Here is a 101,519-nt window from a genome sequence, read left to right on the forward strand (position 1 = left end):
CCTCCTCCTGTCGGCCTCCTTGGCCTGTTTGAGGCCCTCCCCAGGTTTGCTCTGGCAGTGCTGTGCAGAGAACTGTCCCTCAGCCTGAGTTACGAGTTGTGATCAGAGGATAATAATAATAATAATAATAGTAATAATAATAATGCATTTTATTTATAGGCAACTTTAAAGACCTTGAAGGTTACCTTAGATTAGTGCAAAAAAAATAAAAACATAAGGTAAACAAATCTAAAAATAAGTATGGAAGTATAAAAGCTAAACAAGGTAAAAATGGACAGAAGACTGAGTCATGATGAAGGGAATGCAATTCTGAATAGATGGTTTTAAGACGTGATTTAAAAGTGGTGAGAGAGTTGGTGGTCTGAAGATCTGCTGGAAATGCATCCAAAGTCTCGGGCAAAACAACTAAAGGCTCTGAGTCGTGTGGTAGCCAGGCGAGCAGGTGGAAGAGACAGAAGGGAGGCTGAAGAAGAGCAGAGTGTACGACGGGGTGAGTATGTATGAAGAGCAGATAAATATGGAGGAGCGAGGTTATGAAGCAGGATAATGTTATCTTTGTGTGTCTGTTGGGTCAGTGGATGCACTGCAGGGGTCTGGTATGTGGTTTTAAAGGTGGGCCAGCACCACTCTCTCAAAACACTTCCTACTGGTTACAGTGAGTGCTACTGGCCTGTCCAGGGATGTCGTCTGGTCCTGCTGCCTCCTGCCTTTATTTACCTGACCCGTTGAAGCCGTAAGGGGAAGGCAGGAGGGGCAGGTGGACTGGGTGGGGCCTCCTCTCTGTGTTACACAAGTATACAAATGTTAATCACATATAAACAAAAACACCATGTCATAATGAACTGGATTACATTGAAGCTTTAATGGTTTTATAAGCTGATTGTACAAAGCCATGCTTCACTTCAGTACACTAGAGCGCCCCCTTGTGGTGGACCTGCTAACTTCTTCTCTGCTTAGAGGAGCTGGAACACCATTATGTTTAAACTTATACCTGAACATGTTTAGATTATTAAAACTAAAAGTATGTGCCACCATACATTATAATTTATGGATGACTGCTGACGTGTGCTGGACTCCCACGCTTCTGAAGATGTAAAAATAAATAAATGTATTTATTTATTTTTACTTTTATATTTATTTGATTTTAATCAGGTCATTACTTATTTAACTTATCAGTAACTTCTTCTCGTTGTGTCGCGTTTCTTCATGATGAGTGACAATAAAGAACCCTGAACACGCACAAACGTTGCATTCGTCTTTTTTAAGTCTGCTGTTTCTGCTGCTCCGCGGAAAGTTTCCAAAACCTACCAACAGCAGCGGATAACACAGCTCACCTGTGCTGAGTCACACAGCTGTGCTGAGCTGATGGACACAGCCAGCCTGAGATTCGTTAGTTTCCTCCTGCACTGATTTTAACGGCACATCTTCAGAGCATCGGTGCACCTTCTTGTCCCCCACAGGTGAGAAGATGAAGAAAATACAGGAACCACGGCACTACAACAGTCATTCGCTGTTCTTCACCTTCTACTTCTCGCATGCAGAGAATGAGAAACGCACACCTGTACCTCAGGTGTGGCTCAAAGTTTCAGGACATTACAGACAGGAAGCACCACCTGCTACGTGCAGCTCTACTTGCTAGACCTGCACTATCACACCCGAGGGCTGCAGAGCAACCGCTGCAACACCTGTGACAGGTGTTCAGTCTTTACAGACTAACTTTCTGCCACGTTTGCACTGGTGCGCCTAATATTTTTTCTTAGGTGCACCAGCACAAAACTTAGGTGCACCCAATTTTTCAACCGCATCGCTGAACCCCGCAGCTTTACATGTTCACTTTTTTTTAATTGCAGTCCATATAGACAATAGTGATCTGCAAACGATTAACTGACAATCTTGTCAACACAAAGTTCTTTATTTGGAGCACATTTCTACAAGAAAGATAAGCTATCCTGTTTTTCAGACCGTAAGGCGCACCAGATTATAAGGCACATTAAGCAAAACCAAACAGATAAGTCGAACTTTACTCAGCTCATTCTTCTGGCTTCCTGCACTTCTGTGACGTTGATTCATTAATGTTGAATTCTCTCGCAGCTGCTCTGTTCCCATGTTCTACTGAGTACTGATAGAGTTTGAAGTCCGCTTTGTAACCTTGTCTCTTAACAGGAGCCATTTTGGGGTCGTTATACACACAATATGGTAATATTACGTTGAAGCACGGTACGTATTCCTCCGCGAGGCTCCTGACTATGGCAGCCGTAATGCTCTAACAATCCATCAAGTGGCTTCGTAGCTGACCAAAGTTGTACTAAAACATTTTGATTTAATTTTTGAGGGCCATGTAGCACATAATAAAGGTCGAGGTCAGTAAACACAACCAGAATTAATACATAAGGCACACTTTTGAGCAAATGAAAGGATTTTAAGTGCGTCTTATAGTTCGAAAAATATGGTACTTGAAAAAGTTCTTGTGCTTAAAGTGCTTCACTGAGCTGAAATTGAAACTTAAAATATCTCAAGATATACAAAATAAAAAGAAAGTCAAAATTAAAAGTGCCTCAAAGGCTTCGAACTGAAAATGTCAATATCTGAACATCTTACCTTGGGCGTGGGGATCTCAGAGGTTCTGCTGTTGTGCCAAAACTGATTTCTTGTATTTGCCAAAAAATTTACATTTAAACTGCTATAAATAACTTGTTGGTCTACAATATTTGAAACATAAGTCAAATGTTTCCCTCATGAGTGATATCGAGTCATCTTGTGCCACAAACATTCCTGTAACAAGGTAGAAGCCGTAATCAGTTTTTGGCTGTGACTCATATATTTTTTTTTTTATCCAGTTAAAAAAATATCGTTGACATTAAAAATGTGTTTTTTAAGAGTAATCTGGCCGAGAGGACAGCAGAAATGGCAACAAATATAACAATAGTTCTGTAAACATATTTTAAGTGGACAAAAGGGCCAGACTGGTTATAATGTAGGTACAATATCAGGGCATTAAAAACATACTTGAAAAACAGGTCATTTTGAAATGTTTTATATGACCCCTTTGTAAACCCTGTTCACCAAAGTCTATTTACCAACATACTTAAAGATATACAAACGCACACTGACGGTGTGAGTGATGTCACACTGCTGGAAGCCTCTGGAAAACTGATGATGAAGAGTTTGATGAAGAGAAGCACAAACTCAGCTGAGTGCGCACTCACACCTGGAAGGAGAAAGGTGTGTCCTGTGAATCACATCGTTGCACCCACATCAAAGGCAAACCAAGAAACACCAGGGTCAGAGGTCACATCACACAATCCATTCGAGCAAAGCCAGGTGAGCTGAGGCCTTCCTGGCACTGACCTCTGACCTCCGTCCTTCTGACACAGAGCTTCTGCTCATGCTCAGAACTGTCAGGCTGTTTTAGAATCAGTCGTGGAGATGATCTGTGCTTGGCCTACCTGAGCGCCTGTAAATCTGAACTCTGACCTCAAAGCTCAAGCAGACAACTTTAATGTTTAAGAAGTTTACAGCACAGGTCAGCTTTGGTCAAAACGTCCTTCCTGTTATTTTGATACATATGCTCTGTGCTCATACCTGCGATTCAGGTAAGGATCGCAAAGCTCCGCCCACTCTGTCGAAGTGGCGAGTGCAGTGATCTCACTGCGTGTCTCTGTGTCCGAGGCAATCACATATAAGGTGATGTTGTTTACATCACCTGATATGTGATACCCTAACCCTGTGTGCACCTGCAGTTCCGGTTCAGATTACTGTGACCCCTCCCACACCTGTGAGAATTTCACCCTGTGGAGCAGAACGCGTTATTGAAGCTGCTTTAATGTGTATAAAGAGAGCCGGAACTTCATCGCCGTCATCGCGTGCGACCTGAGACGAGAACGCGACACTTTCTCTCCTCCGTCTGGATGCAACGGGTTGCCATGGTAACGGCAGCTTCCTCCCGGCATGCAGCAGCCTGCGCCTCCCTCCCTCCCTGTCAGAGCGGCGCAGGGTGGAGCAGCAGACGGACCGACAGCAGCAGCAGCAGCAGCAGCAGCAGGAGGTAATAGCCGGACACCGCCCGTCCTCCTTCTCTTCACCTTCTTCATCCTCCTCCTCCTCCTCCTCGGAGATTCTCGGAGACTCGGAGCAGCTGCGGCGGGTTTGCGGTGACCGGATCAGTCCGCAGGCTGCTGTTAGGCCCCGAGCTAACACGGAGGAGGAGGAAGAGCAGGCTCGGGTGCAGCTGCTCTCACACATTCAGACTTTTATGATTTTATTTCTGCATCATCACCATCATGGTGATTCACCGTGCCTGAGCATGCTCACTGACTCCTCTTCATCACCTCTCTTCTCTGTGTCCTCCCCTCCTCTGTAGGAGTGAAGATGGATGGAGACTCCGCCCCCCTCACAGATGGCCCCGCCTATGAAACGCAGAAGATGGAAGGTTGGTAAAAATAATTACTGACATTTGATCGATAACTAAAGGTGCTACGAGAAACTGATCACCTGACTGAGCTTTAACCCTAACTTTACTCCCAACTTATTTTGCTCCACCCCTCCGATTGGATGGCTGTTAACTGGAGCCGGAGAAGAAAGCGATTGACGAACTCTGACTGTTCTCTGATTATTGATTATTAGTCGTCATTAACATATTTTTTCAATCCTCCAACAGAAAAAGCCGCTGTGAAGGCAACTTCTGAAGAATCAATGAAGGTAAATCTGTACACTTACTGATCGGAATCAATAATCAGCTGTTCCCAGAGGCTGGCGCCATGCACGAGGCTAACACGGTGATGGGAAATGTTCACAAACTAGAAGATTTTACCCAAGTTCACAGCTTTCAGACCTCGCTCCTTTTCACCATGGTAACCGACATTGTGTTTCAGGCCTCCAGGACAGCAGGAGGCGCCAGAGCAGCCAAGATGATCTCAGCCAAGAGCACAGGTACACTGACCCAGTATAACCAGTCACACCAGTCTAACCCATCAGAGCCACTAACCCACGTCTGTCTGTCTGTCTGTCTGTCAGAGTCCGTGGACGGCGTCAGCAGTCCAGGAAGTCGTTCTCCCGCCAGCCGATCGTCCACGCCTAACAGAGAGGTGAAGAAGGTGAGAACACCTGAGAAAGGTGCTGAAGTATTCATGTGCTTTACTGCAGTCGAACCAGCAGTGCAGCAGTGTATAGGTACTCTGACAGAGGGTTACTGGTACAGCAGGGTCGTTCTGTGTGCAGTTACCATGTTGTTCCAGAGCACGCATGTTACTGAAGTGATCCGTATGTAATGTGTGTAGTTCTGTGTGATTTACACAACATTAAGTAAAACTGCAGGTCTTCATTTTCACTGATGAGCGCATCACCTCACAATTAATGTAACGACTGTTTGGACTGCAGGATGATCATCTATATGTAATACAGTGTTGTAGTAGTCTTATAGTAATGGTTGGGGGGGTGGGGGTGAGATGGAGGTCGATGATCTGAGGAGGTGTTGATGGGTTTTTGCCAGCCTTTGGTGATGTGCTGCTTCCAAAAAAAAGAAATGTAAAATTCAAATTAGTTCAATTTTATTTATACAGCTACAAATCACAACAACGATCGCTTCAAGGTGCTTTACATTGTAAGGTAGACCCTACAATAATACATACAGAGAAAAACCCAACAATCATATGACCCCTTATGAGCAAGCACTTTGGCGACAGTGGGAAGGAAAAACTCCCTTTTAACAGGAAGAAACCTCCGGCAGAACCAGGCTCAGGGAGGGGCGGGGCCATCTGCTGTGATTGGTTGGGGTGAGAGAAGGAAGACAGGATAAAGACATGCTGTGGAAGAGAGACAGAGATTAATAACAGATATGATTCAACAAAGAGGTCTATACTGAGTGAGAAAGGTGACTGGAAAGGAAAAACTCAATGCATCATGGGAATCCCCGGCAGCCTACACCTATTGCAGCATCACTAAGGGAGGATTCAGGGTCACCTGGTCCAGCCCTAACTATATGCTTTAGCAAAAAGGAAAGTTTGAAGCCTAATCTTAAAAGTAGAGATAGTGTCTGTCTCCCATTCTACTTTTAAATACTCTAGGAACAACAAGTAAGCCTGCAGTGTGAGAGCGAAGTGCTCTAATAATATGGTACTACAAGGTCATTAAGATAAGATGGGGCCTGATTATTTAAGACCTTGTAAATGGTAAATGGCCTGTATTTATATAGCGCCTTACTAGTCCCTAAGGACCCCAAAACGCTTTACATATCCAGTCATCCACCCATTCACACACTGGTGATGGCAAGCTACGTTGTAGCCACAGACGCCCTGGGGCGCACTGACAGAGGCGAGGCTGCCGGACACTGGCGCCACCGGTCCCTCTGACCACCACCAGTAGGCAACGGGTGAAGTGTCTTGCCCAAGGACACAACGACCGAGACTGTCCAAGCCAGGGCTCGAACCGGCAACCTTCCGATTACTAGGCGAACTCTTAACTCTTGAGCCACGATCGCCCCGATTGTATGTGAGGAGCAGGATTTTAAGAGCCAATAACAGAAGGACTGGTTCTGACAGTGTCTGTAACTGGTGCCATTGGTTAAAATGGTTCTGCCATTCTGCAGGTGGCGGTGGTCCGGACCCCCCCCAGGTCTCCTGGCTGCGCTCGTGGACGGACGCCCCCCCTCCCTTCTCATCCAATGCCCGACCTCAGCAATGTGAAGTCAAAGGTTGGGTCCACGGAGAACCTGAAGCACTCACCTGGAGGGGGCAAGGTAACGTACATCCGTCCACCTGCTGTGCAGAGCTGACTCTCAGGTAGATCCTGACACTCACCTGTCTGTCTGCAGGTTCAGATCATCAACAAGAAGCTGGATCTCAGTAATGTGACGTCAAAGTGCGGCTCCAAAGACAACATCCACCACAAACCAGGTAACGTTCCACACCAGAATCACATATCTCGAGATTTAGCGGAGAGCTGAGCAATAAAAAGTAGCACAGACGAGTAGTACAGGCTGATCTCTTCGCTCTACTCCTCAGGTGGAGGGAAGGTGGAGATCAAGTCGGAGAAGGTGGAGTTTAAGACCGTTCAGTCCAAAGTCGGCTCTCTGGAGAACGTCACTCATGTGCCGGGAGGAGGGAAGAAGAAGGTACGCACTAACATCCACCTCCTCAGGGGAGTCGGAGGAGCAGAGTCAGCACTCCCGACCCCTCTGTTACACCGCAGTGTCATAGAAACTTCAAACAACGTCCTGCACGCAGAAGACCTCCCGTCTCCTCTGTAAATGGAGACGTCTTCGGCCCTGCCCACGCAGGTCACGGTGTCACGTGACCTAATTTGTCCTCTGCTGTAAACTGTGTCTGGTCACAGTGGAAGCATCATTTCTTTTGTCCTTTTATTTGGCGCTTTACACACTCAGCTCGGGAGCAGCACATTTTTGTCACGTGACCTGATTCCCAGTCACGTGACACCCGCGTGTGTGTTTGTTTGCAGATCGAGACTCAGAAGCTGAGCTTCAGAGAGAGCGCCAAAGCTCGAACCGACCACGGTGCTGAAATCATCATCCAGGCTGACTCCTCCCCTTGTGATCTTAGCAACACTTCCTCCCACGGAAGCCTTAATGCTACTGAAGCTCCGCCCCTCGACACCCTGGCCGATGAGGTAAGAAGTCCGGAATAAAATCACAAAGTAAAAACACAACATATGCTAACACACCACTTCCTCTTTCTGTAAGGTGTCCGCCTCTCTCGCCAAACAAGGCCTGTGATTGGACAAACCCTGTGCCTACAGACCCTGCCCCCCTCCTGTCACCAAGGAAACGGCCTATTAGAAGAAAAAAAATCATCATACATGTTACACAAACGCTACCGAGGATTGGAGAGATTTTATGAATCAGAAGTCCAGGTGAGTTCATCCAGGTGTGCAGAGTCACATGATCAGCCTCATATTTATTATCTCCACCGCGACCCGACTTTAAGCTGAGCAGCGACAAATGAATGAATAAATATGACTTTCAGCACATAAATGTTTAACCTTAAGAGTTCCTGTGGTCAGCTGATCAGCTCGGCGTGCCGCTGGCCTCGTCTCACTTTAAAAAACCTGATCAAAGACCCAACGGCGTTAAATGATGCGATTAAACACAAACTCCACAAACCTGTGACGCGTAAACACCCACAGCGATGAAAAAGCATCTGAAGCATGAACTCGCCATTATTTTACATCTGCGTTTAGTCTTGAGCACTTTCTGGAGGAAACAGGAAGTGTGAGAACGGTGGGAAAAAGTGACTCTGGAAACAGGAAGTGTGCTATTAGCGTTGTTCATAAAATCTCTCCAATCATCGAGCCTCTCTCTGATGTCATCTCTCTACCAATCACATCTCTTCTGTGTTTTTGCTGACGTGCTGTACCAACCCCTCACCACCACCATCGTTAAAAAAAAAATACTCAGAATGCCGTTTGATACCAGGTGCCAAAACATTTGTCTCTCTGCCTGTTGGCTGTTCAAGTGCTTTGTACCAATAAAGTTTCTCTTGAATCTGACGAGTTTTTCATCACTGCAGAGAAACGCCATGACGCCAGCCTCATTATAACCGCTGTCAACAACATAAACAGGAAGCAGTTTTATCAGATTTCAATTCAATTCAATTTTATTTATATAGCGCCAAATCACAACAAAAGTCGCCTCAAGGCGCTTCATAGGTACAGAGAAAAACCCAACAATCATATGACCCCCTATGAGCAAGCACTTTGGCGACAGTGGGAAGGAAAAACTCCCTTTTAACAGGAAGAAAACTCCAGCAGAACCAGGCTCAGGGAGAGGCGTGGCCATCTGCTGTGATTGGTTGGGGTGAGAGAAGGAAGACAGGATAAAGACATGCTGTGGAAGAGAGACAGAGATTAATAACAGATAACCTCTGTGTGCTTCTTCCACTTATCCGGGGCCGGGTCACCTAAACAGAGAAGTCCAGACCTCCCTCTCCCCAGTCACCTTGTCCGGGGAACACCAAGGCGTTCCCAGGGTTAGAGAGATATAATCTCTCCAGCGTGTCCTGGGTCTGCCCCGGGGCCTCCTCCCAGTGGGACATGCCTGGAACACCTCACCCAGGAGGCATCCTTGTCAGATGCCCGAACCACCTCAACTGGCTCCTTTCAAGCAGGCTAAACCCCTCACCTGATCTCTAAGGGAGAGGCCAGCCCCCCTTCAGAGGAAGCTCAATGTATCGCCTCTCTCTACACCATGAATGACGGGTACAGCGTCCAGAACACTAATCCGTCTGCCGATCTCCCGTGAACATGACCCGGAGATGAAACCGAACCAGAAAAACACCATTCTGAATAATACATCAGACACACTGGTTAGCACTGTTGTGAGGTTCCAAGTTTGAATCCCAGCTGGTGCATGTTCTCTGGGTTCCTCTCACAGTCCAAACATCTGCTTGTCTGTTAGACCTGTGACAGACTGGAGTACAGCTGGGATAGGCTCCACCCCCGATGCCCCTTGTCTGGATGGACAGATGATGTAAACAGTTCATGGTAGGTCAGAGTGAGGTTTTTAGGTTGACTATTATGGGACATGCACAATTGCGGCAAAATCAGTTTAAAATTTTCATTTGGAGCTGCAGTTAGCAGCTACATGCAGCCTTTTATTGCCTCTCACCCTATCACAGCTGGAATAGGCTCCAGCGCCCCCCACAACCCTGAAAAGGATAAGCAGAAGCGAATGGATGGATGTTATGGGATGTCTTTCAACATGAAACTGGCAGCAATTAGTCCACATCAGCTCAAAACCACAAGAATCGTCACCTGTACAACCCAGTGTAACGGCAAAACGTGTAATAGCCATGCCGGTCCACTGTGTGCATTTCACTTTGCTTCTCCAAAACATGAAACGGACACGCCTGCAGAAGTAGCATTACCAGACAGATAATATAGTTAAATCCATGAAGACAGTAGCAAAACAACAAAAAAAAGCACACAGGTCCACGGTCCTTAAATGCTGGAATTTCCATGTAAATGCGTTAATGTCCATTTAAACACACTCTCGTGATTAGCTTCATTTTGGCCTGAAATTAAAATCTCCCTCCGCTGCACGCATGTCCTCAGGCAAAGCATGAAACGTGATATCATGTTCCCATCTAACACCTGTGGTGACTCACCTGAGCCCTAATCCAGGAAGCAGATTCACTAAAACCCGAGTTTAAAAACAAACTCTGGTTGCTGAACTGAGATCAGCAGAGTTGTGGGTTCACCCTGAGTGACAGACCGCCATCATCAGTGGAGCTCAGATGCCAGGATACTGTTGTGATCGCAGAATGAATAAAGTTTGATCCAAATCCGTCTGTGGTCACCTTCCAGATCAGATGAAGCCGAATCCTGACCTTTGACCTTAAATCTAACAATCTGATCAGGTCATTGACGGCAACAGACTCCAGATCAGTTCGTGATCCTTTCATTTTCATTGTTATTCAGAAACTGACAGCTGAACAGCCTCATGGCAAACGCTGCTCTAATGTTTCTACTGTCATCTAATGCCAGCTTCACTCACAGAGCAGTTAAAGGTCAGAGGTCAGCCACAGTTTCACATCGATAAACCTAAAGTGTGAAGTGAAATGATTTTGGTTACAAACGTGAAGAAAGGTTCACCGATCTGAGTCATTACCTGTTACCATGGTAATATTAGCAAACTCCGTTTTAGCTGAACCTGCTTCCTGTAAAAGGACTCTGGGCTCTGACTGGCTACAGAGGAAGCAGACAGCAGTGGGCGGGGTTTAAATGTTTATTAATTATTTCCATCAGGATGAAAAACAAAACAAAAACATTAAAAAAAAAAAAACCCAGCTGTGATGACATGACAGGAAGGAAGTGTCAGGGGGCGGGGCTTCCGGGCAGCAGCAGTCCGTTTCAGCCAACAGGAGGATGGAGAGAGAGGCGGAACTAAACTGAAGGTCTGTCATTGCCTAGGAACAGTACTCCTCTGGCCAATCAAAACAGGGGAGGGACTGGCTCAAGCCAGGGTTGGGGCGGAGCCAAAGGGCGTGGTTAAAGAACGTCATCACTCTCGGCCGTGTGGAGCTGCGTGTCGTCGGCGTCCGTCATGATGCTGCTGTCCTGACTGTCGTCCACCTCGGCTGCTGGAGGGAGACAGGTGAGAAACTTGGAATAAGCTGACAACAGAATAAAATAAGTAACGTTTGAAAGATCAAAATGAATCTGGATAATGTGTGTGCTAAAATAATGAACGGTTAGAAAAACATCAGCACATTTCAAACTAGTGACTGCAGAAGCAGAAGGCTTCTGACTGCATCACGTCCTCAGGCCTGAGACCGCTCCTGCTGCTCTGCTCTCACTTGGCTGCGTTCAGCCACGCTTCCCTCGTCGCTCATCAGCGCCCGGCTCGCTCACACGCTCTGCTCAACATCCCATCTTGAGCCGGGCAGTAATTACTCATCTCTTATATTTATTTATCAATCACAGCTAGCTCGGTCTGGCTCGTGTTACAGTTGCTTCATGTCAAAATGTGTGTAAACAATCGTGTTGCTAGGCACCCAGCGTGCCGCAGCAGCGGTTTTTCATTTCTGTGGGGTGGAAATGACGTCCTCGATGCTTCCAGGTACAAGTGTTTTCTTTTGCGTTTGATCCACACACTCCAAAATTCAGTATTTGACAAAAAGCCCAATTTAGGAAACGCCCTGAAATATTTTATTTTAACAGAGATACGGGATCTTTAACGCTTGACGGACGCACCGGCGTGTCCGCGTCACATGGCAACGCAGCCTCGCCAAGTCTCCGTTTCCACTTGTGTTGAAAATTCAAACTGTAAACCTGACTTGGTGTTGACTGGCCGAGTAAAACCAGAGTTACGGGGAAAAACGAGATTTTCTAAGGACAACACTCGGACATGGGCCCAGGTGGACAACAGGAGGAGGGATACACCTGCAGGTGTCAGGGCTGTGACCTGCCCTGCTGCCCTGTGATGGACAGGAACTACTTTGTGGAGTGACACAAATCAGTTGCGTGGCGTCTTATTGTGACAGCTTCTGTAACGGGTTTAAATACACGCCCGAGGCCCTTGCTGCGTTTTTACATAAAGTTCATTGTTTGCAACATTTCTACATACATTTTAAATTTACGTTTAAAGTTCTGAAAATGATGTCAAACACGTTCACACTTTTCTGCTGTGAATACATGTTCTGTGAAGTGGTGCTGAACACAGTGATTCTACAGAAGAATCAAACCCAGGACTACAGACGGTAAAACGACATCATTTAAAGATGAGTATGGACTACTTCCTGTCTGCGTATGACATCACCAAACAGTGGCAACAGTGCGTACCTTCGTCCTCAGGCAGGTATCTCTTGTCGATGGCTTCCTTGATCTGGTTGTTGGCTCCTTTAGGGTCCAGGTCCATCGCCCAGCTGAAGTTCATCAGAGCCAGGTGAGTCTGACCCAGCTTCTTATACACCTGAGGCACAGGTGTCACAGTCATCAGAACATTTATTCATCCCTCAGGAAATTACAGGCTTACAGCTGCTCCAAGAAGGATTGCTCTGACTAGCTGCTTAATTTCTCTCCACACCTGGACAGCTTTCAGTGAATACAGCGTTTCTGATGACAGAAGAGGTCAAAGGTCACAGGTCACACTTACCTTTCCAATGAGGAAGTAAACCAGCGACTCTTTAGGAACGATCTGCTTCAGCTCCTCCAATTCCTGCAGAGCCGCCTGCGCGCACGCGCACACACACACACACACACACACACACACACACACACACAGATCAGAGGGGCAGACAGGACAACAGTACAAGCGTCTAAAAGCAGGGGGCGCCGTCTAAGTGGCGTGTGGCCTCCTGCTGTTGTCTGAGGTTCTCATGCTCCTTTTTCCCTGCTCATTTACACTGCAGTGAATGCTGCTGTCGCTCCCTTTCCTGTTCTGATGCCGTCATCAACCAATGAGAACTCAGCGTGCAGTCCACGCATCATGCAGAGAAGAAGCCACATGTGACCACGATAGAGAAACATCAAAGCTCCTTTAAAACTGATCTGAGGTCAGACGCGTCCAAACATGGATGCTGCGTCCAAACATGGATGCTGCGTCCAAACATGGATGCTGCGTCCAAACATGGATGCTGCGTCCAAGAGGAGAGAGAGCGTCCATCAGAGCTCAGGTCAAAGCCTGCAGCTCTGATGGGGGCCCTCAGCAGCTGTGGAGCTGACAGCTGGCACATCTGGAAAGGCTCCATCAGTGCTCTACGGTATAAACAGACGTTAAAGCAACATCTGCTCTGTGCTGACGTGCGTCTCAAGGAGGCCTTCATGTTTGAGCAGGACGACGCTAAACTGCAGACTGCATCTGTCCCAGCCGCACGGCCGCTGAACCGGCCCGCCTGCAGTCCAGATCTCTGACCAGCTGACAACATCTGTAGCATCATGTAAGCAACAACAGGACGAAGCAGAGCCAGGACTGCTGAACAGCTGGAATCCTCCAACAGACCATTGTAGACTGATGTTACAGAGGAAACACAGAGCTGTCCTACCTGCCCAGAGCACCTCACCAAGGCATCCTTGTTAGATGCCCGAACCTTTCGATGTGGAGGAGCAGCGGCTCTACTCTGAGCCCCTACAGGATGGCTGAACTTCTCACCCCATCTCTAAGGGAGAGTCCAGCCACCCTTCGGAGGAAGCTCATTTCCGCCACTTGTACCCACGATCTCGTTCTTTCCATCACGACCTACAGCTCGTGACCATAGGCGAGGGTAGGGACGTAGATGCACTCAGCTCTCTGTTCACCCTGACAGACCGGTACAGCGTCCGCATCACTGCAGCACCAATCCATCTGTCGTTCTCCCATCAATCCCCAAAAGCCTGAGATACTTAAACTCCCCCACCTGGAGCAGGAGCTGTCCCTGAGTGGGCGCTGCACCCTTTCCTGGCTGAGGACCGTGCTGATTCTCATTCACGAGCTCATCGATTTATTAAAAGGATTCATTTTCTCAGTTTTAACATTTGAAATGTTTTTATGTTTCTGTATGAATAACATGACTTCACACAGACAAAGGTCAAAGGTCATGCTTTATGTAATCTGATTACAGAACAGGCAAAATCAAGAGTATTGATCAGGGAGTTTGGTCACTGGCTCTGGTTTTTAATCCACAGAGCACTTTGTGATGTCACACAGTTCCACTTCCTGTCAGCTTTCAGACCCTCAGTGTGTTTTCAAACCAGCAGCTGTGACACACCACGAAGCTGTCCACCCATTAGAGCCCATTACATTCATCACAGTCAGTTCTGGCAAGTATTGATCACAGTATTGATTACCTTGTACTTGTCGTTGGCGAATAGGATGGAGGCTCTGTGGAACTTGCAGAGTGGGTTTTTGGGGTCAATACCGATCGCTCGGTTCAATGTTTCTAAGGCTGCATCAGACTTCTTCAGAGCATGCTGCACCTGCACACACACACACAGCAGAGGGTCAGTGCTACGAGCTAACAGCTCATCTGCTGCAGTCATTGCACTTCATTAGTCTCACTGGTCAGAAACAGGCTGCAGTTCATTCAGGGCTCAGCAGGGGGCACTCTGAGTTGTTCCTCACTGAACACGAGTGAATGCAGCTTCAGACAAAAACAGTTTAGATAAATCCAGCCGGGGCTGAGGGATATGATACTTCTTGGCTCTATAATGACAGACGATATGTTTAAATAACCTCCAAAAACTAAAGTAATTTCTAAAATTGGACCATACACTTCAAATCACCCATTCAGTGGTTTCTTTTTAATGTCTCAAGGTTACTTCTTCAGAGCAGTTGTTAGTTGATGTTTATTAGTTTGTCTCCTGTGTGGAGAACCAGCAGGTGGAAGTAAGGCTCTCACGAGACAACTGCTCGCTTCACGCCCCAAACCAAAATGGAGGATGCTGTAAAGCGGCCCATGGTGCCGTGACATCCCTCTCACGCATAAATCTTGTAAACATCTAAAAAAATGGAGCTGTAAAGGTTCATTCTGCACGTGCTCAGGTGCGCCCCCAGTGGGCGTGTGAAGACTTACCACCCCGATGTGGCAGAGCAGCACAGAGCTCTGAGGGTTGATGCTCAGGGCTTTCTTAAAGTGGATCTCGGCCAAGTTAAACTTCTCCTGTTTGTAGTAAATCATTCCCAGACCATACCTGCACGCACGCACGCACACACACACACACACACACACACACACACACACACACACACACACACACACACACACAATGAAGAAGATTAAAAACCATCATTACGGGTTTTTAAGAAAACATCTGGTGTCAGTGTCTATGAATGCGGAGAACAAGTGTTTAAAGCAGGAGTGCGGCCCACAGACAGCCCACTATGATGTTCAGTCATGATTGACCAAGAAATATTTACGTTTTTTTAAATGATGAAGAAAAAGCTGCTGTGACGATAAATACAAGTTGTGTTACCTCACTCCACAGACTGTCGTTTGACTGTAGTCGTTAGAAAAAAATATATCTGCGTGTTTGTGGTGAGCAGCAGGTGAAAGTTCATCATGTTCAGGCCTGCGGACCTGTGCGCACATAAACACTTTGTATACAGTTGATTTTATGTACCAATCAATACTGAACTGTAACTTTACTCTTTTACTGTGTTTTCATTACTTCTAACATGAGTTTGAGAGCTTTTGTGCTCCACTCTGGAAAACGCCTGCAGTGTAGGTTCTGCTCTCAGCTGTAAAGCTGCTCATTTCACATTTTCACTTGTGTCTTCCCACATGTCTCTGTGTACCTAGTCTGTACCACTACACTTGCTGTCTCGGAGCATCTGCCCCCCTCCTCCTTCCTTCTTTCACATAATGGTATGATCCCAGTTTGTCTTTGCATGTGACTGGCCCCATGGTGCGCCCATCAAAATAAAGCCCTGGCTGATGACGGATCATCAGTAACTGACATGAAATGATCTTTCCAGATATGACTGTATTGAACATTTGATTCCCCCGGTTAAAGATTTTTAGAGCAGCCCCATGTCAGGCAACAGAGCATGACATCACCCGGTTGGTTGGTTGCTTAGTAACATTAGTTTATGTTAGCAGTTCTGTCACTGGTTGGCTAACTGGGAAACGAGCACACATGCTCTAAAAACATGAATCACTTGTTTCTAAAGAGGCTACACCTGTCGGGGAGAGCAGGGCCCCGTGGTGGAACCTTTATACATGTACTGTCAGTGGGCGTGGTCAATGTGGAGGCGGGGTCAGTGTACCAGGCATTGTAGTGTCTGTTGTTGACTCTTATGGCATTCCTGAAGCAGGCAAGAGCTCGGTCCAGCTCCTCTGTCAGAACGAACTCGTGACCCAGCAGAGTGTACGCATACGCGAAGCCCGGGTCCACCTGAGACAGGTACAGAGAGGGAGGGACATCAGCTGACCCAGAACACAAAACCATTTCGGTGCAGGTGAGGTGGCTCCAGCTGACCGGAGACCTTCTTCCCAGAATCAGCGCTTGGTAACCGTGGCATACCTGGATGGCTCTCTGGAAGAACTTGATGGCGATGTCGTGCTCTCTCTGCAGGCTGAAACAGTTTCCTGCTACACACCAGGCCTGTAGACACACACACACAGCACATGTGTCTCAGTGTCACACAATCAGTGGGTTTCTGACCTGGACAGGTGAGCTCCTTACCTCGGGACAGTTCTTGTCCATGTCGGTCAGGTCTTTGGACAGCGCCGACAGGGCGACGTCTTTCTGCAGGTGCCACAGCGTGGTCGAGTAAATCTCCATCCCCTCTACTCTGTACGACTCGATCCTGCGCACCTCGCTGAACATACGCTCCGCCTACAAACACACATCGTCATGACAACAGACAAGCACCAGAAGTATCCAAACGAGGCTTCACCTGGGCTGGAGGCGGTCTGCAGGTGCGCCATGAGATGACCACAAAGACACCGCCCCCTTCCTTATTTTTTCCCTCCCCATGTCTGTGACGCAGATACGTTTCAGATAAAACTGAGTCCAGTGCCAGCGGTGCTAGTACAACCAATCTATCTGAACACACCTGCCCTGTGTGCAAAGGTAACCGCCCCTGCTGTTAAATCACGATGAGGCCTGATTAATGAGACCACGTCAGCACGTCACACCACCATCTAAAGACAAACCGAGGGGGTCTGAAAGACTGACGGAGACATTACTACAGTCAGACGTGGTGGTGTGACGGTCTGGGGCTGCTGCAGGATCAGAATGTCCAGCCATCAGTTCACACCCTGAAGCTCAAGAGCACTCGGGCAGCAGGACGGTGATCTGAAACACACCAGCAACTCCACCTCTGATTGGCTCTCCAAAGAGTCTGAACTCAAACAATCGCTCACTGACAGCCATTGGGGCAGGGAAGTTACTTTTGCACAGCACTGTGTAGAGGCGAGTCACGCCACCTAAAAAGAAAAAAAGAGTGTGCGTTACCTGTGTGTACTCGGCCAGCTCGAAGTAGCCCTTGCCGATGTGCGTGAGGACCCAGCCGGTATTGTAGTGCTGGGGGGGCAGCGAGGTCAGGATGTTTATGGCTTCTCTGCAATTGTATGAGCACAGCGCCAGGTAGCCCCGTCCCAGTTCCCGTAGCAACGCCATTATGCTGTCTGAAAACATATAACAGGTGCGTGACATAAACTGTACTTCCTGCACCGATTACAGCAGCCCTGGAGGAGGCGGAGCCTGGAGGCATACCTGCGGCGGCCCTCTGGTACTGTGGGATCTTTGTCTCAGGTAGACTCAGGCTGGGATCCAGTCTCAGGATGTCCAGGCTCTCATTCAGGTTGCTGCTGTTGGACGTCTTCGCCGATTTACACTTCGTCTTCCTGTTCGGGATCTTTGTCGGGAACTTCATCTTCAGCTTCTTACTGTTCTCCTGCATAGAGGAGGAGGACGGTCAGGAGGAAGGCTGGAGGCACCAAACAGGTGCTACTACAGGATGTAGTGGTGGTACTACAGTGAGCACTACAGTGAGTACCTTGGCAGTAGAGCTGGCGCTTGTAAACAATCTGGAGCTTCTTCTGGGCTGAACATTTGGCGGCCCCGACATGCTGGGACTGAGGACCTGAGGAGAGCCACTGAAACACAGACAGGTGATCAGAGGTGGACACACTGGTACCTGCAAGTCCATCAGAGGTGGTAAAGTGAAATTACGAGTCATCATATACAATTTTCAGCTTCTCCTCTGAAGATCACCTAAAGAAGATCAGAGCAGCTGAAGGGCCGACACGTTTGGATCATCAGGCAGTCGGCACTGATGCCTGCTGTGCAGCAGGTTCTGTGATTGGCTGCCATAGTTACCTGCTGTGAGGTGCAGAGGTCTGCGATTGGTTGAAGGGGATGGGGAGAACGTCTCTGCTGTTACCGCTCTGACTGAAGACAGACTTGGACTGACTGATCCTGGAAACAGCCTGAGACGAAGAGACAGGTACAGGTGAGCAGAGGGAGAGGGGTGGATATCATCCTACGGCTCGGGACTGTTTGTGTTTCTCAAAGAGAATGATGTAACTTCCTGCAGTGTGAGGTGAACAGGAAGTGTTTAACCTGTACTAGCCTTGTTGTGAACATTACTGGGGTCATGCAGGAAAAACTGAAACATGTCATTGTTGTTATTTATTTCAGAACCCCTGAGTTAGGATTAAGATCAAAGGTGTTGACAGGAAGTGCCTTATTTTGAAATGCAGTGTTTAGTGCGAGCCATTTGATGATGTTATGAAGGTTACGTGTGAAGTATGACAGTAATGTGCTTCCTGTTTGTTACATCTCTGTTATTATTCAAAGCTTCTACACAGCTGACTGGTGACCAGCAGGGGGCGACTCCTGTCTGTTACATGAGCAAACATCTTCCTGATTGGCTCGTTTCAGCTCCAGAACTCAAAACCCAAAGGTGAAATCACAGACACTCCTGTCTGTGTGTGTGTGTGTGTGCTGTTACCTTCTTGCTGGGGGCTGTAGTTTGTGTTTCCATAGTGGATGAATAGTTCTGTAGATATGTGGGGTCTCCTGGGCTGGGCTCCAAGGGCAGGATGCCAAAGCTGCACACACACACACACACACACACACACACACACACACACACACACACACACACACACACACACACACACACACACACACACACACACACACACACACACACAGTTTGTAAACACACTTCCAGCTGCAAAGGTAAGACTCCAACTCACCTGTGCAGGTGTTGTACTCACCTTGGCGTTAGTGGGCTGAGGGCTGCAGGACCTCCAAGTAAACTCCGCCCACTCTTGGGCTTGTTCTGTTTAGCTAAAAGTGAGCCAGCTGACGCCATGGAAACCGTGTTACCCAATAAGGAGCCGGTTTCTGGAGAGATGAGGGAGGAGTCGATGTAGGAGACGGACAAATCAGACGCCAGCTTTCCGTTTGATGATTCCAGATTCAGACGATTCAACTCCTAAAAAAGAAAAAAACGCTGTCAGCTGCTCATGGGTCAAAGGTCAAACAGCCGCGCTGCAGGTGTATTGCTCACCAGCGTGTCCTGTGGCGTCTCCATGAGGGCGGTGTCTAATCTATGGGAGGAGTTCTGGGCAGGGCTTACAGATGGTGGAGGCGGGGCAATGGAGCAGTTCTGTAGCGAGGACAACCTGAACACCTGATCTGGGTCTGGTTTCTCTCCTAGAACACAGAGCATCAAGTGCAATTGAAGTCACGTGGAGCCTGACAGTGCTCGTGACTCCACAGGAGGATGTGTGCGTTACCTAGGTGACAGAGGTTCTGGAAAGGCGACCAGAGGAACGGGTTGAGAGTTAGACTCCTCTGAAAACACTCGGCACCTTTGGCAACACGATCTGTCTTACTGCTCACAGAGAGAGAGAGAGAGACAGGTGAGTCAGCAGAGCATCCTAAGCATCCTCACCTGTGGAGCGCAGGTGAGTTTGGTTCTTACCAGTAAATGTGCCCCAGTAAAGATAGCGTGAAAGAGGCCGAGTCTCCAAACTCTGTGATGATGTCATCCTGACTCTTCTGTTTGTTCAGCACACCACCAATCAGAACCTGCTCTCCTTCCGCCAGCCTGAGAGACAAAGAGGCGGGGTCAGAGAGGCGGGGTCCGAATGGATTCTATTTCCTGATGTTTATCATTTCTGACTACTTTTACATTTACCTGTGTGTGTGTGTGTGTGTGTGTGTCCATGTGTTCTTACTTGCTGAGCTCCACGCAGCACTTTGCCAGCAGGAATCGAACCTGCGGCGTGGAGCAACTGTGAGCCTTCAGCAGCCGGTAGGCTTTGTAGGGCTTCCCCGAGCGATAATAACATGTGGCCAACAGATAAAGCGCCTCCTCTGACCTCACTGACACACACAGGTGAGACACACAGGTGAGACACACGGGTGAGACACAGATACTGACAGGAGTGTATGTGGACACACAGACAGGTGTTACCTTCAGCGTAGAGCCTCTCTGCGAGGAAAACAGCGTCCAGGTAGGCGTAGTGGTTCAGAGCCTGCCACACTGCAGCCTGACAGAGACAGACAGGTGAGGCGCAGCTGGGAGGGGCAAGTCATCTTACAACAGGTCACATGATAAACTGTCGGGGGTCCGGAGCAATGCGCTGGCCTCAGGTGTGCCCGACATTCATTTGACTCTTTATGAGCTCATTGGTACCAGAGGCACTGAATCGAAGAGTCGCATCATCACTGCCACGGTGGACCACGGAGCTCGCAATAATTCCTGAAGTTAGCCGCGTATGCTAGCCGTGCCATAGCTTACCACATGACATTAACTTGTCGGCCACTCTGGACAATAATCCTGAAACAGTGAAAAACCTGCTAAACATGTAGATGTAGCTAAAGTGAATAAACAAGTGTAAATACGCTGTCGTAACAAGCATCTTGCTCACTATGTGGAGACACTGGGCCAGGGAGGGCTGACGCTGACTTACCCCCCCGACTGTGTTCGCTGATGCTGTGGAGTGTAACCCTGCCCAACTTCATGTCACACGATTTTCACCACGTTACCAACGAACCCTCAAATGATAGTGGATGAGATATGAATTTTCATGCTTATCAGTGTTTTGTGTCACGATAACAAACCTCAGTCACTGGGTCAAGTGCTCACGCTCACTGCTCAGGTATTTATTTACCTGATTGTATGTTTTTATTTCAACAAGTCAACTAGGGCTGGGCTTTAAAATAAAAAAAAATTAAAAAAAAAAGATTTCCTGATTCAACTTGAATAACACAATATCGATGAATTAAATCCTGACATCGATTTTTAAATATAAATGTGTTTTGAAACTCCAGAATCAGCTTAAAGCTCACAAAAGAAAGACCAGGTCAACAAATCCCCTAAAACATGTGGAAACAGGTTCACCTGACGGCACGGTCACGCCGTCGGGTGCCGAAAGCCGACGCCTCACAGGTTTAGTCTCCGCCCGAGATAGCCTCCCGTGTCCCCCAGCTCTGTGGAGTGTTTCATACAGGCCTGTGTCAGGGTCAAATTCAAGCACCTTTTAAGCACTTTTAAGGTTAATTTTCGAGCACATTACCAAAAAAAAAAAAAGAATCCATGTTTCACCTCACATCACCTCAGTAAGACCATGAGAAATTTAAAGCAAAACACCCTTGGCTTAAACACCTTTGTTGCCTTTTGTTAAAACACAGAGACACAAGTTGCCTTATATGCATATAAAGCAACTCAAAACACACATTTAGCTTCAAAATTAAGATGTGGAAATATGAACAAATCAACTTGTTAGAGATATTCATCTCTTGTTGGAAACAACCACCCAACAAAACAAGAGACCTGGACCAAACACCACAAAACAACACACAGTCAGGCCAAATGAAAAAGTCTTCTCAGCAGATACTGATGCTTCTTTACTGTGTGACAGCCAACATAAAACTGTAAGATGTTTAACTACACTGCTGTGTGTATTATTGCTGAAGTCCTAAATGATCACCTTGAAAGTGTTTGTGCTAATAACATCATGTACAGTAAACAGGCAGGGAGAACAGCTCTGACTGGGAGGGGCTGTGAACACATGACTCACTCAGTTCATTCGACATAGGAGACTTTAAGAATGCACGAGCATCAAAAACCTGTTCATCTAATCTATCATCTGTGATATTATTATGTACAGCCATCATGTATTATCTCCCTTAAATAAGCAGGCAGCCTTAAAGTATGAAACATATGTGTCTCCTGATAGTGCCCACAGGCCTCAGTGTGAGCTTGTTTCATGTGTAGGTGCTCACAATAAACACGTTTTGAATGAAAGCCGGGGAACTTCGGGAGCACAAAAACGTGTCTACTCTGTGCACGTATGGATCGTATTAGCATTGTTTCCCCCTGAGGTGTTGCCAAAGACACCGAGTTCCATAAATCACCATAACTAACTGTTATAGTAGCGCTGCTGTATTGCGTCACACTCAGTTCATTTCAATCATTTGTCCAGTGAGTTTGATAGCTAGCAAAAAACAATAATAACTTTAAAAATTAGCATGTGTAATGTACACATACTCAAAAATGTTAGTGCACCCATCCCTGCTAATGTTTGGGGGGGGGGCAGACTGACATGCAGAGGTGCAAGCAGCCCCAGGTGGACAAACTTGCGACTCATTTTATGTCTCTATGTGATAAGAAAACTATTCACACAGTTATTTGTGCTGAATGAAAAACAGTTACAGGTTCCAGCTGTTTTAAGCACCACAACCGAAATCTTCAAACCTTGAAAAGACAATATCAAAATCCACAAATCTTTAAGGGTTTCAAGCACCTGTACGAACCCTGTTCGTAAACTGTTGATGATGAGTCTGCATGTTCAGCGAGAGACTGCCATCTCTAGACCCAGCTGTCTTAGCTAATTATAGGCCAATATCCAACCTTCCTTTCATATCAAAAATCCTTGAAAGAGTAGTTGTCAAACAGCTAACAGATCATCTGCAGAGGAATGGCTTATTTGAAGAGTTTCAGTCAGGTTTCAGAGCTCATCACAGCACAGAAACAGCTTTAGTGAAGGTTACAAATGATCTTCTTATGGCCTCTGACAGTGGACTCATCTCTGTGCTTGTCCTGCTAGACCTTAGTGCTGCGTTCGATACTGTTGACCATAATATCTTATTAGAGCGATTAGAACATGCTGTAGGTATTACAGGTACTGCACTGCAGTGGTTTGTATCATATCTATCTAATAGACTCCAATTTGTTCAAGTAAATGGAGAGTCCTCTTCACCCACTAAGGTCAATTATGGTGTTCCACAGGGTTCAGTGCTAGGACCAATTCTATTTACATTATACATGCTTCCCCTAGGCAGCATCATTAGAAGACATAGCATAAATTTCCACTGCTATGCAGATGATACGCAGCTCTATCTATCCATGAAGCCAGGTAACACACACCAATTAGTTAAACTGCAGGAATGTCTTAAAGACATAAAGACCTGGATGGCCGCTAACTTCCTGCTTCTTAATTCAGATAAAACTGAGGTTATTGTACTTGGTCCTGAAAATCTTAGAAATATGGCATCTAAGCAGATCCTTACTATGGATGGCATTACCTTGGCCTCCAGTAATGCTGTGAGGAACCTTGGAGTCATTTTTGACCAGGATATGTCCTTCAAGGCACATATTAAACAAATATGTAAGACCGCTTTCTTCCATTTGCGCAACATCTCTAAAATTAGAAATATCCTGTCTCAGAGTGATGCTGAAAAACTAGTTCATGCCTTCATTACTTCCAGGCTGGACTACTGTAATTCGTTATTATCAGGATGTCCTAAAAACTCGCTGAAAAGTCTTCAGTTAATCCAAAATGCTGCAGCAAGAGTACTGACAGGGACTAGAAAGAGAGAGCATATTTCTCCTGTCTTGGCTTCCCTTCATTGGCTTCCTGTTAAATCCAGAATTGAATTCAAAATCCTGCTCCTCACTTACAAGGTCTTAAATAATCAGGCCCCATCTTATCTTAATGACCTTGTAGTACCATATCACCCTATTAGAGCACTTCGCTCTCGCTCTGCAGGCTTACTTGCTGTTCCTAGAGTATTTAAAAGTAGAATGGGAGGGAGAGCCTTCAGTTTTCAGGCCCCTCTTCTGTGGAACCAGCTTCCAGTTTGGATTCGGGAGACAGACACTATCTCTACTTTTAAGATTAGGCTTAAAACTTTCCTTTTTGCTAAAGCATATAGTTAGGGCTGGACCAGGTGACCCTGAATCCTCCCTTAGTTATGCTGCAATAGACGTAGGCTGCCGGGGATTCCCATGATGCATTGAGTTTTTCCTTTCCAGTCACCTTCTCACTCACTATGTGTTAATAGACCTCTCTGCATCGAATCATATCTGTTATTAATCTCTGTCTCTCGTCCACAGCATGTCTTTCATCCTGTTTTCCTTCTTTCACCCCAACCGGTCGCAGCAGATGGCCGCCCCTCCCTGAGCCTGGTTCTGCCGGAGGTTTCTTCCTGTTAAAAGGGAGTTTTTCCTTCCCACTGTCGCCAAAGTGCTTGCTCATAGGGGGTCATATGATATGATTGTTGGGTTTTTCTCTGTATTTATTATTGTGCGATCTACTGTACAATATAAAGCGCCTTGAGGCGACTTTTGTTGTGATTTGGCGCTGTATAAATAAAATTGAATTGAATTGAATTGAATTGACTGAGATTACCCATAATGCATCACTGAACGACACAGGAAATCATTCCTGCCTGTGGATATAATTGAACTCCTCCACCTAACTACAGCCTTTTGCAGTAAAATAACAAATGACAAAGTTTCACAGGTTAGAGTAAAATGTTGATCGTGTATATTTCATCTCTGTAATATTTATAACTGAGCTATTTCTTATATTTTGTAAACTTTATAAAATACTGTAATTTGTATGTTACTGTTATTGGGTTGGGCGATTGGACGAATCTATCCACTATCAGCCTATCGCCCATCATTCTGATATATTTGCCCATGAGTAAGTTTGCTAATAATGATGGCGCTAATAGATCCAGCCAACAGAAAAAACAATAATAGCGCTGTTTTAACAGCACCCTCTTTCATCTGCGAGCAAATGCCCCCTCCTCAGAGAGCACCCAAACACTTGTTGATAGAGCTGCAGAAGCTGCTGATAGCCTAGCATACTCAGCCGGATGGTGAACACATACATGCTCATGCAACAAACGCGATTAACAACTAACCCATCAGGACCAGACTGAGTCAAAATCCCTGAAACGTCTCTGTCAACGCATTCCGGGCAGTTTGTCCAAAGTTTGTTCATTCTGCGCTTCAGATGGGTTGAGAGCGTTACAAATTTTAATCGCGTCAACACCGGATTAACGTGTTAACGCTGACAGCCCTAATTTTTTGGGAAATTAGTTCGTCCATGTTTGGTCTTCAAATCAGTCCGTGCATGATTACATTGCTCCGCCCATCATAATGTCTGCGCATGCGCAAATATATCACCCATCGTCAATTATTGGACTGATGATTGTCTGTTGGAAAATTTTTACATATCGCCCAACTTTACTGTAAACAAGAATGATTAAAGTACTCTGATTCTGAAAAGTCAGTGAAGCAGCAGCAGGAGAAGATCCAAACTACGCTTCACGTTTGAAAAAACATCAACATGAATTCTTGCTCCCACCATGTTAAAAAAAAAAAAATCACACTTCCTGCACAGCTCTCTCTCTCTTTGTGTTTCCGGACTAGTCTCCAAACAAATCTGTTTTCTGCATTATTCGCTTGCTTATTACGCACCAGTCTACAGGTTATGTTCAGATGTTGATTCATGGTTTTGTTCATTTTTTGATCTACTGCAGAATATTTTCAAAGGGTGAATGTTTGTCTGTGTGTCTATGTGTTAGCCCTCTGACAGACACCTGTCCGGGGTGGACCCCGCCTCTCGCCCTATGACAGCTGGGACAGGCTGCAGCCCCCCACGACCCTGAAAAGAGAATGGATGGATGGGTTATCTGCTATACAAGACCATGCCAGAGCCTGTGTTTTATCCTCAGTTACTTTGACACAGGGCCTCTGCTGTGATGCTCACACCTCTGATGAGGTCTCACAGTGTCAGCTTTGTTTTCATGCACAGATAGTTCACACTGAGTCTGTAATCGCAGAGAAACGTTCAAATAATTTAGAATTAAATGTTTTTCATTTACAAGGTTCAGACGGTCGTTTTGACAGTACACATCCAAGAAATATGATCATCATCATGACATTTCTGACTGAGTCACAATGTCATTGAATCTAACCGAGTCGGGACCTTCGAATCAGCTGTCGAAATCAGTGATGATCCCAGCCCCGAGTCGACGTAGCTCAGTTGTGATTGATGACAGCGACACTGAGGTGAGCTGCCCAGTACAGCGCTGCTGTTAGTTTGTCTTCTCCTCACGGCCGTATATGAAACTTCTTTTAAAGTGGATCTATCTCAGTGGCACTTAGCAAATAAACTCTCGTGATGTGAGAACGTAATCAAACTGTTGATCAGAGGGAAATTAGTTTAAAGCAGAGGTTCCCAAAGTGTGGAGCCCGCCCCCTAGGGGGGGGTGCAGAGCCATTGCAGGGGGGTCGCGGTATGAAAATGGTAATGGTAATGGCCTGTATTTATATAGCGCTTTTCTAGTCCCTAAGGACCCCAAAGCGCTTTACATATCCAGTCATCCACCCATTCACACACACATTCACACACTGGTGATGGCAGCTACATTGTAGCCACAGCCACCCTGGGGCGCACTGACAGAGGCGAGGCTGCCGGACACTGGCGCCACCGGGCCCTCTGACCACCACCAGTAGGCAACGGGTGAAGTGTCTTGCCCAAGGACACAACGACCGAGACTGTCCGAGCCGGGGCTCGAACCGGTAACCTTCCGATTACAAGGCGAACTCCCAACTCTTGAGCCACGATCGCCCCAAAAGAAGAAGAAAAAAAGAAAAAAAAGAGCGCTTGGACACTGCTAGCATAATGGACAGGTTTTCGACAGGGCTCCCACACAAACGCAAAGCAGGAGATGAAGCATCGCCAAATATGTTTTCAAACCAACTTCCTTCTAAGCCAAAGACTAGAAAATATGGTGAAGCATGTCTTCCCTTTGGCTTCACCTGCACAAGTGCCAAGGTAGGTCTCCCCTGCAAAATTAGTTTTCCCTGCGTCGGGAGCACGCGCTGGGCTCTCCAAATCACGGACAAACAGCATCCCACATTCTTGATTTTTAGTTCACAAACACTTCTTGTAATAACTAACTACTCCTGACATGTTGGAGATGTTAGCTCTTTATACAGTTACAGCAGGATACAAATAATATCAGGCTGATCCTGCCGCAATTTGTTCCCCCGGTTCAAATCACAGACAAACAGGATCCCACAGCTGTTTTTGTTTTTGAACCTATTTTGCACAGAGAGACATTTTTTGAAAAATGTATTGATAGAAATGTTGAACATTATTACACAGGAAAAAAAACAACTACACGTAAAATAATTACACCGTGACGCCTCTGCCTTTCTAAATGGAGGGACAGTAACTGCGTGTGTATGTAAAACCTGAAGATAGTCAGATTAACAGTATTTTGTCTCTATCTGCCATTCTGCAATCCAGCTCATGTAAACAATAACGTGGCGCGCACAGCGTGACGTGAAAAGAGGCACATGCCTTTGACGTTGCGTGACGAACTCTGCATTCCTCGTCCACACGTAAACGCAAAAAAGGAGTTTTAAATAATCTCCATTTTCGGTGAATCGCAACGCCGTTTACGTGTTGACGAAAGGCCCAAACGCATAGAAACAGCTGCGTTTTCAAAAATACCCGTGTAGGTGTGGACGTAGTGTAAAAGAGTTAGTAGTATATACTACTAACTCTTTTACGTAATAAAATAAGTAATAAAATAAAATATATATTTTATTACTACCTGTAATTTATTGCCGTTTACTTGTATTTGCTTAATTGTTTACTAAATGTTTGAGGTGTGAAATAAACCGCAATGGAGTTTGTAAACAAAATATGGGTGTGTGTGTTTGGAGGATGTGTTTGTGCAGGGGGGGGGGGGGAGGCGCGCGAACATTTTTCTTGTAAAAAAGGGGGGCCTGGCAAAAAAAGTTTGGGAACCACTGGTTTAAAGACACTACAGTCTAATGTTACCTGGCATGACCTCAGCTTGTGAGATTGTTAGGTAGAAATTGTTACATGTTGCCATTATTGTACTTAAATTTGTAAGCCTTGCCTTAAACTGTATGATCAAAGACATTCTTCTGTTTCTGTTCTCCTCCCCAGCCTGTTGAATGGTGAGGGGGGGCTATAGTGTAACTGTAGGCACGTCCTATGTGAGGGTTCGGCTTTCTTATTTAGTGAGGATGTTTTACTTCTTGCTCTTTATCTCCTCACCTGTGTTTGTATATGGTAAAAGCTAAGCCATATAGAGGAGTGAGGGGAGATGACCCTTTGTGATCAGCAGGAAGTCACTGAAACGCACGCCCCCCCACACACACACTGTTTTAACCTTTTGTGACCATAGGGCTTTGGAGCGTGGCCACAATTTTTGGTCGAGCCACCATGTTAGTAGGTCAAACAAAGGGCTACAGGAGCGAAAGCACACGGAAACATCAGCTATGGCTCGTACTTGCTGTGTTGTTGGTTGCAGTGTTAGATCGCACGATCGGGAAGGGAATAAGCTGGAAAATGGGCTCTTTTTATCGTCTCCCCTCCTGGAAGCAACGCGAGGGATCTCATGTATCTGATATTACCAAACGAAGACGTCAGGCTTGGATAGCAGCGGTGAGACGAGCTGATGTCGAGTTCTCTGCCATCATTTTTCGTCGGTGTGCTCCCGACATTTTCATTCCGGTAAGTTCTAAAGAAATTCATATTTCTCTTTATAGGCTTTTAGTTTTATTTTCAATGCGCCGAGGTCATAGAAAATTAGAACAAACATCCCAATGTGTGATGCAGCAGAACTGTGTTGTGTTTATGGAGTCGCTTATCGGTGACAACTCCAGAGTAGCAAGTGGAATTTGCCTTTTTTGCGGACGGTGTGTTTATGTTTTCATCTAGAGCAATTTTTTGGGGCAGCTGCTGAGGAGAAGTCAATGTTATGTGCAACCTCTGGCTGTATCTTGGTCATACAGTCAACGTACTCACAACGTGGAGGCTTAAAAATGGCCAAATCTTGTACCCAGCCGTTTGTGAATTAGATGTGCGCCTCCAGTGATTTGTAATTCCGAAAATGATTCGCCGTGTATGCGCTGACTCCACAGACAAGGTACGAGAAGGTATCGGGGTAGGACAATGGCGGTAGGTCTTCAGGGTTTCTACTCCACTGCCGTATTTCATACGGGTCCACATTACCGATGCACGCTATGTTTTCCAAGTACCGTCTCTTGGCGTCCGGGCGCAAACGGTCTCGATACAGTCCTTTGACTTTTCAGCTGATTTTAAGCATGGTTCTGGCAGTCGTCCTTCCAACACAGTGTGTTTGTTTTGATTCGTGGTCTTCTAAGATGGTGCCGCAATCCCACAATGCACTGCGGTGTGACGTGAACTCCAAAGCCCTATAGGGGGGTTTTTACAATGGGTGTTTGTGTGATCACTGAGTTAATAAAAGAGCTGCGAGAGGGATCAGGTGAGGAGCTTGCAGCTTCAAGACCCTGGTCCGATCGGCTCCCCTTGCAAGTTAAAATGGATCGAGCCCGGTCTTGCTTTGTTCACGGGAATGAGTCTCTAAACCAGCGGGGCCTGTAAAGCGCAGACCCAACAGACATCATGCTGTTGTTCAGCCATGTCTCAGACGCTCGCATGTCTGATCTGCTGACCGCAACTCAATGTGACAATGTTGAGATTAAATACGTTCTTGTAGGATTTCTTATGTTAGAGCCCCAACTACAGTCCAGGATTGAGGCTTAAGGTGAGGAGGAAGAGGATGAGATTCCCGTATCCATTTTTGTTCATATTCTTCTATCCAAAACAGGAATGTGATTTAAAAAAGAAGAAAAACATATTATTTTTCTGTCCTTGATGATTGCTGCACCTAACCACACAGTACGTACGAGTGATTTCTGTATGAATTATGAACCAAGGAGTTCAGAATCCAGAGCTCAAGGGCTCCGATTGGTACGACCCTCCAACTGCCCACCCTACCAAAGCCAGGTCAGGATAGGCTGAGCCACAGAGCGTGGAAGGACCACACCTGTCCTAACAGTAGGAGCCTGAGTGAGAAAGAGGAAATGATGTCAGAAAACATCAATGAAAAGTAAAGTGACAACGTCCCAAAACACAGACAAGGCTCTGAAGATGAGGACGCCGCTGAAAAGGAGGTGGGAAGAGTTAGAGTGTGGACATCTGGGCCGTCTGAAGTTGGATAAAGAAGCAGAGCCGCTTGTTTCCATAGAGACAGCACCGTTCTCACCACTTACGACACAACGACACGCAGTGACATCATAAATGTATTTGCCCGCTTCACTGTAACAATGCGATGACAGCAAGCAGAGCAGAAAACATCCAACTTCAGTCACTGACCATCGTTACCAGACACACAGCTGCACAGATGTGTCTCACCTCCACATCTGGAGACACAGACGAGCTTCTGTAAGCCTGCTGTACACACACGTGTGTGTGTGTGTGTGTGTGTGTGTGTGTGTGTATCTGTGCAGCTTCTCAGATTCATTTTGCATTAAATCCACAGCCAGGAGTTCTGGCTCAGTTTGCTGTGAGAAACAGAGATCTCCTCCCACACTCAGCTATAATCAGTGTATTTCAACAGAAAACACACAGTTATTGATCAAACGCTGGTATTGATCAGTAGAAAGCTGAAGGACTACGAGCAGTACAGGTTTACCTGACTGTAAACAGTTTTTGACTCCAGGTTAAAATGAAGGCTGTGTCACCTGTACCTGCTAACACCGAGCCATACATAATCAATAGCCAATACCGCAGTTAGATCAACACTCTGTGTGCTGCCATTGGTCAGCACTCCAAACATACACCTGAGAGCATCATGTGAGACAGGCCGTGTTTATGCCAGACTGTTATCGATCAGGTCAAACTCAGGAAAGTTATTGATCAATGCGCTGATCGATCACTGCAGCTGTTCCGTTACTGACGTCACTTCACTTTAACTCTGCAGTCACAGTTTACCTGAGTGAAATCACAAACACACCTGTGAGGAGACATTACCCATCAGTCTGCGGCTGACATGGCAGCTAACGGCTAACAGCTAACGGCGGTTCATGTTACCGGGCAGTTAGCTGCCATTAGCCTGTGTTAGCTGTGAGAGTCTAAGGGCCGCGGGATACCTTCATCTGTAGCCGCTGATCTGCGGTCAGACTCTGACATTAACAGACTCCCAGGGAACGGATTTCATCGTTTTATGAACTTTAAAGCAGAGTTCCTCCTCACCGAAGCTCCGCTGAGTGTTAGCAACTGCGTTAGCTGCTAACCGAGTCATGCTAACACAGAACTCCATTTGAAATCCAACAGTTTCTCTCGGCACTCTCACCTGCACACATCTGAAACTCCGTGATATACCTGAGAACATCGGGCCCTGTTCTATGGCAAATTCTGCTCACAGTCAGTGACCCACCCACAGCTGGTTCCGGTGAAACACTGACTTTAAAGAGTGTCTGTTCGCTCTCTGCGGGTCATTTCCCCTCAGCCGGACTCAGGCCTCTTCAGATGGACCTGCTCGGGTTCCGGGTGGTTTTATTTTAAAATTAGACCGTGTTCGTTTTTTGGATCTGAGCCCAAAAGATGTGCGGAACAAAACGAATCATGAAATTTCAAATAAACTGACCAATTTCCCCTTTAATTAGATCGGAAATACCTGGAATCTTAATCTGACAAATCTTTAAAGGTGCCTAGCATAAAATATCTCAGCTGTACCGGGTGTAAATTAACAGCTCTGCGTGACCCGAACGGGCCGTGACAGAAGGTACTAACGACCACCAATAATCGCAGAAAACTCTCTCTGTGCCGTCAGCGGCCCTCTGTAGGGCCTGCGGCCGAGGAACAGCGCTCTCACCACGGATTGCACCCGCCGCTAAGGCCGGGGCGCAGAGACAGGCACAAACTTCATACATGCTCCGCTCCCCACGCGTGACAACGAGCCAAAGATGTGTATTCATACCTGGACAGGTTCCTGCAGCACCGTCATCCCGCTCTGAGACTCCTTCTGTCCGGTCCGGGGGTCTCTTTTCTCTCCGCTCTTTCTTCACTTGAGTCTCAGGAGGAGCTGCAGCCGAACATTTGAACATACCGACCGTTAGCAACCGAGTATCGCCGAAGATACCCGAGGAGGGAAAATGCCGCGACGGACATGAGCGACTGTCAAACGGAGAAAGCCGAAGTATCTCCTGCGCCCTCTGGTGGTAAAACTCATTACAGCGGTGTTCAGTGTTCTGTCGCCTCCTGGTGCTCAGACTGGTTAGCAGCAGCAGCAGACTGGCTGACATGAAGTCGTGAGCCATTTACAATGGCGGCTTTAAATAACCTGGGGTTGTGGTCTTGGGGAGATTGACTATCCTCGGGGAAGATCCTGAACCCCGAGTTTCTCCTAATACATCCATCAATGTGTTTGTGTGTGAATGGTATGGTAACTGCACCGTATAGGATCGTAACACCCTACAATGGATAGTGAGAGCAGCTGAGAAGATCATTGGAGCCTCTCTTCCCTCCATCACAGACACTTATAGAACCCGCTCCATCCGCAAAGCCAGCAGCATTGTGGAGGACCCACACACCCCTCACACACACTCTCCACCCTGCTGCCAAAAAGAAAGAGGTACCGGAGCATCCAGGCCCTCGCTGATGCAGAACAGTTCTTCCCCCAAGCCGTCAGACTCCTGAACACCCAGTGACTGGAATGACTCATACACACACACACACACACACACACACACACACACACACACACACACACACACACACACACACACACACACACACACACACACACACTTTCAGACACCAGGTTACTATTTGCACATTTTGCACATTTCCATTGCACTGCCTTGTGTTGTCTTGTGTCTGTATCGTCCTGTTCTGTCTAGAGTTGCACTGTCTTGTTTTTTTGCCATTTTTGCACGTTGCACTTCACGCAGTCCTGTGTTCGTCTGTTATATGTCATGGGGAGCACCAGAGTGTCGGAGGAACGATGTCTCCTTTCACTCTGTGCTGTACCACTGTACATGGTTGAAATAACAATAAAAGCCACTTCATTTAACTTTGAATGAGACTTGCAGTAGAAAGGTGTTGTATCATTACTGCTCCCCTCTGCTCATCTGATAGCAGAATAACTGACTGTCGAGGCTGAATGGATGTTCCTGCATCAGCCACAGAATGGTGAGGATGGCCCACCTGTTTCCAACTCAGACCTCCACAGAGAGGGTGAAGGGAGACATGATTTATATTGGTCACTTCCTGGGTGGGTGTTACATGTGTTTTTGGTCTGATGTCTGAAATCAGGTCTGTGTTTAACACCACTTTAGAGTTATTATTTTAAATCCTGTCTGGCAGCTTCAGAATTATGATCTGAGTGCACCATGGTGCCAAACACATTTTGCTTTTCCAAGGTCAGCTCTAAAAACTCTCTATAGGCTCTTCCTGTTCAGGTGTTTCTTTTATCTGATTATTTCTTCATTTCTATTCTTGTTTTTACAGTTCTTACATTATGTGTAGTATACAGTATGACAATGCCTGAGGACAACAAGGGAAGATGGAACAAAAGGATAAAGTACAAATAGAAATGCAATGTAATGTAACTGCTGCACCTGTAAGAAAACAAACATACAACACCTGGAACACAAAAAACTGACCATGTCCTGCAGGGGCCAAGGTGTCCAACATAAAACACGTCAGTAAAAAAACACTGTGAATGCTGAAGCTTCACAACCAAAAGGCCCGGCAAGAGGGTTGTGGGCTCGAATCCAGGACGTGCCCGGGGCCTGTGTGCAGTTTGCATATTCTCCTCATGTCTGCGTGGGTTTCTCTGGGTCCAAACACAGGCAGTTATTGTGTGAATGTGAGTACAAACCATTGTCCATCTTGTGACAGGCTGGCGACCTTTCCACAGTGTACCCCGCCTCCTGCCCTATGAAACCCCCCGGTGACCAGTGAGAGTACAGACATCACACCTAAAGCCAGATGGTGCTGATGTCATGTGACTGTCATGTCCAAGCTGGTGCACAAGCGGTGGAGTTTATTAGAAGAACTGTTGGCATTAATTAGACCTGTTCATTTATCGGTTGGTTAAACTGTCAGCTAATGTGCTAACATAAACATCAGAAAAATAAAAGAAAGCTTCCATCACAAATTATTTTTTTGTGGATTCATATCTAATATTTTAGAATCCATAAATGTATAAATGAGACAAACTGATTACAAAGTTTTGTTCATCTTTTCCTATTGATAAGACTCCCCTAAATAATTAAATGATGTTTTTTCCACCGTCTGCTATAGCGATATCCTTGTTATGGGTGTTTGGTTTTTTACACTGATTTCACCTTAAAAATTGACATGCTGGAAAACTTTTTCTGCAATGTCACTTTTTTATCAGATAGTTCCACTGGTCCATGTTCTTTTTCTCTGTATGTATTATTGTAGGCTCTACCTTACAATATAAAGGGCCTTGAGGCGACTGTTGTTGTGATTTGGTGCTGTATAAATAAAATTGAATTGAATTGAACTGAACTAAGACCAAAGTGAGGGACACCCATCAGTCTGGGGTGATGGGATGAAGACAGGACAAAGAGCCATTAATAATAGCTAATGATTCAGTGCAGAGAGGCGTAATAACACATAGTGATGAAGAAGAAACACCCAGTGCATCATGGGAATCCCCCAGCAGCCTAGGTGTGTGGGTGTGAGCCTGACACAGACACTACACCTCAAGTCAATATTCAATTCAATTGTATTTATACAGCACAAAATTACAACAACAGTTGCCTCAAGGTGCTTCATATTGTAAGGCAGAGGCTAGAATAACAGTCTTATATGGTTACTATGTGCACAGACAACATGGCAGAAAGGGAAAATTCTGGCTTCAGTGGGTACAGTGGGATGAAGTGCAGCCAGGTCGGCCATCATTCCTACAGTCACTGCTCTGTAGTTACTCTTGTCTGTCCAGGAAGTTTCTCAGTTGCACTGTTTTCAAGAAACAGCAGAAATAAACTGAAACAAGCTTCTTTGACCCTCAAAGCGCTTTACAATTCCACTATTCATTCACTCTCACACACTGGTGGAGGAAAGCTACAGTTGTAGCCACAGCTGCCCTGGGGCAGACTGACAGAAGCGAGGCTGCCATATCGCGCCATCGGCGCAGTAGGTGAAGTGTCTTGCCCAAGGACACAACGACCGAAACTGTCCGAGCCGGGACTTGAACTGGCAACCTTCCGATTACAAGACGAACTGCCAACTCTTGAGCCACGATCGCCCCGATGTTTAGTGTTCTTCTGGACATCGTACAAATCAGCTGTCCACACAGATGTTAGGTTTGTAGTTATGCAGCTTTCCTCTGGATAAATCCTGAGCTCCAATCAGAACTCTTTGCACGGTGCTCAGTGATTTCTATCAGAAGGGTTATTTCTTAAATCAAAAGCATATCGATTCTCCATCAACCTGCTCTGATTGATCTGACTTGCCGTGCTGTTTTCAGAGATAAACGTGAAACCTGAGCTCACACTGGACTTTGGAGCTGTCAGGGCCCTGGGCCAGTAATCCAGTGTTTTGAGTTTTGCATTGTGGTGGTCCCATGATCAGAAGGTCGGGGGTTCGAATCCACTGAACGGCTACCCTGAGGTACCCCTCAGCAACGTACCATCCCTACACACTGCTCCCCAGGCACCCAATGGCTGCCCACTGCTTCACAGAGTGAATGGGTTAAATACAGAGAGGAATTTCCCCACGGGGATCAATAAAGTATACATTATTATTATTACTATATAACTTTGATTTTGTCAGTATTTATCATTTCTAGTCTTTTGGTTTCAATGTTAGCGTTCTTAATATTCTGGTTTTTGTCTGTTCCATGGTTGCTTGGTCTCCCTTGTCAGCTGTATCCCTTGTCAAGTCCGCGTCTGTGTGTTGTGTTTCCTATTTTACTTTGTAAGTCTGTCTCATGTCAGTGTGTCTACTTAGGCTTCCCCTAGTCTGATTGTGTTTGATTACTCCCAGGTATGCTCTCCTCCTGTGTCCCATTGCCTTGTTATCCCTCCGTGTATTTTAGCCCTCTGTTTCTCCTATTCAGAGCTGCGTCGTATCCTCATGCTGTGTGTGTTCCCCGCTGTGCGCCTCCTCCCTAGTCTCTTGTCTCCAGGTTTCCTAGTGTTTAGTATTAATCTTCAGTTTCTAGTTTTGGTTTTGCAAGTTTATTTCTTGAGAATTATGCTACTGCAATAAAGCAGCCTCTTTAAGTTCATTTCACCGTTGAGTGTTTTGCATTTGGGTCCAACATCTTGCCTGCCACACAGCGCTATCACAACAGGAGCCACTAATTCACACTCTCTTGGGAGAATGCCAGTTTTTACTGAAGTGAACTGGCAGCATTATGCATATTAAATTGATGGTTTTCACGAATGGTCAGACGGTCTGTCACAATAAATTGTGGGATGGCGTTTTCTCCTTCCTTCATAAAGGATGGTCCAGTGTATCCTTGGCCACAGGAAGCAATAAGGAAGCACTGAAGCTCCTTTCCTTTGTATTTGGTGAACTGGAACAGCTCTTATTATGGCCAACACACAGACACTTCCATGTCATGTCTCAATGAGGAACCTTCCCAAGCAAAATGGACTGTTGGAATCACCAGACTTCCAGCCTTTCCTCAGTTCTAGCTGCGAGATCCCTTGTTGCATGGTTTCCATTAGAGTCTGAGTTTTCTTAATTTTTGACGCCAGCCTAAGAGTACTAATAGTTTATTTTGTTAAAATATCTTTACATGTGACCTGCACACAGCATATCATGACACCATGTTTCTTTTTCAGGGCCGAGTACAATAACCTCAGTTTGATCTGAATTAAGAAGCAGAAAGTTAGCGGCCATCCAGGTCTTTATGTCTTTAAGACATTCCTGCAGTTTAACTCATTGGTGTGTGTTACCTGGCTTCATGGACAGATAGAGCTGGGTGTCATCTGCATATCAGTGAAAATGTATGCTATGTCTTCTAATGATACTGCCTAAGGGAAGCATGTATAATGTAAACAGAATTGGTCCTAGCACTGAACCCTGTGGAACTCCATAATTAACCTCAGTGTGTGAAGAGGACTCTCCATCTATTAGATAGATATGATACAAACCACTGCAGTGCAGTACCTGTAATACCTGGTCAACAGTATTGAACGCTGCACTGAGGTCTAGCAGGACAAGCACAGAGATGAGTCCACTGTCAGAGGCCATAAGAAGATCATTTCTAAGCTGAAGTGTTCGAGTCAGTTTTTCTGCCATCGATATGGACCTCAGCTCACGTCAGCGTGTGTTTCTGTGTAAGAAGTCACAGCTTAGAGAAAATATTCCCCAAATAAACCAGAAAGAACAGACTCCACACATCAATGCAACACATTTATTTCACAGAATGACATCATTTCCTGTCCACGCCTTGCATCACAGTTATGTCAGAAAAACTTCCGATGTCACGATTACCACTGCTATTATTATGCTATTGCTAATGCTAACACATGTAAGCAGAGTTTGCTAACATGAGGGCGGGCCTACAGAGCAAGTATCAGTATCAATATTAGGTGGAGTTACAGAGTGCAGTTTGCTTCCGGAGAGAGTCGACATTTAGCCACCGTCAGGTAGGTCTCCACCTGCAACACAAATGTCATCCTCACCATCATTACATCATTGTCATCATCACAGTGACATCACCATTATCCACTGCCTCACCTTGTGCATGTCCTTCTTGAAGCAAGCTAGCAATTCATAAGTTTGTCTCAGCGATTCGTTGCCTCCCAGACTTTGATAATAGTTTCCGTAAGGAGCGTGCTGGAGGGCGTCGCTGTCAGGATAATTCTCTGCTTCATCCTGATTGGCCTGTAGGGTCAGGTGGTTAGTTGCATTGGTACCATGCATGGAGCAATATGTTTGTGCAGTTTATCCTCTCACCCTGATCAGCAGCAAGATTCCCGTTTTAAGCTCAGACAGCCTTGGTGAAATCTGGTTCCTCAGAGAGGAACCTCCAGACAGAGAGCGACTGGGAAACTCCCAGGACTCGACCAGTCGATAGGAGATCGACAGCAGCTTCAGGACCTGTGACCCATCAATAAGCAGACAACAGCTTCAGAAGATTTGCGCATGTGTAGTACTGTGTACTGCTGTGCAGTGTTGCGTAGTACTGTGTAGTTTAATGACCGAGCTGCGCTGCGTCTCGTGTTTGTCGATCGGGCTGATGATGTAATCAGAGTTGCAGAAATCCTGCAGGAAGATCTTGTTGAGCTGACGTTGCTCCTCCGTCTGCAGAGAGCTCTCCTATGACATGGTAACACACAAAAATACACAGGTACATACAGAAATACACAAAATACACAGGAATACCAGTGTTTTATTCCAATGTTAGTTCTGACAGCAAATTTTAATATTGTGTCATAATTCTTAACTGAATATCCTGAGATTATAGCTGACTGTGACTAAAATGTAAAGTGTAAACGTCTGCTGTGTTTTTAGCAGTCACAGCTCATAAAGTGTCTCAGTTCCCTTGACATCAAATGTGAAATGTATCCATATGTCTGTGTGCATCTAAACTCACTACACACATTGAATATGCAGAACATTTTGTTGAACATATACTGAACATAGTTTCTGTCCTGTGCATTAGTTTTGATTTAGTTAACATTTAGTCTTTTTCAGAAAGAAGAAAGATTGTTGATGAAGGTGTTGGTCAGCTCTTGTCTGTCTGAGCTGCTGCAGGCTTACAAAGTCCGAGAAGAGTCTCTGGGCGAGCAGGTGCAGGTGAGTGACTCTGTTGACTGCAATGGAGAACAAACGCTGGCTGTCTGTGATCTGCTGGGAGGAGACGCCCAAACACACGACCGACAGCAGGAGGACGACTGACAGACAGACAGTTTCAGACTTTGTTAAACATTGGTTTACTTTGCATGAAGCAGCGGCCCCTTCTTGTGGTGGAAGCCCAGATGTCTTACCCGAGTCCATGGCTGGCATCAGTTCAGGCTCTGTTTGCGGCTCAGACGATTATGATGTGAGTCGGTGGTTCTGATGTTTTCAGCTCAGAGTTTTTCCTTTATAGTTGAAAACTAGATGTTTAAATTCATCAGGAGAAACACGATGCGAGCAAACACGTGTGTCTAAGTCTAATTAACATTAACACCTCAATCATCATATTGATGCTACATGAAAAACACACCGCTGGTGACTAAAGTGCTTTGACATCCAACATGTTGTTAACATTTAAAAGGAGATACATTGCAAAGTTTTTTAAGAACTCCAAAATATTTACATCAAATCAATTTCTTCAGGTGAAAAGATTTTATTCTTTCATCCACAGAGAAGTCACTTTGAACGCCACGTGTTGAGTCTTGCCAGAAATGTTCACACCGACAGTTTGACATGTGTTCAGGTTTTCATGATGACAGACAGTAGTACTCTCTTTGATGACTCACAATCACCTGTTGTTGACTGAACATTCATTCATTAAACTAAATTCTGAAATAAAGGTTGACAAAATTTAACATTCATGCTTTATCAGTTGGGCCTGCAAACACTTTAATGAAACTTACATTAAAGTGCAGCTATTTCATAATTCAAGGTTCCTTCTCCCCATACTTATTCTGTACCTCAGGTGTCATATCACACTGCGCCTAGCCATGGACACATTTACAGGTGAAATCAGTCACGTGATGGAGAATCAAGTACACTAGATCTAAGTAAAACCACAAAGTAAAACTTACGTGTGCTACGTTCAATCCATAGTTCCTGCTGATGCTGATAAGCTTTTGGTATGTACTGGACTAAAGTCTAGAGTCCACAGTGTTACCATTACAGCAATGTGATTGTGCTTAGTTAATGAGGATGATTCATTGGCAGACCCCCCTCAGATGTCATTGTGATCATGAACGACTCTGTGATGAAGAATTAACAAATCTGAAAGTTCTAAAGATGTTTTTAAAACTAGCACAGCGACATCAGCAAACATCAGCCTGCATTGAGGGTGAAGCACTGAAACCTTTGTATAGCATGATTCTGTCTCCATACGGCCTGTGCCTGCTCCCATCATCTCAAAAAAAGAATGAAGAATAAAAAATCTGCACCAGTTAGTAAAACAGTTAAATGCAGACGATGAATTCGCTCTCTCAGGTGTGGGTTTCTGTCTGACCTGTAGCTTTCCTGCTCTCGTTTTCTCCTCACTTGGCATGCCATCTATAGTCCAGTTTGAGACCCTCCACAGACGCCTTAACGCCCACTCACATCCTGGGCCATTTGACCTCAGTAAGTCACATGACAGGGTGGGGCTAGGGCTCACAAACTTGGCTGATAGTGACCCACACCTGTTTTCAAACCTTGGCTCATGTGGATAGATGATCAATAATGGGTCAGCGACCCCTTAAGGACTCTCCCAATGGGGCTAAAAAATCTGTGAGTCTCCACCAGTTGGTCTTTGAACTGAAGAAGCTTCTCGGATGAAACATCTTCAAGAACCTTAAAGAAGTCCAGACGCTTTTCTTTCCAAACTCCTTTGATAACCATGGCCTGGATGACTGAGAACCTTCACAGACAACGTCCTAGGATATTTAAAAGTAGATTGGGAGCCAGATATGCTGCAATAGGTTTAGTTGTCTGCAGGTTTCCCATGATGCACTGGGTGCATCTTCTGGACCCAGCTTTTTCACTCCTGATATGTTTAATCATGAGTTATTAATACTCTCTGGCTCTTCCACAGCGTGTCTTTGTTCTTTCTTCCTCCTGTGCTTTTGTTCAGCAGCTGCATTGATGGTGGAAGATGATTTGACTCCCAGTGACTGGATATAAAAAGACGTAGAAAGGAGAAAATCTTGTGCAAATATAGTCTTTATATGAAATGTGCTTGAAGTTGTAGATAGTCTTTCTTTAAGCTAGGAACCATGTGGTAACAAAATTCAGTGCTAGGTCACATGAGACATAATTCAGTTCAGTTCAGTTTTATTTATACAGCGCAAAATCACAACAGCAGTCACCTCAAGGTGCTTTATATTGTAAGATATATTGTAACATTAGCTAGTAATGACTTCATGAACTTCTTCACAAAAACCATTTTAACCATTGGAGAAAAAATCACTCATAATTATCTCACAGATGTAACATTATCTACAGCTACTTTCAGTACCATTGATATTCATTTAGAGTCTTTTTCTCCAGTACAATGAATCACTGCAGTCTGTCTGTGAATCACTACCTTATGGGTTTGTGGGGCTGTGTTGCTGAGGGGCTTTTGCCCCAGCATAGGGCCTCCCATGGCCAATAGGACCTGGGTGGGACCAGACAAAGAGCGAATCAAACAGTTCACCCTGGTTACCGGGGTTACCAGGGCCCCACCCTGGAGCCCAGGGAGGGCGAGTGTCTGGTGACCGGGCCGTAGTCCATGATCCCCAGCAGGGCCCAGTTTTTCAGCATCACTCTGAGACAGGATGTTTCTAACTTTAGAGATGCAAAATGCAAACAGCAGCCCTAAATATTTAATATTCGCATTGAAGTATATCCTGTTTAAAACAACTCCGATTTTTTCATGCAAAAGAAAAACAAAGAAAAACAAAATGAAATAATGAATGTTTGTGGGATTCATTTGGAAAAATAAGGCAGGCTTTATTTATCTGTTGCACTTTTGATGCCAGGGGATACAAAATGTCCAAACTTCTTGTTTTAATGTTGAGCTGGTCCTTTTTGTTTGATTATCTAACAGACGATGTTCCTGGACACACACCGAGTCTGATGGTCCGAAACAGAAAAATTATCAGAGAAAATATTTAAAGATCCCAGCCCTCTGTCTCTATAAGGAAGCTAGTGTTTCAGATCTTCTTCTTCTGTTGGTGCTCTCTTTAGGTTTCAGCGCAGGGATAGGTTTTTAGTTTGTCAAATGCTGCATGTAAACTTCCTTTAAAGAAAAGACTGAAGATCTTTATTTTCCCTGAAGAACTGAGGCAGAACTTTGACCTGAACAGAAAACACTTTTAAAGTTTCTCAGGTCAACCATTTATCAAATTAAAATGTTTTCTGATGATGATTTTTTTTCTTGTTCTATGAAAAATAATGAATGAAAATGCAACCCCTGTTTTGACTTTTAGATAAATCAATAAACAAACATTTGTTCAGCTGCTGAAAAGAGTAAAACAGCACAGAAACGAATAAATAGCTGACCTGAATATTTATGTTATTACATGTACTGAAAACAAGATGTAACCGAGTGAAAAACACGGTCAGATGTTTGTAAATGTATTCACAGCGGTCAGCAATCACACAGGAAACTGAATTTATTCAACACTGCATGAAAGTGAGAAATCATAGAGAGACTGGTCTGAGGCTGTGCAGGGACGTGTTTTCTCATTAATGACGTTTTTTATGGTGATTATCTGTTATTTTAAAAAACCCATAAAGTTTCAATAACATTTCTTCAAGAAACACCAAACTCTTTGATGTAAGTCTCTGTGTGATGAGGAAGAGTTCATCCAAAGAGTTGACAGCAGCTCAGATTAGAGCCAACAACAGCAAAACCAGCCGAACATCAGCTGCAGGAGGAGACCAAGGAGAAAGACTCACGCCTCTGTCCTCGATTGCCTTTCCTGCTTGTCAAACGAGACGAAGGAAAGAGAAGTTTGGTGATCCCAATCTGGCTGCTTCTTACTGTGATGCTGACGTAGCTGCCAAATGTCTGAAAGATGGACTACAAACAGATTATCTTACATACCCAATCTGTTGTGTCTGCTGGATGAATAAAACCTGTCAGTTCATTAGATAATAACTGAAAATAAAAGGGAGAAAACAGCTTGTAAAGGAAGTCTTTTTCAAATGAGATTCTGTGGCAGAGATGATCCAGAGTAATCCCTTCATTTGGGATTTCTGTGACTGCCATCAGATCCATCCATGATCGTCCTAAAGGCTGAAACACACCTGACAGAGCTCCTGCAAACTGAGCTGAGAGCAACACTTTATTAAAACTCTTCATTTTTATTTAGAAATATTTTTCTTTCACAGGCCCGTCTTTAGATTTCAGTCAGTAGTTTATTAATGAACATTAACACGACCCAAGTGTAACGTGTCGGGTTATCGGGCTGGGACAGAAAGCTGTTCATGATTATTAACAATCTGTGCGTGTGTTATAAAACTGTGTCACTGTGTGACCTTCCTGCAGCTTCAATATTTAAACTGTCAGGAAATAAGCTCATTCACCTTAATTAGCATCTTGTCTCCATGGTGATAGGGACGCAGTGAATCTGTGAGTGGCCTTGAGCAGAGACCAGGTGTGCACCGGATTCATTCTGTAATCAGTCAGAAGATTATAATATCACCCAATGCATTTTATTAACCACTGAACTGGTTGCTCGTGCCTCGTGCCTTTATTTAGAAGGGGCTGTAGCAGAGTAAATCCAGCAGGGGGCGACAGAGTAGAAATTTAATCTGTCAACACTTTACTGCTCACATGATTAAAATAGATTTGAAGTCATTATCGGTAAATGCAAACAGACTGACCTTAAATTAGTTTAATTAACAGTAAGTTGAAGACCCCGCCCCCGGGCGATGCTTTAAAGGTTCAGACTGGGTTCAAGTTCAGGGTCGAGGTCCTGGGAAGTCCTCACAAACACCAGAACACGTGTGTGTGTGTGATCTTTGGTCAGCTGTTGCTCTTCTTGTCTTTCTCTTTGAACTTTGGCCATTTAGACTCGACAGCAGCTGTCGCCTCTGAGCCAGACAGGAAGAGAAATCTGAAGGTGTGAATACTTAGCGTCCAGGTGGAAGCGCAGTTGCGAATCGGAAAACTTTATTGATATGTACAGACATAAACGTCATGACAACACTTACAGAAGCTTTGTTTTACTGCAGGTCACAACTATCCTCCATCCAACTGACCACTCAGGTGGCTGAGACTCATCCACCATGTGAAGCAAAAGTTTCTTAACAACAAGAAGACAGTTTGACAAAGTTCACCTGCAAGTGAAGTCTGTAAAAAACAACAAATGTATTTTGAGAAGAGACCAAGGTTTTAGGATCACTGAAGCTCAACAGAGTCCATAAAAAGAGAAAAAAGAAATTACTTCTCTTTATCTTCAATGACTAAACACTGTTTACATCACAAAAACAGCCTGTTCCTAGTGGCTGTCCATTTTCAGTGTAACAGTTTTATTTCTTTTCATTTCCAGGTACATGGACATGTTTTATTAAAAAGTTGTGCAGCAGTCTTTGAGGGGTGTTTGCGTTTATGTCATTAGTGTGTCAGAAATGTTCACCAATCAGGAGCAGTGTCAGCACACAGCAAACAAGCTGCCTCAGCCAGTAAAACAACACTTCCTGTTTTATCAACTCTGCAGAAGCTTTGGTTTTGCATAAAGAAAGCACCTGCAGCTGCATTCAACAAATCGGAAGTATTAAGAACTGGGAATACAAACAACTTGTAGGTTGAGTCTTTTGTTGATGAAATGTTAATTAAATAGGTAAACATGTGGTTATATTTGAACTACTTTAACCAGAACTTCTTCAACTGCTAACATGCTGTTCTCTCATTGGCTGTCAGCTCTTAGGTTCAGGTTAGTAGCACATGCCTGTTATGAATTAATGAGTACTGTCTCAGGCAGTTTCAGATACAATCTCAAACACATCTGTCATAACATTTGAGTCGATCGATGCGACTCAGAAACAATCAATAATCAGGGTCACCGGCAAAGTTTGACGTCACACAGGGCATTAACCACGGCGTTAACCTCCGAACACACCGGAAAAACAGAGTCTCTGCTGAGTTTGTAGAAAGAACGCCAGCTGCAGCTTCCACAGGTGAGAGGAGAAACTGGAGGAACAGGTGTGCTGTCACACGACAGATTCCCTCAGGTTCTCATCTTGAACAAACTCGTGAGTGCTGCACGGCGGGGCGGCACGGAGAACAAACTCGCTCTGAAGCTCTACCCGGGTAGGATGCACCTGACCTGAAGCCGTCTGCTCGTGGCTGCCGCTGTACGGCTGACTCAGTCCTTTAGAAAGAGTTGCTTCTGTTTCTGGTGGCTTGTCCTGTCGTCTGTCCAGCTTCTCTCTGTATTTGTAGGATGCCCATTTGACCTTGCCCCGCAGAAGGAGGTGCTTCCTGTACGCTCGCTGGATCACTGTCGCTGCTACCTCTTCCTGTTTCCTCCGCAGGGTACTGCTGATTGGTTCATATGACTCCTGTATGTCATAATGATCACAGCATCAGTGACAAATAATATTACTGACAAGCTGTCAAAAATGTTTTTGACCCATTGACTCTTTTTCTTCATTAATTGAATATGAACAGATAAAAATGCTGCTACAAAAACACTGAGCTCGATCTGCTGCATGTTCGCCGACACATGAATCGTCTTCTAAATATGTCTCTTCATTTCCCATCAGGACAGAAATGTGTTGTGGCCATTTTTGTTGAATTCTTGTGAATCATAATTTTTATCCATTATAACATACTTAAGCTGTTTTGCTATTAAATTCTGTAATTAAATGTTTAATTTTGGAAAAGTTGTCTGGACCTTCGCATTAACTCAGAGCATGCTTGGTGGAAATGTTTTCCTTGTTGTCAGCTGGTAAGACGGGAGCATTTTTAAAATTATTTTTTGACCACTCTGTGAACTTGTGGAATTAGATTAACTTTTGTTTATAAGTTGTAAGAAATGATGTGGTTCATAATTTTGCAAGAGATAAACAGCATATATTTTTCAAAGAGTCACGTTGGAAGTTCTGAAACAAACCACCTCCTGCCACCTCAGGCCTTTTCTTGGGTTATTCTGTTTTGAAGCTTAAAAGGCCACAGAGGTTAACCATCTTAACCTCATCAGACACCAGTCCTAACTCTAACTCTGGTTGACAGAATATGTAAGTGTAAGTTTTGATTTTATGAAATTGTTTCTCTGGGTCTTTGGTCTGGCCAAAGAACATACTGACTGACACATCAAGTATACTCACGTTTTTTGCAATTTTTTTTCTTTTCTCCAAAGATTTCTCCACAGATTCATTTGTCACCTGTTTGTATTTATGTATATATGAGAGCTTTGTGTGACTGTTAGACATCTCAACATGAAATAGAAATGTAGACAAGCTAAGCATGAAGCTAAGCTAAACGGGTCTCAGATACAATAGCAGCTTCTACACAAATTCAAAGTAGTACTGAAAGGAAACCAATTGCTGGTACTCAAATATGTCCATGTGCAAACTCTCCCAAGAACTGTACATGACACTGGTAAAGACTTTATCATAGAATAGAACCGAACCTTGGACGGGTTGTTGGCTGTGAACTTGTCTTCCATGTTGCCTTTTAGAGCGTCCATGGCCCCGGAATCACCCAAAACCTACAAATGTAATATAATATAGTATCATATAATAAAGATCCAATAGAATAAGCTGTAAATGTGAGCAGGTGAGGTTACCTGTGCAGTGAGAGCAAGCAGTATGTCCAGACAGTGCAGCTTTTCTCCGGGTACCAAAGGCAGGTCCATTTGGATCAGGGTGGCAGCGTTGGGTTTGGGAATCCTCAGAGGATCCTGCAGAGCATCGCAGAAGTCTGACAGCTCACTGAGGAACACATTAGAATCCACAGAACTTAATTCTTACAGGTCTTTAGAGAACACCACATCTCAGATTAGAGCCAGGCTAAAACACATGTGGACTCACCTGTAATGTATGAACTGTGAGGCGTCGGGGTCAAACTTCTCCCAGGTTTCATAAAACATCTCAAAGTCATCTTCACACAGTGGGTCGCTGCTCTCCTCTGTAGCTACGTTGAAGTTCTCCAGGATAATGGCAATGTACATGTTAACCACCACCAAAAAGGACATGATGATGTAGGTGGTGAAGAAAACGATGCCTAATGCTGGGCTGCCGCAGTTCCCTCTGACTGTCGTTCCTGGGTTTTCAAAGTCTGGGTCGCAGTCTGGGGGCGTGTTCATGATGGGATTTAGCAGACCATCCCATCCTGCTGATGTGGTGATCATGAAGAGGCAGATCATGCTGTTTCCAAAGTTCTCAAAGTTAAATATGTCGTCAATCATCGCTTCCTTCTTCACGTAGGCAAAGTTAGACATACCAAAGATGGAGAAGATAAACATGATGAGGAAGAGAAGGAGACCAATGTTGAAGAGAGCAGGAAGGGACATCATCAAGGCAAAGAGCAGCGTCCGGATCCCTTTGGCTCCACGAATAAGACGAAGGATTCGGCCAATACGAGCCAATCGGATCACACGAAAGAGCGTAGGTGATACAAAGTACTTTTCTATGATGTCAGCAAGGAGAAGGCCTAAAGGAAGGAAGGAAGGAAAGAAGGTGGAAAGGGAAAAGAAAGTATGAGATTCTTCTATTAATGTATGAATTAAAAAACGAAAATATTAAATATAGTCTGTTTCCTCAAACATGGATTCACCTGCAATGGAAAGTATAACCACCACAAAATCAAAGATATTCCAGCCGACGGCAAAGTAGTGCTGCCGCAGAGCGATGATCTTTAGACCGCACTCTGTGGAGAAGATGATGATGAAAACAAGGTTGACCCAGTAAAGGATGATTTCTTTGTCCTTGCTCTGCTCATCTGTTTCCACCATCATAGTCACCATGTTGAGGCAGATCAACACCATGATGAGAACGTCAAAAAAACGTTGGGTCACCAAGTCAAAGACCAGACCCTGAAACTTATTCTGAGACAAAAAATAAAGGAACCATTTAAATCTTGCTCCATCCCAAACGTCTAAATCCTGTTTTCTGCTCACAGGAAGTAATCAAACTGACCTCAGGCCGTGGGATAGGTTTCTGAGGTTTCTTAGAGCCCAGTTTCTTCATGGCGTTGTAATACTTCTTCTGCTCCTCTGTCATGAAAATATCACCTCCTCCCAAGTAAAGAAAAAACAACACACAGTCAGCTGGCAAATAAAAATCCAGTAATAAATGATTGATGTCAGTGAGTAAAAACCTATCTTAGATTTCTGCTGGTTGAAGTTGTCTATAATGACTCCGATGAAAAGGTTGAGGGTGAAGAACGAGCCAAAGATGATAAAGCAGACGAAGTACAGGTACATGTACAGGTTGTCCTCATACATTGGCTGGGACTCCACCTACACTCCCAAGATTGTAACCATGGTAACCAAGATAAAAGTTAGGATGAGAATGAAAACTGTTGACTGATGTCATTCTCTGGGGACACTATTTCAGGGGTTAGGGTGTTGCCATCAGTGTTGGGAAGGTTACTTTTAAAATGTATTCCACTACAGATTACAGATTACATGTATTTTGTCACGTATTCCGTTACTTTACTCGATGAGAGTAATGTATTCTGAATACTTTGGATTACTTAATATATTATCATGCTTTTTACAACTACGTGAATGTCCTATTGCTGTGTGATTTATTACTATTACTGAAGGTTACTCTCCATACCAATACCAACTAGATGTTTGAATCTTAATATAAATGAGTAACAGTAGGTGGACATTAGGTAAGGCTGCACTTTTTGCAGCGATCTCGTATAGAAAACTATTCCGCGCGTATATAAAACAGGTCCGCGGCTCCGAACCGTAGTAAAGGGACCTCTGGCTAATACGTCGGGTTCGTGTCGGGCTCGTAGCTGAAAACTAGCTTTACTTTGTTGTCTGGGTCAACTTTGCTAGCGAGAGACAGAGAGAGGCATTGAAAGGCTGCTCCAACGGAGCTTATTGTTTCAGAGGAAAACACGAACACAGTGTACAGTCGAGTCTTAATAGCTTACTTACAACTGGGCTCGTCAGGCACTCTTCTTGGCTGCAGTGGTTATTATTATATTTACATGCTTCCAGCTCCCGTTTCTGCTCGATGACAGCTCGTACTTTTCCTTTTTCTCCCTCCCTCGCTCACAGACACATAACGGGTATGGCAGTCCATTCTCCCTGCAGCACGGACTACACTGCCCATCAGGCTACATGCTTTAGGGCGATGCCTGTAACACTCTGCCTATTGCCTTCATATTAAATCATTTTTTGAATAATACATTTAAAAATAATATTTTTTCACGTCATTATTCGACCGCAAGTAGAGGTGACATGGGCCTTGAGATTGAGACACAGGCATTAGAGCCTCTTAATGCGTGTTTTGTTTGGGTTTCCACCAGCGTGGAATTATACAAATAGAGAGAGCATAGCCGAACATATGAAACAGGAAAATACCGCCATGTAATCCATTTATTTCAACAAAGTAACTGTATTATGAATACCACCTTTTTAAACGGTAACTGTAACAGAATACAGTTACTCTTATTTTGTATTTTAAATACGTAACGGCGGTACATGTACTCTGTTACTCCCAAACACTGGTTGCCATTAGATATCTGATTTCCTTTCCCGTCTAATGGGCATTGTTTAGGAATCCAACAAAATGAAATAAGCTAAATTGTTGTGATGGCTTAAATGTTTTTCTTAGCTTTACCCGACTAACCACAATAACTCAGAAGCACGGAAACGTGCTGACATGAAAAATTCTTGTCCCTTTCCGTCAGACTTCATTTTCAAATACACAAATCTGCTCACAAGTAGGAGAACTGTGCATCGATATCAGCACAGTCTCAGTAACAGTTTCAGTACAACTGACCTCTCTTGAGTCTACTGCTGCATACATGATATCCATCCAGCCTTTAAATGTGGCCTGAAAGACAAAAGTCCTGAACATCAGTTTCAGCGGTTCATCTACTGCAAGAATCAGCAGGTAAAGACCCACAAAACTTCATGACAGCAATATCTGATCAGTGAGGTCAGTACAATTATTCTGTATTGATCTATGGGGTTATATCTCTGTGAAGTCACAGGTGTTCAGACTAACCACTTGGAGCAGAGACAGGTAGCCCATTCCGACATTGTCGTAGTTGATCTTCAGGTTCTTCCAGCGGACCTCAGTGAAGTTTTCCTGAATCAGAGCCAAACACTGGGTCTTGTTGTCAACCTTCTCAGCTAGAAACAACTCCTCCGATGTCTCATTGAAGCAGTAATAAAACTTTCCTGCAAACAGGTTCACGCCCATGATGCTGAAAATCAGCCAGAAGATCAGACACACAAGGAGGACGTTGAAGATTGATGGGACTGCTCCAATCAGAGCATTAACCACCACCTGCAGTGAGAAAGCAACCAGTCAAACACAAATTTACTAGCACCCTGAAACCCTCTTGACAGGGTTGTAGACATGTGCTAGCCGCACCTTCATCCCCTCAAAGCGGGAGAGGGCCCTCAGGGGCCTCAGAGCTCTTAGGGTCCGCAAGGACTTGATGGCTCCCAGCTCAGAGTATCCCAGGATATTTGCTGTCAGCGACACCAGAGACACCTGAAAGACAAATGACACCGGTGGTGCAATCACAGTACTAATGTCCTCCTAAAGTAGACTGTTACGCCACAGGGTGTGAGGACCCCAGAATAAACACTTTGTTCCGATTTAAAACAAGCTGTGCATGAACAGAAGTCTGTATGAAATTTTCAGATTTATTAGCAGTTTAGACATGAACCTGGAGGAATGGAAAACTGTCCTTATTACTGTGGTGGAGTCTCTCTAATGAAGCTTATGCACAAGTTTAATAAGGAATATCTGTAGTCACATATCTGTCTGTTTTCCCGGTGTTGCGGCTAATCTAGGCTTTCTTTGACTCTCCCACGCTGTGCAGCTGATTTTGACATCACTGCTCTAGTCCAGTCATCTTTTGTCCGACCTTCTTCAGGCCAATCAGCCTTTGCTGTGGGTACTATAAATCTCACTGTGTACCCACTCCATTCCAGACCCCTTGAAACAACCCTCCTCCTCCCCATCGCCACCTCTCATGACTCAGCCCCCGTTCAAGTCTCCATCTTCATTTCCACCATCAGCATCAAGAGGGGTCCAGCCCTAATCCCTATCACCAGTGGGATTCCGTTCTGCTGTGATGGGCCATTGTAGTCGAACCGCCAAATACCTCAAACTGAGTTCTGAACATCAATAAATTATGTTCAAATCCTTCTAATGATCTCTCCTTATTGAACTACATGCAAGTGTCTGGGGAGACACCGGGGAGCCCACGGACATCCATGTTTGTGTCTGTAGAAACCCTCGTTGTGTTTAAAATATGTGGAGGTAAGGCGACAGTGTGCAGGTCTGATCGGGGTGAAGCTGGTTCTGTTGTAGTCGAATGAACAGATATTTACTTCAGAGCATCAAGATGTTATAGGAATATTTTATTCCCATGTGTCGTCACAGCAACACAAAACTATTTAATCAACAGTGACAGACAGTTTATTTTTTGATCATTCTGCACCACGGGTTAAAATAATAAATTGTCAGATGTTTTGCTACTAAAACAAAAATGTGCAATGAGGTCTACATATCAGATACATTTGTTAATAACTCTTGGTGTCTGCATCATCAGCCCAACTACCCTCCCTGTCACCCCTGTTCCCAGAGGTAGTAATGCCGCTAAATGAAGCAACACAGAATGGTCATAAAACTGTCCCTATAATAAAGGCTGTGTGGCGGGGGGGGGGGGGGGGGGGGGGGGGGTGGTCTTTGGCTCCGCTCCAGTGGAGGGGTGGTGTCGTGGGCTCAAGGGGCAGTGCCAGGAAAGCTAAGGTCCAGGTGGCAGAAATTAGCCTGATGAACTCTTTTCCTTTTTTTAGTGATATCGGGGACTGGCAGGCGAGTGTGAAGTGCAGAGACAGCTGGGAAGCTGTCTGAACAGGAAGCATTGTGTGTTTAACATAACCTGTGAAAAAACCTTTGAACAGTGAACGCTGTGTGGGTCAAACAGGCAGACTGTTGTTGATTCAGTGAAATTAAAGTAGAATTTTTAACCTCCCGTGTTCACATTCCTGTTTATAGAAATTAGTGCACATTTAATGAGATGCAAAGTATGTAATAATTTAAAATAAGCAAACAAAAACAATCTTAATTTCTACCTGGGATGTTTCATAATGTCTGTCAGTCGTATCATAGAAAAACAAAAGATAAACATCAACAGCATCTTTGTTAATCATCCATTCTGTTCTTACATCTACAATGAGGAAGTCAAGCCAGCACCAGGCGTTGGTGAAGTAGGTCTTGAATCCATACGCGACCCACTTGAGAAGCATCTCCACCACGAACACATAGGTGAACACCTGATCCGCATACTCCAGGATCGTCTTTATGACCCGACGCTGCTCCATGTAGATATCTTCAAAAGCCTGTTTTCAAATCAGCTTTAGTCACCACGTGAAAAGGAGTTCACTGTGTAGTGCATCCGCTTGTAGAGTGATATTTATTACAATAAACCAACACAGGCATTTTCAACAAGATTAAACTGCTTTCTACACTTGATAGACACAAACAGTTTTATACTGCTTTAGTTTATTCCTCTGATAATTTTACCAAACTCATTTGCTAAAATACAAAAAATGTGGCTCAACAGTAAAGGACTTGGTTCTTTTTGTCTTAAACTCTGAGTTATTTTTAAAAAGGCCTCCATTCTGATCACACCAAAGAGCTCGCAGGTCACTTTGGATTGTAAATTGCAGGTATTTTCAGGTAGTTCCAGGTATTCCAGTTAAAGTTATTTCCAAGATTAAGATGGTATTTCTCTTCAGTTTCAGACATCAGCAAACTGATGGTGATGGCACCATCAGAACACTCGTTACAAACACTAAGAGTTTTTTATGTCACTCACTCAGGCATTCAAACCTGACCTCTCAGTTAACCTGTCATTTAAATTCTGAGTTTATTTAAAGCCTAATCATCTCAAATGAAAAGGAGAAAGGAAGTGCAGAATAATCAGTTTCTGAACAAGAAGTTCCAGTTGCACATTTTATATAGTGAAAAAATAAAGTTTGAACATTATCCATTTTTGTACACTGCTCACAAAAATTAAAGGACCGCTGTGAAAACACATTAGTCCTCAGTTGGAAAGAGAATCACACTGGATATGTGTACCGATAAGAGCTGGGTAATGTGTTAGGAGTGAAAGGATGCCACAACGTTTGATAGAAATTAAAATTATCACCCTACAGCAGGCGTGTCCAACTCCAGGCCTCGAGGGCCGGTGTCCTGCAGGTTTTAGATCTCGCCCTGGGTCAACACACCTGAATCACATGATTAGTTCATTACCAGCACTCTGGAGGACTTCACGTGCTGAGGAGGTCATTTAGCCATTTAAATCAGCGGTGTTCGATCAAGGACACATCTAAAACCTGCAGGACACCGACCCCCTAACCCTGGAGTTGCCCACCCCAGACCTAGAGACAACATCCTGAAGATCTAAATGAAAAAAGGATGCAGCAGGCTGGTCTACAGTGGCTTGCAAAAGTATTCGTCCCCCTTGAACTTTCCCACATTTTGTCACATTACAGTCACAAACATGAATCAATTTTATTGGAATTCCACGTGAAAGACCAATACAAAGTGGTGTACACGTGAGAAGTGGAAGGAAAATCATACATGATTCCAAACATTTTTTTTACAAATAAATAACTGCAAAGTGGGGTGTGCGTAATTATTCAGCCCCCTGAGTCAATACTTTGTAGAACCACCTTTTGCTGCAGTTCCAGCTGCCAGTCTTTTAGGGTATGTCTCTACCAGCTTTGCACAACTACAGACTGAAATCTTTGCCCATTCTTCTTTGCAAAACAGCTCCAGCTCAGTCAGATTAGATGGACAGCGTTTGTGAACAGCAGTTTTCAGATCTTGCCACAGATTCTGGATTGGATTTAGATCTGGACTTTAACTGGGCCATTCTAACACATGGATATGTTTTGTTTTAAACCGTTCCATTGTTGCCCTGGCTTTATGTTTAGGGTCGTTGTCCTGCTGGAAGGTGAACCTCCGCCCCAGTCTCAAGTCTTTTGCAGACTCCAAGAGGTTTTCTTCCAAGATTGCCCTGTATTTGGCTCCATCCATCTTCCCATCAACTCTGACCAGCTTCCCTGTCCCTGCTGAAGAGAAGCACCCCCAGAGCATGATGCTGCCACCACCATATTTGACAGTGGGGATGGTGTGTTCAGAGTGATGTGCAGTGTTAGTTTTCTGCCACACATAGCGTTTTGCATTTTGGTCTCATCTGACCAGAGCACCTTCTTCCACATGTTTGCTGTGTCCCCCACATGGCTTGTGGCAAACTGCAAACAGGACTTCTTATGGTTTTCTGTTAACAATGGCTTTCTTCTTGCCACTCTTCCATGAAGGCCAACTTTGTGCAGTGCACGACTAATAGTTGTCCTATGGACAGATTCCCCCACCTGAGCTGTAGATCTCTGCAGCTCGTCCAGAGTCACCATGGGCCTCTTGGCTGCATTTCTGATCAGCGCTCTCCTTGTTCGGCCTGTGAGTTTAGGTGGACGGCCTTGTCTTGGTAGGTTTACAGTTGTGCCATACTCCTTCCATTTCTGAATGATGGCTTGAACAGTGCTCCGTGGGATGTTCAAGGCTTGGGAAATCTTTTTGTAGCCTAAGCCTGCTTTAAATTTCTCAATAACTTTATCCCTGACCTGTCTGGTGTGTTCTTTGGACTTCATGGTGTTGTTGCTCCCAATATTCTCTTAGACAACCTGTGAGGCCGTCACAGGGCAGCTGTATTTGTACTGACATTAGATTACACACAGGTGCACTCTATTTAGTCATTAGCACTCATCAGGCAATGTCTATGGGCAACTGACTGCACTCAGACCAAAGGGGGCTGAATAATTACGCACACCCCACTTTGCAGTTATTTATTTGTAAAAAATGTTTGGAATCATGTATGATTTTCCTTCCACTTCTCACGTGTACACCACTTTGTATTGGTCTTTCACGTGGAATTCCAATAACATTGATTCATGTTTGTGGCTGTAATGTGACAAAATGTGGGAAAGTTCAAGGGGCCAAATACTTTTGCAAGCCACTGTATTTTGCTGAAATTTCATTGCAGCAACCAACAAATGGCACTCTGTAGTTTGTGTTGTATGCATGGGTGACAATGTCAGAGCCTCTTTCTGATAAGATGATGCTCCTGGACAGTCTGAGGTGCAACCTGGCGGCATTGGATGGATTGAAACATAATGTCCTGGTTGTGTTCTATCACATTTGGCAAGCGTGTGGGTCAGTCAATTGTTGATCCTCTAGTGCTCCAGGAACAGCAATTTCAATAACACGAAAGCAGCTTGAAACTGAGCTTAATAAAAGTTTAATTGACTTGATGCTGTATGCTGATTAAAAGGTGTTTCTTTAACTTGTCATGTGTTCATGAAGGGGTATTTGTTATATCTCACCTGTAAAACCTGAAGCAGACATATTAGTAGCCGACATGTGCTTGCCCACACTGTCTCCACAGGTTAGTAATCACTGCACAAATATGAACCAGTCGTTTCTGACCTGCTCAGTCACATGATCAAAACAAACCAATCAGCACTGAGAAAACTGAGCAGTAATCAGAATTATGAGGATTATTAAAACAAAAATATTACAAACAGAACAAAACATAAAAAACTCAGAAGAAGAAATGAAGGTTTTACCAGAGCACCGCTGCTCAGCAGGATCATGAATATGATGAACGTCTCAAAGTAGTTGTTCTCTACGATAGTGAAACAAGTTCTCCTGAAATTAAACCAGACTTTCCCACGCCCCTGGGAAGTGTCTATGTCCAGGAGTGGACAGCCACTGTAAAACTCTGAAATATCAATTAAGAAACAAATGCACTGTTTGAAGTGGCCAATGAAATCACAGCACACATTTAACTTTGCAGTCAGTCCACAAGGGACGCGTCACCTTATAATCACAATCGCTAATGTGTGCTTATGGATGCATGCATGTGCCTACTGTCGCTGCAGCAGTCCACAGGCGTGTTTGTCTCTTCATCTTCCTCATTTGGGACTTCAGGACGAAAATCTGCAGTACTACAGACCGATGACATGTCGCCCTGAACAAAAGGAGAGCAGTTAAACCTTGATAAAGACAACACTAATACATAATTACTAAAACTAATCCAACACTAATGACATTAATACAGGAGCAGAGCCTAAATTACCTGTGTTTACCTATACTAGCTACTACGTCATGCTGCTGTGAAAAAAGGTCCATAGAATAGAAAGGAACAGTAACAGGGATTACTTGTGAGTACTTCTCTTCTCTATCCAGGTCATCTTCCTCTTCCTCTTCATTTTCACGTATGTCAAAGTAGGACTCGGCCTCGGCTATTGGGACCCGCAGGGAGGCAATGTTATGGTAGTTACTGGTCAGGATGCCATGGTTAAAGCTAGAGGCTTTGTCATGGGGCTCTGGCTCATCTGAGGTCACAAAAGTCAAAGGTAATACCTCCTTCATCATTGTGTCGTCTTCCTCACAACTGACTGCTAAAGTAAATGGACATTAAATCCAATAAATTAAAGCTTTTTCTTTCTTTGCACATAACACTAATAAACAATAAACATCTGAAACATGTCTTGTACCACTGGACTGGTCTTGGCTGACTTGTTTCTTATTTCTCACTAAAGCCCAGATGTGTTCCAGGATCCAGAACTTGATCCAGGCCACACCCCGGTTAATCCGGTTTATGGCGATTTGTAAATTATTTTCTCCTTCATCTTCTGGAGCTGCTAGATTATCACCACTGAAAGAACTCAGCAACAAGGCCAGGAACAGATTCAGGACCTGCAACAAAAGGGAAAAGCTTTAGAAACAGATTCAGGGCCTAAAATAAGAAGAAACTAATTTAGGATCACATTCAGAATGAAAGAATAACAGTTTTATGAGTGAATGCAGGGCAGGCACTGCTTGCCCAGTAAAACCTATAAATCGATATCAATTAAACCAAAACATGAAAGCAATCTCTCTCCTCACATCTCAGTGTTCTGTCACAAAGCTTCTCTCATTGCCTGTTTTCATCATCCTTTGATTTACTGGCATCTTGTGGGTGCATTTAGCTATCATCTCTGGAAGCAGATTTAAATCTACTTGGCCTGGGCTTGGCATTTGTAGGAATGTTTAGCTTATTTTAGAGTTTAGAAATGTGTTAGATATAATGTAGAATTATTGTAGAGACACTGACACTGCCCTGGATGTAATAAAGGCCTGATTGTGTCATGAACTTAGGAGTAGATTTTAGGAGACCCTCCCCAGTTTGAACTGTGAAGCTAAGACAGAAAGGAGTTAATGTTAAGTGGAAATTCCTCAGGGTATACCTAGGTGGGGGTCTCAACATTTAACTTTATAACTGTGGTCTGGAGGGGAGATGGTATTTATGGCCTCTAGGAAGAGACACACACCCACAGTGTTTTAACTGATATACTCCCACACCTACATGCACATTCACTCACGTGCACAGACATACACACAGGTACGCGCACACAGTCATTCACGTGCACTCACATAGGCATATGGGTACGCGCACACACAGGCACTCACGTGCTCGTGCACATACACACAGAGACAGAGTTTGGAGCACACTGTGGGGGATTTATGATAGGGCTGCTTCTATAAAGCTGGCTGTGACTAACAAAGGGTGAAGATTTTGCAGAGGGACACACCGGCCTCGTCTTCCCTTCTAGAAGTGCATGCTTAAATAAAAATGAATAAAGATTTTGTAAAAATGGCTACTGAGTTCCGGTGCCGTTTCTGGATCCCTCGACGAATACACGAACCGGGGTAAAAACTGATTTCGTAACACAAGCCTGTGGAGCTCCAAAGGCAGCTCAAATGAAGTTGGACTCTGGCAGTGTCTGATGCTAAAAACTTGAGTGTGGTGAGAGCATGGGACAGCACTTTTGGACAGCCTCAAAGCAATTCTGGCAAGTTAAATAATTCATATTTATGTGTTTTTGTGGATTTGGAGAAGGCATTTGACCACATCCCTTGAGTATCCTGTGATGGTGACCAGGACAAAAATGACATTGTTCCTCCTCAACCCAAAATTCAACAAATGAACAGACTCACTCTCCAGTATCCTGACATAGATTGTCCCAGGGGGGTTGAGGAGTGTGATCCCCCTGTAGTTGGAGCACACCCTCTTTTCCCCCTTTTCACAAATGGGAATGACCACAAGTCTGCCAGTCCAGAGGCACTGTCCCAGGACTCTACTCAACATTGCAAAGGCGCGTCAACCAAGACAGCCTCACAACATCCAGAGCCTTAAGGGACTTAGGGCAAATCTTGTCCACCCCAGGGGCAAAGCCATGGACCAGCTGTGTGAGTCATCAGACGGTTTATCAGAGTCGCTTTGAGGCCATCCAAAAGTGCTGCTCCATGGTCTCACCAAACTCGTCCCACGCACAAGTTTTTGCATCAGCCACTGTCAGAGCCCAACTCGTTTGGCCTGCCAGCACTTGTCAGCTGCCTCTGGAGTCCCACAGGCTAACCAAGCCCAATAAGACACCTCCTTTAGCCTGACAGCTCCCTTGATCTCCCGTGTCTCCCTTGCAGCCGTAGCTCCTTGCAGTAGCCACAGCAATGGTGTGGAGGTGTGGAACATGATCTAATGGAACTCAATGTCCCCAACCTCCATTAGAAAGCCTTAAAAACTCTGCCAGAGGTGGGAGTTGAAGAGCTTTTGGATTTGGGCCTCTGTCAGACGTCCTAGTGCACCCTCATGTTTGGATACACCAGGTTTGTTCAGCGTCTCACCACCAGTGCACCAATATGCACCAATCTGCATGCCAAATATCCTTGGGCAAGATACTAACCTCAGGTTAATCTCTGATGCATCAATTCATGTGAATGTTAGAAAAAAAATCTGCTGTGAATGGGTGATGAGGCTTGTGTTAAAACAAAAACGCTGGGTTTATCGTCTTTGCTTGCCTTTCTGTAAATGTCACCACATACCTTTGACTTTCAAAACCTGAAACAATAAGAAACAGATTTAGGAAAAAGTACTTTCCAGTCAGATACTCACCACCAGGTTTCCTATAACCAGGACCATCATGAAGACGATCAGACACATGGTCTGACCTGACACTTCCATACAGTCCCACATGGTCTCGATCCACTCACCGCACAGCACCCTGAAGATGATGAGGAAGGAGTGGAAGAAGTCATGCATATGCCAGCGAGGAAGCTCACAGTCCTCTGCAATGCGACAGACGCAGTCTTTATAGTTCTTCCCAAACAGCTGCATGCCGACGACAGCAAAGATGAAGACAATGATGGCAAGAACCAGAGTCAGGTTCCCAAGAGCCCCCACCGAGTTCCCGATGATCTTTATCAGCATGTTCAGGGTTGGCCAGGACTTGGCCAGCTTAAATACTCGCATCTGTAAATGTGAAGAGGCATGTGAGATAAGGGTGAGAAGACAGACTAGCACTAATATCATTTTTCATTCACTTTCTGAGTAAGTGATGATGGTAATGACAATGATGATGATGCACTGACCAGTCGGAATGAGCGTAACACCGATAGGCCCTGAACGTTAGCTAATCCCAGTTCAACCAGACTCATGGTGACAATGATGCTGTCAAAGATGTTCCAGCCCACCTACAGCCATGACAAAAATGTTACTATAGGAACAGCTGTGAGTCATCAGTAAACAAACACAAAGTCTGACCTGGAAGTAGTAATACGGGTCCATGGCCAGAAGCTTAAGGACCATTTCAGCTGTAAAGATACCTGTGAAGACCTGAGGGTTCAGAGGTGAGGGGTCAGACGTCCAAATATGTTAAGATCTTTACTGTGTTTAACAGAGTGTAACATTCATGTGAGCTGAATGCATCTAATCAGGATCACATTGTATGACTCTATCACTGACCAGATTCCCAACACTCAGCAGCTCCTCAAACTCCTCTGTCATTGGATAATGCTCCATAGCCATGAAGACAGTGTTGAGGACGATGCAGATGGTGATGGTGAGGTCCACAAACGGATCCATGACAATGATGAAGAGCCACTGCTTGAGCCATCGCCAACAGCCACAACAGTTCCACTTCAGGAAGATGTCAGCGAACACATACCAACATGGAGGACACGGCCTCTGGTCATCCTCAAATTCTGAAAGTCACAGCTGATTGGTGAAGCATGAGCTTCATCGAGATGTTCTCTAAAGGTCCTCACGTGCACATATCACATACAAACGTCATAGACCAATTAAATGGGATTTATGCAGTGTTCATTGTAAGACAAAGAAGTTCACAGAGGTTATAAGTACAGTGAAGGCTTTCTGTTTGTGTTGTGCTTTTGCCCTGCATACTGTCACAAGCCAGAGGTCAAAGGTCAAGCAAGATTGTTTAAAATTTTAGACTGCATTTCTATCTCCAGGTGAAGAAGGTTAATTTTCATCTCCCTTGTCCTTGCTGTAGCTATTACTCATTTCCGCTGTGGTTTAAGTCTCTCCTCTGGAGTCTTTGTTCATTTCACCTTCTGCTGCATAGCAGTAGCTCAAAGTGAAATTCAACCTTTGGTTTAACATGTTTCTGCTGTTTGTGGGAGATACATGAAAGCTGCAGTTGATTTGAGCTCATCAATGTGCCTGTAAACATTTGAGCCCAAATGTATTTGAAAGCAGCTGAACAATGACTATAAACATTTATGAACATTGGAGATGATGCTATTTGGACACTGCAGGTTGGTATTTTCAGCTGCAGCAGCTGTGATTTGGGACAGATGGATGATTGAACCCTCATGTTTATCTGGGTTTATACTAACTTGGGACTCACTGAGGATGGATTTTGTGCCTCCTTTCAGTTTCAAGCCAAAGATCTTTCACGTATAAGGCCAGGTATTAACCACTACACCACAGAGCCAGTGAACACTGTTAGTATAGCACAGAGATTTTACCAGAGACTTCAAAATGCTTTCAAAGAGACTTTACACAGAGACCATTCAAATTAACACGACTAACTGTGTTTTTCCTGCAAGGTGCTCGATGTCTGCCTCTGAACAGTTTGACCTGGTTGGTCATAATGACAGGACATCCCACAGGCTCTGTGTTAGAGGTAACATGACACAGGTATGTGTACCTTCTGTTGCATTGTGCTCTAGCTTGTGGCTGTTTAAATCTGTAGATGAACTTTTCTTCTGCAGTGTTGGGTCTTCATCCTCTAACAGCTCTGCCTTCCTGGCTGCCTCCTGTAATAAAACAAAGATTCAGCTGTGTTTAAATGATTCTGTGCAAGTTTTCATGCCTGTGATCAGACCTCCTCTTCTCTCCTCTTCAGCGCCTCCAGGATCTGAGCGTACTCCTCCTCCTTCTGTTTGGCTTCAGCGATGGTGGCTTGATTCTGCTCGGCGTACGCCATAGCGACCACAGCCAAGATGAGGTTAATGAGGTAAAATGAGCCGAGGAAGATGACGACCACAAAGAAGATCATGTAGGTTTTACCGGCGGCTCGCAACGTCTGCATAGAAACAACAGAAGGACAGGAGGGTGGAACTGCTGTATGTGCTTTGGCCCTTGGTTTGTCTCATAATATATAACATGCATGACACTGTTGCCCTGTTTATGTTCTCATTTAATTCTGCACTCATTTATTTTGTGTTTATGTCTTTGTGCTGATGTCACACAGGTGTATTTGTTCTCTTTGTGATGTTTAAATCTGCAGTTATGCTGTTTCCAGCTGTCAAATATTTCAAACGCCACACAAATATTTCTAAATTCTGAGAAAGTTAGAAACCGAATGAAATGTAACATGGAAATGCATATTGTCAGGAAACAGACTGTATCTCAAAAATGGATGTAATGTCCAAATCCCATCCCTCAGTTCTCCATATGTTTCTTCCAAGGACCCAGACTGTCTTGTACTTTTAAAAATGCTCTTGACCAATAGATTTCCACCTTTTTTCAAGCTCTTTCAAAGTTCTTCTTTGGACATTGGATGCTTTTTCATCCATTTTCAGTCCAGTCTTTGTCCCTGACCATTTTCAAATGAATGTTTTTCTTGTGTGTATTGAGCCTCTGAACTCTGACCTATAAATCATTAAAGCATAAAAAGCTCTTTACTCAAGGGACAAACCAGTGTTGCGGGAACCAGGGTGAAAAGCCTGAAGTATGCCAAATTACACAAGAACTGAAGTGAAAATCAGTCGCGACAGGTCTGATGGAGCTACGTAATATTTTAAATTATCATAAGTAGAGTAGTCAACGGTCAGAAGTTTCCATCCACTCATCATGAGCATGAATCTCGTAGTATTTTAGGGCTTTTGATGGTATCGGTGAACTGCAGTGAAGGATTGTATGTCACACATCATGAATCACTTTAAAAAACAAGAATTGGATGCAGAGGTTTGTGTACATACAGGCTTACACACACACAGACAGACACGCACACACACACACACACACATTTGATTTGATTGTATTTGATGGTTTGGGCTCCAGGAAGACATGAAACCACTGCTGTGGAAGCTAATGGGGTTCCTAACAAATAAACAAACTAACAATAAACACACACACACACACACACACACACACACACACACACACACACACACACACACACACACACACACACAGACAGACACATTATATTGATAAAGAGAGCCGATTTCCCCCATACTGGCTTCCCTTCATTGGCTCCCTGTTAAATTCATTGTGAATTTAAAATCCTGCTCCTCACATACAAGGTCTTAAACAATCAGGTCCCATCTTATCTTAAATGGCATAACACCATCCTAATAGAGCACTCTGCTGTTAGAGTGCTCTCTAATATTGTAGGGTGTAGATTTTCAAGCAACTTGAGATAATTGGTGTGAACTGCTTCTATCCAAACATCAGGTTTCATTAGGAAAGAGTTTAGTGAACTCAAAAGCCAGTTAAGTAGTAGGTTTACTTTCTCGCAGAGACCCAATGGCTCCTGCTTTGATTGGAAAGTATACAGCTTTTTCTACATGGAGGATGTGTCCATTTTTACAGTGTGTGGAAACAGCCTATAGTGGACCAGCGAGTTACTGACCAGCTGGAACAGATTTTCCCAGAAGTCCTGAGTCATGAGTCTGAAAAGAGCCAGGAACGCCCAACCGAAAGTGTCGTAGCTGGTGTAGCCGTAGTTTGGGTTTCTCCCTGCCTTCATACAGACGTAACCATCCGGACAGACCCTGGACACATTGTCGTCATCATCTGTGCTCATGTTAACATTACTATTATTGCCATTTACTATTATTTGTATCAGTATGTTGACATACCCAGCATCAGAGCTGTTTCCACACAGCAGAGCATCAGCATGACCAGGATAGTAGTAATGGTTCTCTGTGACAGACACACTGGGGTTACAGCTATGTTCTTCAGAGAACCTTAATCCTAACCCTTAAAGTATTCCTACCTGGGTTGTTGATGTACTCGTAGAAGTCAAAGTCACTGCTTCCTGTGTTGTTGCTGTAAGTGTCATTGCCATAGAAACTGATGTTAAGATTACTGTCTGACGTGTGGTTGCTAAGAAATGGTGGTGGCATCAGGACACATTTTTGCCTCAGGTTTCCCATGAAGAGCTGAAGACCAATCAGAGCGAAGACACTGAGGCAGAAAACTGTCAGAATCATGACATCAGCAAGCTTCTTCACTGATTGGATGAGAGCTCCAACAATTGTTTTCAGACCTGTGGATTGGATGGGTGTTAAAGTCTAATCACAAACATAAAGTCATCACTACAGGGAGACTAAAATCGCTGCAGTTTGTTTGGTGATTAAACACATTTTTTGTTTTTAGGTGGACTTAACATCCAAAATCCAGTCATACACACACAAACACACACACTGACCAGGGATGACGGTAATCGTTTTAAGAGCTCGAAGAACTCGGAATGTCCTCAATGCCGAGACATTTCCCAAATCCACAAATTCCGTCAAATATCTGGAATAGACACATCATCAACACCTTCATCTCTTATCATCGTCACTATTTTCATAATTCTTTCCACCTTTGTAATCATTCTAATCATCATCACTTGCATCATCTTCCTTTAATTACTGAACTTTGTTTGAAATTTAACTATGAAGATGGAATATAAATAGCTTCCATCTAAAATAAAATATTTTGCTTTTACAGTTAAAGCTGCTTCTGAGGCTTCTTTATTTCATTTTACCAAATAAAATGAAATAAAATTACATCTTAATAAAAAAGCATCTTTTACAAAGCCAGTTATTTTATGAACCGTATGCTGTCTGATTAATACATCAAGTGTATGATTGATTATTACGCCATGCTGATGACCATGAAGTCCAGCCAATTCCACGGGTCTCTGAGGAAGGTGAAGTCTCCGAAGCAGAATCCTCGAGACAAAACTTTGACAGATGCCTCAAATGTGTAGATGCCTGTGAACACATATCTGTTCAACAAGGAAACAGAGAAAATGAAAGACATAAAACTCATATCAGCAGGGTATTATAGCAGCCAACCAATATCCCCAACTGGACTTAACATTGGATTTCTGACCATTACACGGGATATGTCTGTGTAGGTATCGGTCATCCAGGTCATGGTGGAGTTTGGAAAGAAAACGACAGTTTTGTGAGGACATTTCTCCTCTTATCACCTGACCATCTCACTCAGCTGATCAGGTTGGCTTGTATACAGGGATTACTTTTTTCAAGTAACGAGTAAAGTAAGAGATTACTATTGCAAGAAAGGTAATTGGATTACTGTTACTTTCCCATAAGCACGCTGCATTACTGCGTTACTAAAACCGTGATTTTTTTTGCGAGAGTGTCTCATGACAGTGACGTAAGCGAGTGCGACGTTCGTGACAACAGCTGTGTGCAGATCAACAATGGATAATATATCGAGTGCGGGAGAGAGTATGAGCGTGCAGCGTTTAAAGTGTGGAAGTACTGACCTTACTTTGAGTTTGATTCCATAAAAAGTGACAAAAACATTAGCGTCTGCTGCTCACTGTGTGGGAAGAAAACTTCTTTTTACAGCGAAAAAACCCCTAAACCTCCGAGCGAGCACCGAGTGCGCTACGACATAATGGGAAATTCACAGAGAAACTCACGGATTCTTCCACTGACCGCTGCGGCACACCTGCACCAGGGTAAACCTCCGCCTGCCCCACTCCTGCTTTACAGGTGAAAATAGAGCAACAGGACCACTGAGTCTTTGATTTTATTTATTTTCTGCTGTGTTTTACTTTCATCTATTTGAAAGACTGAGTGTAAACACAAAAACCTATTTTATTTTTTATGCAGGAATGTGCAGAAAATAGGTTTAAATGTTCAACAAATTTCTTCCAGTCAGAGAATGTTGCATATAATTTAACTTTTGCTTGATGCATAAAGTTAAAAGATTAAAACTAATAAAACAAATTTTAAAAAGAGACTTTTTCCATTTGATTACATTTTGTATGATGGATTATGCAGAAAAAAGTAGAATTGGGCTGAAAGATCTATCGCTTTATCACCTATTCAGGTTGTAAATCATGTTTTTAAAAAGTAACTAAGTAACTAATTACTTTTGAAAATAAGTAATCAGTAAAGTAACGGGATTACTTTTTGGGGGAAGTAACTTGACCAACACTGCTTGTATAGCAGGTACTAGTAATATTGTGTACATGATGGATGCATCACGTCACCCACTTGCTTTCTTACTCTCATGTCTCCATCACTCTGGAACGAGGTAAACCTGTACTCATCAGACCAAGTGACCTTCAGCACCCAGTCCTTGTGCTTTGTAGCAAACTAAGAGTTGCCTTCACATATATGCGTGCTCCTACTTTCACGATTAAACAGGATTTCCTCTGCTGAAGTTTTTTCCAATATGATCAGGATTTTTTTCTTATCACATTTCATGGAGGGAAATGAGACTTTACATATATTCTTCCAGCAGAAACCAGGTTGCAGAGTGAAACGAGGAAAGTAAAGGAGAGCTGTGACACTTAATTGTGATTTAAATCAAACAAACTTTGATTCAGTTAGCTTAATGTTTGATTATTGTTTTCATGTGTCGTGTGACTTCAACATGGTACCGTAACCACATGCCTGGGGCAAACTAAACAACAAAATGACCAAAGCTGCTGAGACAAAGAATCACTGCTGGAATACAAGAAGCCAAAAGAGGGAACGTGGGTATTCCATTTTTCCAAAACATTTCCCTGAGAGCATTTTTTCCAGCTGTTGCAGCATCTTTCTCTCAGCTTTCTGAGAATCTCTGTGCTCACTGATAAAGATGTCACGTGGTGTCATAGAGACATCTGCAGAGACCCACCCACGATTATACTCCAGGGTCATCTCTACAGACGGCCACAAAACATGAAAAAAACCCCACACAATAACCTGAAACGTGATGTCACTTTAGAGTGTGTGTGTGTGTGTGTGTGTGTGTGTGTGTGTGGGTGTGTGTGTGTGTGTGTGTGTGCGTGTGCGTGCGTGCATGGACTCACTCGACTGTCTTGCTCCATGCTGGTGGGTCACTCATCGTCATAAACACACAGTTGGTCAGAATCGTTACCATAATGAACAGACTGAATAAAGTTTTATTTGTAAGAAAAAAAATGTCATCCTGTTGTCATAAAGGTGTACTGTGACATTATGCAGGTAGGGTGTAAACTATCATAAAGGATATGAATGAATGAGGACCTTGATGGCTAAGATCCTGAGTGGGTTGAATGGACTCAGCAGGTAACAGGCGGGCTCAGCATTAAACCTGTAGATCACGTTTCCTTTACTGAGCACAATGAAGGTCTGCAGAGAGACAGACAGGTGAGACACAGGTGACAGGCAGACAGGTCGTATGGTGTTTCTCACCATCAGTATTAAATGATAACATGTAGACCGGTTGGGTAAAGTCCCACACAACCTCAAATATCCTCGAGAGGATAAAGAACTGGTTCATTGTTTCAACCATGACAAAAACTGCTCCTCCTGAATCCAGTGTTCTAGTAACAAGTGAACTCTCGTCTCTGGTACCCTAACATAGACAATTCCAGGAAAACTCCAGAGTGTGACACTGTATAGGTGGAGCACCCACCCTCCTGTTCTCTTTCATAATGATGGGGACCACCACCCCAGTCTGCCAATCCAGAGGAACCATCCCAGATCTCCACATTGTGTTGCAGGTGTGTCAACTAGGAATGCCCTACTACAGTGGTTCTCAAGCTTTCCACAATGAGAGCCACCTCATAAAATATATGGCTCTTGAAGTACCACCCTTATCACTGACATTAAAGTACAGTAGTATAGGCCTAATAAACACCACATACAGTTTACACAGACAATTTTATTTCTTATATGAATGTTATTTATTTTAACTGTCATAAACAGGATGTGACGAGTGATAGCAATAACAACTGTACTGCATTAAAACATTCACAACAGGTTGAATGTCCAGTCTTTAAGTGATGACCTGATGAATCCTGCTTCTGGGTCCAAACTACTCTGCATTTATTAAGGCTGTTGTGTTTTTAGCGTGTTTTCTTTGTATCTTGTTTTATTTAATCTGAAACAGTCAGTGATCACTGTCAGCCTCTCTCGGTTTTTATCATTACTGTTCATTTTAAAGCTCAGTTTTTAAAACCTTACAATGTAACTACAGCCCAGCCCATGCAGCAGTATGTTAATGACTAACCTCGTATTGCAGTTGTTCTCCTGACTGAAATTTGGTCCATTAAAAGCATCCTGCCGTGTGATTACATTTGTTCCTAACCATCGGGAACCCTCTTTGAGTGGAAAAAAAGTTAGCGCCCGTCCTCCAACTTCAGTAACCCTACAAACGTCACTGCTGTTTAGTTTTCTGTCTTCATTTATGTTGGAAGTGAGAGCAGAGCTGTACGTTTGAATTTTTGCTGTGGCGGTTAACCTGCCAGATTTTTGGCTTCACGACCGTCCTTTGTGGTTCGTGCACGTCGAAACTCCGTTTGCTCTTCGTGGCGTTTCGGCCGACAACACGAAATACCATCATGTGGTGGCCATGTTGGATCTGCTGTCCACCCGCCGTGTGACGACCCTCCTCTGGGATCCCCCCACCCAAGGGAAATACACCGTTCTCAAGGCACTGCTGCTGCGGTGCTACTCCCTTTCCGATGCAGAGCGGCCGAGAAACTCCTGATGGCACTGCACTCGAGCTCACGGAGAGCACGCTGTATTTGCTAGGAACGGATGACAGCGGATTCCTCTCCACTCACATCTTCTTCCGACAGTTGCCGGAGCGAGCAGGCCTCACCAACTCCCCACTGCTGGCTGCGAAGGTTTACCACTCACTTGCAGAAGAAGCAGATGGCATTCTCATGGCTAGCAGGAGCTTCAGCATCCAGGCGATAGTTCCCGACTCACTGACGACATCTCCCGCGCCCCCACCAATTCTCCCCGGGGCCTCTGACTCATCGATGGCGGCGGGGAACGCGGCACCGCAGAAAAGGGCTGTGTTTTTACCATTAGCGTGACTGCCCTACAACATCCAGGGCCTTTAGAAACTCATGGTGAACCTAATCCACTCTAGGAGCCAGGCCTCCATGGAACTGCTTAACTGTGTCAGTGACTTACCTCTAGTAATAGGCTAACTAAGACCAATTCCTACCCTTGTTCTCAGACTCTGCTACCTCTACAGAAGCTATGCCAATAGGATTCAGGATGCCCTCAAAGTATTCCTTTCTATGACCAACTCAGTTGAAGTAAGCAACAACCCACCCTGCTATAAACAGTTTAATTTGAGCACCTCTTTTCCCTTATGAGGTTTTGCTTCAGCTATAGCCTGAGTTCCCCTTGGCCTGTCGGTACCTGTCAGCTGCCTGTGGAGTACCACAGGCTAACCAAGCCCAATGGCCCAGTGGCTCTGTTCCCCTCTGGTGTCCACAATGTTGATTGGGGATCACGAGAGGTATCAACCGCTTTGCAGCTGCATCTCCTTGCAGCAGCCTAATCAATGAAGGTGTAGAACATTTCCAGCACACCCCCATGATATGTTTGGGTGTGCCAGGTGTGTCTGGCATCCTCCCCTGCTACCTGATCCAACTCACCACCAATTGGTGATCAGTTGACAGTTCAGCTCCTCTCTTCACCTGAGTGCTCAGAACATATGGCCGCAGATATGATAATACAATTACAGAACTGTGTTGTACACTTATGGACATCCTTATGTTCAAACATATATTTCTTTAAACAAAAACACCTTCTTTGACTGGTAGAAAGGATCCAACTCCTCCAGTGGGGTGTTGAGAAACTCAGGAGGTGGGTCTCCATATATAAGGGGAAGAGGTTTTCCGGCCTCCAGGTCACTGGCTGGTTTAGGAAGATCTTCCTCTGCAATCTGTGACACAGCCAGAGTATGGATTATATGTTTTCAGAGTCCTGATTACTTATCCTTAGCTGATCAGTATATTATATACCTCAATGTTGTTCTCCTTTCTTATCTGACATTCCTTTTCTTCAGCTTCATGGCGCCGTTGGATTTCCTCCTGTGATGCTGGTGTGAATCGTTTGAAAATCTCTGAACCAATAGGGGGCAAAAGAGGTGCCATGTTGGCATCATGCAGAATCTCCTGAACTTCCCTAGTTCACCTGTCACCTGTAGGGAAAGGAAATGTAGGGGATTTAATACACAAGCCCTTCGTTAGAAAGGAGCACCATGATGTAACAGTGAACTAACTAAAAGCGAACTAAGTCAAACAAGAACCACAAGAAAAATGTGACTGTGAATAAAGCGTGAATAATTATGAGAATCAATCAGAAAGTTCACTGGTAATCTTAAATGATGTGACTATTAAAAGTACGTTCTACCTTCCCGGGGCGTTTAAATGTTGTTCACAGCGATGGGCTCAACACTTTCTCTCATATTTTAGAGTCTCTACCTTGGGCCGGCGCTTCCTGCCGTCATGTAGTGGTCATAAGTAAAGCTGAATCAAAACTACAACATTAAATCAGAATGCAGTATCTCACTACATTTGAGCTTTCATGTTTTCAGTGTTGCTGGTGTTGACCCCACCCTTGTGTTACTATGGCACCGGCAGCTGTTGGGAGTCATCAATTTAACCCTTGGGTGTAAAATTACAGTCAGTACGATGACCTGGCTCATTCCAACACACACACACACATGCACGCACGCACGCACGCATGCACACACACACACACACACACACTTCATTCCTTTCAGTGTTTCTACAGGATTTTCTTTCATACCCTCTTCACCTCTCACTGAACCCCATCACTGTTTTGTATTTTAGCTGGATATAAACTCATCCACCGTGACTCCAACATGTAGCATGTTATAAAAACTCCTTTCAGTGAATATAATCATGACTATTGATCACACTGGTGATTGACTACATTTTACATTAGACTCAGCAGAGAAACTGCATGTCTCCCAGCTTGTCTGTCAGCTCAGTGACTCTGCTGGTTCCCACAAATATTAGGCTACAGGAAGCTTAATAGAGACGCTCGCACACACTTTGAATCAGTCCAAAAAATTTATTATTACCTCATACACTAAGTAACACCTGTGTTAAAATGCTGTTTATCACATGTAATAATAATGGATTTAAAATAAATGTAATAACTTTCACTAGCATCAGAAAGAACAAACACATTTAACGCTTCGTTAACATTCAGCTCATTAAAAGTGCCACTGCTGTGGAAACACAAAACACACAAACACACATTCATCAACATGCGTGACAACATGTGACTGAACACACATATAAACACATAAAAGCACAACAGGTAAAACGTAACCACAGAAAATCTGATGATGGCACAAAACCAGGCTTACAGTGAGAGCTGCTGTAGCTGCGTCCTCTGGTTTAACCTGAAAGTGTGTGCGTGTGCATTTATGTGTCTTTGTTTGTCAATGTGTGCGTGTGTATGTGTGTTTGTTTGTGTGTCCATCAGTGACATGTCATTCAGCCTCTTGTTCTGGTGATAGCCGGCGCCACACACAGACTGACAGACAGTAATGTTTTGATTCACCACAAGATGGCAACAGAGACCACTTTACATCAGTTTACATTCACAGTGACCATTTTAAGCTCCTCCCAAATAACCCATTATCACTAATAGTAATAAACATCATTAAAGTTAGATTAAATCTGACGTCTGTCCAGACCTTCAGGTTTATTCAAACACATAACCTTCAGGTGCGTTGTTATTCTTTAGCTCCTGTCCTGTTATTAGATTTAGCTGTGTGTGTTCCCAGGCGTCTCTCCTTGGCTCTCATTAGCTCTCATATTTATTCCCTCAGTTTGTCTTATTCCATTGTCACATCATCTTGTTTCCTGCTTATCGTGCCTCCTGTTTTGTAATTTTCCAGAGTTCAAGTTAGTTTCCTAGCTGCCAGTGTGTCTGTGTTTTTATGGCTTGTTGGTTTTCCGTCCATAAAAGATTATGTCATTTGAATGCCTGCCTAACTAAGAGGTCTTTATTAAACCTGACATCCAGAGAAGATCTTAAGTCCCCACACTGTTTGATCGTGTTTTGGTCCCAATGGTGGCAGTGAAACCTCACTGTTAATGCATAAGGCCGGAGTTCACAGCAGTATGAGGATCTGATTCATGACGTCTAACACGGATCAAAAAAGTCTGTTTATATGCAGATGACACTCTGATTTTGTGTTCACATCCACAACAAGCAGTTTTCCAGCACAAATTTTCAGCCTGTGAATCCAGAATATTTCATAAATGTCCCTGGAAAATATTCAGCTGCAGAAAAGGAAAAAGGAGACTTCATCAAGCTGACTGAGCTTCTAAAAGGCTTTTCTTTTGTCCACAATCGAATCCTGTTTATCTAAAAAACTTTTTTTTTTACACCTTTAAGGAAGGAAAGGAAAGTCTGAGTGACTCAGAGAACAAAATACATAAATCAGCTCACACTAACACTATCAGAGGGCGCACACACACAGATGCATTAAAAGCAGAAGGACTTTTCTCTATCGGTGTGACACAACATCATCACACCCTGCTGGAACAACAACACAGATAACTGTGTGTGTGTGTGTGTGTGTAACCATAGCCTGCAGAATGCTGTTGGACATGCTCAGTAACGTTTGGTATTTCCTGTCTCTCTCTTGGCTCTGTTGGTCTTTGAGCAGGAAGTGAATGACAGACTACAGCTGCAGACGCCTCCTACAGGCAGGGGGTGCTGTTCCACATTTCATTTTAAAGAAACATTTATTCAGTTATTTGGGAACTTAAACATCATACCAACCTGAACATCACAACAACCTGTTTCCCAAAGAACAGTCTAAGGTGTGTGTGTCTTTAAGTCTGTAAATCGGTGAGAAATATTTAAACTATATCGACTTTAAACAGCACAGCGTGTGACCACAGAGCGCCAATATGAAACAGCTGACTGTCATGCGACTGTCACGTGTCTAATGCAGGGCCTTCTGTCATTCAGTCTGAATTTACCACAATTTACAGCAATAATAACAAATACACACACACACACACACACGGAGGGTTTCCGTACTGAGCTCGTCTTCAGATCACCTTCTGTTGGGTGCTCACCTCACTCTTTCTCCTGATCCAAAACATGGAGGACAGAAAGAGCTCAGTGACCACGTGACAGAAACAAAGACTGCAGTTGTGTCCTGAGACTTGGAGCTACCTGAACAATCTCGCTGTGAGAGACAGGTGGGAGCTCCGATATGTGAGCGAGCTGCCTTCTGTTGGAATGGAATCATTTCAGTGTCTCACTCACTGTTTTTCTATTGCACAGAGTGAGAAGACTGTGTGAAAATTAGGATAGGTGAGCGGCAGCGTTTTGCTGTGTTTATACTCTGGCCGTGTCCTGTGTGCATGCATGAGTACAAAGCTAACCTACGTCTGACATTGCACACTAACGTTGACTTTCCCTTTAGAGTTTCTGACTCTTACCTCCATGACGTGGTTTGCTTTGTGCAGAAGCGTCTCTCACTGTTTACCACAGCTGTTTGAAGTATTTATATTATTAGCAACATTTTGTCTTTCTGTGTGTCATGATTGGATGGCTGGAACCTCCTGAAGATCTGAACAGCAAAGCTCTGCAGTCATCTACTTAAATTGATTTAGAAGTGCTGATGGCTGTGTTTGAACTGTTTAACGTCACCCCAGGTGGTTTGTGGTTTGTTGCAGACAAATTTGTCTGGTCTGAATATTGTCAGTGTCAAATTTTGCTGTGTGAGTTTCTCTGATTGAGACGTTCCCAAGTTCACTGACAGCAAGTTCAGATTCTCCAATTTCTCTCTGAAATCTCTGCGGACAAGAACCGAGCTGCAGAGCCGAGCAGCTGACAGACACCAGCACACACACGCACACACACGCGCACACACGCGCACACACACACACACACACACACACACACACACACACACACACACACACACACGTGTTTTAGTCTGTACGGATTCTGTGAGGATCACATTGCAAATCAGATGCCAAGAAACTTGTAACTATAAATCCTCCAACCTTCTGCCATCACGCACATGTGCATGTGTGGGTGTTTCATTCAGTTATGCTTCTCTTCAACTCTGAAAACTACATGAAATAAAAATGGATTTTAAAGTAACACAACAAAGAGGCAGGTAAAAATGAACGGCAAAATACTCAAATAAGGAAAACAAAACAGGACACCTCTGTATTTTCTCCTGGAGCTCAGGTTCTGGAAGACAAAGCAGGAATATTTTAAGAGTTGGCATAAACAGAGGTTCTTATCAGTTTTGTTCCACTCATGGAGGATTGTATGTATCCTCCTTTCCTGCCTCTAAATACAACCTGCTGTGTCCTGCACTAAACTATTCAGTGTGAACATATCAGGCTCTGTGAGATTAGCAGAAATGTGCAAAATTAAGTTTATTACAGGAAAATCACCTCATGATATTTACCGAGCAAAGCCACTGACAGATGAGAAACCATGAAATCAATTGTTTTCCTTAATATTATACATGTATCTATTGAACTGTAAAGTGTTGTGTCATTCATTAGTTAACCTGGCATGCAATTTTTAATAATGCCAGTACACAAGCTGTCCCCACAATTTAACACAATTTAAAATAACGTGTTATTTAATAGATGTCTGAAAAATGTGTTTATTTTCATTTTTATTATTTCTTGATATTTTTTGCTTCTAAGACCAACGTCTCCTGATCCTAGGCGACAGAAAGGAGACACCTCGATCAGGATTCACACTAAAGAAAACAAGTTTAACTCTAGAAGACGTTTCTGAAACTAAGATTGTATCACTTAATGTTACTATTGGTGGCTTTAACTGATACATTTGATATGATGTTCCCACTCTATCACACTGATGGTTTAAAGACTTCGCCGATTAAAAGGCTGACATCTCCTGGTTAGTGTAACGTTAACCCCGTTTTCGTTGTGGTTTAGTCTGTGTCATTCACTCAGAAACACTCAGTTGTCTTTTATGTACTCAGCTTGTGAAGAAGACGCCATGATTAGTCGGCCTGAATGTATTCAGTGATTATCGGTTGAAAATGACAACAATTTTTAGTTGTCATCTTAAGGTCGAGCTTGTGGCACCATGTGGGTCAGTTTGCAGGTTAAGCTGCAGGATTTTGGAATTCCTTTTTTGGTGAATTCTGTTGCCTTAAAGTATGAAACGATGGAATTATCAGTTATTTAAATAGCTAACATTAACTTGTGGGACGATTCATGCTTACCAAAGGTGACTAATGCTACTTTATTTGAGGTTGGATAAAGGTAGATTTACAGCTTACTAAAGTTAGTACTACTGTGAAACACACAGGTGAACTTGGCACCAGTTTGTACAGTTTTTTTTCTGTAAATGAAACAGACTCTTTCTGGAACTAGTTCTCCTTATGCTAACATTTAGCATCAGCATTAGATAAAGTTTATTCATCTACATTTTTCTGCTCACTGGCACTGCCTGGTGGTGAAACCGGTGTAACACACCGTGACACATTTATCAGGTTAAACATGTACAAGATATGAAAGACTGACAAGAAGACGAATTGTACTCTCTATGGAAATAACAGCATTAACTACAGTTATGTTCATGTAGCTAATCCTGACTGTAACTGAACATGCCTGACATCTACTCAGGCAAGTTCAAGTGATGTGGTCACTGTCGTATCTGTGAGCAACTGAACTCTCCATGTGTGAAGAGGCCAAGCATGTAAAGGTGCAGAGGCTGACATAGGTTATATTTGTACCCATCAGGCTCGGAAGCTTTATCTTCCCAATCTCTGGCTGTAGTCCTTATTTCATATAAATGTCATTAATATGTAGGCTTAACCTTTACATCAGGTGATGTTACTCCTCCCACATTTACCGAGAAGATCCTTGCACCCTCTGCTTGATCAACAAAAAGGTAGCAAAAAGCTGAAGTGAATCAGGCAACATTGTTTGTTATGAAACTACTGTTAATAACTGACAACCCACCGGAGGAGAAAAAGACATTCCAGTACTTCTAAATGAATACAACAAAGAACCAAAAACTAACAGCACCTTGTCAAAGTCATTCAACACAAAATCGAGACATGAAACATGATGAACAAAGCTGAAAGTGCTACTGTCACATCTGCTGAGGCAGACGGAGATGAGAGATTGTGGTCCTAAATGCAGACGCAGACAGAGACGGAGAAGGCTTTAACAAAACACTGCACAACTACAACATAAAAACCTGGAACCTGGGAAACATGAGGGAGGTAAGCAGATGAGCCGACAACAGGTAAAGGAAGACAGAGGACTAAACACACAGAGGATAAAAAGGGGGGGGTATGAACCAGGAGGAGAACACAGCTGGGACAAATCACACACATGAAACAGCGAGGAAGCAAAGACCTGACGAGCAACTTCCAAAATAAAACAGGAAACACGAGACACGCTGAGACACGGACTTGCCATAGGGACTGGGAAAGAACAGTTATGTCCAGTGAACATAACTCACTGGATGAGACACAAGCAACACAGGGAGACTAACTAAATGCAAGAACATTCAAAGCCAGACACACAAACACTGGGTTCCTAGACCCATGACCATGCAACACGTTCTCATCCCAGCACGTAACATACCGACACATGTGACAAATCGCCGGTATGCAACGCATTCACAGGCATGAGAACCAGATGGAATGAATCTATACATGTAAATGTCTTTTACATGTTGATCATGAAGAGCTTTGGAAAACACATCTGACAGGGTTATGTGTTGGGAATGAGAATGCTCTGGACCATGACAGCCTCTGCTTTAGGATGTCATGGGTTTTCCTGGGGACCTAAATCTGGATTACACTTGGATAAATCTGTTGCATTCTTATTTGCAAAGCCTTGGGCATTTATTGCTCTAAAGAATGTCACAGTAGCAGACCATCCATCCATCCATTCAGAAGTTACAGAATGTGAGCAGAAATATACCATATATACACATATATAAATACAGAGTATACAAAAGGGATAAATAGAATAAATAGGAATAAGAGTACAAGGGAATTGCACATTTCAAGTATTGTGAGTCTGTTGCACTGTTGGATATTATGTGAACATTTCACTCAGTGGGAGACAAAAAGAAGAATCTGTTTGGGTGTCACATGATGATGATTTATCATCTCAGGCAGCCAATCCAGGTTCTCTAGCTTTTCACTAAAAGGATTTTCATTTTCACCAATCACGAACACGGACGGGTGTAGACCTAAGAACAATCTGTACTCCCAGACACATCCAACTAAATGACAACATACAGCATGGTGAGCAGGTTTATGAAACTGCAGAGTAGCATACACAACCGAGCAGCTCAGTCACCGATAGTCTCTCATATTCATACTCAATCAATAAAAACAAAGACCTCAGACCCTCTGGCAATGTGAGCTCTGAGAGAGCTTAACTAATGGAGAGATCTGATTGGTCAATAAATGGTGGTTTTACATGTAGGAACTCTTGTCTTCAGCATAAGTGCCTGCTGACCTAACCTACCCAACATGGGCAGCAGCATAACTTATGTATGGAGTACGGGCCTGTGAGGTTAGAAGCTGCTAGCACACGTGATTAAGCTGTCGCACCTGTTGGTTCTGAAGCAAAGCTCGTTTTAGCAACCGGATATGTGATCATCAATTTAAATGAAATGTTTCCTGGACTGAAGCTGCTACCTCATCTTATAGCAAACATAGCATCCTGATCTGACACTAATAGTGCTAATGTGACCAGCTCAACGCCATTTCCTGTGGCAGACTCTTAACCTTTTGGTGTGTTCCTCCTCTGTTAGTGCTCAGCTTGGCTGCAGCCACATAGAGCTATATTAGAAAGCAGCAGTTGTTGGTCCCAGCAGTTGTTAATATCTGATCCCTGATCAGCTTCTTCACTACAGTCAGCTGGCCTATAAATAATGTCTGCTGGCTTACCTTAAACTCTAAACCCAGTCAGTGCTCCGTCTTATAAAACCCAACCCTCTTTACAACTAAGTCTGAGTCGCATTTAGCGTGGATAATGTAGCATAGTAATGCTAACCTCCATAATCACAAGGTGCTGCTGCAGTGTGAAACTCACTGATACACGAGATCAACGACACCATCTGCCAGAAAGATGTTAAAGAAGCAGCACTCTGGTTTCTCAGACTTACACATTGGGCAGTAAATAAGAAGGTCCAGAAAAAAATCAGACTCCACAGTCTCTGCGTCAGCCACTTCAGATGCTCCTGCTTGTTTAAACTGTGAGCTAATGTCATCTTACACTATCATTCCCTCAAGCATCTTTCTTGACACGTCATAAAACCATGGCAACAAGACAAATTTATTTAGCCTTTTTATATTTCTAGCAGCAAAAGCATGAAGTGAAACAATCAGAGTTCATCCTCATAACTCGATCTTACAGACACTCAGGTAGCAAACACTCCAAACCTGCAAGCACAGCCCACTCAGCTGAACATTCCTGTGAGGCTTTAACACAAGTTTCAAGACTGGTCACTATAGAGGGAATTCAGAAGTCCAAACCTGCCTGGAAAGATTAAATGACTGATTCTCTGTTTTTGGTTTGTTTTTTAAGAAGAGCAGTTTGGTTAAAGTGAGTCTACTTTTGATTTACTTTGATATTTTTTTTCATTTAAGCTAAAAAGTGTCTGATGATGTGCAGATATATGATGACAGAGGGTATCAGGTTAACAGCAACGCAACAGGTGTAACACACACACTGTGTACTGAGAAGCAGGACAATAACGAGGATTGGTTGTTTCAAAGTGAAAACTAAAGCATGAAATCCTGTTCTTACACTTAAATCAGAATCCAAAGCACTTTGAATCTTTGGTGAAAATTGTAACTTAAGACATTTTTAGTAAATGTTAAAGTTTTTCAGACTGTCAGATGAAAACGTCTCTTTAATTATTACAAAAAACTGCTCCATAAACAAACGAACGGTCAACAGAACAAACCAATGTCTTGAGTCTATAAAATCTTAGGTTTCACTTCACATCCAAAAGCATAAAGTTCAGCCTCACCTGCTTCTTCTGTTTCTTCCACAATAAATCCAGTAAACATCAGTCACAGCACCATGCTGCCTGTCCGTATGTCTCTCTTCGTCTGGCCTCGCCTTACTCTACGTCTCTGACTGAAACTTGAGAGGTCAGGTAGCGTGTCAGCACACACTCACACACACACACACACACACACACACACACACACACACACACACACACACACACACACACACACACACACAAAGCCACATGTTCATCAGTTCCCATCAGAACTTTATAAAACCCTTTCTGACAACATAAAATTATCAACCCCTCATTTAAAATAATAAAAGAGACATTTAGTAAGATCAACAGATTAATTGGTCAAAAATATATTTGTTTTTAAAGATGCATGATATATGGCATGTATTCCTATGTTAGACAAGACAACTGAGGAGCTTAAATCTAAAATGTCTCATGAAAGCAGAATCTCACCAAGGATAAGCTAGATTCAACGTAGCACTAAGTTTTTATTACAACTGTCATAAAAAGCTTTTGTGCAGCCACGAGAGGAATCGAAAGTCCTGCAGCAGCACAGAGTCTGGGTCACGTGATCACAAACTCATTTTAAATACATGCATAGAAATAAATGAAACTGCACATAGTTTAACGAGGGATAAGTGGATGTAGACCATAAGATGTCATGTCAGCTGAGAACTATTTGAATATACATTAACATACTTTCCCTCCACAGGCAGGCTGGAGGATTTTCCCATCAGACCTTGGCTTGAGCAGAATATCTCAGGAGGTCAGATCATCTGTGCTGTACAAACATGGCTGCCCCCTCCCTGAGCCTGGTTCTGTCTCAGGTTCTTCCTGTTTTTCCTTCCCACTTTTATCTTATAGGGTCATGAGATTTGGGGGATTTCCTCTGTATTATCGTAGGGTCTTTACCGGACAGTATAAAGCACCTTTAGGCAACACTTGTTGTATCATGGTGGTATATAAATAAAACTGAATTGAACTGAATGTTTTCCACTTAATAACACAATGTTGGGTCTGAACTTAGACCCCGCTGACCCCAGGACTTATTCCCATGAAAGAAAAACAAGGCAACAGCGATCGATCCAAGGGAGGCCTCATCGGTATCTCAGAAACGCACTTCGAATCTCATTACGAATGACCCCGACGACGGCCTCCTCTCGCTGCCTTTTATTGAAAACATTCACACAATAAACAATAGTTTACAACACGTACCTCCCCTCGTAACCCCCCTTGGTTACAAAGACAAGGCACTGTATGTATATGTGTGTGTCTGTGTGTATGCAGGTAAGAATGTGTGTGTGTGCTCCTGCTGACCAAAAGGGTCATAAAAGCAGGAAGCAACATCCTTGGTCATAAAGAGGGTAGTCTCCCCCACTCCCAATGTATGGTTCACCCTGGATAACACAGTGAAGCCATACAAAGGGCAGAAAGCTTACCAAACATCAAACAGACCTTCACAAGGATGTGCTTGTGATAAAACACTTCAGGCCCCCCCCCTCCAGAACCTCGAGAGGCTGGGGAGGGGGACAAAGGAATTCCTTTCATCACAGAGTTAAAACAATGTAGAGATGGTAAGCATAAAAATGACAACATTTAACAATTCACTTTAACACACACTCCAACTTTAGTTTCCACTTGCAAGACTAAGCATTTGTCCCATCGAGTTAGAATATCAGGTACTTTAGTGGGAAACCAGTCATCCATATAGGATATATTCTTAAAACCAAACTTGTGAACTGATGTGAAAAGTGTTCACTCAGAACAGTTGAAAGACCAGGAGGTTTTATGTTTGTGTGTCATTCTGTCTGTTAACACTATAGCTCCAAAGTTTTGAAACAAACAAAGCTTTTAGAGGTGTAGATTGGGGTCATGTTGATTATCAGTTCAAATTTGGCAAACAAATTGGCGGTCACATTGGCGCCTCCAGCCATACCACTGTCCAGCCATTCTCCATGGCATCCAATTTTTCATTTTTTCATTTTTATTTTTTTAAAATAAATTGTTTCATGTAAAATTACAAACTATTTTAGATTTCCAGTCATCTTTTTAACATATCATCTAACATGAAATGTATCTTCCTTTGTCATGTGAATGCTGTGTGCAGGCAGAAGTGGTGGTAAGGAGGACCCAATGTGCAGACTCTCAGAGGCAGAAAGTAAACTCAAACTCAGATTTATTGCTAGATGGCAAACAGAGAACTGGTAAAACTGAGAATACAAAAACTAAACTGAAAATAACAATAGGCAGGCAGGCCACACAGCATGAATAAGGGTAGATCGTGACAAACACCAAAGAAAACACAAAGCTTAAATACACAGAGGGAGCAATCAGGGAATGAGAGTCAGGAGGGAAACACAGCAGGGACAAATCAGGCCTAACGAGACAGGGGAAGCAAAACCAGACACATTAAACTTGAGACACGGACTTTCAAAGTAAAACAGGAACCACAGACTGAACTTACAGACACAGACAAGCAGACAGCAACAGAGGGAACAGAGATGTGGGACCAGGGCAGACTCAGACACTGACTGGACACAGAATAGAGGGAGTATGGAAACCAAAACTTAAGAACTACAAAAATCACACACCAAGAAGAACTGGGGAAAAGAGAAATGCAAAACAGAAACCAAAACCTTCAAAATAATAAACTAAGATGAGAACACAAATAAAGGTAGACAACCGAAAACACTGGGTCAATGACCCAGGTACCCCAACATCTTTATCCGCTTCATAATTTATTTGTGGAAAACTATGATTCTTAGATGAACCATATATGATATAGCCATTTAAAATGATGTTGCAGAGGAATGGCTTCTTTGAAGAGTTTCAGTCAGGTTTCAGAGCTCATCACAGCACAGAAACAGCTTTAGTGAAGGTTACAAATGATCTTCTTATGGCCTCTGACAGTGGACTCATCTCTGTGCTTGTCCTGCTAGACCTTAGTGCAGCGTTCGATACTGTCGACCATAATATCCTATTAGAGCGATTAGAGCACGCTGTAGGTATTACAGGTACTGCGCTGCAGTGGTTTGTATCATGTCTATCTAATAGACTCCAATCTGTACATGTAAATGGAGAGTCCTCTTCACACACTGAGGTCAATTATGAAGTTCCACAGGGTTCAGTGCTAGGACCAATTCTGTTTACATTATACATGCTTCCCTTAGGCAGTATCATTAGAAGACATAGCATACATTTACACTGCTGTGCTGATGACACCCAGCTCTATCTGTCCATGAAGCCAGGTAACACACACCAATTAGTTAAACTGCAGGAATGTCTTACAGACATAAAGACCTGGATGGCCGCTAACTTTCTGCTTCTTAATTCAGATCAAACTGAGGTGATTTTACTGCTTTCTTCCATTTGTGCAACATCTCTAAAGTTAGAAATATCCTGTCTCTTAGTGACGCTGAAAAACTAGTTCATGCATTTATTACTTCCAGGCTGGACTACTGTAATTCATTATTATCAGGAAGTCCTAAAACTCCCTGAAAAGCCTTCAGCTGATCCAAAATGCTGCAGCAAGAGTCTTGGCAGGGACTAGAAAGAGAGAGCAGATTTCTCCTGTATTGGCTCCCCTTCATTGGCTCCCTGTTAAATCCAGGATTCAAAATCCTGCTCCTCACATACAAGGTCTTAAATAATCAGGCCCCATTATCTTAATGACCTTGTAGTACCATATCACCCTATTAGAGCACTTCGCTCTCACACTGCAGGCTTACTTGTTGTTCCTAGAGTATTTAAAAGTAGAATGGGAGGCAGAGCCTTCAGTTTTCAGGCCCCTCTTCTGTGGAACCAGCTTCCAGTTTGGATTCAGGAGACAGACACTATCTCTACTTTTAAGATTAGGCTTCAAACTTTCCTTTTTGCTAAAGCATATAGTTAGGGCTGGACCAGGTGACCCTGAATCCTCCCTTAGTTATGCTGCAATAGACGTAGGCTGCTGGGGGATTCCCATGATGCATTGAGTTTTTCCTTTCCAGTCACCTTTCTCACTCACTATGTGTTAATAGACCTCTCTGCATTGAATCATATCTGTTATTAATCTCTGTCTCTCTTCCACAGCATGTCTTTATCCTGTCTTCCTTCTCTCACCCCAACCAATCACAGCAGATGGCCCCGCCCCTCCCTGAGCCTGGTTCTGCTGGAGGTTTCTTCCTGTTAAAAGGGAGTTTTTCCTTCCCACTGTCGCCAAAGTGCTTGCTCATAGGGGGTCATATGATTGTTGGGTTTTTCTCTGTATATTATAGGGTCTACCTTACAATATAAAGCATCTTGAGGTGACTGTTATTGTGAATTGGCGCTATATAAATAAAACTGAATTGTATTAAAATTTTTGAATTGAATTTCTTATTGCCATTATTTGTACTTATCATGGCTCAAGAGTTGGGAGTTCGCCTTGTAATCGGAAGGTTGCTGGTTCGAGCCCCGGCTTGGACCGTCTCGGTCGTTGTGTTGGGCAAGACACTTCACCCGTTGCCTACTGTTCAGAGGGACCAGTGGCGCCAGTTTCCGGCAGCCTCGCCTCTGTCAGTGCGCCCCAGGGTGGCTGTGGCTACAATGTAGCTTGCCATCACCAGTGTGTGAATGGGTGGATGACTGGATATGTAATACGTGATGTGATACACTTTGGAGTCCTTAGGGACTAGTAAAGCGCTATATAAATATTTACCATTTACTGACAAAATACAGGGAATGATAAATGGTGATTTTAAAGATTACATTATTGTTTGTATCCAAATATCATATTTCACCACACTTTTGTATTTTACAGTTAACTTTACCTCAGTTGAAGTGTGTTAGATCTTAAGAAGGGGTTTAGTGCTCTGTTCGTTGACTGAATTCTCCTTTATGAAACAAAATGACTGATATGTATGGTCAGTCTGTTACTGTCAGATACTGCACCCTAGTGGTCACAAAAGAGGAGTACAACATATTGATTCAATGTATGGACACACAGAGGATAGAAAATGTAGGAGCCATTTTTGTGTTTTGTTTATTACTAGGTGTCACTTTTTTGTTTTTAAATGATTGTGTTTAAGGTAGGCACATTTAATTAGCGTCAGGTATTGTCACAGGTTGGAAGTAACAAAGTACAAATACTTTACTGTACTTAAGTAGAATTTTCAGATATCTGTACTTTACATGAGTAGATTACTTTTTACCTTTAATTCCTACATTTTTAAACAAAAAAGTAGAGACAAGCCTAATCACCAGGGGATGTAGATAAGGAGTAACATTTTTTTAAGTGGCAAGGGTTACAGATAGGGGAAGGAGACTGAACCTGCCCCTTCTGAAAAACAGGAAAATCACAGGCCATCCCTCCGGTAGGCAACATGCCCTGAGGTCTGTTCTGTCTCTGAAAGGCCACCTGGGCACATTTTGCTACTTTCCGTCATACCCTGGACCTTTTTATGGGAACGTAACAAGTATTTGAATAAAGGGAGTTCAGAATTGGTAGCATTTGGTATCTGATTATTTCGCTTTTAGATGACGCTTTAGAAAAATACAACTTCCCAGTTGAGGTTGGTGATTGTTTTGCCTTTCTTGTTTTCAGAGTAATCCTGGGTGGGGATAAGTTACCTGTTGGGGGTATGCCATTCAGGGCTCCGGTCACTGAAGTTTTTGCCTTTCAAGTCGCCTCAAACCCAGTATGCTCCAGAAGATCGGCAGGTAAAGTTTGCTGTGGTTAGGAACTGGGTAAGTTAGTATTTGTTCTTTAGTGTGTATGCTGCAAGAGGTAAGTTGGTCAGTTAAAGTAAGTTGTTTAGTTCATCATTCACATTCTGTTTAACTGTTGTGTGACAGAGTTGGCATAGGTGTGTGCTGGTGTCTTAAGTATGTGTTTCCTACACCTTCTCCAACAGTGAAATGGATTCAAAGCTTAACGTGCGTCTTGCACGCCTTCAGATGGCGAAGGAGAAACGAGAGAGTGAGTTCCAGTTCCAAAACGAGCTGGAAATGAAGGAAATTGAGGCTGAAACGGCCGTCAAGTTGCAGCAGCTGGAGCGGACGAGCGCTGGGCCTACCTACAGCTGTTTGTGAACAGGTTAGTATTTAAGGAGTAGTATTTATTCAATTTAAAATACTACTCCTTACATTCAAAACTATTAATAAATTGGCGCCAAGTTATCTTAGTGAACTTCTCAAACCACATACTCCTGCTAGAACACTTAGATCTGCCACTCAACAACTTCTGATCCAACCCAGAACTCGGCTGAAGTCCCGGGGTGACCGTGCGTTTGCTCTGGCTGCCCCGGTGCTGTGGAATACCCTTCCTCTCGACCTCCGTGCATCTGATTCCATTGCACTGTTCAAATCAAGACTAAAAACCCACTTATTCAATCTTGCCTTTCCCTCTAGTTAATATTTCTTTTATAATTTTATATTATGCACTTTTATGCTCATTTAATTTCTTGTTTGCTCTGTACCTGTTGCTTTCCTATGTATCAGTGACAGCTACCTGCTTGCATACTTAGTACTTGCTTTGGTCCTATTTCTATTATTTTCCTTCTACTCCTTATGTTACTTGTTAAGCACCTTGGCATACCCTTGGTTTTTAAGTGTGCTTTATAAATAAAGTTTATTATTATTATTATTTCACTGTGCAATAGTTTTTGTTAATATCCAACGGTGTAATAGACAAACAATACTCGAAATGTGCCGTTCCCTTGTATTCTTATTCCTATTTATTGTATTTATCCCTTTTGTATACTCTGTATTTATATATGTGTATATATGGTATATTTCTGCTCACATTCTGCAACTTCTGTCAGTGCTGTGCTACTGGAAACTGAATTTCCCGGAGGAACACACCCGAGGGATGAATAAAGTTTCATCTAATCAAATCTAATCTAATCTATAGGGCAGTACAGGGCGTTGTATCTACCACTCTGCTGTGATATAATGAGCGGTCACGGTCACGTGGCTTTCCGTTGCCCTGGAGGTCCAACCATTTGTAGTTGGGCAACTGAAGATGCCTGGGACAGTTCAGCCATAACTTTAAACTTCTCCTGCTCATACATGCTTGGAATGATCTTGTCACTGAAGTGGACGCGCAACGAGATATCATAGCGTGGCTCAAGCACGTTCATCACAGTTTAAACCTCTTGTTTTCCACAACGGAATACGGCCTCCCGTCTGCAGCTAATAATAATAATAATGGATTGATATAGCGCTTTTCAAGGCACCCAAAGTGCTTTACAATTCCACTATTCATTCACTCTCACATTCACACACTGGTGGAGGCAAGTTACAGTTGTAGCCACAGCTGCCCTGGGGCAGACTGACAGAAGCGAGGCTGCCATATCGCGCCATCGGCCCCTCTGGCCAACACCAATTCAATTCAATTCAATTCAATTCAATTTTATTTATATAGCGCCAAATCACAACAAATGTCGCCTCAAGGCGCTTCATAGGTACAGAGAAAAACCCAACAATCATATGACCCCCTGTGAGCAAGCACTTTGGCAACAGTGGGAAGGAAAAACTCCCTTTTAAAAGGAAGAAACCTCCGGCAGAACCAGGCTCAGGGAGGGGCGGGGCCATCTGCTGTGATTGGTTGGGGTGAGAGAAGGAAGACAGGATAAAGACATGCTGTGGAAGAGAGACAGAGGTTAATAACAGATATGATTCAATGCAGAGAGGTCTATTAACACATAGTGAGTGAGAAAGGTGACTGGAAAGGAAAAACTCAATGCATCATGGGAATCCCCCAGCAGCCTACGTCTATTGCAGCATAACTAAGGGAGGATTCAGGGTCACCTGGTCCAGCCCTAACTATATGCTTTAGCAAAAAGGAAAGTTTGAAGCCTAATCTTAAAAGTAGAGATAGTGTCTGTCTCCTGAATCCAAACTGGAAGCTGGTTCCACAGAAGAGGGGCCTGAAAACTGAAGGCTCTGCCTCCCATTCTACTTTTAAATACTCTAGGAACAACAAGTAAGCCTGCAGTGTGAGAGCGAAGTGCTCTAATAGGGTGATATGGTACTATAAGGTCATTTTTTTTTTTTTTTTGTCTGTCCCATTTGGTTCTTTAGCCGTCAGAATTGTTGTCTGAAGACCAACAAGGATACCAAATGGATTTATTTTGCCAAATGGATCATCATGGCATTGCCGCATTGGTCCATTTGATCAACTTTTGTTGTTATTATTTATTTTATTTACAGTTGTTACAGATGAGACAGACATGATTGGGGGATAGGAAAGGGAGAAAGAAAGAGAGGAAGGAAAAGAAAAACAGAAGGGAAGAGGGACAGTGAGAAAGGGCACTTACAAAGACAAGAAAAAAAAATCTCCTGGATCACCTGTTGAGAGAAAAAGAAGAGAAAACAAGCTAAAAAAACAAAGCAACATACTAAACACAACACCATCACGTTAATCTAGCTAAGTGTAAACAGCAATAAATACTAAATATTGAATGTTGTTGTGCAGCACAGACAGCGCACAAGGTGCTTTGAAGTAGCAGCTAAAAAAGGTGTAGTTTATGTCTACGAGCAGTGAACACCCGTGTGCACACCTGTGTGGATCAGCGCGCTTGTATACAGAAGGTTTCCCCATGTAACGGTCTGCTAGAGGGTGTGGAGGGCCATAGCCCCGTCCCCCAGGGCATGAAGCAGACATGGAGGAGATCCAGGCTCCAGACATCCAGGGACCCCAGAGTGCGAGAGCCCAAGGAGTACCACCGGAGGGGCATCCGTGCCACCCTCCTGGGAAGGGCTGAGGAGATCCCCAGACGAGGGGTCATCCAGTAGCCACGGAGCAGAAGCCAGAGGGGGCTGCACTGGCGCGCCCGCCGGCTCTGCCGGCGGCCAGCTGTGCCAGAGTGAACCGAGTTGCAGGCCCCGAGGCCGGAGGCTCGAGGGCCCCCTTTGCCCCGGAAGAGGTCTGACCGAGCGACAGGCACCAGGCCCGCCAAGTAGCCACCGGGAGTGAGCTGGTGCATACCTGAGCGCCCAGCCCGGACACCAGGAACCACCAATTCACCAACCGCTGAGGGCATCAGTTACCGGCAGGGAGTGTGGTGAGGGGAGATAGGCCTCCACACTTTGGAGGGCCTGGGTGTTCCCAGGGAGGTGGAGTCTAAGACCCGACCTGACATATAAACACAGACAAACAGGCACACACAGACACAAACATGCATTCCCACCCTCATGCACACATATACAAACACTCAGCACTCATCTAACGTAGGAATAGACATATATGCACATGTACACACAATCGCACTCCCCAAACATACTCTATACCCTGGGTCCAGGTATCCTCACCCCCAGAGGGGGAAACGGCACCCAGACCCAAGAGATGGGTCTGGGTACTACAAGGTCATTAAGATAAGATGGGGCCTGATTATTTAAAACCTTGTATGTGAGGAGCAGGATTTTGAATTCTGGATTTAACAGGAAGCCAATGAAGGGAAGCCAATACAGGAGAAATCTGCTCTCTCTTTCTAGTCCCTGTCAGGACTCTTACTGCAGCATTTTGGATTAACTGAAGGCTTTTCAGGGACTTTTTAGGACTTCCTGATAATAATGAATTACAGTAGTCCAGCCTGGAAGTAATAAATGCATGAACTAGTTTTTCAGTGTCACTAAGAGACAGGATATTTCTAATTTTAGAGATCTTGCGCAAATGGAAGAAAGCAGTCTTATATATTTGTTTAATATGTGCATTGAAGGACATGTCCTGGTCAAAAATGACTCCAAGGTTCCTCACAGTGTTACTGGAGGCCAAGGTAATGCCATCCAGAGTAAGAATCTGGTTAGATACCATATTTCTAAGATTTTCAGGGCCGAGTACAATAACCTCAGTTTGATCTGAATTTTTTTTTTTTTCCCGCCTGTCCCATTTGGCTCTTTTTCCATCAGAATTATTGTCTAAAGGCGAAGAAAGATGCCCAATGGATTTACTTTACCAAATTGACCATCCCAGCCTTGCCATAATGGTCCATTTGATTCACCTTTTATTGTTTATTTTATTTTCACTTGCTGAATACGGGACAGACTTGACTGGGGGAAAGAAAGGGGAGAGAGAAAGAGGGAAAGAAAAACAGCGAAGAAGAGGGACGGGGAAAAGGGCAAAAAACAAAAACCAACAGAATAAGCAGACAAAAAATACATATATCGATCACCTGTATCACCTGTTGAGAAAGAAAAAAGAGAAAACAAGCAGAAGAAAACGAGAGTAATAGAATAAACAACATCACAATGATATATGGGAATATGAAAGTAAATACTAAATATTAAACATTATTGTGCAGCACGTAAGATCGACAGCGCACAGTGTGCTTTGAGGTAGGAGCCAAAAAGGGTGTAGTTTGTGTGTGTGAGCACCCGTGTGTACACCTGTGAGCATGAGCGCGCTTGTTTTTAAAAGGTTCCTTCATGTAATGATCTGCTAGAGGGTGTGGGGGGGGGCCACAGCCCCGTCCTCCAGGGAATGAAGCAGGTATGGAGGAGATCAAAACTCCAGACATCCAGAGGCCCTCAGAACACAAGAGACCAAGGAAGACCAACAGAGGGGCAGCCGCGCCACTATCCCAGAAAGAGCTGAGGAGAGTCCCAGATGAGGGGTCACTCAGCAGCCGCGGAGCAGAAGCCAGGGGGGGTTGCAGTGACGTGCCCGTGAGCTCCGCCGGTAACCAGCTGTGCCTGAGTGACCGAGCCCCCAGGCCGATAAGCAGCCACCAAGGAGTGAGCCGGTGTGTACCTGGACGCCCATCCCCGGACACAAAGAACCACCAACGCACCGATGTCTGAGGGCGTCCGCCACCGGCAGGGGGAGTGGTGGGGGGAGATAGGCCTCCAAACCTTGGAGGGCCTGAGATGTCACCAGAGAGGTGGCGTCTGATACCCAACCTGACATATAGACACAGACATACAGTCACACACAGATACAAACATCCATTCCCACCCTCATGCTCTCATATGCAATTACTCAACACTCAACCAACGTGGAGACAGACATAAAGAGACGCTGTACACACAGTCACACTCCCCAAGCGTACTCTAAGAACCGGGTCTAGGTACCCTTGCCCCTGGAGGGGGAAACCGCACCCAGACCCAGGTGGTGTTACCCTTTTCCCTGGGGTGGAGAGAAGCAGACCGCCCTGACTCCGCAGCAGCAGGGAGGCCCCACATTCCAGACCCCAGTCGGACGGCCAACTCCTCCTCCTAGCCCACCCGCTCCAGCAGGCCGCAGAGAACGGGGGTGTGAGAAGACTCCAAACATCCCTCCACCCGCTCATATGTAGTGTTGATGTATGTGTGTTCTAAGGTGTATTTAAAACCCAGGAGGGCATGGAGCTACCTGCCAGAGAGCAGCAGGTAAGCGCATAGCCCCTCCTGCTAGCCCTCAATGTCTACGTGTATTTGAAATTGAGAGGTGGGCAACGACGCCAGGGGTGAGGTGTACACCCTGATGGTAATTTGGATTCCGTGTAGCGTGCCCACCCCCAAGATCCTATATGTATGTGTAATGAGAGTGTGAGTAATGTGAATGTCTAAGTTGTGGGATAAAATTGAGGCAGAGGCAGCCAGAAGGGGACAGAGGGGGGGGGATGCCTCCTCTGCACCCTGGTGACACAACCCTACCCCAAGGCCCTGCAAGTGTGGGTGATTGTGGTGGAGCGGGAAGAGGGAGGCAGCTGGAGATGGGGAGGGTTAGGGGATAATAGCCAGTAGTCGACCGAATAAAATTGGAATAAGTGGAAAAGTAAGCGTGGTAGAGGGATGAAAGTGGTGTCTGGGGGGGGGGGGGGTTGGGGCCCTCCAGACACCCTGGTGAAGACCCCATGTCTGGACTTGGTCCAAATGGGTCCAAATCTGACCGAATAAAAAGTTTGAAATTGGAGATAGGAGTGTCGGATCGGGCTGGTTCGACCACCACTGTACTCAGCAGGCCCTGCAGCCTCGTCAGACATGCGACACGGCAGGGTTGGGTGACCTAACATGTGACCGTACCTTTTTGTTCGGTTGACCGACGGGTGCCGAGTGACCCATCTGCGGATGTGGGATGCAACCCCGAGTCCGAGGGTGGGAGCCTGGCCGCTCTGGGACCTTCCTGCGTGGAGAGAGAGTGGAAAGATGGCCGATCAGTTCTTGCCAGTTTATTTTTAACTTCTTTTTTGTTTTCTGTGTGCAGATCCCATTTATTTTACGTTAAAGCTTAAAGTTACACAAACAAAGAAGTAATTTGTACAATACAAAAGTGAAAAATAACAGAAAAATATAGAGAAAGCCTCGTACACAAAACTACTTTCCCCAGATAATCCAAAACAATAAGAGTAATGCCTTTTGTGTTTAAATTCACAGCAAGTAGCACTCTCTCTCTCTCTCTCACACACACACACTCACACACACACACACACACACACACACACACACACAGAGAAGAAGGCCAGCTTCTGTGAAACTGGGATCTGACAAGAGGGTCTCCCTCTGCTGGCTGAATGCAGCACAAAGTGTCTGACGCTGTTCGACCACAAGATCAACTTACAGGTTGTGACAATCAATTGCGTGTCTGGTCCACAGGAGGGCGCCCCGCTGGCAAGTCCATTGCATTGTATATTAGAGGTGTTGCACAAGTGCACTCACATGTACTGTTTGTGTAAAAGAGAGAGAGACACACACACACACACACACACATGTCTGGTTTGCTATCCTCGTGGGGACATCCCATTGACATAATGCTTTCCCTAGCCCCTTACCCTAACCCTAACCATTAAAAATGAATGCCTAACCCTAACCCTTACCCTAAACCTAACCATAACCTAATTGTAACCCTGACAGTAAAACCGCATTTTGAGTGTGAAAATTGCTTTCAACCCCGAGGGGACCTGGATTTTGGTCCCCACGGTGCAGAAAGTCCCCACCAGGATAGTAAAAGTCAGATTTTGGTCCCCACCAGGATAGTACGAACCCGTACACACACACACACAAACACACACACACACACACACACACACACACACACACACACACACAGACAGACACACATACAGACACACACTGTGAGGTGTGCAGGGAAAAAATTGAACTTCAGTGCTTTGTGACTTCTGTGTGTGTGTCTCTCTCTCTCTCTCTTTCACACACACACACACACACACACACACACACATACGGGTGTATGTGGTATGGCGGGACTATACTACGTCAATACGCCCGGCGGTGGTTTACGGGGACTACCGTTTCCAGAGGACTTAGAGCCAAGGGAGCGAGGTTAAAGTGTTCGAAAAAATCTGAAAAAAATTTGGGTCACTTCAGACCTAATACACTCCCTATAGAAGTCTAGATACACTGATACACACCAACCAGACTCTATTGTGTTTTGTGGAGACATTGTCCACTTGACAACGATGTGTTTTATGAGGTCCACAAAAACCAATATCGGGACTTTAAAGGGACAATGATGTCATTATTAAATAGCTCATCATTACCATGAATACACATCTGACAGGACACAGGATTACTGGGACATCATTTTATTAGTGTTCTTGGATCTGAACATTAATTTTAACCATAAAATTAATGGATCTGAACATTAATTTTAACCATAAATAAAAAAGAAATCTAACCCTAACCCTAACCCTATGGACAAAAATGCCCACGCTAACCACAGAAATATAAAAATATAGAAGTTTAAAGGTAAATATTAAGGGGAGAAAATATGCATTTATATTTTTTTATTTTAAATATAACCTGTCAAAAAACATATATTAAAATAAGAACCTGTCAAAAAAACTAAATAAATTAAATAAAAAAATTATGAAATACAAACTACTTCTGTAATTAACAAGAACTTTTTTTTAAACAGGACATCAGGCAGCCTGCTGCACAATAACTCAGTTTTAACAACAGTTTGGCCATCTGACCAAGATGTAAAACCACATCTGGCTAAACAGTTATTTTAGTTCATTTTTTTCTGCCTTTTTGCAGTTAATCCTCTGTTTCTTACAAAATCTCTTATGTTTTGAACTGTTCTTCCTGCCAACATCGGATCTTCTACCAATTTGCAATGACTGCATTCATTTTTGGTGGCCAGTTTCCCTTCGTTTATGTGGTCTTTAAAATGCCTCATCACTGCAGCAACCTCAGCCTTGGACCACATGTTTTTGGGAGCTCTTCGGGAATTGTGGGATTGAGCAGCATTTTTATCTGGAAGATATATAAAGTAGCAGTAGTTAAAACAAACAAACCAAACAAAAAAAAAAACCCAAAAATCATTTGCTTGTAAAAAGAATGGATGCTACCCTGTCCTAACTTCTGAAATGTGTTGGTACCATCAATATCAAAACGAGCTAAAATTCTCTTTGAAAATTTATCAAATTTCTAAAATGAGACAACATTTAGTGTTCCACTGTGAATAAAAGACTGAATAAAAAGTTGAATAAAAGTCTCTTGATGCATGCTCAATCATCCAGGTAAGTAAATCCCAAAACGTTGATTCTGTTAATCTGGATGTAGCGTTTTCAGTGGGAGAAACATTTTGTCACTCATCCAAGTGACTTTTTGCCACCACTCTGCAGTTTGCCATATGTTGCAAAGTGATGAAACAATAGATGATGAACAATTCAAGAACCTTAAAGCACAAACATCTAAGTGACGAAACATTTCTCCCACTGAAAAAACTACGTTCAGATGAACAGAATCAACCTTTTTACTTACTTAACTGGATAATGAGAATGCATCATGCAAGCACCATAGTATGTCCCATGAAGTAGTCTGTAGACAGGCCTCACCCAGTCATTAAATTGTTTGTCAGCTATACAATTACCCTTGAGCTTCTGAGAATAATAGACTATGCATAATGGCTGTGATGTGATGATTCTGTCAAATCCCTAGAATTAAAGCAGGAAGTCTACTTTAACACATATGGATATTGTTTGATTTTAAAATCCATTGTGGTGGTGTAGAGAGACAGAATTGCAATGCAATTACAAAGAACGTGTCCATAAGCTTAGAGAACCAACTGCACCCCTTACCTTCAGAGGGAGCAGCAGTCTCACTTGCTGCAGGCATTATGAGTGGTTCTTCATCTGCTGATTACACAATTTGATTAAGTTTTAATATTTGTAACAAACATTTTATCCACAGAAACCAAGCTAGTGGTAACTTACCACAATCTACAGTGTCTTGGAGCTGCGCTGTGTTTGTGGAATCAGCTACTGCATGTACAGGCTCACTGGTGCCACACGCCGACATTGTGAGTGCTGTGTCATCATCATCTGATTCACTCTCACTGTCCTTTGTTTTAGCATCACTTAATGCAATTTCATCTGAGAAATTGTGGGAAAAAAAAACCCAACACAAACACAAACCCCCCAAAAACCTCACATTAACAACGAGATGACAAAATACAGAACAAATACTGGAAATTATACTTTTTCCACAGTACATAGTTTTACTATTTAAGGCCACCACTCTGCAGTTTGCCAAATGTTGCAAAGTGATGAAACAACAGACTTCAAGAACCTTAAATCATGGACATTTAACAGAATGGTCTGTGCTTTTAGGTTTTAATTCTGTTGATAAAGCATAATATTCAGCTACTGCCCTAATATTTGCTCCTTTCAATACAAACCTTCAATTTCGATCTCATCCAGTGATTTCCCCTGGATCTGGGAAAGATGTCCTTTTTCCAGTGTTAAAAGCAGTTTGGAAATCTTGGCCAGCTGTGTTGTGGGAACTGGTAATCTGTAGAATTCGTGGTGAACGCGGATATCATGACCCAGGAAATCTGCAACCTGATCAAGTTCATTGTTTTTCAAATTAAGGACTTGTGAGAGTGTGGCAACATGTTTTCTGAGCTGTGTCGATCTTAGATACTCAGGGTGCTTTGCTCCACACTGGTGTGCATGAACACGCAAGGAGTCCATTCCTCTGTAATGACTCATTGATCGGGGTCTTGCAAAGAGGTAGATATTAGTGGCACAAATACCACAGTCAGGCCTCCTACTAACCAGTAGTGACAGAGCATCCAGCATGCTTGGTGTTAGCAGAACTGGAACATTTCTGTCCCTTTTTCCCATTATTTCTATTCTACAGAAATAGTTACAGAGTCTCTGTTCCATTTCTGAGAGCCCCATGGAAACATCTGTGTGGAGTGCCGTTTTGTCTCTTTCAAGAAAACTTTTGAGGCGCATCTTTGAAACCTCTCCAGAACGTCTTCGATTGAACACAATGATTTGTGAGAGTGTAACTTGTGCAAGTTGGGCATAATTCTGAGCTGTGGCTTCGTTCTCCAAGCTGCAAAAGGCACTTTCTGCAGATTTTTGAAGGTAGTGATGGAGAATCCGAACATCTTCTGTAAAGGGCAATGTTGATGGCTTGTTAAACTTTGCCTCACTCAATGTGTTCAAGGCACGGTGAGACACCATCTCGGACCATCTGGAGACATACAACTTCTTGAACGCATCAGTGGACTTGATTAGGGCTTCATCCTCTGTCATGAGGGCACGACAATGGATAATGTCAGACATTTTATGCAGTGTATGTCCCAGTTTCAGCGCAAGGCTTGGAGTTTTGTATGACAGTGTCTCTTCATCAAAACCTGAAACTTTCTTTACTGCTTGCACAACTCTCTGGAAGTTAGCAGGCTTAATAGCTTCTTCGATGTTATGCACTGAGAATTCTGTACGCAGACACAACAACAAACGTCCCGCTTCACGAAGCTTCTGTCGTATATAATCATACTTAGTAGGGTCTTGTCCATGTTTATTGTAGAGGGAATGGGCAAACTGAATAACAGTAAAGTCATTTCGCACAGCTGAGGCAATCTCATCTTGTTTCATAACAGCAAGAACCTTCCACACTCCACTTGACACCTGCGGATAACACTGAGACTCCAGAGTTAAAGCCAGGCCGAGTACTTTGGTTCTTCCAGGTTCTTTATCCGTGTCATCTTTTGGTTTGTTAGGACATCTGCGGACATGTCTCCAAAGATCCTTGCGAACATACATCCCTTGACAATAAAAGCAATGAGCAAACTTTCCCTCTACTGCTTTAATCTTGGGTCTTCTCTTCACTTTCAGTGGTCCCACTCCACCATGCAACACTACAGCATTATGCTTAAAATTTCCCTTATTTCTCAATTTCTCTAACAGGCTTTTACGCTCGTTTGAGTCTCTAGGCAGGGAAAATGCATGCACAACATCAGGAGCTGTTTTGTGCGTTTTCAGGTGGCGGGAAATTTTAGCTTGTGGTTTGCCACAAAAATAGCAGTAATTTCTTTTACTTAAAGTCATTTTTTCTGATTCAGTTTCGCAAAGCTCACTTTTATCTTCTGGCTTGTCCTTTGTCAAGTTGTGGATTAAATTCGTTGAATCTGATTGTTCATGCGCTTTGGAGATGTCATCTTGGCATAGCAGACCTTTTGATGTGCTTGGCAATAATGAGATGTCTTCATCTGAATCTTCATCATATGACTCTGAATCTGGCACATATTCTTCTTCTGATATGCTGTCGTTGCCATCATCATCGCTTGATATTTGATCCAGAACTGTATGTGGCAATCCATCTTCCCCTGAATATTCAGAAATTTCTTCTTTCTGGAATGTAAGAATAAAAGTTATTTTAATTGATCAATACTTTAGACAGGTAAAAAAAATAAACTGAAAAAAAGTCAAGCCAAATATGAATGGGATACACACCTGTGTTGACTGGTGACAATTCTGATTTGACAATTTTGCAAGGCAGGATTTGTGCCAGACCCCTAAACAAACTGAAACACATTTTGATAGACTTCATTTAGCTTTGCAGTTCTATTTAAGTGAAGTAGTTTTTTGTCAAAGCATTGCAGTAATGTCAAATTCTGAAAAAAAACCAAAAAACAAACTGTTCACACTTAAGGATATTTTAATGACTACACATACACTGCTAACCCCCTCCCCCCCCAAAAGGACATCCCAGATGTGAATGAATGAATTATTCTTATTAAATACTTTGTTCTTCAGGTAGTTGAATGGCATGAAAGTGTGTAGTTGAATGTGTGTGGCCTCCAGATGCCTGTATGACTTCCCTACAATGCCTGGGCATGCTCGGGATGAGGTGGCGGACGGTCTCCTGAAGGATCTCCTCCAAGACCCAGACTAAAGCATCCGCCAACCCCTGGACTGTTTGTGGTGGATGGAGTGAGACGTGATGTCCCAGATGTGCTCAATTGGATTCAGGTCTGGGGAACAGGCGGGCCAGTCCATAGCATCAATGCCTTTGTCATGGAGGAACTGCTGACATACTCCAGCCACATGAGGTCCAGTGTTATCTCGCATTAGGTGGACCCCAGGGCCAAACACACTAGCATGTGGTCTCACAAAGTGTCCGAGGATCTCATCTTGTTACCTACTGACAGTCAGGCTCTCTGGCAGGCACAGAAATGCCACCCCACACCATTACTGACCCACTGCCAATATGATCATGCTGGAGGATGTTGCAGACAGCAGAACGTTCCCCACGGCATCTCCAGACTGTCACATGTGCTCAGTTTGAACCTCCTTTCAGCTGTGAGGAGCATAGGGTGCCAGTGCCGAAGTTGCCAAACTTTGTGTTTTCTGGCAAATGTCAAACGTCCTGCATGGTGTTGGGCTGCAAGCTCAATCCCCACCTGTGGATGCTGGACCCTCAAGCCATCTGACCATTTGAGCAGACAGATGCACATTTGTGGCCTGTTTGAGGTCATTTTGCAAGGCTCCTCTTGTTCCTCCTTGCACAAAGGTGGAGGTAGCGGTCCTGCTGCTGGGTTGTTGCCCTCCTATGGCCTACTCCACATCCAGGTAACACCTCCATGCTCTGGACACTACACTAACAGACACAGCAAACCTTCTTGCCACAGCTCACATTGATGTGCTACACTAGATGAGCTGCACTACCTGAGCCACTTGTGTGGGTTGTAGACTCTGTCTCATGCTACCACTAAAATGAAATCACCACCAGCATTCAAAAGTGACCATAACATCAGCCAGAAAGCATAGGTGCTGAGAAGTGGTCTGTGGAGTTACATCGCATTGTTTAAGTGTTCCCTTTATTATTTTGAGCAGTTTATGTTATGGAATGGGGAATTGAGGACAATCCCAAGTATACCATTTTTACAAGGTCCTGCACCAAAGAGGTAATACTACATTTCTTTAATTAGATGTGACCACCCACTGATTAAAAAGGGAGCAGTGTTCATTTCAGCTAGTCTTAACTTGTTGAACTCTATTAATGCTTTTTACTATATACTGTACCTATTCACTAAGTGTCTCACCTTTGCACTTATAGCCAAGCCACTTGAGGGAGGAAACCGGTCCCACACACTGAATGCACTTGTCCAAAGATGATATTGTTGTGCACACCAGACGATGACTGTGACACTGTTAGCAAAATATTGCAACATTTACAGTCAGGTCCATAAATATTGGGACATCGACACAATTCTAACATTTTTGGCTCTATACACAACCACAATGGATTCCAAATGAAACGAACAAGATGTGCTTTAACTGCAGACTGCCAGCTTTTATTTGAGGGTATTTACATCCAAATCAGGTGAACAGTATAGGAATTATGACAGTTTGTATATGTGCCTCCCACTTCTTAAGGGACCAAAAGTAATGGGACAATTGGCTTCTCAGCTGTTCCATGGCCAGGTGTGTGTTATTCCCTCATTACCCCAATTACAATGAACAAATAAAAGGTCCAGAGTTCATTTCAAGTGTGCTGTTTGCTTTTTGAACCTGTTGCTGTCAACTGCCAGGATGAGATCCAAAGAGCTGTCACTACCAGTGAAGCAAGCCATCATTAGGCTGAAAAAACAAAACAAACCCATCAGAGAGATTGCAAAAACATCAGGCGTGGCCAAAACAACTGTTTAGAACATTCCCAAAAAGAAGGAACGCACTGGTGAGCTCAGCAACACCAAAAGACCCGGAAGACCACGGAACACAACTGTGGTGGATGACCAAAGAATCCTTTCCCTGGTGAAGAAAACACCCTTCACAACAGTTGGCCAGATCAAGAACACTCTCTAGGAGGTAGGTGTATGTGCGTCAGAGTCAACAATCAAGAGAAGACTCCACCAGTGTGAATACAGAGGGTTCACCACAAGATGTAAACCTTTGGTGAGCCCCAAAAACAGGCAGGCCAGATTAGAGTTTGCCAAATGACATCTGAAAAAGCCGTCGCAGTTCTGGAACAACATCCTATGGACAGATGAGACCAACATCAACTTGTACCATAGTGATGGGAAGAGAAGAGTATGGAGAAGGAAAGGAACTGCTCATGATCCTAAGCATACCACCTCATCAGTGAAGCATTGTGGTGGAAGTGTCATGGCGTGGGCATGTATGGCTGCCAGTGGAACTGGTTCTCTTGTATTTATTGATGATGTGACTGCTGACAAAAGCAGCACAATGAATTCTGAAGTGTTTCGGGCAATATTATCTGCTCATATTCAGACAAATGCTTCAAAACTCATTGGACGGCGCTTCACAGTGCAGGTGGACAACAACCCAAAGCATACTGCAAAAGCAACCAAAGAGTTTTTGAAGGGAAAGAAGTGGACTGTTTTGCAATGGCCAAGTCAATCACCTGACCTGAATCCGATTGAGCATGTATTTCACTTGCTGAAGACAAAACTGAAGGGAAAATGCCCCAAGAACAAGCAGGAACTGAAGACTGTTGCAGTAGAGGCCTGGCAGAGCATCACCAGGGATGAAACCCGGCGTCTGGTGATGTCTATGTGTTCCAGACTTCAGGCTGTGATTGACTGTAAAGGATTTGCAACCAAGTATTAAAAAATGAATGTTTGATTTATGGTTCTTATTCTGTCCCATTACTTTTGGTCCCTCAAGAAGTGGGAGGCACATTTGCAAACTGTTGTAATTCCTACACCGTTCACCTGATTTGGATGTAAATACCCTCAAATAAAAGCTGACACTCTGCAGTTAAAGCATGTCTTGTTCGTTTCATTTGGAATCCATTGTGGTGGTGTATGGAGCCAAAAATGTTAGAATTGTGTCGATGTCCCAATATTTATGGACCTGACTGTATTTGTTTTGGACAGTTGGAAAGGTGAGGTGTTTTCAATTCAGTTGCAGATATCAACTAATACACTTCATCCCAGTATAAAATTTGAAGGCAATCAACCTCTTCACTTTTTTCTACTGGAACCATTTTACTGGGATTAGGGGAATTGATTCTTTCACTTTGTTGTTATCTAGAATAGTTAATTGAGTTAAAACACTGCAACTTCTTAAAAACGGCACATGCATTCTTATCTGTGTGGAGTGGGTCAGAGTAAAAAACAAAAAACCAAAAACAAAATTAAAAAAAAAAATCCTTCCTTATTTGCTTATCCTTGCGGCTGGAACCTATTCCAAATATTATGGGTGTACAGTGCCTCTCACCCGAGTTGTATCTGGGAACTACAGATTCCGCCCAAAGACATGCAGTTAGTGGGGTTAGCTGGACTGGTAATTCTAAATTGCCCATAGGTGTGAGTGTGGTAGAGTCTGTCAGTGTGATACCCTGCGACAGCCTCTCACTCCAATTAACAACTGATTCCTTTGCAATCATCCGTCCTCTTCCACTTATCCTTATCAGGATTGTGGGGTAGCAGGTTTGGGGCCTATACCAGCTACCATAGGGCAGTACAACCTGGACAGATCACCAATTTAACATGGAAGGAGAAGCATTTGCATTCACACCAAAGGGCAGTTTTGAATCACCAGTTAACCTAACCCCATAAGCTACATCTTTGGACTGTGGGAAGAAGCCAGAGTACACAGCCAGAGAGAACCCATGCACTACAGCAGTAAAAAGTGCCTAAAACAAGTTAAGAAGTTGTATAGTACTATCTATCTTAATGTTCAAGCCTGAGTTTCAAACCATTTCAACATAGAAACAAAGCACATGCAGTCAGTTCTGCATGCTGTAGGTGAAACTGTCAAAAAATAAGAGAAGACCCCTCCTAAAACCAGAGTGATGTCACCATGAAGCAAACTTTGACGGAGTCCCCCAATAACAGTGTGGTCCTCCTAAGTCACATTTGGGTGGTTAACACACACACACACTCAGATGCTATCCAGACTTGCACTTTGAAACAATGAAAAGGACCTACAAGCCACGGTCCATGTAAATCACATTACACCCAGGTGACTGCCAAACACACACACACAGCATCCATAAAGAATGATGATAGATTAAATTATTAGTTCATTAAGTGGTACACTGGATTATATTTACCCTTTCAGGCTCTGGATGTTTCAGGTCCAGATCATTGTTTGGAATGCAGTTTGGTTGCGGCTTTAGGCAGCTCACAGTCTTCTGAATCTGGCTGGTCTCAGTCTTCGTGTGTAACAGATAGAAAATGAAAATACAGTGCATTTTTGAAGAGGTTTTTGAAACGTTAAAGAAACTCTATGAGAATGATAAGTTTCAAGCTAATGTCTTTAAAATATTCACTGTCATGTATAGAGAATATAGAGAAAAATAGTCTGTGTGATTTCTTTAATCTTTTTTAAGCCATTGCTAAAGGAGTAAAACAATCACCTGTAGCAGCAACGAACTATCACTAGGGCCCATTTATCCCCGAGGGACAAAATTTAAACTGAATCTAACTAAAGAGGTTAGAATCACATTAAACATCAATCACTGTTAACATTTAGAAACCGAAAGCCATTTTTTATTTCTGCATACCTGCTGATATTTTTTTAGTGCTTTTAGAGGGCTCTGATGTGGCAGCAATCACAATTGCCTGTTTTCCATTAGTACCTACCCCGGTTTTTCCAGTAGATTATAGTATCATGTAGTTTTTCAGTAACTACTGCACCAAGGTTCCAAGTGATCCAAAGTGATCAGAAAATTTGACATAGACAGACTGAATGCCAACAGGTGGCTGGTCAATGGTGTCACTCGATAAGTTATGAGTGCGCCTCCTTCATGAAAATCCAAGCCATCATTTTTGAAACTCTGAAATGTTTGAAATGGCTACCAAAATTAACAGCATGATCCCTGAATTGAACACTAAAGTATAGACTGAGCAGCAGGCATTGTGTCACCTTGACATCCATGCTTGCTGTGGCATTTATATCACTGGATGCTCGGCTGCATTGCTATAGTGACCCCAGGCACAGTAGGTGATACTCAATTTCAATGGAAAACTAGATGCCCTAAGTCACGTTAAGCCAATTTGAGTAGGTACAAATGTAAAAATGGCTTACGGTATGCAATTTATCAGTTCCAAAAAGTACAATT

The 101,519-nt window shown here is 43.8% G+C and overlaps 4 protein-coding genes and 2 long non-coding RNA genes across 7 annotated transcripts; 1 reads left to right on the top strand and 5 right to left on the bottom strand.

Annotated features, from left to right (window-relative positions):
• Nucleotides 1-3,933: 3,933 nt before the first annotated feature.
• Nucleotides 3,934-8,511, top strand: maptb (microtubule-associated protein tau b). The gene is made up of 10 exons (XM_063472635.1): nt 3,934-4,045; nt 4,361-4,429; nt 4,658-4,698; nt 4,872-4,929; nt 5,014-5,093; nt 6,584-6,733; nt 6,809-6,890; nt 6,999-7,108; nt 7,453-7,620; nt 7,694-8,511. The coding sequence occupies exons 1-10, from the start codon at nt 3,949-3,951 to the stop codon at nt 7,724-7,726; spliced, it is 888 nt and encodes a 295-aa protein (XP_063328705.1). The 5' UTR covers nt 3,934-3,948; the 3' UTR covers nt 7,727-8,511.
• A 2,208-nt stretch (nt 8,512-10,719) lies between these two features.
• On the bottom strand, nt 10,720-32,166 carry cdc27 (cell division cycle 27). 2 transcript variants are annotated; one of them, XM_063472634.1, is made up of 20 exons: nt 32,023-32,166; nt 20,366-20,441; nt 20,127-20,274; nt 19,871-19,996; nt 19,683-19,780; nt 19,454-19,599; nt 19,158-19,378; nt 18,887-18,986; nt 18,253-18,362; nt 17,930-18,029; nt 17,647-17,827; nt 17,386-17,558; nt 16,612-16,764; nt 16,450-16,530; nt 16,193-16,320; nt 15,000-15,117; nt 14,275-14,403; nt 12,605-12,679; nt 12,292-12,421; nt 10,720-11,087 (listed from the first exon to the last, which is right to left on the bottom strand). In XM_063472634.1, exons 1-20 carry the CDS (start codon nt 32,047-32,049, stop codon nt 10,999-11,001), a joined length of 2,409 nt encoding a protein of 802 aa, XP_063328704.1. In that variant the 5' UTR covers nt 32,050-32,166; the 3' UTR covers nt 10,720-10,998. The 2 variants fall into 2 exon arrangements, with proteins under 2 accessions (XP_063328704.1, XP_063328703.1); XM_063472633.1 differs by having other exon boundaries at nt 10,720-11,090.
• A 5,464-nt stretch (nt 32,167-37,630) lies between these two features.
• Nucleotides 37,631-39,035, bottom strand: gh1 (growth hormone 1). The gene is made up of 6 exons (XM_063470922.1): nt 39,026-39,035; nt 38,799-38,932; nt 38,238-38,354; nt 37,992-38,135; nt 37,773-37,919; nt 37,631-37,693 (listed from the first exon to the last, which is right to left on the bottom strand). Exons 1-6 carry the CDS (start codon nt 39,033-39,035, stop codon nt 37,631-37,633), a joined length of 615 nt encoding a protein of 204 aa, XP_063326992.1.
• A 5,853-nt stretch (nt 39,036-44,888) lies between these two features.
• scn4ab (sodium channel, voltage-gated, type IV, alpha, b) lies at nt 44,889-69,373 on the bottom strand. The gene is made up of 30 exons (XM_063470923.1): nt 69,242-69,373; nt 69,025-69,162; nt 66,484-66,602; nt 66,302-66,391; nt 64,124-64,252; nt 63,686-63,777; nt 63,251-63,523; nt 63,114-63,177; nt 62,885-63,026; nt 61,130-61,330; nt 60,983-61,061; nt 59,746-59,984; nt 59,545-59,616; nt 59,373-59,474; nt 58,897-59,253; nt 56,459-56,660; nt 56,121-56,359; nt 55,830-55,929; nt 55,526-55,680; nt 52,058-52,231; nt 50,247-50,369; nt 49,875-50,159; nt 49,647-49,700; nt 48,005-48,142; nt 47,820-47,924; nt 47,458-47,728; nt 46,713-47,334; nt 46,469-46,613; nt 46,313-46,390; nt 44,889-45,239 (listed from the first exon to the last, which is right to left on the bottom strand). The coding sequence occupies exons 1-30, from the start codon at nt 69,371-69,373 to the stop codon at nt 44,889-44,891; spliced, it is 5,271 nt and encodes a 1,756-aa protein (XP_063326993.1).
• A 22,742-nt stretch (nt 69,374-92,115) lies between these two features.
• LOC134625666 (uncharacterized) lies at nt 92,116-93,528 on the bottom strand. Its single transcript, XR_010093748.1, has 3 exons — nt 93,407-93,528; nt 93,272-93,328; nt 92,116-92,444 (listed from the first exon to the last, which is right to left on the bottom strand). It is a non-coding gene; the product is annotated as an uncharacterized LOC134625666 (long non-coding RNA).
• Nucleotides 93,529-95,764: 2,236 nt separating this feature from the next.
• On the bottom strand, nt 95,765-97,622 carry LOC134626825 (uncharacterized). Its single transcript, XR_010573646.1, has 3 exons — nt 97,531-97,622; nt 95,939-96,009; nt 95,765-95,836 (listed from the first exon to the last, which is right to left on the bottom strand). It is a non-coding gene; the product is annotated as an uncharacterized LOC134626825 (long non-coding RNA).
• Nucleotides 97,623-101,519: the final 3,897 nt, after the last annotated feature.

The sequence above is a fragment of the Pelmatolapia mariae genome, linkage group LG4 (assembly GCF_036321145.2).
Source record: "Pelmatolapia mariae isolate MD_Pm_ZW linkage group LG4, Pm_UMD_F_2, whole genome shotgun sequence".
NCBI lineage: Eukaryota > Metazoa > Chordata > Actinopteri > Cichliformes > Cichlidae > Pelmatolapia > Pelmatolapia mariae.

Bases quoted from the DNA above. Each gene is read 5' to 3' on its own strand.
- maptb (XM_063472635.1), top strand. From the start codon at position 3,949: ATGCAGCAGCCTGCGCCTCCCTCCCTCCCTGTCAGAGCGGCGCAGGGT. The intron at 4,930-5,013 runs GTACACTGACCC...TCTGTCTGTCAG, and splicing joins GATCTCAGCCAAGAGCACAG to AGTCCGTGGACGGCGTCAGC. The intron at 6,891-6,998 runs GTAACGTTCCAC...TCTACTCCTCAG, and splicing joins CAACATCCACCACAAACCAG to GTGGAGGGAAGGTGGAGATC.
- cdc27 (XM_063472633.1), bottom strand. From the start codon at position 32,049: ATGACGGTGCTGCAGGAACCTGTCCAG. The intron at 17,828-17,929 runs GTACTCACTGTA...TCCTCTATGCAG, and splicing joins GCGCCAGCTCTACTGCCAAG to GAGAACAGTAAGAAGCTGAA. The intron at 15,118-16,192 runs GTACACTGACCC...GCGTGCGTGCAG, and splicing joins AACAGACACTACAATGCCTG to GTATGGTCTGGGAATGATTT.
- gh1 (XM_063470922.1), bottom strand. The intron at 37,920-37,991 runs GTGAGAGGATAA...CTGACCCTACAG, and splicing joins GAATCTTGCTGCTGATCAGG to GCCAATCAGGATGAAGCAGA. The intron at 37,694-37,772 runs GTGAGGCAGTGG...TTTGTGTTGCAG, and splicing joins TCAAGAAGGACATGCACAAG to GTGGAGACCTACCTGACGGT.
- scn4ab (XM_063470923.1), bottom strand. From the start codon at position 69,373: ATGGCACCTCTTTTGCCCCCTATTGGTTCAGAGATTTTCAAACGATTC. The intron at 56,661-58,896 runs GTGAGTATCTGA...CTTTTGTTGCAG, and splicing joins TGGTTATAGGAAACCTGGTG to GTCCTGAATCTGTTCCTGGC. The intron at 46,614-46,712 runs GTGAGTCCACAT...TGTGTTCCTCAG, and splicing joins TCACAGTTCATACATTACAG to TGAGCTGTCAGACTTCTGCG.